Raw genomic sequence first — 121896 nt, 5'->3', positions numbered from 1 at the left:
TACATTTGTTTGATAATTTAACATAGCTATGTACATATTGTTTATGTGTATTATATATATCCTTTATGAAACAATTTTGACAGTCTTGTGGCTACGTTCTACCGTATTTGGATTCGATTTCCACATTGCTCTTTTGGATCTAATATTGTATATAAAAATGTATGTAACATAATACATTTATATATTTACGACAGCTAAAGTCTCGAGATATATTAAATTAAAAAATATATATATTTTGATCTCAGTATTATCGCTTACCTGTTTAACACGGCGCTTACCAGCAAGTCGGAGAGAGCACTGCCAAGGCACTGCATTCTCCGCTATCCAGCAGAATTGGAGGCATCACATGTTGGGACAAACTAAGCTGTTCATTAGATAAAGATAAATACATCAACTAGTTCATTGGCAAAGCTACTCTTAATGGAGAACCCCAATCGACCATAACCAAAAACTTTGTAATCACAACGATTCACCTGGATAGCAAAGTTACGTTTAATTATATAACTCGGGATATAGTATAATTATTGCGTCAAGTTTATGTAAGTAAGCTTAGCTCACAAAAGTGATATTTCACCGACACGACCCCCAGGAGAGCTCTCCAGAGAGATGCTCGTAATCCCGTGACCGAATCGTAGTCATTCCACGGCCACCCGTATATCACTGGCTCAGTGGGCTCCCAAAAATATAATAAATGGCAGATTACTTTAGTTTACTGCAATTTCAATTTCACACTGACTTGCAGTAAACTAAAGTATTTTGGTTTCCAAAGTCGAAAATATTTTTAAACTTCATTAGGACGCTATTTCTTTTTTTGAAACTGTATCCAAAAATATTGTCTACGGTTCGTGCTACCTTTTTCGCTCTTTTAATCTAAAAATAGTATAGAAAACAAAGGTAATGCTGGAGATTGATCGTTTTTTGTAAATATATTTACATAAACCTATTAAAAATTCGGAGAACGTAGTGCCTTAACACTGATTTTTCTCTGTCTTGCTTTTCTGATACTAAATAAAAGATTGTTTTTTAACTTTTAAAATATACTTACATAAATATGGAAGTTATCTAAATATTTTAACATCACTAAATGTATAAAAATATGAATAATTAATACACATCCAGATTTTCAAATTCAAACTGCGCATTACTGAAGCGGAATTCAAAAATTCATTTGACACGGTGTGTCATAAAAATATGATTAAAAAAGTTATTGCTCGCTTCATATTCGGGGACCGAGTTTAAATAAAACTATATGAGGCCGATATCTCTTGCATATTTCACAGAACACACCATTTAAATTCAGTGCAGGCGGAAACCGGGGCAGAAACAAACAGAAAAATATACGTATACATTCCTCGGGTTTTCATCAAGAAAGAGAACTTTTCGGTAGACCAATTGAGCTTCTATTTATTTTTATGTTAAGTCCAAAGTCCATTCTGACGTTTGCCGTTTGTAGCGTTCCCAAATCCTTTTCGCATGAGGGGTTGTAAAAGGACTTCTCTGTAGCAACTGCGGTTTACCGCCGACAAACTAGCATGTATTTAGAATTCAGTTGAGCCTACAAGTGTACTCAAAAGTGTACACTTTAATGCCGGCAGCTGAAACCGTTTGAATAAAATACAAATGCTCGAATTGTTAATGTTGTTTCGGGAAATTGTGTTATTGGTTTTATTATTGTGTCTTAAAGTATCCTAGTTTTTATAGAAGAAATATAGTGCTATTAACTTAATATAACTCCACTGGAAGCTAAACATTTTTTTTAACTTCTCGTTATATGTCATAATAAGGTAGGCATATGGAACCTGGACACCTGATACTTAGACACTCCGTTCCCATTAAAACACTTCCGTTCCCCAATTTTTGCAAAATTCTGAAGGCATTGCATGTTGAATGGCAATATGATACCGCGCTTTTCCTCATTTCCAGAGCGAAAAAATTAAAATATTAAATATTTCATTTGCTCGAGTTAGAATCGAACACAGAACTCTCGCACCTACAGTCACACACTTGGGCCCCTGCGCCTAGCCTCAATTAAGATTAATTGTTTAAATTATTAATAAAAATAATATATGAAACCCATGCAAAATTATCGTCAAAGTATCGTCTAAGTTAATTATTAATCTCTATAAGGTAGTAAGTAATGGTGAAATCATCAAGTACTACTGAAATAGACATGCCCAAAGGGAAGTAATTATGCATATGCAGTTTTAACATCAAAAAGCACTATAGTTCGTCATTTTCGAGCAATCGAAAGTAAATATTTACATTTGTTAGCATATGCACTACGGTGTATGCAATATGCATCGCGGGTATTCATCACAATGTAAAATTATTTGGACCGTAAAGTGGTTAGGATTTAGAAATGATATGTCAATTAGTTAGTATAGAGATTATTGAACGTCCTATTGTGAAACACACGTGCATTTTGTATCGGATGTAAAAATATTATTATGTATTTTTGTTCAATTTTCATATTAAATAATTTTATTTTCGCTTTGTATTTTGTTTTAAGTAGGTTACCATTATAAATTAATTAATATTCATATTCAGAACTGAGGCCAGTCGTGGTATTGGAGCACAAAATATGATTGTAAACGCTATAGGTTGTGGGTTCGATTCCCACTTGAGGAAATGTAATATTTAATTTATTTCTCTCTGATGTAGCACCGCCACTCAACACGCAATGCCTACGGAATTTGGCATTGTGCGGGTTGCAGCGTGAAACTGAAAAAAATATAATTCAAAATTCATCGTTTAGATTATTACGTACCAAATAAAAATATTTCAATATACATTTATACCGTGCAAAAGAAGAAATCTTTGAAAGTCATATATTATCTCCGTCCAACTGTTATAAAATATTTGAAGAACAAAGTTTAAAGTGGGCGCCAGTGGCTTTGGAATTCAAAAATAAAATGGCGAAAACTAGTTTCGTAGGGGGATCCCCTCGCAAATCTCTCGGCGGAAGTGAGCGTCCGAGCCGTATTTTAACTAGACCAGCTACATTGTTTCTCGGTTAAATTTACTCCACGAGGGCTGTCGTAAATCTTTCACTTATCCGAATAGTTATTGTGGACAAATGGCTGTTTGATGCACTTTTAGGAGGACTGTGTAAACACTTATTTTATTATTGTATTTGTACTTAGAAGCCAGACGTAGGGCCACTAATGCGAAAGGCTATGGGTTCGATTTTCATTCGGACAAATGAAATATTTAATATTTTAATTAATTTCCTAGCTCTGGAGTAACGAGGCAAAAGCGCTGCGTTGAAAAATTCAGCGGAAAGTGCAGGATGGAAATGTTTTAATAGCGAAAGGAGTGTCTTAACACTAGGTTCCCTCCGTCTACCCTGCTGTGTGTTGGATACATAGTGAAGCAGAAAAAAACCTTATATATGTTACAGAAAAGTGAATATTGTAAAGATACAATTCACATAAGCTCCTCTGTAGCACCTTCGTAGCACTGGGATATGTGTAAGCAACGGTAAACAAACAATTATTGAGTTCCGCCACTGAACACGTAATGCCTTCAGGATTCAGCGGAATGTGGAAAGCGGAGTGCCTTAACACTACGCTCCCTCTGTAGTGCTATAGGAATACAGCGTGAAGCTGAAAAGTAAACATAAGAATGAAAAGCATAAGAAAGCATACAAGATAATTTCATTCTAATTTAATCTAATAATATCTTATTATGTGTCTTCTTTATTATTATTATTTTAAATTTCTTATTTATTTTTCTCTCTGTTTTAAAACTGCACTGTAATCTCTTCCCGCTGATGGACCTACATTCCATCCACTTCCTATGGTTGGCTGGAAGAGATTTCTTTTAGAAATAAGCCCATGATTGTTAACGAATTTTTCAATTTTGTTTTACTTATATGTAACTTTTTAAGTGCAATAAAGAATATATATCTCAATGTTTTCAAGGGACCACCATATAAGATTGGAGATATAAACTAAGCTCATACATATTAAGCTTTTGTATGAAACAAAACGTTATTTTAAATTACCTCGATTGTTATTATTTATACAATTGTTATTTAATGAAATAATTTAAATTATGAATCGGAATATTTATATATTGTGGCTGTAAGGTAAACATGAAGTCTCGTTTATAAAAGGTAATTTATTGTAAATTACCTCTCAAAGCATCAGTGGGCAGAACAACGCAGTTTGTGATTGCATCGAATTATTGGACGGTCCAATCAATATAGAAATAGTTTTCACATCATTACACAATTATTGTATTTTATTTCGCTTATATAATTTACATATAAAAAATACTTTTTGGTTAATATATTATTTGTATCCTCTAAGTTAGCAAGTAATAAAAAATTGTTTGCAATTGATAGTAATTTCTTTTTTTTTTATAGTTTTATCTATTTTTAAAATATTTCATTGATTCACACATAAGTAATTAGATTTCCTTCGTGCATTACAGTACTTATATATAAAGAATAACCTATAAATATAGGTTAAATATTCTTGAACTTAAATCGAAACACATCGCAAGGAAAATCCTTTCATGCATAATTAAAGGCAATGTATTTTTAGCAAAGCGAACTGAAAATGAAGTTATCAGTTCTTAGCTTTTCCAGTTTAAAGTTTCAAACGAAATCAATTTGGAAGGCACGGTGAGTTCTGAAGTGTCTAACTTTCATCGGCACCGAGATGAAAACTCTACGTAAAGATCTTGAATAAATACACGAGTTAAATAACTTTTTTAAGATGGTTCCCTTATTAAGAAAACATGTATAAAACGACAAATATATTATCTACTAGTGACCGGCTCACAGCTTCGCCTATTTGAACTATATACCTATTTATTTACTTATCTGTATGTATAAAAAAGTAGATTTTTTAAATATTTGACTGCATATTTAAGTGTATCGTCATTTTGTCTCGGTAACTTTAAACCTACGTACTACTATCACATATGTTTAATAAAATAATTTATTTATATAATAGCATTTTTTTTTGTATTTGTAAAAGAAAAAAATAAACATTAATTTTATTAGGTAAAATATACTCGTAATAAAAACTTTATATAGGAGAAATCCTACAATTACCATAATTTAGATTGCTCAAATCGTTGATGGCAAAATGAAAACCCAGTGAGGTAATTTGCCATAACCGATGGACACATAGCCAGAGAAGAATATAATAGGGAAGTTAGCTGAAACAAAATTGATAATAATTCCAATGAAAAATAAATAGGTTAATAGGACATTACTCATAAAATAATCATATTTTATTAAATTACAAATAATGATTCACAGCGTAATTAATTAGGCCACGGCTATATTTATCTCTTTTCTCAATTAATTGGTTACTAACATTAGGTACAGTACAGGCAATAACACTAAGTAATTAGAGCTTTGTAATATTGCTTTACCAGTATATTTTTAAATTAAAAAGTATAGTATTTAGCTACTACACATTTTAACTAACTAACTACAATTTTAATAAGAAAATCTTCAGTATTCTTTAAGTTAGCTTAACTATCTTTTTACTAAAAAATCGTCAATCTTCATATAATATATTTTCATATTTATAAATATCAAAAAATCTCAAACTATAACATCATAGACAGACAAACTGCAATAGACATATATTTATTAATATAAATTAATCTTAAAAATATATAATTAGTCCAGGCAAAGCTTTTACGAATCAAATGTACGTAATCCTAAACGGAGAACATTTCAATAATTGACCGCAAATTGTTCTCGATGCGTGCGGGTTCCACGCACTGCTCAATCATAATTGTCGCGGACTAACAAGCAAGCTAACAGCTGCCGTAATTACTGAAACAACTCGCTAATAGATGCACTCGTTGCAACATCCTGCGCTTTTAAATTTAACCTATCACCCTTTTTTATACGCAGTTTCCATTTACATTCGTAGAGGCAAAACGTATATAAAATGTTTTCGTATTTTTGTGTTGTTCTATTGTTATTGAAAACAGTGTCGACCCAAATAAATGGTGAGTTTTGGTGGTTACATGAAAAAGTCGCTAAAATACAACAAGTTGAACCGCCCCCTCCTAAATTTGATGATGTTAGTGAGTTCGAAACGGATGAGAGCGTTAAAGTTGTCTTTAAAGATAATGAAATATATTCAAAAGAGAATTTAAACGATAATATAACTGAAATAGAATCCTTTTTAAATAAAGGAGAAATATTACCTGCTATCAAATTTCAAGACCAAAGTGAATTAGCGAAACCTATGAATTTTAAGAATGATTTGCGAAAGATAAATTCCAGTAACGTTCAAGTTTTTAATCAAATCTTAAAATACTCTAATGAGAAAAAAGATGCTTATTTAAATAAAAATAATAAGCCAGAAAATACAGAAGACATGTTTGAATTTATTTTTCCAAATGGAAATGAAATTATATGGGATAATAAAATAAAGAATCTTACTCAAACTGTCATATTTAATGACTCTCAAAATTTCAATAAAAACAACAATTTTAGGCCGAACACAATTAAGTTAAATGATAAAGTGTTATTTGAAGAAGAAAAGAAACAATTTGAATCTGAAAGTATCTGTACTTTTATTAATAAAGATGAATGTGGAAGAAGAAACGGAATTATTAACATGCCCGGGTAAGTATTAATTCAGTAATTATTTGTTGATGGAAAGTATTATCATTCTTAGAAAAAAAGCATATTTAAAATTTTTCTAATCATTTACAGCTCGTGCACTAGAAAAATCATATTTGAAACCCAAAAAATTTGTTGTATAATTCCATTGGGAACGAAAATGTCATCTAAAATCCAAAACCCACATAAACTTTATACATTTATAAAACGCTATAAGCGCTCTGAATCTGAGAATCAATTAGGTTCTGTTTTAAGACAACGAAATGCCCTATTAATGCGAAATCATTCTCAAATAAATAAAAATAAGCTCATTGCCACGACAGTCCGCTCACAGCCAGCTCTTAAAATAGTGACACCAGACTACGTCGATCCTTATTGGAATGTAAAAAATCCTAAAATAAGAAATTTAAGTACTCAAAGCAGCTCAAACAAAGATTATCATAACTCTGATTATGGTGAAGATTATGCTGTAGAGCTCCCTAGACCTGGACTTGTTGGACTTTATTCAGAAAACGAAAAACTACAAGGAGCAACCAGTTGGAAAGTGAAAGATATAAGAAAAGGATTCACTTACGGAGTTTCAGATGAGGTCAGTGAAGAAGACGATGGTGAAGATGAAATACCCTTCGGATATTCGAGCTTTGATCCAAGATTAGGTAAATATATTTTTTTTTCTTTAGAATAATTATAACCCATTGATATACAGTTTATTGATTTTTTTTATTTTAGGTGTTTCTACTAAAAAACCCAGGCCAATTAGACGCAAGTCAAATCGCGTCACGACGGTGCCCAGAGACGATGCAATGCAACAATCTGAAAGTCAGACTATAAATTTTCATTCCACCCCAGATTTTCATGTATTACAAGGATTTAAACTAATAAATTTAGGGGGCAATAAAAACAGACACACCAGAAAAACTACGACAGAACGTTTTCATGAAATTAATGAAGATGGATCGTTAGAAAAATTATCTACAATCAGCTCTGACGATGAATATATCGATGCTGTTGACGTGGACCAACAAGTGTATAAGCGATGCGGGCGAAATATTCAAAATTCTGGTAAATAAGAAAAAAAATCGAAATTTATGCTTAATATTATATTTTTATTTAGCTTTATGCTTTATCCCTAATGTAGCAGGGTACGCAAAAGGCGTGAAAGTGTTAAGACGCCCAGCACCCCACTTTCCGTAGAATTTTGAAGGCATTGCGTGTTCACTGGCAGAACACAACGCCGCGCTTTGCCTTAATACGAGAGCGAAGAAAATTAAAATATTAAATATTCTCTGCGCCACGACTGGCATCATTTTCTTATTATTTTAATTTATATTGATAATTCATTAAATAAATACAATTTTATTTACAGTAAAAGATATAACAGAAAATGGTTGCGATCCGTGGCTTGCAATAGTAGTGTCTACGAAAAATCCCGAGAGCATTCTGTGCTACGCGACCATTGTGCACCCCCGCGCCGCCGTCACAGCCGCGGATTGCGTGTCGAGGTAACTTTCTTTTAAAAATATACTAACAGTGCTTTTTTATTAAATTTACGTAACAAAATAAATTTCAATACTTTTATACCCTAGTGTGTTGAGTTTCACCACTCAACACGCAATGCCTCCAGAATACGATGGAAAATTGAAAACGGAAGTGTCTTAACACTAGGTTCCCAAGTTCCCTTACCGTGCTATGTGTGGGATACACCGTGAAGTTAAAAAATATATGAATATATTCATAAAGGTGCATTTTCAGAAAACCAGTTGGCGAAGTTACTATCATAGCTGGTGTTTGGGATTTGAAGCAAGATAGAGAAAATTCACAACAACGAATGTCAACCATTTACATACATCCCAAATTCAAATTAGGAGATCTTGACAACAATCTCGCTATTTTGGTAAATAATTGATTTTGCAAATATTATGTTTACGTTTATAATAGGTTCCCTCTGCCTACACACAGACAGAGAAATTTTCGGTATTAAAAGAGCAATTCTTCTTGAGTTAATTATTTTGTTATATCTTAAAATACTGTATTCGCCGTAAGAATAAATTTACAATAAGTGACATGTATCACTTAATAACAACACTAACACTAGATACCTTCCAATCAGGACTTCCGCCTACAAGCAACTGTGTCCGTTTGACACAATTCCACTGCTTTTATTGTCTTTTTCACCTAAATCTACCCACATTTACACTTGTACGCTAACACTACATTAATAAAAAAAGAAATATCTATATTTTTTTCTCTACAAGAATTATCAAACCGAATCAAAGAAAATAGCATAGCAGACAAAACGTAGCAGACAAGAAATACGAAAGTTTCAAACTTCGCTTTATTTTATTCAACTATTTACTAAATTGCATTTCGTTGACAGCACTGGAAGCGTCCACTGAGAATAGATTCAAAAGTACTACCCGCGTGTCTCGGGGACCCGCACGTCGGAGATAGCTGTTACTTTGTCGGCTGGGGTGGCTACGACCGAGGTAAATGTTTCAAACAATATGAGTTTTTATGATAACTTTGATTTTTTAATTTAAACTATATTATTATTGCGTCTAAACGCAGTAGCGATACAATTCCCAATCAGAAATTCTGAGATCAAAATTATTTTTATTCCTCGACATAGTTCCAACAAGTTATCTCTAAACTAAATAGAGCAGGAAGAGTCTATGCACTAAATGTTTTTTTTTTTAACTAAGCTAAGAATTGTTGATATACAGGTTGAAGAGGCACCGCTCCTTTTACTGAAACTGCATATAGGGTAAAATATTTCAAACCCAAAGTTGAAGAAATTAATCAAGATACCTCAACAGTTTGGACGTAGGATTTTTTTTTCATTTCACGATTTTTCTCCATCCTGTATTTCGTGTGACGCACACATACACATAGTACTACAAAAATACGACTAAGCGTTGCCAAACTTCTACTTTTCAATCATCAAAACATAACCGAACGAGAAAGAACGATATTTCGCTTTCTTTCTCACACAATTACCTATTTATTATAATAAATCTAAACAACGTTCAAAGTTCAAAGTTTAATAAGTAAAATTGTTTAATAAAATCCTACTTTAAGGCAATTTATTATATCTTCTTTATATCTCATATATATGAGAAAATATATAATATTGATAATAATTTTTACGGTGTATATCGGTATATTACGTTCGTGTAACTGTGCAACTAGCACAGATTCGTTGAACTATTACCTAATGATAACAATAGAATTGCCTCATCGCGATCGCGCATCCGGTGTATTCACCTGTGGGCTGTGATACAGATTATAATGCTCACAAAATAATATAGTTCACAAACAACAATACGTACGTTTTGTTCTTCTTAGTTTCCACTAAAAATCTATTAAAAACATTCTTATTCAATAGTTTCATAATTCAATAGTTTCATTCCTCTGGATGCAAAAAAAAAAGAATTCTTTCACTTTTTACTGTCAATTAGGTAACGCTACTTACTAAAAACATTGTTTAGATAATCACAATTCTAAATTCTGTTTCCTTTATATATTAGCCCTTCAACCAAAACCGCACTGGCAGCACGCTACCATACTGACACCGCGCGAGTGCAACGAGAAAATATCTTCACCCGACATCAACATACCGACTGGAGCATATTGTGCCTCTGTGAAGACACGAGGAACTGTGGTATTATTAATTTATGTATAGTTTAATCAATACTTAGCTCCGCTTTTCGCAGCCCGAGACGTCCTCTGCATCTCCTCAATTGTCATCAACTTCTGCATATATAGCCTCCGGGGCCTCCTCATACTTTTTTCATAACCTCCCTCCTCCCTCAGGTCAACCGAGCTCTCCCTCTACCTCTCTTACCGCTCACTTTTCTATCTTCAATCTTTTTTATCATTCTTCCATCACTCATTCATTCAAAGTGCCCAAACCAGCTGGGCACGTTCTTTTTCATTCTCACCGTGACATCCTCGCAGTACCTGCCATTCTGTGTATCTCTTCATTGTGGATTCGAGGAGGAGATCGTAGGAGGAGATCACATCTCCACTGCATTCATCTTTCTTTCATTCCTCTTCTGTAATATCCACGTTTCGCTGCCGTATAACAGCGTCGGTGCTAACACTGCATTGTGAACGGCCAAACGTGCAATTGTGCTAACGTTGGCCATCTCAACTATCCAGCTAAGGCACATTAACATCAATCCTGTTATCGGAGGCAATTTCCACATCCGTCTTGTATCTTTTATCTTTTCGAAATATACTTTCCAAATATACGATTTCATTCACTTGTTCTAATACCTTACAATTTATGCTGGTCTCGCATTCCATTTTTTTTCTTTTCTTTCAAATGCCAGAATCCTTCTTTCTTTTCTTCTTCGTAGTTTAATAATTATATCTTCAAAAGTAAATTCTAATTTAGTGGTCCTATCTATTTATTAGCTACTCATATAAAAATTACATTCCATAGAGTCTATGGCATAGACAATGAAATATACCAAATTCACCGTAACTCAGAGAAAATATAACAATTTAATTAAAATAGAAGCCAAATTATACACACAAAACTATAAAAATCTTATTTGTTTTCAGACGGGCGTCGGTGGTCCCCTTTTATGTAAAACAGGCGACCGCGTATCAATAGTAGGAGTGGCGGTGTACCGAGAGAGTATCGTTGTCCTATTACCTGTATTCGAATGGATCTTAAATGCACTACGAGACCTACAAATCCGTTAAAAATTATATATTTTTTTATTATATAGGATAACTGTTTGATATTTTTTTATGTTTTTATCAATATTTTGGAATAAACGTAAGCAAACTTGTTTGAAATGTGTTTTTTTTTTGTAAATAAAACCCAAATTATTCTCGTTTATACTTTATTTAATTTAATATTTTATAATTTGAAATATAAATTGTGAACAGCATTTCATGAAATTTAGTAACCACGTACACATATTACCGCTAATTTTCTAAAAGTCAAGACATGGCCATATTAACTTTCACGAAATGCTCATCCAAAATGGAGCCAAAATAAAAAATACTATAGGAACTAGAAAGTAAACCTACTAATCACGAAACATTGGGAATGTCGAGATCTACTACACTGTCAACACTGTAATACAAATATTTAGATACGCCCCGTATAAATAAACCAAACGAATAAAAAAAAACTTATCGCACTTTCTCGATATAAAATCGTAAAACCCTGAACCAGCAGCTTAAAAATATATGAATTTTAACTCCTCCATATTAAATTTACTTGTTTAGTCTATTCATACACAGCTCTATAATTAATAATATTACTTGTATACATTATCTTATATAAAACGTTCTTTGGTGTCGAACTTGAGGCAAAAATGTCGATACAAAGATTGTTTTAAAATCATAAATTTATAAAAAAATAACGTAAAACAAGTTTTACGAATAACAGCCATTTAAAAACTAAAATAAATAAACGTTTCTAATTTTCATAAGAACGCAGCTGTTATTTTGAAAAAAAAAAGTGTCCTATATAATGACTTAAATGTCTGTACTTTTGACAATTTCATAAAAAATCTAAATTAATATAAATGTCATCCACGTTCTCAATGTTTATACAACTATGAAATAAAACGACTATTACTAAAAAATAATATACAAAATATTAATACTCTGAGCATTTCACAGTAATAATAATGGGGGGGGGGGGTGTGTTATCTACTAATAAATGAATCAATCTATTTCTTCTAGAACATACGTACAATACTACATGTCAATAAAAAAAATGAATACTAAATGTTTTTTTTTACACTCACAATATTAAAAACAATAACTGGCAAATGCATATGATGTACTTACTTCCTTATAAAACATGTAATACAGATAATAAATATGCAATACTAAACGGTTATTCAGTTATACATTGTATACACAGAAGCCGCATCGTAATTATTAATTTTAAATTAAAATAATACTATAGTCTACATTCCATATAACAGCCAAGAATGGAGTGGTCCGTTATAATGGGGAAAGTTATTATTAGTATTTTACTATTATTATTATTTTTTATATTGTATTTAAATATCAGGAATGTACACTATATTCTATAAAATAAGAATACAATTATATTTTTTTATTACAAAACCAAATCAAAAAAATAATAAAATGTTTTTTTTTTCGACTGTATACAAATATAACTAAATACCGATGACAAGATCGTATATCACATTACGCTCAAGCTATCACGAGTGGCTCGTCGTCTGAGAAGCCGTGTATTGGCGGTACGTCGTCGTCATCTGAAAAAGAATTAAATTAAATTAAAAAAAAATCTTTAATGTTATGTGTAACGTTAAGCCGCTTATGTCAGCCATAGCCATGCCAGCCAGCCAGTCATGCCTGCCATAGAGCCGAGCCAGCCTATGCCGACATTGACAGTTGACGTTTTCATTGTCCGGAGGGTGGGGACAAGTGTTTAAATTAGCCGTGCAACGCATTTGAAGTTAATTCTAGTATTGTGTACGCTTGTAAGCCAAACCTCTGTTAAAGCTTATAACGAAATATATAGTGTTGATTCATCGCTGTGTATTTATTTCCCTTCTGTTTCATATGTGAAAATTTTAAAAACTACTATATTTTAAATAGATTATTTTTTTTTATTTGTACATTATGTCTGTCGCAGTTGAGATACACTTGACTGTGCACAGATGATGTAGTAGATTCAAATCTCATCTAAGAACATAATATTTCTAGCCAAATAAGTATGACATGGAGTTTTTAAAAAGATTTTTTTTTACCCAAGCTAAGTTTGACTGATTTTCACTGCCTAAAATATTAACATGCTATATCTCCATTCCAGGTGATCCAAGATCAGAATACCTATTAACATCTGTCCTATTATTAAACTTAAAATAGTGAGTACTATCCACCATTATCTATCTAATCCAAGTGGAAACTAGAATACCTATTGACATATATATTATAAAACTTATAAAATTTAAAATAATAAAAACTATCCACCATGATCAATAGTCGCCTGCCCTCGCCTACTGTCGTATCGCGTGGCGCCAAGTAGCAGCGAGTTGGAGAGGCGGCGATGGCGTAGAGCCACGTGCAGCAGCGCGGCGCTCAACGCCACCGCCGCCACGCACGCCGCGCCCGCGCCCCACCATGCCGCCGCCGCGCCCCACACCGGGGTATCCATGTCGCCCGCTAGGGACTGTGCACCTGTTATAAATCAAAAATGAATCAGCTTCACGCTGTATCCCGCACACAAGATGGTGCAGAGGGAACCTAGTGTTAAGACACTCCGTTTCCAACACCACTTTCCACTGAATTTTGGAAGCATCATTTGTTGAGCTTTTGCCTCGACCCCAGAGCGAAGAAATGAAAATATAAATTTAAATAAATAATTTATTTCCTCGAGTGGGGATCGAACCTACAACCAGTCGATTTTATAGTCTAACTTTGTGCCCCTGCGCGCTGACTGACCTCATACGTTTCTTAATTTATTTCTTTTCTAAAAAAAAATATTTTCAATCAACATACCAGCCATAGTTAAAACTTCACTCAGATCACTATAATATCCTTCCTCCGTAATCGCTCTAACGCTTACAAACAATGGTCCTTTGGGCGCATTGTCCGCCGTCATTATTAATGGAGAGAATTCTGCGACAGCTGTCTTTATGTTTTCATCTGGATGGAGAAGATCTTCGGGAATTTCCTTTTGGGATACCAAGATTTGGTATTTGTGCCTGGAAATAAATATTGTAGGAATAATGTATAAGAAAATAACATTATTATATTATAGCACAGGTCTAAATCTCTTTGATCTAAATGTATATTCTTTTTTTATTTCATAAGTGAAAAAAGTTTTAATTTATGATTTTCTTATTAATCTTGTCGTATGTAGTGCAATATATTTAAATAATTATAACATACTGGTATATTGTGTATATATAAATTACTTTCACTTCCTCAGTCAGTACACTGAAGCCTGTAAAATAAGCAGGAACTCTCTTTAAACTATGTAAATCAATTAATGTGGAAGCTAAAAAGAAGTATACACCTATCCCCCGAATTACACGGTACTTTTTTTACACGTTTTCGCTTTTACACGGTTTTCCAAATAAGGTTTTTTTTTGTTTTTATCACACTCGTGACAATAATCGTTGTTTGGCTCAATATGAAGAAGTTTACAGAGATCTTACAAAAAATTCGAAGCAATTGTTAATAACCGATTTTATTACCATCTCTCATAATGTAAATATTTCTGCTCCAAACATCGAATCGGCACAAATAACTTGTTTAAAGCTTAAAAAATAGTGATGAAAGTGAATTCGAACCTACGATTCCGAAAAAAAGAATGAGAGTAATTTCTGACAGTGTTTCCGTAATATATTACATATTTTAACCTGCCAATGCATTTTATTTTTATTTCTGTGTACACTTAAAAATATTGAAAAAAATCACAACTGTAAAATAGCAAAATTATGCATTTTCTGCAAACTTTTCGATTTACACGGTTTTGACTTGAAAAATTTTAATTTTCGATTTACACGGTTTTCTCAGGAACGTATCTACCGTGTAAATCGGGGGATAGGTGTACTTAATTTTTTTAAAGCTTCACACTGTATCTCGCACACAGCACGGTAGGCCGAGGGAACCTGGTGTTAAGACTCTACGTGAATTTTCGAGACATTTTCACCATTTTACAAAAAATCGTTACAAGTCGTACTTAGGCACGGACGCGTTGTCGTCGGCGTGCTGCCAGCTGACCATGACGTGTCCGTTGGGCGACAGCCACGCCATGACGGCGCGCGGGGGCTCCACCTCACCGCTGCGGAACATCGAGCACGTGTGACTCGAGCCTTTTTCTGATGCCTGGTGGGTTAAGTTATTTGAACATATAAAATTCAAACAAATAAATTGTAACTGATCGCTGTGATATACAGGATATAAATGAGAGTCTATTATTAAGGGGATCTGTCAATAAAATAGAATCCAAAACAATAATAGTCACAATTATCCGTTTTTACAATTACATTTGGCCATTTATTTATGCGTTTATGCACGCTAATTTCAGAAATAACGTAACCATTTCTAACGCAGTTTTCACTATTGTACTTTGGCAAGCTTCCCTTTAACATTTAATATAAGTTTTATCTTAATCGGTTTATAAATAAAAACAGTACATCAATATAAAATGTTTTTTTTCGTAAAATTGCTACAAAATAACTGCTTTATTGAATTGAGTCTCTAATGTATAAATACTATCTTTGAAGATATTATAACACGAATGTAATTTAAGCGGGCGAAGCCGCGAGCGGGTCGCTAGTACTAAATAGGAATAAAAAACAAATACTTACGAATACACAAATATTAAACCGAGCCCCGATGGGAACACCTTCAATTAAATGCACGAGAGACACGTTCTTGCTTGACTTTAGCTCGTAACGACTAACTTTGTTGTGTGTTAGCTCTGTTATGTCCAGCTAAATAAACATATATAAAAAAATATTTTTAAACAGTCCAAACATAATGCAATTAATAATGTTTATAATAAATTCTTATTATATGATGTTAATATAAAAAAATATATGCAAATATAAATTTTAAGTAATGATTAAGTATATAATGCAGTTTTAATACAAAAAACCGTATTATACCGGCTATATTTAGATGCGCATTAGCGCTCACCGTATATGCCTGAACTCTTCTCGACGACGACACTAAATTCAATACGATTCTACTAGTACTGCCTTCAAAATTCGTTAAAAAAAATTATAATAGTTCTAGACAGACCGAAATCAAGAAGCAAATATAGAAAGATTTTGTCCAATATATTATAAAATTTAATTTTAATAATAACATGCTTACCCTATAAGCTACTGGCTCTTGTATGACATCACAATTCGCTTTCCACAAAATCTGCAGTTCACCCTTCTGAACATCGAATATAAAGTGTAGATCCTTTACAGGCGCCCTTAGTAACAAATAAAGAAAAAATTAGCTATTAAATAAGTGAACATATAATATTATAATAAATAAAAATGTCTTTATTTTGAAGTTCTACTATATATTTTAAAAATATATTTAGATCTATAAAATATAAAAATCAATACATACTTAGCATTCTCTCGCGTTATAATTTCCTTCATGGCGAAAGGTCCTCCGCGCAGCCCTACTATGAACATATAACTTTCGCACGCGTGCAATCCTTCTATTAGTACACTTGTATTCTTCGTTATCATTTGTGTTACTGTAACAATAAATGTAAAACTTTATATAATTATCATCTAAAAACACGTCACATCAAAACTTCTAAAGTATGCTTACATTTAATATAAAAGTATTCTAAAAAAATATCATTTGATAAGGAAAGCATGAAAGTAATAATTTTTTAGGCAAATACATCGAATTGTATTTTGAAAACAAAATTTTATTGTTATACTTTCATATAAAATACACAAAGTATAGAGGGTATTTACTATTACAAATAAAAATAAGAATTTAAAAAAAACAACTTACCATTATTCTTCCACTCAGGCAAATGAATGTAATTCACTTCATATTCCAATTCCTTGTTTTTATATCTGTAAGCGGTGGGCGCAGACCAGGACACGTGTACGGAAGTGCGTTTCTCCTTAAGTAAGACCGCAGTTACGTTAAGTTTTTCATCAGGAACCCCTTCAGTTTTTAATGGTATCGTGAATGGATCACCCATTGTTGTGTTTTTGTATGCTCTAATATCAATGTAGACTGTGATGCCGGGTGGGAGATTTGTTACTGAAATTAGATTATATACTTGTTAAGCATATACGATGTTTATATATATTTTGATTGTCTATAGGCATTTATATCCGGAAAATATATTATTTATTGCAGATTTAAAATATGTAGCATTCTTTTAAATCATAAAGATTTGTCCATGCTAGAAGCAAATTATGAAAGATTTCATGTATTCACCTGTGGGCCGTGATACAGATTATAATGCTCACAAAATAATATATATAGTTCACAAACAACAATACGTACGTATTTGTTCTTTTTAGTTTCCACTAAAAATCTATTAAAAACATTCTTATTCAATAGTTTCATAATTTTCTTAGTAGTAGTTGTAGTCTTCAATAATTGTAATAAAATATGCTACTTACTTTTATGTACAATTTATAACTTTATTTTTAATTTGAATTCTTTAACTTTTTACTGTCAATTAAGTAACGCTACTTACTAAAAACATTGTTTTGATAATCATAATTGTAAATTCTGTTTCCTTTATATAATAGCCCTTCAACCAAAACCGCACTGGCAGCACGCTACCATACTGACACCGCGCGAGTGCAACGAGAAAATATCTTCACCCGACATCAACATACCAACTGGAGCATATTGTGCCTCTGTGAAGACACGAGGAACTGTGGTATTATTAATTTATGTACAGTTTAATCAATACTTACTTAAGTCCGCTTTTCGCAGCCCGAGACGTCTTCTGCATCTCTTCCTCTATTGTCATCAACTTCTTCATATATAGCCTCCGGGGCTTCCTCATACTTTTTACGTGACCTCCCTCCTTCCTCGGGTCAACCGAGGTCTCCCTCTACCTCTCTTACCACTCACTTTTCCATCTTCAATCTTTTTTACCATTTAATTAAAATTTAACAATTTAATTAAAATAGAAGCCAAATTATACACACGACACTTTAAAAATCTTATTTATTTTCAGACGGGCGTCGGTGGTCCTCTTTTATGCAAAACAGGCGACCGCGTGTCAATAGTAGGAGTGGCGGTATACCGAGAGAGTATCGTTGTCCTATTACCTGTATTCGAATGGATCTTAAATGCACTACGAGACCTACAAATCCGTTAAAAATTATATATTTTTTTATTATATAGAATAACTGTTTGATATTTTTTTATGTTTTTATCAATATTTTGGAATAAACGTAAGCAAACTTGTTTGAAATGTGTTTTTTTTTGTAAATAAAACCCAAATTATTCTCCTTTATACTTTATTTAATTAAATATTTTATAATTTGAAAAATAAATTGTGAACAGCATTTCATGAAATTTAATAACCACGTACACATATTACCGCTAATTTTCTAAAAGTCAAGACATGGCCATATTAACTTTCATGAAATGCTCAATCCAAAATGGAGCCAAAATAAAAAATACTATAGGAACTAGAAAGTAAACCTACTAATCACGAAACATTGGGAATGTCGAGATCTACTACACTGTCAACACTGTAATACAAATATTTAGATACGCCCCGTATAAATAAACCAAACGAATAAAAAAAAACTTATCGCACTTTCTCGATATAAAATCGTAAAACCCTGAACCAGCAGCTTTAAAAATATATGAATTTTAACTCCACCATATTATATTTACTTGTTTAGTCTATTCATACACAGCTCTATAATTAATAATATTACTTGTATACATTATCTTATATAAAACGTTCTTTGGTGTCGAACTTGAGGCAAAAATGTCGATACAAAGATTGTTTTAAAATCATAAATTTATAAAAAAATAACGTAAAACAAGTCTTACGAATAACAGCCATTTAAAAACTAAAATAAATAAACGTTTCTAATTTTCATAAGAACGCAGCTGTTATTTTGAAAAAAAAAATGTCCTATATAATGACTTAAATGTCTGTACTTTTGACAATTTCATAAAAAACCTAAATTAAAATAAATGTCATCCACGTTCTCAATGTTTATACAACTATGAAATAAAAAGACTATTACTAAAAAATAATATACAAAATATTAATACTCTGAGCATTTCACAGTAATAATAATGGGGGGGGGGTGTTATCTACTAATAAATGAATCAATCTATTTCTTCTAGAACATACGTACACATCCTACATGTCAATAAAAAAACGAATACTAAATGTTTTTTTTACACTCACAATATTAAAAACAATAACTGGCAAATGCATATGATGTACTTACTTCCTTATAAAACATGTAATACAGATAATAAATATGCAATACTAAACGGTTATTCAGTTATACATTGTATACACAGAAGCCGCATCGTAATTATTAATTATAAATTAAAATAATACTATAGTCTACATTCCATATAACAACAAAGAATTAAGTGGTCCGTTATAGTGGGGAAAGTTATAATTATTATTTTACTATTATTATTTTTTTTATATTGTATTTAAATATAAGGAATGTACACTATATTTTATAAAATAAGAATACAATTATATTTTTTATTACAAAACCAAACCAAAAAATTAAAAGAATTGTTTTTTTTTTCAACTGTATACAAATATAACTAAATACCGATGACAAGATCGTATATCACATTACGCTCAAGCTATCACGAGTGGCTCGTCGTCTGAGAAGCCGTGTATTGGCGGTACGTCGTCGTCATCTGAAAAAGAATTAAATTAAATAAAAAAAATCTTTAATGTTATGTGAAAACTTTAAAAACGACTATATTTTAATTTTTTTTTTTATTTGTACATTATGTCGTGTCGCAGTTGAGATACACTTGACTGTGCACAGATGATGTAGTAGATTCAAATCTCATCTAAGAACATAATATTTCTAGCCAAATAAGTATGACATTGAGTTTTTAAAAAGATTTTTTTTTACCAAAGCTAAGTTTGACTGATTTTCGCTGCCTAAAATATTAACATGCTATATCTCCAATCCAAGATCAGAATGCCTATTAACATCTGTCCTATTATAAAACTTAAAATAGTGAGTACTACTCACCATTATCTATCTAATCCAAGTGGAAACCAGAATGCCTATTGACATATATATTATAAAACTTATAAAATTTAAAATAATAAAAACTATCCACCATGATCAATAGTCGCCTGCCCCCGCCTACTGTCGTACCGCGTGGCGCCAAGCAGCAGCGAGTTGGAGAGGCGGCGATGGCGTAGAGCCACGTGCAGCAGCGCGGCGCTCAACGCCACCGCCGCCACGCACGCCGCGCCCGCACCCCACCATGCCGCCGCCGCGCCCCACACCGGGGTATCCATGTCACCCGCTAGGGACTGTGCACCTGTTATAAATAAAAAATGAATCAGCTTCACGTTATATCCCGCACACAAGAGGGTGCAGAGGGAACCTAGTATTAAGACACTCCGTTTCCAACACCACTTTCCACTGAATTTTGGAAGCATCATTTGTTGAGCTTTTGCCTCGACCCCAGAGCGAAGAAATGAAAATATAAATTTAAATAAATAATTTATTTCCTCGAGTGGGGATCGAACCTACAACCAGTCGATTTTATAGTCTAACTTTGTGCCCCTGCGCGCTGACTGATCTCATACGTTTCTTAATTTATTTCTTTTCTAAAAAAAATATTTTCAATCAACATACCAGCCATAGTTAAAACTTCACTCAGATCACTATAATATCCTTCCTCCGTAATCGCTCTAACGCTAACAAACAATGGTCCTTTGGGCGCATTGTCCGCCGTCATTATTAATGGAGAGAATTCTGCGACAGCTGTCTTTATGTTTTCATCTGGATGGAGAAGATCTTCGGGAATTTCCTTTTGGGATACCAAGATTTGGTATTTGTGCCTGGAAATAAATATTGTAGGAATAATGTATAAGAAAATAACATTATTATATTATAGCACAGGTCTAAATCTCTTTGATCTAAATGTATATTCTTTTTTTATTTCATAAGTGAAAAAAGTTTTCATTCATGATTTTCTTATTAATCTTGTCCTATGTAGTGCAATATATTTAAATAATTATAACATACTGGTATATTGTGTATATATAAATTACTTTCACTTCCTCAGTCAGTACACTGAAGCCTGTAAAATAAGCAGGAACTCTCTTTAAACTATGTAAATCAATTAATGTGGAAGCTAAAAAGAAGTATACACCTATCCCCCGAATTACACGGTACTTTTTTTACACGTTTTCGCTTTTACACGGTTTTCCAAATAAGGTTTTTTTTTGTCTTTATCACACTCGTGACAATAATCGCTGTTTGGCTCAATATGAAGAAGTTTACAAAGATCTTACAAAAAATTCGAAGCAATTGTTAATAACCGATTTTATTACCATCTCTCATAATGTAAATATTTCTGCTCCAAACATCGAATCGGCACAAATAACTTCGAGTGATGAAAGTGAATTCGAACCTACGATTCCGAAAAAAAGAATGAGAGTAATTTCTGACAGTGTTTCCGTAATATATTACATATTTTAACCTGCCAATGCATTTTATTTTTATTTCTGTGTACACTTAAAAATATTGAAAAAAATCACAACTGTTAAATAGCAAAATTATGCATTTTCTGCAAGCTTTTAGATTTACACGGTTTTGACATGAAAAATTTTAATTTTCGATTTACACGGTTTTCTCAGGAACGTATCTACCGTGTAAATCGGAGAATAGGTGTATTTAATTTTTTTAAAGCTTTACACTGTATCTCGCACACAGCACGGTAGGCCGAGGGAACCTGGTGTTAAGACTCTACGTGAGTCACGTCTACCCGAATTTTCGAGACATTTTCACCATTTTACAAAAAATCGTTACAAGTCGTACTTAGGCACGGACGCGTTGTCGTCGGCGTGCTGCCAGCTGACCATGACGTGTCCGTTAGGCGACAGCCACGCCATGACGGCGCGCGGGGGCTCCACCTCACCGCTGCGGAACATCGAGCACGTGTGACTCGAACCTTTTTCTGATGCCTGGTGGGTTAAGTTATTTGAACATATGAAATTCAAACAAATAAATTGTAACTGATCGCTGTGATATACAGGATATAAATGAGAGTCTATTATTAAGGGGATCTGTCAATAAAATAGAATCCAAAACAATAATAGTCACAATTATCCGTTTTTACAATTACATTTGGCCATTTATTTATGCGTTTATGCACGCTAATTTCAGAAATAACGTAACCATTTCTAACGCAGTTTTCACTATTGTACTTTGGCAAGCTTCCCTTTAACATTTAATATAAGTTTTATCTTAATCGGTTTATAAATAAAAACAGTACATCAATATAAAATGTTTTTTTTCGTAAAATTGCTACAAAATAACTGCTTTATTGAATTGAGTCTCTAATGTATAAATACTATCTTTGAAGATATTATAACACGAATGTAATTTAAGCGGGCGAAGCCGCGAGCGGGTCGCTAGTACTAAATAGGAATAAAAAACAAATACTTACGAATACACAAATATTAAACCGAGCCCCGATGGGAACACCTTCAATTAAATGCACGAGAGACACGTTCTTGCTTGACTTTAGCTCGTAACGACTAACTTTGTTGTGTGTTAGCTCTGTTATGTCCAGCTAAATAAACATATATAAAAAAATATTTTTAAACAGTCCAAACATAATGCAATTAATAATGTTTATAATAAATTCTTATTATATGATGTTAATATAAAAAAATATATGCAAATATAAATTTTAAGTAATGATTAAGTATATAATGCAGTTTTAATACAAAAAACCGTATTATACCGGCTATATTTAGATGCGCATTAGCGCTCACCGTATATGCCTGAACTCTTCTCGACGACGACACTAAATTCAATACGATTCTACTAGTACTGCCTTCAAAATTCGTTAAAAAAAATTATAATAGTTCTAGACAGACCGAAATCAAGAAGCAAATATAGAAAGATTTTGTCCAATATATTATAAAATTTAATTTTAATAATAACATGCTTACCCTATAAGCTACTGGCTCTTGTATGACATCACAATTCGCTTTCCACAAAATCTGCAGTTCACCCTTCTGAACATCGAATATAAAGTGTAGATCCTTTACAGGCGCCCTTAGTAACAAATAAAGAAAAAATTAGCTATTAAATAAGTGAACATATAATATTATAATAAATAAAAATGTCTTTATTTTGAAGTTCTACTATATATTTTAAAAATATATTTAGATCTATAAAATATAAAAATCAATACATACTTAGCATTCTCTCGCGTTATAATTTCCTTCATGGCGAAAGGTCCTCCGCGCAGCCCTACTATGAACATATAACTTTCGCACGCGTGCAATCCTTCTATTAGTACACTTGTATTCTTCGTTATCATTTGTGTTACTGTAACAATAAATGTAAAACTTTATATAATTATCATCTAAAAACACGTCACATCAAAACTTCTAAAGTATGCTTACATTTAATATAAAAGTATTCTAAAAAAATATCATTTGATAAGGAAAGCATGAAAGTAATAATTTTTTAGGCAAATACATCGAATTGTATTTTGAAAACAAAATTTTATTGTTATACTTTCATATAAAATACACAAAGTATAGAGGGTATTTACTATTACAAATAAAAATAAGAATTTAAAAAAAACAACTTACCATTATTCTTCCACTCAGGCAAATGAATGTAATTCACTTCATATTCCAATTCCTTGTTTTTATATCTGTAAGCGGTGGGCGCAGACCAGGACACGTGTACGGAAGTGCGTTTCTCCTTAAGTAAGACCGCAGTTACGTTAAGTTTTTCATCAGGAACCCCTTCAGTTTTTAATGGTATCGTGAATGGATCACCCATTGTTGTGTTTTTGTATGCTCTAATATCAATGTAGACTGTGATGCCGGGTGGGAGATTTGTTACTGAAATTAGATTATATACTTGTTAAGCATATACGATGTTTATATATATTTTGATTGTCTATAGGCATTTATATCCGGAAAATATATTATTTATTGCAGATTTAAAATATGTAGCATTCTTTTAAATCATAAAGATTTGTCCATGCTAGAAGCAAATTATGAAAGATTTTTAAAAAATCATACGTCGTCAGTCTCATATGTGCTGTATGACAAAATGTCACTCACACATACAGACGGAAACATACATCGTCATAAATACCATAAAGCGCGCTGTCACAATAGTACAGTTGAAGCCGCGTTGAAGTTAGCTGTAGATGGCTGCGCAGATTTAATTCTATTTTTACATTTGATTATTTGCTCCCCTAGTTAACAATGCGTAAAATTTCAGATAACGTAACTTGAGAGCGCCCACGACTCATCGACCGTACTGTAAATATGACGCTTCGTTGTAAGCACATGCACACAAGCGCACAATTTCGTACATACAGATGGCAAGATTCGTCTGCAACAGTAGTACATATGACATGACGTCACGTCACGCACACACTCACCGTTGAGCGCGTTGTCGGCGGTGCGCATGACGTCGCGCGTGCTGTAGCCGAGCGGCAGGCGCAGGTGCACGGCGTACCCGTCGACGCCGCGCAGGCGGTGCCAGCGCAGCGCCACGACACCGGGCGCAGGGCGCGACACGCTCGCGTTCACGATGTCGTCCACGTCGCTCACCTCGTCGAACGTCATGTTCGCTATCGGAGTTGATTGGGACGTGAGAGCGCCGTTCGTGGCTGTCACCTATTTGTATCATAGAAAATATTATTTGTGGTTATAACCATTATATTATGGTATGGGAGACTGTTGAGTTACCCCCTAACACGCAATGTCTACAAAATTAGGTAGAAAGTAAGAAACGAAGTATCTTACCTCTTGGTTATCCCTTAACGCCATGCTATACGTTAGAATCAGCGTGAAGCTAAACAAACATTTTATTTTCTCCATTTCTCCTTCCCTTTTCCTATTTAGGGACACTATTAGATCAATGTTAAAACCCCAGTTTATTTATCTACACTTGCAATATCATTATTGGTTTATATAGAAATATTCTTTAAAAGTTTAAATCATGATTATGTAGACTTGTATGCCAAATTCAACATATCACGAGAAGAAAATACATTCAACGGAACGTGGGCATTCCCCAGAGTACCTTAAAACCTGCCTGCCTACCTTGCTATATGCGGAATACCAAGTTAAAATAAGAAATAAATAAAAAGAAACATACCCAAAACGAATAATTCTTGTTTGGCTTAAAGAATCCCTCCAGCACAATGGACATAGGTTTATTATCCTCTGTGGCGGGAATCAGTCTTTCTATGGGCGGCAATGGCGGTACGTAATATACTGTGTACGAATGTATAACACCGCGGGGTTCCGCTGGAGGGTCCCATATCAGATTGACTCGTCTGCCTACCATTTGTCGTACTGTTAAACGACGAGGTGGAGATGGTTCTGGAATCAAACTGTACATTTGAATAATTTTTTTGGAAAAACTATTTTTTATTTAAAAAATATTATTATTGTACATAGTATTTGTATTAACAATATCTAATCTAATACATATTGGATTTATAATATTAATTAAATTCAACTGAAGTCAACACCACGTTTTGTCTTCTCAACGGAACTGGGCAACGAAAATAGTTCATTCTTCCGACTGGGAATTGAAACCACAACCTTCGCGTTTACAGTCAGATGCTGTTCTATTGCGCCACTAAGGAAATATGTATATAGGGAAATATTACAAAAATATTTTTATTCATACGTGAGCAATATCTAAGAATACATTGTATAGTGAATTTATTAAGACTAAAATGTATATAAAAATGCATACCTCCTTCCCCAGTCACAGTAGAAACATATTTATCAGATCTGTATATCTTTTTGGTCCTGCTGTCCTGGATGTATACTGTTACATTATATTCGGTAAACGGCTCAAGTCCATTGAATCTTAAATAGAATAAAATTAATATATATATAAATCGCTCTATAATACTTATTATACACTTGGAAGATTTTTTTATATTTAAAACTAGCGTTTACGTTTGCCACCGTGGCCAAAAAACTGTTTTACTTCACTTTACTTTTCAATTTCGGTATAGATATTCTGATCTTTAAAATGATAATGTTATTAGAACACGAAAATAATTCAAATAAATACACAAATAGTAGAGCGAGTCACTATTAAATAATAAAAAACAAATGACAAGTCTACCTATAAACACTTTCATTGGTCCAAGTCATATTTTTCCATGTTCCTTCACCAATCTTAGATATAGATGGCAAGAAGTTCATTACAACAAGCTTTTGTTGCGGCACCCAACACGATATTAGGAAACTAGTCGCATTTATTGAGAATTGATCCACCCCAATGCTTATAGACTGAGAAATAAAACATAATATTAATTATTTATTACTTAACAAAATCAACTTAAAAGATAGGAATAAAATTTAAGTGTGTTAGTCGATAGTAATGTGTAATCCCTATCAGGAAAATATCTATATTAGAAAAACACTTTCACTTCTTACAAATGCGACAATGATGGAAAAGGCAGAAAGTGGATAATGAAGTGATTACACTTCAGGTACTGGGTGGCTGATGGTGATAGAGTTATTAAACCCACACCACACGCATAATGCATAAAAGTAAAAAATCCATATAAATAAATAAAATATAAATGTGAATGTTTATAATGATGGATTGAACTTGATTGATGAACAGATTTAGATGAAAGTACCTAAAGTTACAGTAGCTTATAATTTAGAACACACAGGCAAAAATTTATGTAAAGAGTTATTATATTTTGGATATAATATAACAATAACTCTAAGCGGGTGAAGCCGTGTTTAAGTCGATAGTAATACACACGTTATAAAATGTTCCTTTATCTTCATTAGTACAATTGGCCTCGTCACTGCCATCGTAGCAGTCTTGATGTCCGTTACACACTTTGACTTGCCAGAGGCATTTGAGACCATCGTCGCATTGGAAGTATCGAGATGGACAGCTTGATACGTTCCTGTGTTTCTATTTGAAATAAAATAATTTTAATTAAAACTTTGCATTTCATGTTATGTGAAAAATAAGTAAATGATCCTAATAAAACTCAAATGTTTACTCAAAATAATAAAATGTAAGTTTCTCAATATTTTAATTCCTAATTATAGTGACATATTATTTCAAACAACTCCATGAAGATTTTTACAAAGTTTTATCACCTAAACACAATAAACGAACACCTACAAATCTAACTACTTTAAAACCTTTAAAACAACATACATATATCAGGTGCAAACTAACACAAATCACGTACCGCTCCACAATAAACCTCATCACTGCCATCAGCGCAGTCGCGCACACCGTCGCACAGTTGCACGTCGCGCACACACGAACGCGCGTCCGCGCACGGCGTGCTGTCCGCGGGGCAAAGGGGTGGCGTGCCGGCGGGAGAGGGGGAGGGGGAGCCACAGTTGCGCTCGTCCGAGCCGTCGGTACAGTCAGCCATCAGGTCGCATACCCACGAGAGCGGGATACATACACCTGGTTTCAAAGTTTTGTTAGATTTGTAGCACAAAATAATAAAAAAAATATAAGAGTGATGTGAAGGTTTCTAAAAAAAGCCTATCGGTCGAATGTTACAAGTAAATTGTTGTTATATCTTCGCTTCTACTCGTAGGAGTAAAGCGAACTCCTCCTAGATATAATTGAATACATAAAAACCATTGATAAAAATATACAAATGTAATTAAAATTAATAAAAATTAAGTTTAATTCTTAGAAATCAACATTTTTAAAATTGTTAGGGAAAAAAATACCGAGAATAATGTTTTTACTCACCAGGTGCACAAGTAAACTGAGATTTACTGCACTTATGTCTTGTAGCGTCGTGTTCAGGACTCACAACAGGTTTCTCAGGATTCACTAAGCCACAGAGTAATTCATCAGAATTATCTCCACAGTCGTTGATACCGTCGCATCGCCACCAATATGGTAGACAATTGCCATTATTACATCTAAACATCCAATCTAAACAAGATCCATTGTGTGGGAATACTGGTGTTTCTGTGCTGGGTCTGGGTATTAATTTTGTATGACCTACTGAAGAACAGTTCTTCTCGTCTAACGAATCTACGTCGCTGCAATCGTTTTCGCCATCGCATACCTAAAAAAAAATTATAAATATTAATATTATAGTACAAGTTTTTGTCTTTCTTTCTTATTTAAAAAATAATATTAGCATTAAAATATGTATATAATTATTCATAATTCATAGGGTGCAGTGAAATAATTACAATAAGATTTATTTATAGGTTTCAAATTTACACGTTAAAACATAATATGAATGTACAACATACGATTTAGCCAACAAAAACAAAGTGCCACATTGTGCAGACTTACAATGTTTTATTTTAGCCAAGAAATCGAAAACACTATCATATTGTTCCGAGGATTAGGTAGTAGTTTGTTGTAAAACTTTTTTATGATATGGATATAAATTTCCATTCTTCAGAATTTCCTTGTAAGTTGTTGTCAAATTTCATACAAAATGCAGCAAAAACAATGCATAACACTCACTCACCCACGACATGTAGATGCACTTGCCGCTAGGACAGCGGAACATGTAGGGCGCGCAGGTGGAGTCCCGACAGCGCTCGGCGCCTTCGTCCTCTCCGTCGGGGCAGTCGCGCTCGCCGTCACACACCCACGAGTTGGGGATGCACTGGCCGGCGGTATCGTTGCCGCAGAGGAACACGTGGCCGGAGCAGCGGAGCGAGTCGACGCGTTTTGGTTGATTTTGCTATAATTGAACAAATAATCGCTCTTCTCTGTAACTTGTATCTATCTTATAAGGAAAATATTAAAATATATAGCCAATGACAGCCAGAATTTCATTATCAAAAAAATAGTTGTTATGGAAATGTTTAATTAATTAATGTCTTCAAAACAACAGTCCTATTCAAATAGTACCTAAATAAAAAATATATAGTTCATATAATAGAAAATTTTACTTACCGCACAGTTCTTTTCGTCGGATCCGTCCCGACAGTCGTTATCGCCATCACAGAGCCACCTCTTCTCTATACAGTTTCCGTTGGCACATTGGAACTGAGTGTCAGTACAATTTTGTTTGCCGCAATCTGGAAAAAAAAACAATATTTAGAGTTGTAATACAAATATAGATAAAAAAAATGTAGGATGTATTTTTACAAAACAAGTAAATAGATAATCAATTTTATTATATTATAAGAGGTAGAATACTACAAGTGAATTTTTCAACTGTACTCTTTATCCAGCTTTATGCAGAATAGGTTGACAACTTAAAAAAATAAGCGAATTCTATGAATTAGGCGAATTACACAACATACCCTTCTCGTCGGACATGTCCGCACAGTCGGCGTCGCCGTCGCACCGCCACGTGGGCAGATAGCAGCGCTCATCGCAGGCCAGCATGGGCGGCGCGCACGCGCATCCTTCCTCATCGGACATATCGCCGCACTCGTCGTTGCGGTTGCAGCGCCACGTGTTCGTTATGCAACGGCCGTTGCGGCAAGTGAACTCCTCCTATGTTCGGTGTTTTTTATGGTTCATAATTATGGCAATTTATAATAATAGGTACATATATAAAAATTATCAAAAGTACATCTATATGACACTAACAAATAGAGATCACTTTTGTATCCTTTTTTTTTTGTATTCAAATTCAAAATGTTCTTTATTCAAATATACTAGATATAAGCAGTTTTGAAGGCAGTTCTGCTGAGAAGAGCCGACAAGAAACGTATAAGAATAAAAAGGTTAAACATACCGGAGAACAAGATCCCGCTTGTTTCGGACAAGTCATGTTCGGAGCCGGCTCTAAGCCATTGGGACACATACATTTCCCATTAACCTTCTTGAAGCCATCGGGACACAGGCAGCTAAAAGTATTTTCAGGACCGCCTAAACAAAGATTCTCACAGCTAGTGTTCTTATAAGAACACGCATTGCTTCCATGTTGCATGAAATACGCAAACACTTTCAAATCCATCAGGCCGGATAAAGTATCATTAATCGTTATTATATTAGCTCCCGTATCTTTATCCGCCATAAATATCGACTTTGTTTTCCAATCGTCCCAGTACATTTGGTTCTTTAGAACAGCGACGGCAAATGGATGGGCCACTTTCTCATCATTCCAAAGAATCCTTCTGAAATATTGCCCATTTAAGTCTGCACTTGCTATGTAATCCTCCATTGCGTCCACCCAGTAAATTCTATCAGCCATTTGGTCAATCGTTATTCCGTTAGGCCATTGGACTATCGGTTTTGTGAACAATTTCTTAACATCCGTTCCGTCTAAGTTTGATCGAGATACTGAAGGGGTGCTACGATCCCAATCTGTCCAGAACAGATAACCGGCTTTTGGATGCACTGCTATTCCGCGGGGTTTAGACAGTACAGTAGAATCTAATATGGTAGCTCGTAATCTTCCCTTAGCCGTAAGATCCGTCCTAACTGCTTCTATTTTTTTCCGTATTCCGTCGACGAAGAAAAGAACGTTCGATATCCAGTCCAAAGCCATTCCTTCTATACTCGCTAAATCACTATCAACAACGACTTCCTGAGCTTGACCTTTGCCAAAACATTGTCGACTAATTTTATCAATTTCTATATCAGCCCAGTATATGCAGTTGTTTTTCATATCAAATTCAATAGCGACAATATTTCTTTGACCTTGAACCGGGATGATAGTGGAATTGTCTGATAAATCAATTCGTGCAATCTTGTCCCTTAGTGCGACTAGCATGAACTCTTGCGGCTCCTCGATAGGACAAGGAACTACTTGAGGTTCGTAGGGCATGTAATATGATGAAATGCATACATCGCCATCAATTTTTCTATAACCTTTAGTCCTAACGTAGCTTTTTCCTGGACGACAATCAGTCGAGACTGCAAACGGATCAAAATTCAAACTTTGATTCCGCACGCAAATATTATTAGACAGTACAAAACCAAAATCACATTCGTAATCTCGTCTGCTACATTCACATCGTTCTTTTTTAATCGGCCTATTGTATCCAATACCGTTGTGACAGTTTGTGTGAGCAATTCGTCGTTGGAACGTATCTCGCATACCTAAGACACATGAGACATGGGAGTTAGGAGGAGTTGGGGACCAAAATTTGTAATCCTCATCGGTACAATTACGTTCAAAAGTATGTAGTAAGTCTATAGTAATAATAATCCATTGATGTTGTTCGTTGGCGGAACCAAACATAGTAAACGTTGTTGTGTTCTCTCCTGGTTCTGTCATTAGTCCATATATTCTAAGATCGTCCTCGTTGAACCTGGAAATATTTTACTTAAATCAACATTAATCTATAGTTTTTCAATAAATAAATAATAACATTATAATTACTGATAATATTACAATCACCAATTGTATGCTAATATCACGTATGAGCTTAATTGTACATGACATTGATCCCCACGTGACCGTTATCAAATAAGTACTGTTAATATAAATTCTGACGAATATAACAACGAATACTTTGTCCAGTACTTACTGATAAGAATTCCAGTCCATTCCTTCGTTTGTTGAATACAATATCTTCCGTGTTTCGCCTCTTGTTTTGAAATATTTGACTGCAACCAACACACCTCCATGATCGCCGTAGTTAAAGAAATAATAATCTTTGAGTATTCTCTTCCATGTCAGTCCTGCATCTCTACTGATGTAGACACCGGGGATTCCCTTGAGAGATTTTCCTAACACTCCAGTCGCCATTATAATACCCGGGGCTGATTTCGAACTCATAATACTTGCTGATCTGTAATGAAGTTAAATAAGTAACATTTTCCTCTAATACACCCAGAAAGCAACACAGATATGACGAATACGACGTGCGGTTTTTGTGGGTGAAATGGAATTTTGATGTAAGGCACGATTTTAAAAAACCTGTATGACTGCGTGCACACCCTCAATAAACATTCTATGTATATTTAAACATCAATGCCTCGTGTAATCTAGCCGAATGAATAAAATTGACAAAACATCAGCATACGCTGTTAGGCACCCTTTTTAAAAACGTAAATTTCACAAAAACAAAAATAATATCCAAAAATGTTGCATATCATGTAAACCAAAAAACACTATGGAAAAAGCCACCCGTGCTTTGCAAACCAGATATATATTTAAACCACATTCTCTATAGCTTAGTGTTTACCTCATTTCATCGTTCATGATATATCCTGGTTGGCTGTAAAAAATGTATCTCTATTACATGCCGTTCATCTACTTGTGTATCATTCGTTTCATTTATTTGAATCTTGACAATCTTTCTCTAATAATTTTTGCAGTACAATTTAATATTTTTCGTCATAATATTAATTACATAGAAGGATTTTGTTGTCGAATATATATAACTTATATAAAAGTAAGATTCATTACTCATTTGGATTTTAATTCTAAGTTAGAATTTAAGTATCTGTATAAAAGCTGTCTAATAAAACGTACTAACCGTTAAAATATTTTTAAGCATTTTTAAAGTGTTTATCCACACAGAAAATTTGGATGTAGCGGGACTCAGGAACAGTTTTCAGGTGGCGCGGGTTCTAAATAAGCAGTTAAAATATGTCTGACTGTACAAGTTTGTTATGAGTTCAAAGCCATGAGCCATCCAGATTACTATCCTGGTTTGATGAAACAAAATATTATGCTACATTCGGGACCAAGACCTTGCAAGAAAATTTATAGTTTCCTCTGCTTTAAGCTAATTAACTAAAATAAGCAAGAACGAATGTGACGATATGACAATAATAACAACAACATATTTGTGTGCATTGAATATAATCGAATTTAAAACCAATTAGAAATGTCAAATATTGATAAAAAAAATGTTATTATTACGTTATACTCAAGATTAAACATAGAAAGATAATATTTTTGATAAAAAAATATCTATATGACGCTTTGAAGTAACAAAATTTTTGTTTTTGTTTTTATATTTTGTTAGCTACATAATTAAATAACCAATACAATTTTTACTTTCCCTTGCTGAATGAGTTTATGTTCATTAAAGGACTATGTTTTAAATATATATGTATAATATTTTACATAAAACTTTTTCGTCGTCGTTCTGGTGTCGAGACAAAGCACGGCGTTACATTCCGCCACTCCAATTCCTCCAGAATTCGGCGGTAAGTGAGGAGCAGAGGGTCTGAAAACAAGGTTCCCTGCCTACCCTGCTATGTACGGGATACAGCATGAAGCTGATTTTATATACTATCTGAAAACTTATTAATATAGAAACGCAATAAAATATTGATTGTTTTTAAATATTTCAGACATATTTTCTTTGATCATAATTTTAATTAAACGCGTGGCGTTCAAAAAAAATATTAGAAAAAATTGCATAAATATCTCTACTTCCTTCCTATATAAAAATATATTTTTAGGTAAATGGTACTTAAGTTTAATTTAAATTTAAATGCATTGATACTTCTCATTAGATTCTCCCAATATATTAAAAAAAATAGATATTAAAATAACTCCACGATATCGGCAATACATTTTCTAATGGGGAAAACTTATATATGTTATCTATACTGTATAATGCAATTACCGTGTATAGGTCAACAGGTAAAACCTTATTGAACAACAGAGGTTGTTTAATTGAAAATCTAAAAAATACTAAGATAAATTGATAATAGTAAAATGTTGTCTGTGTTTATGTTAAATGGTTACAGTGAGGCCATCATGGCGCAGCGGCACAGTAAACGCGGCGGTTGTACGCTCAAGTCCCGCTTGGGGGAAATGAAATATTCTTGTACAGAGTGAGGCTAATAAAAACAATATATAAACAAAATATATCAACATATTTAGGAAGAAACAAGACATACACCGACCGGTATTTATTTAATAGGGAAAGTGATAACATTTACTTGGCAACCTCACGCAAAATATCTATAGGTATGCTTAAATATAAAGAAGAGGTTATCATAAAACAAGAATATTAACCTTGACCTTATCCGTTTGGTGTGTATTACACATATGTTTAAATACTGACAAATTTCTTATTTCATTTATTCTATAACAGCAAGAAATTACTATACAAAAAAATTAAACCTATAAATTTTGACATTCTTTGGAAAATAGACTTTAGACTATAACTTGTTTAACTAGATTTTTCCTGCTTTGGCACTATAAATAATATTTCTAGACAGTACTTATTTTAAATATAACATTTATATGATAAAAAATACATACAATATATATAAAAATATGTAACTACAGTATTGTCGTTATCGTCAATAATTTCCTTGTTTTGCACGTAAGAAACATAATGTTCTTGAATAAAACGAATGTGACATTGTTACGTATTAAAAAAATACATTCTTTGTCTTTTTACTAAATAACTACTACTTATAATATAATTCTCACAGCTATGTATTGATAAAAAAAACGTCTCTAATTGGTTTCCGCTAAAAATATTTAATGAAACGGAAATGGTAAAAACCAATTGTGATTTCAACTTTAGGAATAAATGTTATAATTACTGCTTAGTTAATATTTATTAATTTCTATAATAAATCTCGTAGAGAATTTTGTTTCAACGAAAATTAACATTTTTTGTTTAAGAGTCATTAATATAGAGGTGAATAGTGTATGCTCTAATTCAATTGTTTGATATTATAAATAATGATATGATAACGTAAGTAGAATTTTATACCTACAAAAGATAGTATTACATTACATACAAGTGCAAACTAAACTATCATTTTTACTAAAAAAAAAAATAAAGAAAGAACAGTACGTTCGGCGAGTTGTGGCCGCCCTGAAATAGGGTTTCCTGAACTTTCATGCATTGTTTACTTAGAATAATCTGGTGGCCAGGACTCGTCAAGCGTACTATACCTACCATAAGTTTCTTCTCTACAAGTCAGCTATTCGCATCTTTAGTGCACGACGTACACGTAATAAATGAGATTAGTAAATTTGATTATACAATTACCTTGTAACTGGATATAGCTGACTGAATTTCTGACACAAGTGTAAGCTGCACGAGTTCTCCATGTGACAGTTAAGAGGTTTTCCTGTGAAAAAAATTATTATATAAGTAAAAAGAAAAATAACGGCCATCGTGACTCAGTGCGAGAGCATCTGAAACACGCAAAGGCTGTCGTGGGTTCGATCTCTACTCGGGAGAATAAATTATTTTCTATTTTCTGGTCTGGAAAGACAGTAGTAACATTTTTGACAATTAAATATAAAGAAAAAAATATGAATTCTTTATTGCAACTAATAAAAAAATACACATGACATTCAAGTTTCATAATGAGTTTAGTTGGATTACCACTTGGGAGTTATTATAGTTAAAATATAGGAAATCAAGCGAAGAAACACATAAAATTTAAAAAAATCCTATAATTAAAAAAAAACATTTATTATTAATATAACAAGTCATATCCTTCAGAATGAACTAATCTTTTATAATTTACAATTCACAGTTTAATAGCCATGTTAAATTACGGTACTTTCTGGCCGGATTGTTAACTTTTACAATTACAACTAAATTAAGATTATATTAAGAATTATTATAAATGTAGATAAAAAAATAAAAAAATAATAGGGAAAAACTTGATGATGTAAATATTGCAATATAAATGTTCAATATAGCATGGATGTGGTGTGAAAAAACTTAAAAAAAAACATAAGAATAATTTTCTTACCATTTTCATCTTCAGTGGGTGGTTTGATAGGAGACCATGTGACACCGTGGTCGAACGAAATCAGCGATATAAGGTGGTCTGGTTCTATATTGGATCCTTGAGTCTTTTGATTAACTTTGGATGCTATGTAAATCCCCTTCAACCCTTCAACACGATAAAGGTCGGTGAACGGATCCTCTGTTACATCTCTGTAATGAAAGTTAGTGTTATATTTATGTACTAATTTTATTTGGAAAAATAATTTGGTCATTTTTAAATGGATAGTTTGAAGCAGGACGAAGTTTTCAGTGACTTTTTAAGAGAGAGAACGGTAATGCGAAGAGCTAAAGATCGAGCTCAGTGGCGTGTCACTGGAGAGGCCTATGTCCAGCAGTGGACAAGGACAGGCTGATGATGATGATGATGAAGAGAACGGTGGACTTGAGTAAAATCTTGAAAATATTTACTAGCTTTCGTGTACTACAGACATTGGCACCTTCATTTTATTACCGTTATCTAGGTGTCGATAGACAATACATCATTCAAAACAATGAAGCATAAATAAGGCAAAGTGAAATTGAATAGAGGGAATCATTTACAGTACTCTTTTTCAGTATTCTTTGGCCGACGACGACGACTATAATATAAAGAAAATAAGATATAAAACTGAAGAAAACGATAAGGAAGGAATTTTCATCCTTGTATTTAAATACACATACAATAACAAAGAAACATTATCAGATTTAACCTCTATCACAATTTTCAATATAATTTTAATTATAATTGAATTGTAAATTATAATGTATATTATATAAAATATATTTCTTAAAATTTAATTCTACTCAGAACTAGGTACCTAGTAAACAGGAAAAAGGTTTTAGAAAAATCCAATTGTTTTTCCTCTTTGTTACTCGCTATATACTAAGTACTAAGAATTAAGAAATAGAATTACTTCCTTTATAAAGGCTAACTACGGTGCTTCAGAACTTATTTAAGAAATTTATATTATATAAATTTTAATTATAAGTTTAATTTAAAAAAAGTTAAACCTGGCTTTAGAAGCTATTCAACGTTACCCAAATGTTTTAAAAATAGTTTGTTCATAGAATTATATGAACTCCTAGCAACCCAAATGCAGCATCGTCCACTTAGAAATATGATTTTTTAACCTATATTACTCTGAAGTTTCATCTAAATCGGCTCAGCACTTTTTGCGTGAAAGTTGTACAAACAACGTGTCTTCCCTACACTAAGTTCCCTCTGTCTACCCTGCGATGCGCGGGATACAGCGTGTAGCTGATTTTGATTTATTTAAAATGACCAATGATTACTCACTCTAACCAGCTGTCCTTCCAGTTACCATCAGGGAAATAGCACAAAATCTGCTCCAAACTCAACACAAAGTTGTACTGAGTGAACTCTTTGTTTATTTCCGATACGTACAAATTAGCTAAACTATCTGTGTGCATGACAGAGACAAATATACGTTTGTCAGTCACGTCCGCTACGTGGAACTTGTTCAGGTCGAGTTCAGTCTGGAACTCCGCCTTGAAAAATGGCCCGCGTTGATGTGATATGTAAAGATCTAGGGAGTTTTTCTGAAACATTTAAATTATCATTAATGAATATAATATCGAAAGCTAAAATAACATATTGCTTATATTATATTATTGGCTGGCAGCAGCACAAGGGTGTGACTGTAACGCGACGGTTGTGGGTTCGATCCCCACTCGAGGAAGTGAAATATTTATTTACGTTTATATTTCCATTACTTCTCTCTGGCGTCAAGGCAAAGCGCGGCGCTGAATTCTGCCACCCAACACGCAATGCCTCCAGTATTCGGCGGAAAGTGGGAAACGAAGTGTCTTAACACTAGATTCCCTCTGCCTATCATGCTGTGGACACAGCATGAAGCTGATTTTATAATTATTATACTATATAATAATTATAAAATCAGCGGTGTATAAGTCGGCAGAAAAAACACTACTAAAGTAGTAAATAGGAATATAATAATGCCATCCAATAAATAATAATAATTAATTCATTTTCATTCAGTTCATATCCATAAAAAAGTTTAGAAAAACAAATGTAAAAAAGTATACATAAATTAATTATTATTGAATCGTTAGTCGATAACGTTGCATCGTTCTACTATCCATTCAATCGATCGGACGACCCGACAAATGATTCATGTGTGCGTGCCTCCTTTACTATAATGTTTGAGACTATTTATATAAATACAAATATAAATTTTTTTCAATTCCCGTATGCGACATAGTATTACAAAAGTTGTATTTAAAAATCTTAAAAGGCATTAGAAACGGTAAAAATATTTTAAAAAATGTATTAAACAGCAAGTCTTTTTTTGAATTGTCATTGAATTGTCTCTTTCTTAGCTTCTCCGTAAATATAAAAAAATAATAGCGTATATTCACCCTTTGCCAGCATTCATTGACTCTAAGGAAGAAGAAGAACGACTATTATAAATATAAAGTACAATATATAAATTTGTCTACTTGTTTGACTACTTGTCTAAAAATATATTAACAAGAATATATCGTGATATAATAGCATTAGAAAATAAAACTTGACTTCGTTACTAATATTACCAATGCCTACATCTAAATCTGGGCTTCTAATATAAGTATAACATTTTAAAATGTTAAAATGTAAAACATTTCTCGACCTTCAAGCGAGGTCAACTTAATTTAAATATAGCTTAATAATTTCTTTGTTATATTAGGATATAAGTATAACAAACAAAGAAAATAAAAGGTTAAGATTAAACCTTAAACGAATTTTAAAATAAATTTAACTGGTGACTAATACGAACTAGGAACATATTGATAGATTAGTTCACTGCAACTTTAGTGAATCATGTACTCTGTCAATTGAGATATGTATAAGCAATCCGTTAATTTACATAGAAACTCTGTAATGATTCATTAGCACCTAACAGTCTCTATAAAAAAAATTAAAATAATTTGAACTTGAGGAAAAAAAAGCTGATTATACAATATCAGTCAACTATAGGCATTAAACAAGAAATTATAATTAAAAAACCGATAATTAATTAAGAAATATGTAAAAGAATAAAAGTATGTAAATATTAACTTGCTAATTATCCTTTTTATCTGTGACATTTAAACTGAGACGACTGGACTATAAAAAAACCTAAATGTAAACACTTGTCATATGGCGTTTTACATGACTCAGTGTATATACACTTCCTACTAGGAATAGGCACAATTTAAATCTGATTCACATTAAAATATACCATTTTCCGTATACTTAAATAATTTATAAATGATATATAAATCAGGAAACATTTTATCAATCAATCAAAAACACTTTATTGCACAAAGATGATAGAAAATATATGGTATTACAACTTTTACAATGTTGACCAGTACAGTTCAGAGGTGGCCGTTTCACCATAAGTGACCACGTACAGGCAACCTTTTAGTCATAAAAAGAAAAAAACTTATAGAAAGAAGCACAGCGGCACAAGGATGCGAATGTAACGTGGGTTTGATGCCCACTAGAGGAAGTGAAATATTTATTCACGTTTATATTTCCACTTCTTCGCTCTGGTGTCCAGGCTAAGCGCGGCGTCGAGTTCTGCCACTCAACACGCAAAGCCCGCAGAACTCGGATGAAAGTGGGGAACGGAGTCCCTTAACACTAGGAACCTACCCTGATGTGTGCGGGATAAACAAACTATAGTTGGCGAAAAACGGTACATAACGACATTTTTTCTTGTTAAATATATACCATACATATATTCATATACTGCACATACCCATATACATACATACATTCTTTTCGTTCCCCTTCTCAAAAAGGTATTAATATAAAAAGAACTGTTAAACACGATAGAAGCAAAAAAAGATACAGTTAACGAAGTACTTTATAATAACTGTAAACAAGTTAACTGTTAAAAAAAATGTTTCCATTTAACCTTGACATGTTTAAGAACTCCTTTAGAAAATTAAACAGAATAGAATAATAAATTGAAATCCTTACAAATTGGACTTTTATTTATACTTTTCAAAAGAATCTCGTTTTTTAATTAAAATATGAAATAGGTGGATAGATATAAAAAGCCATATTGAAGTATCGAGTTAAATATAAAAAATATATTAGTACCTACATTTTGCAACTACAAAAACCAAAGAGCATTAACAAAGTGTTACGTAGATATGTATGTACATACAGGCATACATCGACAATCTATTATCGATGAAATTTGATCGCAGTATATTTTATCAAGTGGAATTCCCGCTAGAACAATATGAATGTTTGTTTGTGAAAGGTAAACATTTCAAGTAATATAAAGCTATCATAGTATAATAAGCACTTCCTAGGTTCCCGGTACTTAATTTTAGTCAAAACAACGATAACACACTGCAAGCATTGTGAAAGTTGACACCGTGGTGACCCATTCAACACTTAAGTGGCTGTATAGTGTTCGATAAGAGTAAAGTGGTTAGGAAGAATGGAATTTTAAGTTAAAAAAAACCTAAGGTTGCTGCTAAAATATATGACACTCCTTCCACTTTCCGTACCACGCCTACCTACCTACCTACCTTTATAAAAGTATAAAAATGACGCGTGAAGATGAAAAAAAAAAACAAAAAAAATAATTTCTTTGTTCAATTAGTTGCCTTATTTTTTTTCTAATACAATAGTATTAAAACACAGTAATCCTATTATTTAGACGTAGCTTCTAGATAATATACCTACAATACTTAATAGGATATTATGTTATACACGGTCCACCACGATTATTTATTTAAAACATGTCCATTAAATAATATAGAAAGGTTGTGGTTTATTTTATACAGATAAATATTGAATTTACGTCTGGCATATTTTATAAGTACATACATACCTACATCCTTATTACTTATTATTTATAACTATTATTACCAAGACTCGTATTTATAAGCCGCACTCAACACTGAGATCGATCTTAAGATAATGTATAACATAATCTATGATAGAAAACGACATCTCAAGATTGATCTCAGAGTTCAGAGCGGTTTATGTATGGACATAAGTTTATGGTCATAAAATGATAGCGTTTGAATAATTAAAGTTCTATATTACATAAGGAAACTATAGCCTAGTCTATTCTTATATATTCTATGTCTATTCTTAGTATAGATTGATAAGACCTAAACTCTGTTATAAAGAAAAAATAAATTATAATAAAGTATAAAAACATCAAAGACCAGACACGCAGGGTCACAAGCATACGACTGTATATGCCACAGGTTGTGGGTTCGATTCCCACTCGAGAAAATGATATATTCAATATTTTAATTTCTTCGCTCTGATGTCGGGGCAAAGCGCGATGAATTCGAATTCCCATGCCTCCAGAATTCGGCGAAATGTGGAGAGCGGAGTGTCTAAACACTAAGCTCCCTCTGCCTACCCTGTTACATACGGGATACATCGTGAAGCGAGAAAAAAGATAAAAAAAACCCTCAAACAAACAACGATCTAATCGAACTTACATTGCAGTGTTTACGAGTTGGGCACTCGTGTGTAAAAGTCACTTAACGTTCTCGACTGTCACATCGCGATAGGAACATAATGTTAATAGCGTACAAATATAATTGACATTATGCAAATTGAGTAGGTATGGGGCAACCAACCGACTATTTAAGAAACCTGAATTTAGATTGCAAATTAATATGAAGTTTTTTCCTTACAAATTACTTATATGGACGCCATCGTGTCGCAGTTTTTGTATGCCTGGCTGCACGCTTATTATAGCCAGGTGGACAGAGGGTTTTTAGTGTTATGAAACTCCGCAGTCCTCACATTCCGTCGAATCCTGGAGGCATTGCGTCTTGTGTAACGGAACTCAACGCCTCGCTTTGTTTCGACACAGCAGCAAAGAAATGAAAATATTCAATATTTCTTTTACTAGAGTGGGAATCGAACCCACAACCTATCGCGTGATATAATATTTCTAGTAGTTCACTATTTAAACAAAATGGTAAGTCTTTATAACTAGGAAAAGGAGGTTAATGGATGCTGAGGTATTGAAATAAAAATAATAGTACAGTTTTCATTCCCATCAGGAACAACATCTAAAATAACAGAGAGATACAGTGCTATTAGTCATTCCATTCTTTCTTATACCTATACTATCCATACCTATATTAAAAATTCGAAAGTAACTCTGTCTGTCTGTCTGTCTGCCTGTCTGTCTTTTACGCAATCAGGGCCAAACCGCTAATCCTTTTGTGATAAAATACACATATAGAGATACTTGAGGGTCTCGGGATGAATATAGGATACTTTTTTTTCTCATATTTACAATATTTTCGATATATAGCAATATGTTAAAATAATTAATTTCACATGCAATTTATTCCGCCATGTTAATAACAATCGTCGCTACGCGTTGCTAAGCAACGGATTGCAAAGTTTGCTGTTTTAAGAAAACGTCACCCAAAGTGAGTTTGCTTAATGCCTACATGGCGCGCGCCGATATAGATTTGTATACATTAACAAAAATTAGATGATTTCTATAATTTGATATTCATCCTTATGAAAATAAATTTAATAGTCATTTTTAGCATTTCATCTAAATGGAAATTATAGTTTACTGTGTAACATTCTAATAAATGATTAAGGAGATGTCACTGATTCGGAATGATCTAGCCTACGAGTGGTATAGTGTGACCGACGCGAACGGGCAGATGACTTTGATGATTTTGAAAATTTTTATATAGTTTCGAATTACTATTATTTTTTATGTAATTATTTGCTGCTTATAATTAATTTATCTCAGTTCGGTTATCTATACCGATGTTATACACTTAAAATATCGTAATTTTAATAATTTGAGATTTTATTTAATATTGTTCGCAAAAATTAATAATTATTTAATATAGAAAAATGTTTGGTAACATTTTTGTAGTAGCAAACTTTAGGTACTTTTTCTAATATTAAGAATTTCCTTTAGTTACTTTTTCTTCTTTTGTTTGTTCATTTCGGTTACTCAGATATTTTTTCTAATAATAAATCTCCACTTATTATTATTTTTTAACTTATTTTAATTATTTAGGCTTATATTTTCGCGGGCGTAGCCGCGTCCGGGCCCACTAGTATAAGATATATAAATATAATATAAAGAAACCAACACCATTTAGATACCAGATAAGGCAACAAATATATATAGTTAAAATAAATAAAAATAAATACTATCACTCAGTTCAGAGGTCAGACCAGTGCATACTGTGATCCAATGAGAACACTCTAGAGTCAAAGTATTACAACCACAGCGGGACAAATTTGTCTCGTATTATTCACTTTACTGACTACTTCCTTGCGACAAGTGGAAATTTAGTAACAGCCCGAAGCATACACAAGTACCTACATGCTTGGTTTAATCAGATAAATAGTTTTACATATAAAATTATGTAGAATAGAATAGAATAGAATAGAATATATTTTTTTGCACACATAAAAGAAATATATAGAAAGAACAACATACATAAAAAATGAAAAAAAAAACAATTATATGTGGTTAAATTTTCTATTCTCGATTACTTATTTACTTTTTTTAGGACCAAGTGTTAAGATACTTCTATTCCCCACTTTTCGCCAAATTCAACGTGGCAGAACTCAACGCCGCGCTTTGCCTCATTACCAGAACGAGGAAACGAAACTACTTAATTTTACATTTCCTCGAATGGGAATCGAATCCAAAACCTGTCGCGTTTACAATTTCCAAGTGTATTCCTCACATATTTTTATCGCATACACGAAACTTTCATGGTCGAATTAACATTTGAAAGTAGATAAACTGTTAAAAAGTTTCTACAATCTAATATGGCACAAGCGTGTGACTGTAAAGACTACAGATTGCGGGTTCGATTCCCTTCGATTTTACATTTCTTCGCTATGGTGGTGCGAGTTAAGTTCCACCACTATCATATATATTATTATAATTAATAATCTATCATAGTATATTATAGTCGAATCAAGGTACACGAATTCAAATCCGTTTTAAGCCTTTACCAGGAGTCTTACCAGGAGGGAAGAATACATTACGTAAAACCCACAAACTTCCCATAACGACAAATGCCGTCTCCGTGTGTCACAATATTCCAGTTTTACTTATTTAGTTGACATGTATGTTGCTCTAAAAAACACATATACAAAATATAGGTATGTAAGATATACTATGTAAGATATACTACACTATATTATGTATATCTTGAATAATTAGGTTTCTAGATTTTTCTTTCCATTTTTACTAACGATTTCTCATAACGCTTAAGGAAAACAGCTAAATTATCCTCAGTTTTCGAGATGATAAGACGGCTCTAAGTTAGTTAAATGCCTTACATCGCCCTCGCAGAGTGAGGGAATGAAAATAATTCATTCCTCCAATTGGGAATTGAACCTTTACACATCCAACAAGGCAATTTAAAAATACAAAAATAGATAAATATATGAGTTATGGCATATATGACAATACTACATAATATTTATATCAACTTGATATGAATAATGCATTGCAGAGGATGCAATTAGAGTTTAAAGGCAACTGTTATCAACCCCGTTGAATGAAGTGTACTTGAAAATTGTAACATGTAATCAGCATTTTTAATAAGAAATTAAGTTTAATTATTTAGATTTTTATTATTTTAATATCATTTGGCTATGTTTTTTGACAACAAACATAATAACCAATTGTGTTTGTTTTTTTAGCTTCACGGTGTATTCCGCACATAGCAGGGAAGGCAGAGGGTTCCTGGGAACCTAGTGTTAAGACATTCCGTTTCCATTGACACATTTCAGTTTCCCACTTTCGGCCAAATTCTGAAGTCATTGAGTGTTGAGTGGTGTAACTCAACGCCAAAACATAATCGTATTTTAAATAGATAGAACAAAGTTTTCTCTCTATATCACTTACTCCTACATAAAAAAAGGTATCTAGCACAACTGTCATAAACTGCAAAAACATGCAAGTATTACCACTGAACCATAACTACGTCAGCTATAATAAAATTTAATAATTGTTGACGACTTATTTTATTTTGCTTTTAATAAAAAAATTATGAACTATTTAAAATATAAAAGACTTTTCTAACTAAATAATTTTTTTCGTACCAAAACGAAAAGGTCATTACAAAGTTATTCGATTACTAATTCGTTCTACAGATAAAATCTCGTCAAAACCAACGTCATTAGCACTAACATAATATCTCAATAAAGTATGACATTATTGCTAGAATTTAAAATGAATAAAATATTTTTTATAAAAGAATTGATGAAATGAATGCGTGGAGGAGTTCAAAGCCGCGCTTTGCCTTGTTACAAAATCGAAAGTATGAAAATATAAAAATATGCATTTCCTAGAGTGGGAATCGAACCTACAATCGTTGCGTTTACATTTTTCGGTTTCGGGTTTTTTTTTAAATTGTAGGTTAAAAACGATGTAACATTCTAAGCATGGAAGTCATAGAACTACTGAGCCGACTTATTCCCGTACTATTGAAAGCGCACAGAAGATTATCTGCACACCCATCTCACACGTGACCAGAATAAACGTTTATTAAACTAATTTAACGTATAGTTCTAACTTCTATGACAGTGCTCTTGCAAATCAAGATTTAACGAAAAAGTACTATAAAAAAATATTTAAAAGTAACTTTTTAAAAACTTACCTCTTTAGACTGTTTCGTTGCAAACATGAAATCTCCTTTGATCTGGAAGTCCTTCGCATCCGCAAATAATTCGTGCGCGTTCACCATATTGCCGGGATCGCTGACACTCAGCACTGTACTATTGCCGCCTGGCTTCCATCTTTCGACGTAGAAAATCTTGGAAAATCCTGGTCCCGATGACCAGAAAAATGTCTTCACGTAGCTTTGTATCATTTGGAACGTCTTCCCGCCATCAGAAGTCATATAAAGCTAAAAAAAACATTGTTTAAAATTAAATGTAAAGTTTTTTCTGTTTTACTTTATATCGGTGTTTTTATAAGTTCATCGCCAGCCATTTTTTTTTTGAAAACAACATTTCATAAATTGGTGATTGAAAATAAAACAAGCTAAAATAAAATAAAAAAATATGTAAAGGTATTATTTTGTTCAACAAAAATAGAAATAATTACTAAATATACGTGATACAGTGAGTATGTATTTCCAATTAAAATATATACGAACAAAATAATTTACATTTCACGTTAGCAGTTTCAATTTGCACAATACAATACAATACAATATAACAACATATTGGCATATTTTAAATGCAAAATATATATAATTTTCCTTTCAAAATATTGCAATTATTAGTCACACTCACGTATCAGTCGTGATTATACTCGTAGTTAGCAGATGAAGCTACGTCATGATATTTAAGTTGAAATATACCATATATATATATATATATATATATATATATATATTTCTTATCTATTCCAATATAAATGTCAGTGAACGCACTAAACAAGTTACTTGACCGAGACCGGCATAATTGTTATCGATTAATATAATATAATAATGCATAATTAAATTATAACAATTTATTGTTAATCAATTAAATATTAGTTCATAGAGTATTATATTTTATAATTTAATTGTAATATAAGATATCCGTAAGTGCATTTATAATAGTAAATATAAAGATATCCTTTAATCTTACTCAGTAAAAATATAATAAAAAAATTATAGGTAAGCTGCAAATTTTACATATAGCATTTAAACGATTATTATACCACGAAATAAAGATAAAAAAAGAAAATACAGATGAAACGGTAAATGTCTGAATAAATTATTTATTCAATAATAAAATTTCTAAAAGAGAACTTCTACTACTGAAATTTAATATTGTTTATCCAAAAGCAAGATATAATAAGCAAACAAGTTTATTATATGAACACACTGTACGATAAACAACCTTATCTAAACGATAAAATGATTTTGTCTAGGCGACCTTAAAGTTATATTTTATTATAAAAATATATTTTTTTTATAAATATATTGAATCACAGATAATAAAACACACACTCACAGATAATAAATAAATAAAAATATTAAATAAAAGGTCAAGATTATAAAAAATATATATACTTACGTTTCTAGTAGAATTTACTTTATCCAATATAACGTATCTATTAGGAATATCCTCGTCGAAGGCAAGCTCGCTCGGATGGAAGTTGAGGTCAGATCTTCGTATCGTTTTTCCATTGTCACTGGTGAAATATAGCTTTTGATTTGTTGAATCGACGAATACGCACTAAAATCGTATTTTAAATTAGTGTGAATGATAATACAACTTTTTTTATACGAGAAAATAAGTAATACAAAGAACTGTTTAAGTCAAGCCAAAGTCCAAAATTATTTATTAAATTCATAAAATAATTAAAACAATAATGATTACATTATATTCGCCTATAGTATACTAATATATTTTTATATAATTTATAAATTAATTATTTTTAGTGAGTTTCTTAAGTTTGGGTACAATATATTCTTTGTCTAAGATAGTTCCTACCTCATATCTAGCTAAAACAAAGAACAATTAATATTTTGTATTAATTAACCAAATGATTGATACTAATTATCTTGCCAGACCGAATGATAAGTAATTGACTATCTTAAAATAGGATGATTCATAATACAAAGGAAACAATAAATTTTCTAAAATCCTAATTAGGTTTTGGCTGATGCGATTAATATAATAAAAAAAATTAAATCAGTTTCACGCTGTATCCCGCACGCAGCAGGGTAGGTAGAGAGAAGCTAGTGTTAAGACACTCCGTCCCCCATTTAATTACAAGATTTTTCGTTTTCATTTCATATGGAGTATGTTATATAAAGTAATGGTAACCAAAATATTCTTTATTTAATAGAAACAAACACTTTTGAGTAATCAAATTAGATATAAATGTCAGTAGTGTCAGTCAACAAGAAGCTACTACCGGGCCCAAAGGCAACTCTTCTAAGACAGGCTGACAAGAAACTTATGTTAAATTGAAATTTATGTTGTTTTGTAAAAATCTGGAGAGAAAAAATCCCAGCGAGTTGTTCTGATGTCCAGTTTCCGCCCTAATCCATGTTACGTAATGAATGGGGGGAGACCCAACAACATAATTTGTTGAACAACTCTTGAAACGTATATCCATATTTTTTATTATAAGAATACACAATATCTATAATAACTATATTTAACGATACACATATTAAAATACAAGAAATATTGTCTTCGTAAACAAAAAAAAACAACACATGCTGCTGTTTCAAGAGTTGTTGACTCTAGTATAATGCCACTTTATATTAATAAAATTTTAATGTAAATTTTATTCAACTCATTTGTAATTAACATATTTGTCTCATATAACAAAAAAATGTAGCGGACTTTTTATTATTAATTACATTTTTCTTAAGCTTCACGATATATATCCTGCACAAAGCCGGACAAGCACAAATTACCTATTACTATTAGTGTTAAAACACTCCGTTCTTCACTTCCGTTCCCCACTTTCCGCCGAATTGTCGAGGTATGACGTACGGAATTGAACGCCTCGTTACCGAAATGATAATATAAATACTGCATTCCGCCGAGTGGGAATCAAATCTACAACCGTAGCCTTGTGACCCTGCACCACGACAGCCTTTACGGAGCAACGCTAAGACAAGGTTAAGGTAAGGTTATGCCCATTTTTGGAGACATTGCGTGTTAAATATCGATACGAGGTCATGAAAATAATTAATTTACCTCAAAAGGAACTGAACACACAACCTTTGCATTAACAGTCAAACGCTGCTACGCTACAATAGCTTCAATACGAAATTATACGACATTTCTTACATTAAAAAGGTATGCTCACATTTCCTTTTGTAAAACATGATAGCTATATCGACCTACAAAATTTAACATAATAAACAGAACGCACGTGGTAATTCGAAACTTACGATACTTATTCAGTAGTTCAATGACTTGTGCACAATAGAAAGATTTTGTTAGTTCATATTTATCACATATTTGTGATTTCCATTATTTCACACCAGATTGTAGAAGTCATTAGCTTTTTGGACAAAAGATTTATTGGTGGGTGAGTGTTGACCTTGGGAGGTGTGACTTGCACTGTTGTTCACTAATTATTTTTGTGTAATCTAATTTTAACTAGAATGTATGTATGTGTACATGTGCAACTCATAGCTTGGTTTTTTTATGACATCTAACTTTTTTTAAAGTAGATGAGACCAGACTCAATATTGTCCAATAAATTGAAGGTTTCAAAGTTTATTAACATTTAGAGGAACCTATTGTCAGAATACTCTACTCCTCTTTCACCATCTTGCAAACAACTTTTTGATATCATGTCTCATAATGTCATACAATATTTATGTTTGTGGCTAGAATATTCAAGTGGATACTAAGCAATTTTTTTGACTGTGGTGTTTCTCCTTTGACCATTTTTTTAGTGCACTTTTATAAATATAACAAAGCAAGCTATAAATATACCCTATGTAATATAACTATCCTCTGCCTACCCTGTGTGCGGGATACAGCATAAAGCTTTTACTTTTTTATCACTATTTGGAACATCAAACACAATATATAATTAATACTTGACAAAAATAATAAAATTTTATTAAAACACACCCTGTATGAATATAGTTATAGTATTTTAATAGTTATTATAGGATTTACTTACAAATTCTGGATACTTTGGATGGTTAAAGAATTTGTCTAACTGAGCATATCTACTATCCGGAGTATCTCCAAGACGGAAGCTTTCTGTTTTATTTGTGAAATTCTTTCCATAATCATAAGATATATAGAGTGCAGATGAAGAAATGGCTCCTTTATTCCGAGAAGTAGAATCCCTTGCTAAGCATATAATCACATTGGAACCTTCACCCACCCAATGCACCATAAGTTGTTGATGACTGTCGTTGAGATGAGTAGTCTGTTAACAAAAACAATTTTATTATGATATTTTCTTTAAAGGGTAGGATAGAAGAAGAAACTTAATGTTAAAATGGGATAAGACACTTCCTTCTCCTTTTTGTCAATTTTAGAGACACTGTGTTGAAAGGTAGATATTAACACTATGCTTCGTCATTTTCTCATGTTATAAAATAAAGAGAGGAAAGGAATATAATTCATTCCTCCATTTATCAAACCTATCACAGCTAATGAAATTCTTAAAAGTTTAAGTCCTCTGCATTTATGCCTGAATTTTTTTTAGTCACTGTCATACATTGTTTTACCAGAGGTGACAAATAAAAATAAATCATTCCTACAAGTTCACATGTTTTAGAAAATTCAAGATGTTTAAAAGGTGCTAGTTCAAATCCCGTTATGTTCTAACTTTTAAGTATTTTCAGAAATACTTTTTATTACTAATTTGTTTATCCTTAATAAGAAAAAATACTTTATAAAGGTAAAAAATATTACTTCATACATTATGTTATTTATTATGAATTGTTAAAAATGACAATAAACAAAACTTGTAAATAATTTTCTACCTGATATATAAGCAACAGTAGTAAATTAAATTATGACATTTACTTCTCCTTTAAACTTGCTGAAACATTTTATTTCACCAAATAATGTTGCTATAAATAATTTAAGCTAACTATTCGCCCTTCAACGGAAAATACGAAACGCATATTGTCGAGGATGACAATTAGAATGCTAGTGACGCGGTCAAGATAAAAATAGTAGAAAGTATTGCATATAAACGTCTTCCAAGCAATATCGCTTTTACGTCCTTGGCTATAAACAACAAAATAAATCATTGTCACATTATGCGGGCAATGTACGATAGGTAAATCAAAACAAAGGGGAGTTATTGAATTAATAAGGAAATTATAGTTACCCATATATTAGGATGTTTTTGTACCGACGTATCGTCTATTGTTGAAGGTGGTAATGTCGTGACATCGCGCTTTGCCCTTTCTAAAAATTTACTATCTTTTTCTTCATTAAATCTATTTATTACAGTTATTTTTTGAGATGATTCTTCTTCTGCCACGTAAAGAGTATCTCCCGGTGAACCATATCGTTGAACACTCAACACCGATGAAAAAGTATTCACTAAAATTAATAAACTTATTTTAAATTTTATTGACGCTAACATTTTGACATCACTGCAAATCCAAAGTCAGCCGACTGCGACAATAATCCGAATAAAACTGCGCTTTCAGGTTTTCCTTTGACTGATTTACCAAAACACAATGAATTGACAATTGAAAAGTGACATTACGACCGTTCGATTCTTGACCTGTCAGTGTTTTTTTTATTTATCGCCATGGACAGTTGCATTTTTGCAAACGTCAAAAAGTTACGTCAAACAGATAAAATATAAAATAAATTTTGAACGCCATAAATAAAGAGCAACAACAACAAATAAAATAAATTTCAATTACTAAATTGGACCAAAAAAATATCCAAACAAACGGGGTGAACTAAATAAAACCGTTTAAAAATGCTATTATCGTTTAGGCTTTAACAGACCACATTTGTGCAGTTACCAAAATTATTACGTTACAACAATTAATACAAGAATTATGACTACACATAATATTATAACAATACATGTAACCACATATATAAAAATTATAACTTAGGTCTAAAATTTTTAAGCTTATATATAACTTCAATGCATTTTAAAAATGTATATGGGAAATAATAAACTAGACATTTCAAATCATAAAGTCACGTTACAAATATAAAGCGACTTATTGAAACAAACAATTAGTTTAACTTATTTTAAAAGTCTCTCGTAAACTTCTGCTTGAATGACTATTAATAAAATCAGCATTACGTAATATCCACTCACACTCTCCGTTGCCCACCTTCCGCAGCATTTTGGAGACATGCGTGTTGAGCGTCAGAACTCATGACCGCGCCTTGCCTCGACACCAATGCAAAGGAATGGAAATATAAATTTAAGTAAATATTTTATTTTTTTGAGTGGGGTCAAACCCACAACCAGTCACATTTACCGTCACACTTTGTACCCCTGCGCCACGACTGGCCTCAATAAACCATTCAATAACTATTCACAATCAACATTATTTAGTTACTGATGTACCTATGTAAGTCAACAACGACAAAGTAACGACTAAACTTATACTACTCATTGATTCACTACTTTAGCTTTCATTTTGGAACATTGTACAGTATGATCGACGAGTAGTCTGTACTGCACAATACTGATAGATGCTCATATCTTCCAAATTCCTGAATCAAAGTCCTGAAATTAGTTGTAGATGGATGAAACTTGATTTTATAACTATTTCTTAATTTTAATTATTATGTGCATATTGCACAAAGAACATAACTTCAAATGGCCATGACTTATTGACCATACTGAATGTATAATGCAGTTTAAAATACATTATGCCCTACTTCAGCTTTGCTGACATGACGTAGGTCTGGGGGTCTTGGGATCTAGGGCTATTACCAGGAACATTAAATCAAATATGCTTTAGGTTTAATATTTTTATTAAGTTTAAAGTTACAGAACTATTACACTCTGTTTGGCGGCTTGTTTGGCCTTTAGACGGACCTGTGCAGCAATTCTGTCCAAGTCACGTCTGCCTTGGGTGGTGAGGATGCGGCCACCATCTTGGATTTTTTCTACTAACTTAAGAGCTTCAAGTGCCTGAAGTGCTTTACGAGCAATGCTGCCTGATGATCTAGAAAATAAAAAAAAAGGCTTTAGTGACCACTAGTCATGGCAGTGTGTAACTGTTATGTGTTTAATGTCCGTTCTGGAGAATGAATAATTATTATCAATAAATTTTTCTGGTAATAAGACAAAGTGCAGCATTGAGTTACTCCTCTCCACACGAAAATCCAGTGGAAAGTAAAGTTTTAATACTGCAGATATAATATAATCCTCATATTTTTTTCATATTAGTAAGGTAGGCAGAGAATTGAAGACAGTGTGTTGAGTGGCAGTAATCAACACCAGCTTAATCTTACTAGGGTGAATATAAAAATAATTCAGACTTTTAAATCAATTTTAAAAGTATATAATATAGATTTAATTATCAAGATTCCACCTACAACTTTTATGTATTTCCTTAATAAGTAATGTGTTTTAGTTAATTAATTTTATTATGGTGTAATAAAGTGTTAAAATAAATAAATAAATAAGTATTTTTCTTTCTTAAGTGTGGAATGACACTTTAAAAATGTAAAAAATTTGCCAAGTATGCTATCTACCTGCAAAAATGTGAAGGGGTGACACCATTGCGTTTGCGGCCTCCGAAGATTTTAGTGACAGTCTTTACTCCAACTGGAGATCTGATGTAAATGTGACGGAGTACAGCAGCGCAGCGTACATAGAACCAGTCGGGGTCGTAGGGTGCTAGCTCCTTGAAACGACCGGTCTTAACCAGATCCATGTGTTCTGGCACCTTCACTTTGCCCATTCTTAAAGAGAATTGTTTAATTTAAAATATTGTGTAGGATAGGAAAAACTTAAAACTACAACATGTGTAAGAGATATTGCTGATTAAAATAAGAAAAATCCTTAAAATAAAAAGTGAGTACATAAGGCAGAATACAAAAGTAGTAGATGCTCTACAAAGGCTTTTGGCAGGCCATGTCTCTAAATATATGGACAAACATTGGACAATTCAAATAACAAAATGAAAAGAACTAGATGTTAAGAGGAGAATTGAATGACCTTGAACAAAGTGTGTACATAACATCATCCCAGTCGAGGGGTGCAAGTTCCCTTAAATATAAAAATGTGGAAGGGATCTGAGGAAGGCTATATCCAGAAAGGATGCACATTGGAGTAAATAACCATAAAATAAACCTAACTGAACAATATTAATTAACAGTAAATTATAACAAAATTATTAGTTCAATGCAATGGAGGAAAATAAAACACAATAATATTATTATTATTATAGATAAAATCTACAATGATGAAGTTTTATACCAGATTGCACACAATGGAATCTATTACAAATTTGTGACAAAAACAAACTAACTAATCATTACATTTTAATTATAGGCAAAAGTTTCTCATACAAAAGAAGAATTAGTGATAAAATGGATGAAGGAAGTCATAGCTGTGGAATAGGATAGGAATCAAAGATACACTTTAACAGTGCTTGGAACTGAACAAAATAAGAAGGATTAGCTACTAACTTTTATTAGGAGGTTTAAAAGAAGATAATATTTAATTGAAGATACATTAAAAATACTTGATGTATCAAATTAAGAAACTCTCTAAGATTCTCTACATGTAGCTATGTAGAGATGAATGTTAACATTGTTATAACATATTGGACACATTAGAAAAGAAACACATGACATTAGAGACATTTATCTTCAAAAAATTACTCGAGAGAGTTGATAGTGTTTCTGACAGACAGTAAATAATTCATAATCAATTATAATAATAAAATAATGCTTATTTTTAACAGATATATTTTAAAACTATTTAAGTATATGACTTATTTTGTTTTTCCTTATTTATTTTTTTCATACAGTAAGTAGTTTTTATTATATATTATGATTCAAAATAACTTCTTCTGTTTATCATTATTTTGTTTACTGTAAAGGTAGCACTTGAGCTACACGCTAATATAAAAAATAAAGATATATTCAGATGGATAGCACTCACTTTTTCAAATGAGCAGCCACGGTCTTGACGACCTTGTCTTGTTCAACATCCTTCAGTGTGACTGAACGCATCTGAAACATTTCATAAAATACATAGTTTATATCATCAAATATACAAACAAATAAGCTTTTAACAAAATAATCACACATTATAGTACTGAGTACATTTTTTTTAGCTTCATGCTGTATAGCCCAGATATAGCAATATAATAAAAAGATACCCATTTCCCACTTTATATTCCAGTTTTAAGATATTGTGTTGAGGAGGGGAACTCAATGCATGGATTTGTCGTCACCAGTGTAAAGAAATGAAAATAATTCATTTCCCCAGTAGAAATCAAACCTACACAACACTATATTTGCAAGAATCACCATCAATACACGATTTAAGATCATTTTTATTTTAATAAGAAATAGTTAAGTGTTATAAGGTTAACATCAATGTATTTATAATATTTACACTAAAGTGCAACAAAATCGTATTGGTTGTAGTTTATACAAATATTTCGCTAAATATGTATTTAAAAAAAATAGATAACAATACAAAAAAAATATTATACGATATTATTTCAAAATAAAACAGAAAGGCTCTAAAAAATACACACTACTAAGTCACGAATAATGTCAATTTAGGTTATGTTGTATGTATGAAATGCTATCCTTACTTATGTTTAGTCAACATAAATATCCTCTAATTTGTAATATAAGCATACATATAGTAACTTTCGTATGTATTAAACATAGGGCATATAAAAAGAATGAAATAATTGTAATTGTTGAATGTAATTCATACATTTACTTGTGAGGTGCTAATATGGCATGCGACTACTATTTGCGCTCAACAACTCGTAAGTATGAAATCTGACCTATATCGATAATAATTTTACCTTTAACAGAAATGTGGCACTTTTTACACTCAAATTTTAGTCTAAGCACTTAATTTTTCACTAAAAACCATGCGGCATAACCACGACACTCACCTTGCCTTGTGTTGGCAACCGGAAGAAAGAAAGAGATGGAAAAAAGATTTCAGTGTTGCTGTTTTATTATAATATATAGTATGGTAACATTTCCTATTTATTTTTTTAAATTATTGATAAGATATATTAAGAAATGTTTATATAATGTATAAAAAATATTATATTTTGTTTTAATTTCCGCATGGTATACATTTTAAATAAATTTTACTAGTACTTTACTTTTTCAAGTTTAAACTCAAATTTTATATTATTTATTTAATTAAAACTGTTCTGATGTGGATTACATAATTATATAAAAAATATTTTATTTATTTTATTATAAAGTTTTTTACTGTTGTGTACTTTTACTGTTTACTTGAAAGACACAATTTGTTTATTGAATATTTTTCTTTATGGTTCATGAAAAAACAAGGTTTTTGTCTGTACTTGTATATTGTTGTCAAATTCAAGAAAATGGCCGCGAAATCAAATTCTATTAAAAGTGATGGTAAAAATTATTGAATTTTTTGTGATATTGGGAAACTCGTGGCTTAAGTGATCCCTAACAATCATTAAAATAAATTTATTTGTCGTGTTAGAGTACTACCATTTTTTTCTGATTTTTAATTTAAAATGGAAACCATTATTTCAGGTCAAACAACATCAAATGATATTCCGCTGACATCTTTAGAACAAAGTCTACTAAGTCTGGAAAAACTTGATCGTGCTTCACCAGAGCTATGGCCCGAACAAAGTAAGATTATGTATTTTACATGTTTCAGTGTCAAATATACTTCAATGTGAAATTAATAATTTCAAAAGTGGCGCGATTACATTTCTTTTCTAATGTTGTCATTCCGTCCTCCATTACGTATGTTCGACATCAGTTATCGGTTATAACGTCTAGTTTTTAAACATTTAATTTGAAATGGCTGATGGGAATAGTAATTACTCAGATGACGAAGGTTCAAGATGCTCGAACGATTCTATTATAGTTCCAGGTGTGTCCGAATTTATGGCCACGCAAAATCCCAACCAATCTCCACCATCGTGGAATAAAGGTCTGACCAAAGAAGATTGTGCCTACATTCAAAGTAAGTTCATACACATTCGTTTCAAACTTAGAATTTCGTTAGTAGGTCAAAATTAGAATTAGATAAAGTGAGGAATGAAGTGTTTTAACACTACGTTCTCTCTACCTACCCTGCTGTATGCGGTATACAGCGTGAAGCTAATTTATTTCTAAACGAATTATTATCTTCTATATATAAATTTGAATTTGTTAAATTTATAAACAGATTATAATCTTTAATACTAACTATTAAACGGTGTAAATTGTGATTGTCTGTTATACATTAAAGGTTTTTACTAAAAATATTAGTAGAGCACAAATGTATCTGCATACACATACATTAAAAAGTAACAAATAGAGGGTGTAAAGAAAAACATTTACATTTTTATTATTAAAGTAGTGCCTAGAAGGCATCAACTTATTGGTTATGGGTCTGATTCTTACATTTTCATATCCCCAATGTAAGCAGAGAGATCCTAATCTCAAGATTGTATGTTACTGCCTTACTCTACTATTTCTTGGATACCTTGTAAAGCAAGAAAAATCTAGACAATAATTTAAATTAAAACATCTATATAATCTTAAGGATATTTCAGAACTTGGAGACCGTTCAGTAAGTAGTCTTATCATGGAAGTCAAACAATTACATGATCTGGCATATCAATTGGGCTTGGAAGAGGCCAAAGAAATGACCCGAGGAAAATACCTAAATATATTTTCATCTCGACGACCAAGATGATTTCATATATTAGTTTTTTTAGTAAATAACTTACTAACAACTTTAAATTTATAAGCTATTACCTAAATAAAATGTTTATCCATGTTCTTTTTGTGTAGCCAATATTTAACACTTAAGGTTTTCTTAAATGTCACTTAGTCACATTCACAAAACTCTTGTAAATATTAGTCAAAATTAGTTAGGTCATTGAAATAAAAATATATATATTGAAAAAGCTTTATTAATTTTATTACCTAGTAGATAATTATAAAGATATTAGTAGTGGATTAAGGAAAGAAATGTTAAATTCTATCTACAAATCTTATTTTCAAGGGACGGTTTGGTTTCACAATGAAATCCCTGGTTGGTTGCACTTCTCCATAATGATACTCAAGTTTATATTTCTGTAAAATCTGAAATAATATAGTTTTAAATAATGAGTATAAAAAAAATATTTATATTGTGAATTTCTATGGCTCCTACATATATAAAATGACATGGTCAATATTGAAGGTTCATGGGAGAACAGAAATAAAGAGCCATCTTGCTTGTAAATAAATAAAATAATATATATAGGTATATAGTATATATTTACAATGTCATTTAATTTTCTTTAACTTGATAATGAAGAGGAGAGTGATTCTCCTCTAAACCATATCTTGTTATATTCTTTTATATGTAGGGATTGTTAAACTACTGCAGAATTTTAATAAAATCTTGACATTTTTAATGATCTGAACATAATAACTACAAAAAATAATTAATAAAATTATTTAAACAACATGAAGGTTACATATTCTGCATTTTTCATATACACTAGTGACCAGCAGGTCTAATTTTTGATAAATTATAACAATGTTAAATCTAACAAGCAATGTATTTTACTTACCCGTATAGTCAACAGAGAAAGCATATTTTCAGCAATATTCTGTCCCAAACACTTTCTGGCGCCACAGCCAAATGGAATAGAACTGAATGCATGATATTCTTTACTCTCCGTTTTCAGCCATCTCTCCGGGTAGAATAGCGAGGCGTGGTCAAAGTTGCTCTCTTTCAGGGAAGCGTCGCGGGTTGATATTATGATAAGAGTTCCTCGCGGTATGCTGGAATATGTCTTTGTTAAGTTCTTTAATTTTTTTTGACGTAGGTACTATTTTTCTTTCCTAAGTGTGGAATAATACTTTAAAAATGTTAAAAAGACCTAACTTTACGAGATGTTGTCGTGATTTCCATTCCAGTTTAGGATAATATTATTTCTTCATGTTGCACTGTGCCACACATTTTAACAACATTTTTGAGACGTTGCCGAACTACACTACGCTTTCATTCATTACCACGAGTGGGAATTGAACCCACAACCGTTATGCTATCACGCACACGGTGTGCCACTGCGCCACAACCACCTTAAATATCTATATTTGTATATTTTTTTTCAATTTATTTATTTTACTAACACGAAACAGCGTTAAGTACACCCAATCAAAATACAATATCTGTGAAAGACCACAAAGTGTTAGCTATGTACATATTCTTCTGTATTGAGAAATAAGCTACAATAATAAGAAAGTTTATATTCTAACAACACTACTTATATAGTGTATAGGTACTTACTACCATCAATAAATATGGTGACACTTTACTATTAATACTTACTTATATCCATCTAAAGTAATATTTCTTGATAGGATCCTTGTTAGCAACGGAATGGGTGCGACAAGTCTAGAATAATAAAAACAAATGTTATACACAAAAGTAATGAATGAGTATACAATGTAAAAGCGTTAAGAAAACCTAACTTCATGGAGGCCACAACTCGCCGCTCCTACTATACTTCGTGAAGCTAAAAGAAATAACAATAACCTTAAAGTCTCCTGAATACAAGCTTGCAAATACGGCGTGTTCTCTCTCAACTTGTCCACGTCCTTCACCACCATGTTGTCGTATACGTGGGCTACTTCCTGATACAGCTGACGCTGGCACTTCTGGTGTGTCGCGATGTTGTATAGCAAGAACGACATTGAGGTCGTTATCTAGAATTTATTAGCAGTTAATTTATATAAGTTATATATATATATATATATATATATATATATATATATAATGAGATGTCAGTCAGTTCCCAATGACTGTCTTAATTACAAAAATGTTGCCGTTTATGTCTCTAATTGTATTGTTTCAACGGTCTTGCTAAACAAAATGAGTAATAAAAATCTCTCTATCCGCAAATTATTTCTAAATAAATGAACTGTAGAACTGGACTACGATCTTAGGTACTTTAAGTTTTTATAATATTATAATTAAATTAATAATTACAGTATTAACACCGATAAAAAGCATATCCATTAAAATTGTAGATATATCTTCAATTTTGAACTTATTCTCACTTAGCAGCATTGCTCCTACTAGTGAAGATGAATCTGAAGATGAATAGAAAAAATACAATATTTAAGTACCTTTTACTTTTTTTTTTCTCATTATAATACAAAATATGAAAATTGTGGTAGAAAAAAATTCATGACATACATTTGTGTTCATTTTCAGCGCTTGTAGAAATAATATCTTCAGATTCGACCACGTATTTGCCGATTAAGCTGAAAAACGGGTTAGTAAATGTCATCATGTTTAGATATTTTGAGTTGTTTATGAGATTACCCCAGGATAAGTTGGGGCTACCCCAGAATTTTTACCAATAAAAAATAAATGAAAAATATAAAATAATGCCGTCGTGGCACAGCGGCAGAAGCGTGTTTCTGTAAACACTGCGGTTGTGGGTTTGATTCCCACTCGGGGATACCAAATATTTCATATTTTCCAGAGTTCCTCACACTGGTAACGAGGCAAAGCGAGGCGTTAAGTTCCTCAATTACACAATGTCTCGAAAATTCGGTGGTGACTGGGAAGCGGAGTATCTTAACACTAGGTTCCCTCTGCCCGCCCTGCTATATGCGGAATGCAGTGTGAATAAGATTGAAAAAAAGCACCTGGAATATATCTCTACATATGCCTTATCAAACTTGCATGATAAGGTTTGAACCCATGGTCCACAAAAAGACAATAGAATATCAAAAATACAAACACAAAAATAAAATATACGATAGGTATAGTATTAAGTACTATGATTAGCTAAAGCGTGTCTTTTACAAATCGAAGAGATAGGAATGAATATACCTACTACAACTTTATTTATATTATACTTTAATCATTACAACGCTTCATAATTTAGAGAAAAATAAACACATTAGTTTTATAAAAGAAAAAAATCTATAACTAAGTAGATAATAGAAGTACCTAAGTATCTATTAAACAAATATATACAAAAATCGTATTCGAACCCACTCACTTGTCCAAAACACTACAGTGTTTAACCAGAGAGTACCAAGCGGGAGTCGTGAAGAACTTCCACAAGTGTAAACCAGTTTCACATTTAATAATGGCGTCGGTCGCCTTATCTAAGCTGTGATACATCCACGACGGATCACACTGACTGTATATTAATTCTGTATCTAAGAGATCGAAGTTCTTCGAAAATGTCACTAGGCCTGTAATTATAATAATTCTTTTTCAGGTTCATGCTGTATCTCCCGCATTGTAGGGCAGGCAGAGGGCCCCTAGTCTAAAGGTGCTCCGTTCCCCACGTTCTGATAAATTTTCGACGCATTGCGTGTTGAGTGGCGGAACTCAACGCCGCGCTTTGCCTTGTTACCAGAGCGCAGGAATGGAAAAAATAATAAACACAGTCGCAGGTTTTAAAGTTTTTATTTAGCTTCATTCTCTCCCGCATATTTATAACAGGGTTGGCGGAGCGGACCCAGTGTTTAGACATTCCGTTCTCTACGCACCCAGTTGATTGTAGGAACTTAACGTCGCGCTTTATCTTGTTACAAGACCGAGGTAATGGAAATAATTAATTCCCCCCCCCCAATTGAGAATCGAACTTTCACGCTCACGCTCAATACCGCAATACCACGACGGCCTGGAAAAAAATGATACATAATATAATTCTTACCCATACAATCAAAAGCCCACTTATGCAACTCCTTATACAAATCTTTGGACATTTCGTCTTGATAATTCCTTAGGTTGTATATTTTTTGTGTTAGCTTATCGCATATATTGAATATTCCTTGTGCGTGTTGTGCCACTGTGGCATGCGCTGGGCTGTACATGATTGACCTTTGTCGGGCCCATTCTTGGCCGTGGCTATGAAAAGTTAGAATAAATATATAAGTAAAACACTTTTTAAAGAGCATATACCGATATACATATTTTTACTCTATCTATTAAAAAGTGTACCCCGCTATGGATAATAAAGAAAGTATCATAATTATATTTATAATAAATTTATGGTTGTTTTTTTAGCCATCGAGTTTACAGTCACAAGCTTGTGCTACTGTTCCATGATGGCCTGTATAAATTGTATTATATCTAATACCAAATAATTAAATAGCTAACTTTTTTTATATTTAATGAAAATAATAAACTAACACAGTATATATTCCAGCATAAGCGTGATTCTTATGTTCCGTTCGAAATCTTTCAAGCGACTCCAATGTGGAGCGAACGGGATATTCGTCCTCCATGTTGAACACCTTTTGTATGTGTTCCGGATTGTTAATAAGGACTATATCACCACCTACGGGGCTTACGAAACGCACTACTGGACCGTATTCATCAAAAAGACTTGATAAATCACGTAGTTGCTTCCTGTTGTTGATCAGTGAGCCTAAAATATTAGTTTTATGTAGTTTGCATCTGCTCAATCAAAACTCTATAGGTAAAAGATAGGACAAGATATTGTTTAATTTACATATTTATCAAAATAAATAGACATATTTTAATTACTAACCAACATTAAGGCCAAATAATAAAAAGCTAGCTGTCATTTGTGTTCCAATTTCTGATAAGTAACTACGAAAAATGGATAGATATTTTAAAGATTTTGGTCCTGGAACTTCATCAAAAGGCAATACTATGGGCTCCTTATTTCTTAAAACCACAGGAACAACTCTAGGAACGGCTTCATAAACATTTAGTTCATTATTTACTGGTGCTACTTCAGTAGCAGATGATTCAGGCTGGGGTGATACTTGAACGTTATCATTAGCAATGTGTCTCCGAATTTCTTGCAAATTAAGGAATTTATTTCCATTCCAAACATTTTTAACTCTTAGATTAATGTTTTGCAACTTACTTAATAGCATTTTTACGTTTTAATTTCTCTCACTAGCAATTATTTTTCTTAAATATTCAATAACATTTAAAAATAGTTGAAGTTCTATAGAATATTTTTGAAATCAGCGCTAAAAAGTTTAATATGTTATCTGTATTCGTAATTATAGATTACAGTACGGTATGGTAATAAAAGAAATGCCACTATTTGTAGATTGTATTATTATACAATAAATGTACGATAACGTACCATACTACGTTATTTAACAATTGGTAAAAATTGTTTTATACATTACGTAGGGAACCTACATGAAGATAATTACCTAATAGTGTTAACTAATTAACTTTATAAACGGGAATCCAAAACACAATGCCAAATATGCAAACTTAATCAGAAATTATTATTAAAAATATACATTTTGGAGAAGTAAAGGGGATCATCTTATGCACCAAATCCAGATTTTGTCAATTATGTAAAAATTATGAAATCATTATAAGCGATTATTCAACATTGTAATACTGCTTGATGACTGTCAATTATGCGTTGCGTGAAATCTGTCAACCCCCTTCATGGCCAAGAGTGAGCGAGTTAGCTAATATGGTAGATGGCGGGAGTGATCTCGTGTGATATAACTGTGTTAGATTAGTTTTAAAATTTTAGTGTAAAACAAAAAAAAATATTAAAAATGACTAGGTAATTTCAATAAATTATTTTAATGGAAATCTTGTTTTACATGTTATTTTTGACTCCGGTGTAATTTCGATCTTTAGAGCCCTTTCAAGTACTCCTGCTTAGTATCACTAGAATCGTGAGTTAATAGAATACATTTGATATTTCAGAGCTAAAATAGAACTTGGCGATGTGACACCACATAATATTAAGCAATTAAAGAAACTGAATACTGTCGTGTTCCCGGTATCTTACAATGACAAATTTTACAAAGATGTATTAGAGGCTGGCGAATTAGCTAAGCTTGCGTATTACAACGATATTGTGGTCGGAGCGGTTTGCTGCAGAATAGATACGTCAGAGAATTCTAGAAGATTGTACATAATGACTCTGGGATGCCTGTATCCTTATAGAAGATTAGGTATTGGTACTCTAATGGTGGAACATGTGCTCAAGTATGTTGAACAGGATGGCAACTTTGACAGCATTTTTTTGTAAGTATCAGTGGATAATCGTAGCCTTATTAAACTGGTACGATTCTATACACAATTGATGCATATGAGTTGAAGGTTAAGTGTAATTTCCTGTGTTAATCAAAAGTAACCTATCAATAGAAGAACCTATTTCCTGTGCATTGTTCAAAATCTAATAGTGAAACTAGTTATTATTTACTGCCTTCAATTCATTCCACACTCAATGCATGTCTACTTTTGATTATGTATAGCTATAACAATATACTATATTAATTCTTACAAACATTGCATATTTTAAACCTTATAAATATTAATAATATTCACACTTGGTAATTAATATTTTGCTTACATTAGTTTTATTTTAATATATTTTTTTTATGATATATTTAGTTAATCCATATTATAAATCATATACTGAGAATTAGAACACATTTACTCACAAAATATTATTTATTTAAACAATTGCATTTTACAGGCATGTGCAAGTGAATAATGAAAGTGCAATAGATTTTTACAAAAAGTTTGGCTTCGAAATTGTCGAAACAAAAGAGTTTTACTATAAGAGAATAGAACCAGCCGATGCCCATGTATTACAGAAGACAATTAGACAGTCGCAGCCAGCATTAGTTAACGGGAATGTTCCTCATGCAAAAACGAATGGCCACGATTGAAATGACACTCATAAGAAATGTCTCAACTCTATAATAGTGAAAAGGAGCAAGTGATAAATAACTTAAGAATAATAATCAAGTCACTTTTTATATTTACATGTTTGATTGGTTAAGATGAGAGATTGGGAATGATACATGAACATTATTGTAGAGGACTTGTGGTGAGGAGTGTGATCTTCACAAGTGCTTGCTGTAATCTGACAACTAGCTCTGTTCATCATCATCATCATCATCAGCCTGTCCTCATCTACTGCTGGACATAGGCCTCTCCATAGCTCTGTTCACAGTATATAAATATTTCAGCAAGCCTTAACACTGTAATGGTACTGTAAAGTTTACAGTATCTTATATTTATATTGTTTCAGTTTGATTTTGACTGTATACATGTAAGTGGTAGCCTAGAAGGCATTCAGTTGTTCAATGTTTTTGTAATTGTGTGCCACAGTAACTAATGTCTTTACAAGCCCAAAAGCAAAAGCATAAAACAAATATATGTTTGGCATTGCTTAAATTGTAATGCATCCCTCAGCACTATATGAAATGAATATAGTTTCTGTCAATCTACAATTTATGACTTTATTATTTGTTGGATTTTAAGATAATCTTATGCAAAAAAATTATGATTCTCTCCATTCTCTACCGTCAGGCTCATCCTGCAAAACAGATTTATCAGATTACTGCAAGCTCTATTGTATTGCTAAAATTAAAAAAAATATTGTAAATAATAACCTAATTCATATGAAACTTTGTTAGCTTTTTCGAAAAAAATGCATTTTACCGCTAGATAAAATTAATGTAGGAAATAATTTTTAAACATTTGTGTTATCATTCATAATCCTAACTTAAGAAAATAATGCGAGATATGATTGGATTAAACAAGGAGGGTTGTGGTTGTGGACTACTGAGGCCATAATGCTAGCTATAATATGACTGACTTCATTCTTATATCATTATAAAAACTTGTATTGTACAGTAATTTAAATATTTGCATGTCATATAAGAAAATAAGCATTTTTTCAAATATGTAATTTACCTAATTACCTACGTACAATTAAGTACAGAAATACCTTGAAACTTTTTCGAATATGCGTTTTTTCAATAAATCATCTACAATCAAGGTACTGTAAACAAACAATACCTTCAAAACTTTTTTTTAATACTAATATTTGTTAACGAATTATTCTCAATTTGTTTGTAATTTAACATAATTAGCTCTAGACATTATAAATAAACTTAATGGCATAAAATTGTATGTCCATTTTTTACTGTGTAACTTAAGATTTATAAATAGAATAGTAGGCTCCGATTAAATTTAAAATTTTATTTTTAACTACATGTAATATAGACTATTAAATAACTTTGCAATTTTATTTTATTTTTAATGTCACACGTGTTGTTGTTTTTATGTAATTACTGATTTAATTTTATCTCTCGCCAAAAATCAGTTAATATATTACTAAATTTTGTTTTGTATTTATATAACGTGAAATGTTCTTCCCTTGTAAACAATAGATGTTACCAAAAGTCAATTTGTCTGCTGTCTAAGTATTTGTTGATCTTCATGTTTCTCTAAACTCTAAGACTTAGTACAATAAACATGATTAACATTTTAATTTGTAAGTTTTTTTTTACTGTTAAATTGTAATTTTTCAGTTGTATAAAAGGCGAAGAATACACTCTGGCATCTGTTGTAGGTTTGGCCCCACCTGGTGGTTTACAATAGTAAACAGAGTTCTGCTAGTCAATATTTTCAGTGTAGCTTCAAGGAATTCTGTAAAACAGAGTTTCTTTAAGTGTCGAGGATCTTACTACATTAAATAATAAAAAGAATAAAAGTATATCTGGCTCTAAAACTCCTTTATGAGGTTCTGTTAGTGAAAGGTTGCGCGATTGTTCTAGATTTTCCATACTTCTGAGATCTTATCAAGTTCAGTAACTATTTTGCCATCATTATCTTCAATAGCCCATGATTTGGCGATGAAACGAATCTTACGATATAGATCTTCCAACGTTAGTTTCGATGAGTGAGTTTTCTATGCATATACTTTTGAGATAGGAATTAGGTAGTCTGGAAAAAAGTAGTAGATTGATGAAAATAAACCACACAGTATGAAATATTTATTTATTCATTATTTAATTGTAACATTAGTGCATTTTAGAATACTGTAACGCTTTCTAAAAGCTTCAATTCACTATCACAGACTATAAAATTTTCTTTAAATATAACTAACATATAGATTTCAATAGCTATACATTAAGTGAAATACAATAAGCAAATGCAACAGTTCCTTATATTTTGTACAGATTTTGTTATATTTTCGTTTTATAATTTCATAAATTGACAATAATATATTTTCATTGATAATCTGAGATTCAATATAAACTATGCTGGTACGGATTTAGACTTAGGCATATAACAAACATGTATATTCAAACTATTAGTGCAAAAGTGGCCTAACTTAAAATTAACGCATATGCAATATGAAAATAAATTATGACATAAACATTGTAATATGAAAATTATTTTTGTTTAGACCATCTTAGTATAATCAACATTTTACTAACAACAGATTCAACCTGTAATTACAACTTTAATTTTTTAAAGAAGCCACAATAAGATGTCACTAATTTTAATAGGTATATCATCTTACCAACATATCTTACATAAGAAGTTCAACAGGTAAGGTTTTTTTTATTTAGGTAGTTCAACCATAGAATCTTAATCCGTAAAGTGTTCAGTCCATAGTCAGGTCATAGTAAATGACAGTTCTTATACACATTGTTGTGTATTGTTTTATTCATTAATGTTCATTTTTGTGAGGTTTCATAATTTTTACATTAAATTTTACTTTGGAGGGTTAGGCGACTGCCTCTTATTGGTCTTATCACCTCATATTAAAATATTTTGGGTCTACAATTTGATCTTAATTCCTAGACACCATTAAATATGTTAGACACATTATCCTAGTCATACTTAACTATTTAGAGCAATCCACAAGCTTTAACATTATTATTGTACCAATATAATGTAAATATTATTACATACCTGAACTTAGTTTATCCATTTGGAATAAACATTTGATATTTTACATAAAATTCATCAAAAATATTACAATAATATATAGACATAAGTAGACATCTTAAACGAAAAAATCTGAGCATTTTTTTGAAATCTTCTTAGGAAAGAAATGCCTTATTGACTGTATTGAAATAGAAAATAAATAAAGTAAACTTTATCTTAAGAAAACATAAATTTGTTGATAAATTTCGGTCACGGTCGATGAGTCGTGGCCTACCTGAAGATAGCTGTAGATTTCGAGGTTGTTCATTTTCTCCCCGAGTGACTAATGCGCAAAAGTTCAAAAAGCCAAACTTTAGCGTTCGTGGACCGTACTATAACAATTGTTCTTTTTTTTAGAAAATAAGTTAACAAAATTATTAGCCTGTGGCGAAGTATGACAAAGGCGCTTAAAACAATGCATTACACTAAATTAAAACGGCAAGAACCTCATTAGTCTTTAATAAATGCCATAACCTCCTAGGTCTTCAAGTTTAAACAAATAATGTAGGATGACATATATACAAATTTAATACATTTTTAATTTAAATGTTATAAATTCCAGTACAGTTCCGATTTTTGAATCTGTTAGAAAATCTTATTTTTAATAACATTTAGCTTTACAAATTAATATTATTTTTTCTTAACAAAGGTTTCATTTTTAATTATAAATACGCTTCTACTGTATAAACAATTCCCTCGGAAATAAAACCTAATTTTTAGTAATATTTTTTGGTAAATTATAAAAGCTTTGAATGCAGCTCAAATCCGCGGCTCTTGGAACTTTTGGGCTACCAAGAGGCATGAGTCAGGGTCCCGTTACTGCCAATTTTATATACGTTTTGTAATATGAACAGAAATAATAAAATTAATAATTTCATTATTAATAACTAATGTGTAATTGTTTTTGCATGAGCATTGTATCATTGAAATGGAATATAATATGTGATTACATAATTTCCATCAAATTACTGGTCCACTTTATATGTACCGTTCAATTTAAATTCGTGTAACTTTCTACAACAATATTTATAAAAACATTTACGTATTATTTTTTTAATATTAATTTAATTTTTAAATTTTATCTACATTTACAATGTAGCGTTTATAATCTGTACATTAAAGCGATAGAAATTTATAAAAAATTAAATTGCAATGGTGTTTAATTTTACAGACACATTTAAATACATACAAATAACAATTTAATATTAATACTATTAAAATAAACCGTAAATAAATACAATGAGGCCGTCGTAGCGTGTGACTGTAAATGCAATGGTAGGGGGTGCGTTTACCACTAGTGGGAATTAAATATTCTCAATTCATCACTCTGATAAGAAGTCAGAGCTCAGCGTGGAGTTCCGCCATTCAACACGCAATGTCTGGAAAATTGGGCGGTCATAACACTAGGTTTCCTCTGCTTATCCTGCTGTATGCGGGATACAGCGTGAAACAAGAAGGCTACGCTGTAAATTAATATATTTTTTAAAATACTTAGCAAGGTCTACTTTTTTTAAAGCCATGAGAAGTCATAAGAACCCTCACTGTTAAATTATATGTACCAAATGCAGTGTATGCAGTGTTTACAATATTTATATATTATATATAGCAATATATTCCTACAATGTTTCAACATCGAGTATTTATTAATCTATACTTCTATACATTACCAATTATGTCTTAATCGTTTTAATTAACGTTTAGGCACAGATATTATTAAAAGTGGACAAAAAAATATTATATAGTTCATCCTATTCTTTGTAATATGGTGTTCAGCTATTAAATATATTACATAATTTTAGCTATTTTAAATCAAATAAAGAAACAATAATAATCCAGACGCCAAATTTCGATTTTACAGACTTTCTAAAAAGAATTGTAAGCAAAAACAATGTTACAGTTACAGTACCATACAAGTAGTAAGTTTTTTTATCTTGTGAATATATTTAAGGATAAATGTTTGCCAATTTTAGCAACACAATTATTGAACCACAACAATTATTAATTTTATTTATTTTTCATATTGAAAATCTTTATTCACTCCTGAGTGTTGATACAAATTACCATTTTTTTTACACACTGACTTTACATATAAATAAATAGACAGATATACATCTAATGCTGACATAACTTGCCTTTTTTTCATCCTTACCACAGATTATATCCAATTATAGAACATTTTCCTATTTCTTCTCGTCTTCTTTATTATTATGAGAAGCAAAACCCGCACATTCATAATTGGTCAGGGGTGCTTGTGTGGTTCTCTAAATCGAGTAATTGTTTTATACGTTCTACACAAAGTTTTGAACCTTCGTGCGCTTCTTTGGCCATCTGTAAAGTATATTATTAGGGAGTAAAATAAATGTATTGTTTATGAGTTATAATTTAGTGTATATGAGTTATAAAAAAGTTTTATAATGGAAAAGTGAGTGGTAACAGAGGTAGGGGCGGTCGGTTGACCTTCGAAAACACAATATCAAAGACACTGGAGGAAGGTCACGTAAAAAGCATGAGGACTCTCCGAAGGACATGTATGAAGAGGTTGACGACAGTGGACGAAGCGAAAGAGGTATGTAGAGACCTTAGTGTTTGGCGCTCCGCTCTCTCTGACTACCCGCTAGGGATAAAACGTGAAGTTAAGTATTGATTTTTAAGTACAAGCTTTGTAACTAAGAATATTTTAGAAATATATTTAGAAAGGAAGCACAAAACGGCATAGACGCTATAATCTGTAAAGCGGTAACAACTGAATAAATTTTAAAAAAGTATATTTATATCTCGATAATAAGATATGGTTTAGTGGTCAGAGCGTTTAGTGGTCCCATGGGTTCGAGTATTGCTATATTAAAAGTTTTATACGTTTTCTGAAAATATTAAAATAAGTAAAGTATTAGAAATAAATTTACCAGAGAAAAATTCAAGAATCCGTGCGGCAAACCCTCTAACACGTCGATGCCGACCTCGTTGCCCAAGCCTTTCAGTTTTTTTGCGAACATTACACAGTCGTCGAGGCACGGGTCTAGGTGTACCGTCTGAAATTGTTTTTTTATTTATTTTTTTTTTTTTGTATATTTTGCTTCACTCTTTATCCCGCATATAGCAGGGTAGGCATAGAGAACTTATCGTTAATACACTATCCGCTTTTCGGGACAATGCAAGTAGACTGGCGGTCGAAATTCGAACTTGGTTAGTACGACGTATGTTCAAATACAATATCACAATCAGTGTATTTAGCAAAATTTTAATTGTATGAAGGAATTTTACCTAATTTGATATTTAACTTATTTTAATAAGTTTTTCTGTTTTTATTTGTATGTAATAATAATTGTTTGGTTTAACTTTAAAAAATAAATAATCACAAAAATTCCACGGTACGTGGGGAACTGAGTATTTTACATTAAAATCCCTCTACTCACCCTGATATATGCGTGATATAACATGAACCTAAAAGATAAAAAAAATATAAGAATATAAGAAATATACTAATAACATACCAATATTCTAACAGGCGGGAACCTCCTTAGTAAATCGTCGTCCGCCCAATACGGCGATAGCAGAGGATCGCGCGGCACTGAGAAAATGAATTCGTCGGAAGGACTACGTGCTATAAGAGCGTCGAGGTTCGATCTGACTGCTAATCTGTTGGCAAAATTGTTATTTTTTTTTATATTTTGAAAGTGCTATTTCATATGGAAGATAGAAAATGTATATTAAAAGGTACGTAGTGTTTAAACGAGCTCAAAATTTATTCAAGTAAATTGTAATATTCACATGCTTTAATATTACAAATGCTTAAATATCATTATTTGTAAAAAAATAACTAGAGGTTTTGAATATCATATTAAAATTATTTTTATCAACGCTTAACGTCCAAAAGTAAAGATTTTAAAAGAAAAATATCAATAAATAATTAAATTATATTACATAAATAATAAAATGTACATAAATGTTAGAAAGTTATGTCGAAGGCAAAAATTTAGCAAAAAAAAATATTAAAAAAAATCTTTTACTCACTCTTCTTGTGTAGGCCTTATGTTATTTGAACCAGTTATATACGCGAGGCGAGAAGACATCGCGCCCATAATGCCAGTGGCCGCTTCACTTATACTGTTAAAAAATACGTATATTTTAATTTTTAACTAATTAAATTATATAATTTTTTTTATAGTTTCACGCTGTATCCCGCATATAGCTGTGTGATTTTGTGTTTACGACTAGATCTGAGAGAACCTCCGTTCCCCAGGCATCACTTAACGTGATTGTCTTCTTAAAGCCAGGAAAAACTAATTATACACCGACACAGGGTGGGTAGGGAAAAGTGTACTCTATCCCTAGAAAAAAGCAAGCACTATGTATGTATTCAAGCACTATGCAGCCTGTGAAGAAAAATATATAGGTATTTACCGAGTTTTTATTCGTTTTTTGTCTTGTTTATGATCTCCGTCTTGTATCAATGGTGTATCACCAACTAAAGTGCTTGAATTCTCCGATTCGGGCTCCCTGTAAAATAATGATAATAATAAATATAGCCATTGGGTTTCATCGGCACAGCGTGGACTGTAAAAGTGACAATCAAATTAATTACTAGTAAGAATATCTTAACAGTAGGTTCCCTCGGCTAAACTGCTCTAATATACAAGAAACAGTGTCAAGCCAAAAAAAATCTTTATTTTTACTCCAAAAGCTCGTCGTAATAAATGTATTATAAAATACCAGTAACAGTAGGAATCTAAAATATTCAATTGAAGCAAAAAGTAAACTTTAAAAAATATAACTTAAGAAGTTTTTTCGTTTTAGTTAATACACTTGTATTGGATTCTGCCGTATCACAATTATCGTCGTAAGTTGTTTTCTGTAAGCCGCACAAATTTTAGAAAATAATATATATATATTGGTATTAGGTTAAAATGGCGGCACAAGGGTGTGACTGTAACGTGACGGTCGTGGGTCCAATCCCCACTAGAGGAAGTGATATATTTATTAAAAACAAATTAGGATAATATTGCATAATTGAGGCGATTATATAGCAACCTGTTTGCTTATAAAACAACGAAATCTCTGGAGGAAATCCAAATATTTATAATTATTTTTATTTATTCCGTCACCAGACCGTACACAAAGCGACGTTAGGGTTAAGCAGTTAACAATACAAATCACTAGGTTCTCTCTGCCTATTCTAATATATAAAGGAGTTAAAAAGAAAAGAACAACAAAAAACAACACAACACAAGGGTTCAAAACATCATACTTGTGTATATTATAAGGTTTAACAACGGGAAAACGTCTTCCTTCCGAATCAGTATCGCTATCGAACACGTAGCGTTCTAGAAAGTCCGATACGTACTGTTGGGATTTATCTTCTGTTGGCGTTACACCTGGGGAAAATAAAATGGTAATTATTAATTATTTTTAAGTTAAGTACAGTTGACGAGTTGTGGCCGCTTGAAGGTAGTTGTAGATATATCGTTACGCAGATTTGATTCTAGGATTTTTTTAGTTTTGATTGTTTTTTTCCACGAGTGATCAAATGTTTAAAAAAATTCAGAAAACTTTACTTCAAGGAGGCCACGACGACTCGTCGACCCTACTCTTTAAGTAATGCAAGATTTTTTTGTTTTAAATTTTTGTTTTGTGATAATGCGTCTGGTTCTCGCGAGAGTTTCTAAGCTCAATATGATAAATTATTTATTAATTAGTACAAATCCGAATCTGAAGCATTGTTATCTAAGGTAGAAGTAAATAATACCAAACTATTTCTTTTTTTAGCTTCACGCTGTAACCCGCACATAGCACGGTAAGCAGAGGGAAGTATTACCACACTCCGTTCCCCACTTAAGACACAATTTTTTTGAGGAAACCCCCAGTGTTAAGGCACTCCGTTCCTCACCTAAGCCCTCATTATTATTATTTTATTAAAATAATAGTTTTCTATTGAAAACTCACCAGTAGCGGTATGTTCACTCTGCAAGGAAGCCGCACTTATCGTAGTATCTGATGACTTTCGTCTTTCACTTCCCGATTTGTGCGCTTGTAACTCCGCTAGATCTGAAGGAGACACTTCTTCGAACGACGATGGACCTTCGCTTATGCCTTCTAGAATTGTTACCATTTGTAATGTCTTATTTCATAGTTAGTAAAGAAAAACATTTTTTTAGAAACTTTATATTAAAAAAACTTCTTATAATAGTTCTAAAAATAATGTTTAAATATACAAATTTGACTGTGTAGTTTATATTTAAAATACTTAAAAAATTTTATCTAGCCAAAATAGGCGTAAACGCACATTAAGACATAAAACTTTTGCTTAATTCATTATTTATTAAGTTTAAAATTAATGACTTTTAAGTCGTAGTGGCACAGTAACACAGCGTGCGACTGTAAACGCGACGTTTGTAGGTTTGGTTATAAAGATTATAAAGTCATTTTGATTTCAACAGAAGCGTGAAAACATTTATCTGTCTCGGATATTTCACAAAATCTTGCAAAAATGTTTTTACTGATGTTGTCATCTATATTAAATATAGTTATATTTTCTTATCATCTCACCTTGTGAAGGACTGACTTTGAGAAAGCCATTCCCCTCGACAGGCGTTATAGCGCTGGAAGTACTATTTTCTTTACTGTGGCGTTTGTCATCTTTCCCTCTGTTAGGGCATGCGTATGCTGAAAACACATTCATATACATTATTTTGTTAATGTATATTGCAATACTGATTTATCTTATATTAGATTTTATTTTTTCTTTTTATTATATTAGAAGACATTGCAACTTCGAATGCGCAACCTAACCCCGTATAGACTTAATGATAATTTTCTCTTTCTAGGGAGTCGAATGCAAAAGTTTGAAGTACATGAACAATAAATTAGTTACTACATAAATAACAAATAAAAACTCCAAACCTTTAAGACATCTCATCATAAATCCAAAGGGCAGTAGGGGATCCATTAAACACAATAACCTAGCGGGACTAGGTATAAAACTGACGAGTAGAGGCGCGTATGCCATAAACATGCCTTCTGGAGGTCTTAAACCTTTTTCTAGTATTTTTAAAGTACATCCTGCTATGAGGTTGGCCCCTGCTGAATCTCCGGCGAATACTATTCGTTTACCTAATAATCATATTATATTATTACTAGCGGACGCGCGCAGCTTCGCTTTCGTAATTAGGGGTGAATTCTAATAAACCACGAAACATGTGTTCAATGAAATATTTTGAAGAGTCTAAATTTCAAATTTTATAAAAATCGGTGGCGCTTTAAAGATTTTTCCATACAAACTTTCAACCCCTTATTTGCACCCTTAGGGGGAGAATTCTAGGAAACGATGAAACACGTGTTCAATTAAATAATTTTAAAAATCTAAATTTCAAAGTTTATAAAAATCGGTGCCGATTTAATTTTTTTTCCATACAAACTTTGAACTCCTATTTCACCCCTTTAGGGTAAAAATTTTTCAAAATCCCTTCTTAGTGGATGTCCAGATTATGAAAGTAAACATCTGTCCAAATTTCACGTTTCTCCGCACAGCGGTTACGGCTGTGCGTGCGTCTTACCTCAGTCAGTGAGGACAAGTCCTTTTATATATATAGATTAAATAGTTTACAGTTCAGTGGAAATATATAAATAACATACAAATATTAAAATACTCACCCGTAGTACCAATTTCTTTAAAATTCGATATCATCCAACAATATGCATAGAAAACTTCTTCTAATGCTCTAGGAAACGGCGCTTGGGGTGCCAAGCTGTAGTCCACTGACAATATCGGCATGTTTAACTTGGCTGCCCATTCTCGTAGATAGGTTTCGTGGGATTTAGAACTTTGTGCTACAAAACCACCACCGTGGCAGTGGAACACTATGCCTTCCGCTGCTGGCAAGGATGAATCTTCTCCTGCCTAAAATAAGTTTAACGTTTAGTTTTATTTTCTATATATTGTAATAGGCATTTTATAGGTGCAAGTGAGGTGAAGGGAAGTGAAAAGTAGTACTAAAGTACTAACCGCAATTTCAAAAAATGATAAAATTAAATCAAAAGTACAGTAAGGTGAACAACTCCTGAATAATCAAAAGTAAGAAAAAATCTAAAATCAAATCTGTGGAGCAACAGCTAACTGGTATAGAGCAACCACGACTCTTCAACCGAGGCATATTTCGCAAGTCGTATGGGTGTGATTGTAAACACGACGGATGTGGATTCGATTTCCACTCAAAGAATAAATTATTTTCATTTTTTCGCTCTCTCAGGTTTTCTCCAGACTATACGGAATAAAACTTAAAGCTAGAGCAAAAAAATTAAAACGAACAGCTTAAAGCATGATAAAAATATACATTTACTTACCATCCCAGCCCTTTTATTAACGCTAATTAACCTAAGATTAAGCCCTTGCAATCCTATATGTACGGACGGCGGTAGCACCGTCAGCTCCTTGCCCTCTTTAGTAGTAACCACTAGGGGTTCGGGGTTCAAAGTTATTATTTTATTTACAGCTACATTTGACGACATAAGACTTGGCACACGTTTCATTATTTCTGAAATTTAACAATTGTATTTTAAATAAAAGTACATAAATAAAATTAATTTAGTGAGTACATTTTCCTTGCTGACGGGAGAAACTCGAGTTTTTTTTTCAAAGATGTTTTTATTGACATAATTCCCGTGTGAAGCAGGGTCGGGTCTCTAGTGTACATAAAATATGTATGAAATCGAATGAAACGCCACACGTGTGACGATTAAACATAATCGATAGATTTCATTTCCGATACTGCCCTACTCTGAGATTAAAGACGGAAATATGATAGGAAGTAGCTTCGCGTTGTATGCCGCACTTAGCAGGCAGACGGAACCTGGGAACCTAGTGTTAAGACACTTCTTCTCTCAATTCTTTCTCACGAAGACACTACCGTTCCTCATTTTCTGCCGGAGGCGTTGCGTGTTGACTGGCGGAACTTAAGTGCCTCCAGTGGGAATCGAACCCCTAAACAGTCGCACGTTTGTATCTGTGCGCCACGACTGGCCACTGTAATAACTCTTTATACCTACCACGGTGATAGGACAAATGTGAAATTTAACAATTTTAAATTAAAGAAAAACAATTTAAAGCTTAATATGGATTCAGAAGTACAGAACGACAAAAAATTCAGCATTCATGTTTATAACTTAATTATATTCATAAATTTTCTGCAATATGCGAGGAAGATAATTAAATATTAAATGTTTATATTTAAATAACATTTTCCTTAACTTTCAAATTAACAACATTTCGTGTGATATAACGGAAATCAATAATGAACTTTATATAGATAGACTTACATCTTAAATATGAAGATTAGTTCGATAATTTATACATATATTAAATAGGGCTTATATAAAACACTGCGTAACTAGATGAAAAATGTACAAACAACATTATCAAGAAACATATTGTATTCAGTAGTTATGAATTTAACAATTTCGTGAATAAACTTACGTACGTGGCTTATATGGGGCGCGGGTTCAATTCCCGCCACATTTAAGCTTTTATATGTTAAATAAATGTACACGTAAAATATAGGTGTATTAATTTTATTTTGTTTTGTCATCATCACGCTTTATCCCGTACATAATTATATTAATCAAAGAATAGTCAAAATCATTGAAAGAATTATTTCACATACTAGTGTGACATTCGACCTCGGGCTGGATTCGAATAGCTGAAGATAGAGCTCTCGGGCGTGCTATTGGAGAGGCCTATGTCCAGCAGTGGACGAGGACATGCTGATGATGATGATGATACTAATTTGAGTACGTTTATCTTATAAATGGCTTATATTGTCTGTGCATTAACCGCCTAACCAATACGTTAAAAATTTAAAGTTAGCACTTACCGCTCTCAGCTAAAAACCAGAACGCCTTACAGAATTCGACGCTCGCCGACTGTGATATATTGACGATTCGTCTTGCACGCATTTCGGGGTCTATTAAATACTGGCCTCCCGTCCAAACCGAGCTTATGAGGTTTCCGTGACTGTAGTACGCTTCCGAGAATCCCGCCATACAAATAGATATCCCTTTGAGGATACCACGCATTGAAGGTAAGAACTGAAAAGGGTTAGATATTATAAATATGATTTTCTGCAATTAGGTTCTCGTTTTATCGCGTAGGTAGGGAAACCGCATGGCGTTGATTGGTGAAGAAAAAGGTGAAGAAAATTTTGTGTCAAGACACTTCATTCTCCGCTTTCCGCGAGAACTCACGACGCTATAAATACATATGTCAGTATAATAATAGTTTTTTTTTTTTTTTTTTTTTTTTTTTTAATTTGAGCTCATCATGCAATCAGTCCGAAGACTATGAGCAGATTAGTTGAAAGAATGTGGCGGGTGAAGCTTGCATCGCATTAGATAAAGCTTCGCATAGATAGTTTAACTACTGTGGCGCCTGCAAAATGTAGCGTCTCTTTAGCCGGCTTGTCATGTTCTGGCTGATTAATTGGCTAGCCAGTGGATTTGGGTGTTTGAACTATCTGGTTTTATATTTAGAAGATAAAAAAAATATTTCATTCTTCACTGTATGAATAGCTAAGTGTTCGTGGACTTCATTGATTTGTATAAACCAGGGTAAGTTGGCTATTTGTTTGAGAATATTATTTTGAGCTCTTTGTATCATCTGTATATTACTATCACAAGCAGAGCCCCACAGTTGTATACCATACGACCAGATGGGTTTTAGTACAGTTTTATAAATCAATAGTTTATTGTCCAGAGATAATTTGGAGTTCCTGCCGAGTAGCCAGTACAATCCTTTATATTTTAAATTTAATTCTTCCCTTTTGGTTCTTATGTGCTTTTTCCATGTTAATCTACGATCAAGGTGCATACCCAAGTATTTGACCGAATCTGCGTGAGGAAGTGGATGACCGTTTAGAGTAACAGGTGGACAATTATCTTTTCTCAATGAAAAAGTGACATGTGATGACTTTGTAGTATTTACTTTGATCCTCCATTTTTCTAACCATTTCCCGATTTCGTCAAGTTGATTTTGCAGAATCTCAGATGCTGCTTTGGGGCATCCAGCCCTAACCATTAGTGCAGTGTCATCTGCAAATGTTGCAACAGTAACACCAGGAATCTCAGGCAAGTCGGATGTAAAGATTGTGTACAGTATGGGTCCTAAGACTGACCCCTGGGGTACTCCAGCGTGTACATCATAAAAGGTTGAAGTAGCAGAACCTTCTTTTACCTGGAATATTCTGTCAGATAAATAAGACTCTAGGAAACTGTAGAACGTATGCGGTAGGAGAGTTTTTATTTTAAATAGTAGCCCAGTATGCCAGACTTTATCGAAAGCCTGATGTACGTCTAAGAAAGCTGAAGAGCAGTACTCTCTACACTCGTAGGCACTCCGGATGACATTGCAAACTCTGTGTATTTGTTCTACAGTGGCATGTTCTGACCTAAACCCAAATTGGTGTTTGGGTATTATTGATCTTTCATTGATGGATTTCAGCAGCCTAGAGAGAAATATTTTCTCAAATAACTTGGAAACAACAGGTAAAAGACTAATAGGGCGGTATGAAGTTATGTCGTGAACTGGTTTTCCCGGTTTCAAGATCATGATAATTTGAGAAACTTTCCACATGGCAGGGAAGTAACTAACTCTCATGATTGCGTTAAAAAGGTTGGTTAAAAATGCAATCGCTTTGCGGGGTAATTCTTCAAGTACTTTTTTATCAATTAAATCAAATCCTGGTGCCTTTCTGTTATCCATCATTTTTATATTCTTAATTAATTCCTTCGGTGTTGTAGGTTGCAACGGGAGGTCCAATTGATGATCTTGATGGAGTTTTTTGTGTATGTAAGAATCATCAATACCATGTATTTTAGGATTAGGAGTGAACGTTTTTGCTAGATGTTCAGCAAAAGCATCAGCTTTCTGTGATTCTGTCCTTAGCCATTCGGTACCTTGGCCTCTGAGTGGGGGTTTTGAAATCAGCGGCCGATGGCGACTTTTAAATGTACGCCACAGTGAGTAATTTGTGGAAGCAGTTGGAGTCAAGGATTCCATGAAAGCCTCAGCTGTTGCATTATGAGCATCAAGAATACTTTTCTTAAGGTCTTTGACAGCTTTATTTAATTTTGCCTTGTCCGACGGATGTCTGCTAGTGTGCCAAACTCGGCGCAATCTGCGTTTCTCTAATATTTCTTCTCGTAATTTTATTGGAACTACCTGTTGTTTACTATTATTATCTGAGACGATTTCTGGAGTACATCGCCAACAAGCGTTCTGAATTACAAGAGTAAATTTTTCTGCGGCACTATCTATGTCATCTGCGCATTTTAAAGATATTTTCAGATGTAGCTCGTTTTGGACCACATCGCGAAATGACAACCAATCTGTGAATTTATTATATAACATTGGCTTTTTATCGTAAAATAAGACTGAGTTGCTCACCGTAAGTATGACCGGTATATGATTGGAGGAGCCATCTAAACAAGATTCAACATTGGTAAAGCAAGATAGAGATTTAGAAATAAAGAAATCGAGAAGATCAGGTAATCTCTTAGGATCTGTAGGCCAGTGAGTTGGCTCGGGAGTTGCAAACACAGACAAATATTTTTTGTCTAATGTTTTCTTGAGTTCTCTCCCGCGTGTAGTTACCAGTCTCGACCCCCAGTGCGTGTGCTTACAATTCCAATCTCCTCCTGCCAGGAATCTAGTGCCTAATGTATCAAAGTAGAGCGTGAATAATTCTTCTGTCATTTTATGCTTTGGAGGGCAATATACTGCTGACACATTCAAGTTTCCATCCTTGTCATGTATGCAGATAGTAGTAGCTTGGATATGTTCAGTCATGTACCCTGGCAATTGGTGGTGCTGGATTGATTTTCTAATAATTACAGCTGTGCCTCCATGAGCCGTGCCATCGGGATGATTTGAAGCATAGATATTGTAATTAGGTATGTTTATTAGGCTTTGCTCTGTGAAATGAGTTTCTGATATAAGTAGAATATCTAATTTGTGGACGTTAATTAGTACTTCTACTTCATGTTTATTTGGTGCTAACCCATTCACGTTCCACGTAGCAATTTTAAGAGACGTCATTTTGTTAATTTATTCAGCAGGTTTGTGATGAGACTCAATAAGGTACTCATTTGTTGTAAGATAACATCCATTTTTTCAGACTGTTTCTCGAATAAAAGTTCCAGTTTATTTTGAGTTGTAATTTTTTCTGATTTTTCTTCGCTTCTAGGTGGAGAGTTTCTAATAACATCGGCATAAGTTTTTTGTGGGGATGATAGGTTTCTTTCTTCTGCGGTAGATGTCTTGGTTGGAGGTATAGTCTCAGTTCTTTTTGAGCCAAGCGATTCCATGGTTCGTCTATTAGGGATTTGTTTCTTAGACTTCCTAGATAATATTTCCCTGTATACTTCGCACCCCTTGTAGTTTGCCGGATGAGAACCTAAGCACAATGCACAAGTCGCTGGAGTACTGCGGTCTTTCTTAGGGCAGTCTGCTGTTTTGTGTGGTTGAGCACACTTTACACACCTGTAAGGCCGCATGCAATAATTTTTTGAATGCCCATATTGCTGGCATCTTTGGCATTGTACTATTGTTTTCCGCTTTTTTGGGTCTTCAATCACTACATTTTGATAGTATACCACTTTGATATCTTTAGCTAATTTAATGTTGGGGCCTGGTAAGAGATTAATAAAGAAGGTAGACGTAGGTTTTTTATCAGCACCATACTTGGCGTTAATAATTTCTCCAGTTATACTATTGCCAGTGTTTTCAAAAGCTTCCTTTATTGCTTCATGTGGTGTAGAGTGGTGTAGGTTTCTTATTACCAGTCTGTGGCATCTTTGGTCTTTTCTATTAAAAGTGTGGCCTATAAGTTGGTTTTCGCGGATTACAGAGATAATATTTTTGTACGTTTCCACATCAACACAGCTTATCCTTAGCTGGTTTCGGTTGACAATTTTGTAGGTGAACTGTTGTTGATTTGCAGCTGTTACTAGCAGATCTGTTAACTTATTAATATCCTCAATTCCGTAAAGGATAATAGGTGGGGGTTTGCTTATTTTTCTCACTTGGCCTGAGTTTTCATTTTCGTTAACTGATTCTACAGGTAGGATGTGGAATCTATTATTAGTATATACTCGTTCTGGAGATGGTGATGTAGAAGTTTTTCTTCGCTTAGGATTTCTGAGCGTGGGAATTCTTTGCCAATCAGGAGGACCAGCTAGATCCGTGTTCTCTTCTTGGTTAATATTGGAGGCATCAAGAATCTCACCGGTGGTGGTGTTTTTAATGTTGCCAAGAGAAGCACTTCTCGGTCTAGTAATGAAGAAGCTTCTGTGGAAGGCTTGTTGCACAAATTTCTTATTGCTGCCAGTAACATTCACTGCCATAGAGGCCTGGTCGCCCACTTCTATGTAGTCTTCGGTAGCAAATTTCTCACCCTCCAGCCCGGGTACCGGAGGGCGCCGGGGGTCAGCCGGAGCGCATGACATATCACTCTCGTTATCTGTCATTAACCATAAAAAGTAGGTGGAAGGTTTTCTAATAACACTTATCCAGGGTGCTATTGCCACTCTTTTAGAGGGTATTTAGTTCCTCTTGGCATGTGGATTACCGGTGAAGACAGGTTATTGTACCGCCGCCTGTTGCTCGGCGTTATTACCCGTTTGGCACCACCCGGGGGACACGTGTAGGGTGAGCCTAGGATTAGGTGGTAAGTCCTACGGACGCGGGTAATTTCGTCCCCCTAATAATAGTTAAGTAAGTTTTTGTAAATATTACAACGTCTATTTAAGTGCCATTATTTTGCAAATGTGAGATTAAATTGCTTATATTATATCAAGATATTGTTATTACGCAGGTTTTTGTTCTTTGTTAAGTATTGTTTGTTTTTTATATTGACAAGGTAACTTGGACCATACCTAAGAATATAGTTCTAACAAGACTTATTTTAGTTTTAGTTTCATTTCGTTATTAAAATAAATTCGATAAGAGAAGATTTCTGGATTTTCCAAGTACGCACATCAGACTATACGACGTTTAATAAGATTGGTTTATATTGTGAATGAATACTAAGAATACGTGGAAAATGGAGAACGCAGTGTCTTAACACTACCCTGCTGTGCGCGAGATTCGTTTGTTAGTCAATTCGAACGTACTCTCTTGCTTAATATTAAGTTAGGGTTAGTTAGGTTAAACTAAGGGGATTTTTTTTCAGTTTCACGCTGTTTCTTGTATGTAGTAGAACTTTATGAATATCTTCAACTTAGCAATATTTAGAGTATTAACTTAGTAAAAAAGGCAGAAGCGAACTAGTGTTAAAACACTCCGCTTCCCTTTTTCCGAAACTTTTAAGTAAAAGTAATGTCAAATTGCCGCTAAAAATTGTCATCAATTTAATAACTAAAAGAAAAGTCCTAAATTAATTAAAGTTTTTATACTGTTTCTCGTCACCTTGAAATTCTTAGGTTTTACTTCGTACGTTCCGAATTTCAGTGCACTATATTTTTTTAACTAGAGCACAATAGCTTGATCACCAGTGTTTTGGCAGCCGCATATATAATAATGTATCAGAGAAAATATTTTTATATAAGACGTATACTGTACTATTTACTATTTTATTAATATCTCCGAAAACAAGCATCTACAGTCGTAACAGAATATAAAAAAATTTACATATCCTTAGCATAAAGAATTGCTTATACAGGGTGAGTCATATTGAACTTTCCGGTTTTGGAAGGACGTTGCACGAAGAAGGGAAGGAGTAGAAGGGTGGGGATGGTGTCATTAGACGCGCCATGACATGCAGTTTTAGTGTGAGCAATGGCTTGGTCGGGACAACATCGTGCGTTCGTAGTTGAAGAGTTTATTAAAAATGGCGGCTCCGTGATCACAACACAGCGTGCGTTCCGTTTACATTTTGCTATTGGTCGACGTGATCCCATTCCCACTGGACCAACAATCAGAAATTGGGTATCAAATTTTAGAGCAACATCATCAGCATTAAAAACAAGACCACAAGGTCGAATTAGGACGTCAACGTCAGCGGAAAACGTGGATAGAGTGCGGGCTTCAATTCAACAATCCCCTCGGCGTTCTGTTCGGAAACATGCCGCTTCACTAGGATTATCTTTCAGTAGTGTCCGCAGAATACTGCATAGAGACCTTAAATTTCACCCATACAAGATTCAGGTAGTGCAAGAATTAACAGTTAGAGACTTAGACACACGAACAAATTTATGCCGCGACATTCAGCAGATCCCCCGCACTGCTGTTTTGATCTTCAGTGATGAGGCACATTTTCACCTCGCCGGAACTGTCAACAAACAGAATTTTCGATACTGGGCTGAGAATAACCCACGAAACCTACACGAACGACCACTTCACAGCCCTCGAGTGACAGTGTGGTGCGCTATTGCAGAGTTTGGTGTGTGGGGTCCCTATTTTTTTGAAGAAGATGGTCAAGTCGTCACAGTTACCTCTGCTCGGTATTGCGACATGCTTGAAACTTTTCTGAAACCGAAATTGGAGGAATTAACGCAGAATCATGACAACGATAACATCTGGTTCCAACAAGATGGTGCTACAGCCCATACATCCAGGCGTTCAATGGAAATCCTGCGACAAATGTTTCCCGGTCATCTCATTTCTTTGCGAGGTGACGTTGGGTGGCCGCCGAGATCACCTGATTTAACCCCCTGCGATTTCTTTCTCTGGGGTTACCTGAAGGAAAAGGTGTACACGCATCGTCCCCGAACCATCGATGAACTAAAGGCTGCAATCACGGAAGAAATCAATGCTATTCCGCTGAATATGACTCGACGAGTAATGGACAACTTCCGGGAAAGGCTTCAGCAGTGTGTGGTCAATGGAGGTAGACATTTACAGGATATCATTTTTAAAACCAACTAAATTAAAACTGCATGTTATGTGCTTTCAAACAATAAAATAATTTTTACTGCATGTCGCTTTGTTTTTAATACACACCTTATTGAAATCGGAAAGTTCAATATGACTCACCCTGTAGAAACGTATAGCTCGATTGGCTTAGAACTCATTAAAAGGTGCAGGATCAAATCTTGCTACTAATTAAAATATTATAAATCAATTTCTAATATTATTATATTAAAAATAAGTTATTTCACTTATTTTATCAACCCTACCTGGAATCCGAGACATCGTCCATAAAAACAATACTGATTGATAGTATCGGCTTGCGAGAACAACTCCTCGGGTGAATGATCGTCAGTGGGAAACAGTTCGCCCGGCGCCGCCCAAGAGAGGAGAGTCTGTAGGTGATGTAAGCACGTGCCCAATGACGCTAGCAACTGCCCACACGATTCGACTTCCCTTGAAATTTAAGATAAATACTTAATTTTTCTTTTTGTGGAAAAAAAATGATTGTATGCGATTTCGTTAAACGAAATGGGGTTCTAATATTATAACCTCATCCTATAAACAAACAGAGAGAAAGACATTGAAATAGATACAAAAACATAGATATTAGATTTCACAATGAAAAATTATATACCTAAATGTAAAAAAATGTCTGACATAAAATGGTTGACACAATTACTTTTAAATTCAACTTCACCTCTTGTGTTGCAATTAGCCTATTTTTTTTAAATACACAAAAAGTAATGAATGGTTTGTCTGCGTAAAAAAGAACCAGTGTTTATTATGAAAATATAAATTTGTAGCTTGTAAAAGATTTCTACGATAGGATAATATTAATTAGTTGGATATGGACCATGGTTCGCAAACATGATGGAGAATATGGTCTTTGAAACTGCATTTTCAACATAAAACTCCAGAGACCAGTCGTGGCAAGGGCACAGGCGACTGCCGGCGTGTGACACTAAACGTTACGATTGGTGGGTTCAATTCCCGGAGGAAATGAAATATTTAATATTTTCATATTCATTTAATTCGCTCTGGTATTGTGGCAAAGCACGGTGTTGAGTTTCGCCATTCAACATGCAATGCCTTTAGAATTACGGAAAACGGGGAACAGAGTATCTTAACACTAATTTCCCTCTGCCTGCAGCGTAAAACCTCAAAATAATTGCGTTTGATCCACTCTAATAAGTAGTTAGTAGTTCATACATATACCAAATAAGTCGTATAGACATTGTGTAACGTGCAATAAACCAGAGTGAGTGCTTCGTCCGCGACTCATTTAATAGTCAAAGGCGGTTTTAGCTTGATCATGTACATTTAAATTTTTTTTCCTACGCCTTAGATACATCATAAGTAGGTCACTTACGTAGGTATTGTTTGTTCATAATTAAATCAGCTTCACGCTGCATCCCGCACACAGCAGGTTTGGCAGAGGGAACCTAGTGTTCTTAAGAAGTGTCTTAAGAACACTAGGTTCCCTCTGCCAAAAAACGCAGTGGCGTTTCCCATTTCCCGCTCAATTCTGGAGGCATTGCGTGTTGAATGGCGGAACTAAACGCCGCCATTTGCCTTGACACCAGAGCGAAGAGCATGGAAATATAAATTTTGCCACGACTGGCCTCAATTGTTTGATCGAACGATCCCGTCCACAATTAGTACGGATTGTTGGCGTATTACTACTAGTGTACAATTTTTGAATTAAAATCTGGCAGACATTCAAAATTTCCGCTTTATGGGATTTTTACTGATGACATTGAGATCGTTTGTGATTTAAAAAAATATATGTCTTATAAAATGAAATAAAATATTGCTAGATTCACATAATCTAAATATAATGATAAGTTTACTTTTTAAACATTTTCTTTTCAGCCCAATGCTGTATCCTGTATATAGCAGTGTAGACAGAGAGAACCTAGTGAAAACGCACTTCATTCTCTAGTTTCTTTCTAAATTGGAGATTGCGTGTGTTCTTTGATTTAGATTAAATAATTTTAATCTAAAAATAATAAGAATTTTATCATTTTTTAATAATTTAATTCAGGTGCAACATATACGATAAGAAAATCAAATTATATTTTCTTATTTACAAGACATCTATCTACATTTAAAATAACAACGTTAATAGTTTAAATTGAACAATTTGGTCAATTCAAATCAAGATCCGCTTAAAACAAGAGCATGTCAAGACCTGAACTGAGCCGGAATTATTGAGATGATAATAACATTTCTTATCTTGTTATTTTTTATTATTAATAACTCTGGTTCTTTATAAATAACAATATAATGAAATAGTTTGATGTTACCTAAAATTCTAAGTAACAACTAAATATATTTATGTAACTGTAGAAAATAATAATAATTAATAAATAAGTACCTAATATGTTAATAGGACTTACTTCACAAAATATCCCTTCCGGAAAAGCAAAGCGTCTCTGCCCGTACAAACTTGACGGCTCAGCTTGAGGCCGTGCAACACGCAAGAGTCCACCACCGAAACGAAACTTCTGTATCCATTTCCTGGTGACTTACTATCGAAATCATATAATGGCGCTACCTGAAACAAAATTTATCTAGGTAGGGGTAAAGTAGGTATATTAGATCCTGTATGCTAGATGTGCCATCAACACAAAACTCAAAAACTCTATATTAATAACTCTATTATACTTAAAAACTGAATGAGCAACTGTTATTTTAAATATGATAAAAAGTAATATTTATTTTATCCAACAAACATAAATCTAAGAGAAATCTTTAAATATTTAACAAAAAATCAAAATCAGCTTCATGCTGTATTCAGCACACAGCCGGGTAGGCAGAGGGAACCTAGTGTTAAGACACTCCGTTCCTCACTTTCCGCTGAATTCTAGAGGCAATTCTAGTGTTGAGTGGTAGAACTCAACACTACTCTTTGCCTCGACACCAGAGCGAAGAAATGGAAATATAAACGTAAATAAATATTTCACTTCCTCGAGTGGGGATCGAACCCACAACCGTCGCGTTAGTCACACCCTTGTGCCGCTGCGCCGCGACGGCCTCGATATTTAACAAATATGCCAAATATTATCTTGATTAACAGACAGTTTATTCTCCAATTATTTTAAACGTATTATCGTACAGATACTATAAGGACAAACACGTTTCACAAATTACATTGTTCATAACAGAGAAAAATGGCACGTGCTAATAATTATGTAATGTTAACCTTGAAAGTAAAAAGACATACATTTTTCCATTAAGTGGAACCTTCTATTATTTCCAGTTATAAATAACCGTTAAAATTTTAGTTAAAGTTTAAAATCATTGGAAAAGGCAATAGAAAAGATAGATAAATGGATATGTTGAAAAAAAATCTCGCTTATGTTGACATAGTATCTCCGTATAAGCTCCTAATCAGTTTTTAATATTTTTAAAGCGTTATTCCACACTTAGTAAACAAAAATATTTATTAAGAAAACGTATAAAATTTTGAACGTAGCGGGATTCGAACCCGCGCCTTCCAAACGGCTCAAACGTTCAAATTTTTAGACGTTTTCCTAATAAGCATTCCTAATCAGTTACCTAAAGATATACATACGGCCTTCGAAGCAGGAAAGATATATGATAATAAACGCCTGTACGCTTGTTACAAACGTAGCAGTGTTTAGTTACATATACATTCATAAATAAGTATATCAAGTAGAATGATAAATAAGCTACCTCGATGCGTATGCGCGATGGCAGTAATTGGATCTTCACTAAAATAATGAGTAATCATAGAGTAATCTATTAATGGACTGATTTGAATTCTCTGTGTTACATAGTTTTCCCTGGATAAGGGAGTACTAATATATATTTTTTTAGCTTCATTCTGTATCCCACACTTAGCAGGGAAGGCGGTTTCTGGGAATTAAATATAAAGAGCATCTTAAATGGTCTTAAATTAGCCATTTAAATGTAGAAAATAAATGAAAAAAAAAAAAAGGTAAGACACTTCCGTTTCCTACTTTACGTGTGGTAATCGAACCCAACACCATCGCGTTTATAGTCGCACGCTTGTGCCACTTCACCACGACTTCATCTGTTTCTATTTTCATGTATATATTAAACTTAGCAAAACATCGTATGTCTTAAATCGAATGTCTTATTTGGATTAAACAACAACAGCGAGTGTTCCGTATACTTCTTTAAATTGACAAAGCAAATAAATACATTATATAATTACTGATTATCTATATAATAAAGAAGCATTAGTATAATACTAATCCGTAAATGGTATAGTTTATAGCGCTACATCAAAGTACTATGCTGATGAAAAACAATAATAAACATAAACTAAGTATAAAATTACCTTAATAACCAGTAGTTAAATTAAATATATCTATATATATTTGTTCTTTTTATGATAAGGTTAAAAATACGGTCATTTTAACCTTCATTGGGTAATTCAAGAGAAAAGGGAAGTTAGTGTTTGACCTCTACGATTTCACGTAAACATAAATATTATAAGAGAATGATTATTTTTTATTATTTAAAATTAAAGTGATTTCCTTATGCTTGATATAACAAAGCCTGGAGTTTAATGAAATTACCCAACAGCCAACACACAAGCAATGTTTTGAAATTGGACTCTGAATTTCAATGAAAACGGATAGTAAACGAAAAAAAAAATCAGCTTCAAGCTTTATCTCAGAGGCAGGGGGGCCCTATTGTTAAGACACTCCGTTCCCCATTTTCCGTCGATTTTTTCTGAAGGTAGAGTTAGTAAATGGAAGTCGTATCGATATGGTCGTAAAGTCCACGCAAACGAAGACGCGGGCGGCTACTATAGAATAATCACGAAAATGCAAGATATGTATGTTTAAGTACCTTCAATACTTTAAAAGTGTGAGTGAAAAACGAGGTGTCTTTCAACTTGCGCCGATGACGTGAAGGTCACAAGATACATGACATCTTACTTTTTATGTAAGTAGGTATATGACGTCATAAGTTAATAATGTTTTTCAATTCGCCAAGTTACTTCAGTATATCATTAAAATAATTTAAAATTAAAGAATTAAAATTAAAAGGATTAACAACAAAAATAATATAAATTTCACTTTTTTGTTAATCAAATATGAATATGAACATTCAAAATATAATATATTTATGAGCGGATTAGAGTTTATTTAAACTGTGAATAAATTAAAAATTAGTATGTACATTACATATTTTTGATAGCAAAGAAAATAGTTAATATTTTTAGTCCTCAAACCCATCACTGCCAATAGTCCAATCCTCTACCATTGTGCACAATGTCTCTTGAAATTCCAATTAGATCTTTTCATATTTATTTTTTTTTATTATTTGTCGTTTCATTTTATATGAGCACATTAAAATATTATTTAATTATAAATAAATGATATTATTTACTACATCATTAGTAAGTTGTGAATCATGTTATAAACCAATATATTATGATAAACAGCAGTTGACCCATAACTAATACTTAAGCCATGATAAATTCTATTTAAGTCTTGGATATTTCTTTAGCCTATATAATTAGATGTATTTTTCCTGTTTAAAACTCTTCCTTATATACAAAGGGTAGGCAGAGAAAACCCTAGTGTTAAGACTTAACTTGTTGGACTATTCTCCTCTTTCTGATTGAATTTCAGGCAATTTATATTGAGTGTCAAATAGAACTCAAAACTGTGGTCTTGTTTAACATTATTAAAAAACTTTTCTTCCGAGTACACTCCGAGTACAGTACTACTGGGCCAAGTTGCCTCAAATAGGTATCTGTTGTAGTTATACATTAACAATCTATTGTTGATTCATTTATATTATTTTTTTAACTTACTTTTCCTACTCACCATTTAATTTTCGAGACATGGTGACGAAACTCAACACTGCTCTATAATTTGTTACCAGAGCAAAAAAATAAAAATAATACACTCTTTTAGCTTAGAATCAAAAAACAACTGTTGCATTTATACTGCGCTGCTGCACCACAGTCACCTTATGTTGTTTTCCAAATTATAATACAATAATTTACTTTGTAATGCTCATATAAATGTGAATAAACAAGTTAATTTTATCTATAACTGTTGTTTACTATTTAACATATGGTTGGTTATTATTGAACATGTGTAAGATATACTTATATTCAGTAAGTTGTAAGCAATTAAGACATGTTTTGTTAGGATTTTTAATTTTAATATAAAGTGCCTTAATATTTTAATAGGATATTTTTAAATGCAACAGTATTATTTTGATAACTGATACAGTGCATTTTTCATTGTTCGTTATTTGTGCATGTACTGTTTTAATTTGATCAAAAAGTGGAGAAAGGAGTGTCTTTACACTAGGTTCTTTCTGACAACTTTGCTAAAATTCCTATCTATGTAGGATACAGTGTATAGATAAAAAAATCTTTATACAACTATAGTCAAATTATGTAATTTTGTAGAAATTTCTGCAAAAAAACTTATCAAATACCAAAAAGGTAAAGGCTTAGTCAATTGGATGGTAAAGTACAAGGAAATTGAGTGACTAAACCATTATTGGGTTTAAAAATATTAATATTTTTTTTAAAAATAATTCCCAATTTTGGAGAAAAATATATATTTTGTTGGTCTTAATCGTCTTAATCTACCATGGCATTCACGGTAGATTGAGATGGACTAAAAATATTATTAGCAAATATTAATAGCAACACAATACATTTTTTACTTATACTTTAATCTAGGTTTTTTCCAGTCTATAACTAGCACATTTGTAGAAAAGAATTCTTAAAGAAAGCTTTTATGCAATAAATCTATTGAATTGGTAAATTATATTTTTTTTAAATAAAAATGTGAATAAAATAAATTTCTCATACAAATAAAGTATATGGTAGTCATAGTTACTGAGATATGAAAAATATCACATTTATTATTAAGCAAGAAATTCAATTTTATGCTCTAGTTAGCTTAACAACCATAAAAGCTAATGGTAATGTAGTTATTTAATTTACCATAGCATGGTTAGGGTTTTGATATTTATGTCATAAAAATCAATATAGTAAAAACATACCTTTCGAACGTGATCAACGAGGGGCCATACTGTATCTATGTGATCAATTAGTGTCATGAATCCTGCATACAATCTTTGTCCATTCTCACTATCATCAGGCTGGAAGTATGTAGCATTATTTTGACAGGAGTCTTTCAAAGCTTCATACATTGCATATGTAGGAGGAGCACTATCGACAGATTCTTCGCAGCATAATGATGCTTTAGCAGGCGGATCCGCAAACTCCATATTTTTATAAAATTTTCCACTGCCGGTGGCGGAACGCAATCCGCGAATCAATATTCTAAGACTCATCTGCAAAATATTACGTACATAAAAACTAAATCATTAAGAACTTACAAAAATCATCACGAAATGTATTTACAAAATATTCCGTGAGCAAATATCATCGTATTCTTACAATACGATATTTGTATTTCAGTTTCAAAAATAGTTGGTTTACTTCTACAGAACTTTACATTTAGATTTGCTGTTATTATTCATTGCTATTTAAATTATATCACGTATTTTTCAGATTCCCATAAAGAAATCACGACCTAACCGAGCGAAAGATAAACACAGATTGATTAAATGTCGTTGACAGAAGAGTGACGGATCAGCAGCTGATATGTACGTAATAAAATATGGTATATAAATAGATAGAGTAAATTTATGTAAAAGCTGGCTTATAATGCAATACTTACGCAATAAATACAAATATTTTTATATATTATATTATGTTTTAAGTGTAAATTTATGTTATTTAAGAAAATTTTACAGCGTAGAACGAAATTTTACTGACAAGTGACATCTTAGTGTGGTTCATGTTTGTATTTTTATTTTTTAATTTTGAGGGAGTATGGTTGCATTCGAATATGTTTGTAATTTGTATCTAAAACCTGAGACATAAATGAAGGAAACATTATAATTTAAAAAAGTAAAATGGAGGAGCATATGATAGTCGATGAAACCGAATCAAATGCAGTTGAACAAAACGTACAAACTGACGAAATAAATACGTTTCAATACCCACCTCTATTCTCTACAAAAACTTTATTAGAACTATGCAATTCGTCTTGGTCTCGTGCAAATAGTGGAAGACAGGATGTTCAGCCGTATTTACGAGGATCCAAGTGGTCTCCGGACGGTACTTGTTGCCTAACAGTAGTCAATAATGATGGGGTACATGTTACTGAATTACCTAAGGATCTTTACTTTGGATCTGTATCTGCTGACAGAAATATTGATGTATTAGACTCTGTAATACATGTAAAGGAATCTGGGCTTGTTTATGACTTTTGTTGGTATCCTCATATGAATTCTAACCTCCCTGAAACTTGCTGGTGAGTTTTAAGTTACCGTAGTATTGGTTTTGATCAAACAAGTGGAAATCTCCACTCAGAAGATAGATTTATTTTCATTTTTTTGTTGTGAAAAAACAAAATGTAATATTGAATTCTGTAAAATGAGTATAAGTATCAAATTCTCTGCCATCCTTGCTATATGTGCAATAAAGTGTAAAGCTAAAACTTATTTAATTAACATTTCAGCTGGCTTACAACTAGGCAAAATGCACCTGTCCAATTGTGGGATGCTTTTGATGGTTCTTTAAGAAGTTCTTACAGAGGATACAATGCTGTAGATGAAATGGAACCAGCTCTATGTGTGACATTTAATCCAGAAGGCAATAGAATAATTGCTGGATACAAAAAAGTATTGAGGACATTTGATATAGAGAAGTAATTGATATTTGTTCTTGTTATCAAATACAGTATTGATTTGACACAAAGAATCAGTCAAAATTTACCTAGTGTATTACTCTCTAATGATATTTATTAACAAACAACTAACTACAATTGGTAAAATAAAAAACATGAAGTTTTTTTACTTGTCACTTTGAATTAGGGAATAATATATATATCTGCTGTATATATTAGTGAAAATGAAATTAGTTATATAGTATACTTTGTACTATTATTATAAAATTGACAACTTTCAATAATAATATTTATAATATTGAACAACATTTAAATATTTTAATTCAATAAATTAGTTATGCATAGTGGTTTTAATATATCTATTTTAATTTCTAGGCCAGGGAGAGATTTTTCAGAACATAAAATTAGTTCCCCAGCATCATGTTTGGCAACTGATAGTAATTTGTTAGCAGTAGGATCTTGGAATACATCAATAAGTCTTTATAATATCACAGAAATGGGTACATTCAAGAGCATTGGGAAAATGCATGGACATTCTGGTAATTGTTTTACTATGAAGTAAAGGTATCATGATTAATAACTCAGGTCTTCAAGGAGGTGGTCTATTCAAAAAAAAAATTCTAACAATTTATCTTTCAAAACTATAATTATATATGGCCATTTTATATAACTTCCTAAAAAAATATGTTGTTGCGTTGTATTACACTTAATAAGTGATGGGAGATTTGATTAAATTTTACTATTCCCATTTTGATATTCTGGCATGGCAGGGTGATCAGAGGGAATATAGTGTAAAGAAACTCCATTCACTGCAAATCACTCAAATTTGAAACACTGTATTAAGTGAGTAGCAGAATTCGATGCTTTTCTTGATACCCAAGCAAGAAAAAAAAAAGGTAATTCATTCCCTTTAGTTGGAATCAAACCCACAACTATTGTGTTAACTGTCAGATTCTGTGCCACAATGGCTTTTAAATAAATAAATACTTTTCATTATAATTATATTTTTACAATATTATAGGTGGTGTTACAAACATAAAATTTACACCAGATGGCACAAAGATAGTCTCTGGGTCCAGAAAAGATAATAAACTGCTAATATGGGATATTCGTTATTATAACAAGCCTTTAAACATTTTAACTAGGGAAGTGGATACAAACCAAAGGATTTACTTTGATATATCACCATGTGGGAAGTATTTAGTCAGTGGTGGTACAGACGGTGTGGTCAAAGTGTGGGACGTCAATAAAGTGAATTGGCAAGATAGTTTGGATGTGACTGACGATAGCAAAAGTAATGCGACATTTAGAGTAAGTGTTTTAAATTAAGTGATAATTTTTTATAGGTTGTCAAAATGAAAAACTGAGATTGTATTATACTAACTTTAATATGTTAAACCAACTTCAAATACCTATCAAATATCAAATTTTCTGTATAGTTGTTGTTATATGTACATCCTTTCCAGAAATATATGTTTACTCGTATTTTAAACGCTACTGAGCCTATTTTGGTAAAACTTGGACTGTTCCCCAAGTTAAAATAAATCAGGTTTAACCTGTGCTTGTGACCTTAAATAGATTGTAGTCGAATATTATCCACTTCCAAAACATCGCATATTTAATAATACCCACAAATAGCTTAAATAAAATATATACAATCCATTGCTTAAAATTCGATTTTTTTGCTATAAAGATATCTAATATATACTTCTAATATCTGTTTCAGTTTCCCTTACATAATGACTGTTGCAATAGTATATCAATACATCCAATAAGACCAATCCTGGCGACTGGCTCAGGCCAGTTCCATTTTAATGATCCTATAGCCGTCTTACAAAATGACATCAAAAAGGAAATAGAAGAATGTGAAGTGACAATAAATAGTGAAGAAATAATAAATAGTGATATGAAATATTCAAGTAATGTCGAAAACACTTTAGTGTTTTGGTGGATTGGTGATTTAATAAATGATTTATGAGTAACAGTTGCTGTGTAATGTGGTTCAAAATTTGTAATATTTTGTGAAACTTGTGGTACACTTTATAGAAAGTTTAATTTTCACAAAAACAGAATTTCTTTATATGAATATTTTACAAATGCCGTCGTCGCGGAGTAGCACAGCAAATGACTGTAATCGCGGCTGTTGTTTATTACTCGAAGGAATGAAATATTTCCATTTCTTTACTTTGGTAATTAAACAAAGCCCAATGTTAAGTTCCTCCACTCAACACACTATGATACATAACGAGTTTTATTTTATAAGCTTTAATGAATAAATTATTAAATTGATTGAAATGTTTTTTATATTTATAATTTACGACACCTTTATTGTCAACTAATAAAATAAATTAGGCAAATTCGTGCAGACACAATGACATGCTAAATTGCTTATTCTAGTATATTACGAGATTTTAAAATTGTGTTTTTTTACATGATGCCATTTTAGATAATCTATATAATATATAAAAGGACTTGTCCTCACTGACTGAGGTAAGACGCACGCACAGCCGTAACCGCTGTGCGTAAAAACGTGAAATTTGGACAGATGTTTACTTTCGTAATCTGTTCATCCACTAAGAAGGGATTTTAAAAAATTATAACCCTAAAGGAGTGAAATAGGGATTGTAAGTTTGTATGGAAAAAATTTTAAATCGGCACCGATTTTTATAAAATTTGAAATTTACATTTTTAAAAGTATTTATTGGATACGTGTTTCATAGTTTTCTAGAATTCTCCCGCTAAGGGTGCAAGTAAGGGGTTGAAAGTTTGTATCGATTTTTTTAATCGGCACCAATTTTTATAAAATTTGAAATTCAGACTCTTAAAAGTATTTAATTGAATACACGTTTCATAGTTTTCTAGAATTCAACCCCTAAAGGTGCAAATAAGGGGTTGAAAGTTTGCATGGAAAAATTTTCAAATCGCCACCGATTTTTATAAAATTTGAAATTTCCACTCTTAAAAATATTTAATTGAACACATGTTTCATGGTTTATTAGAATTCACCCCTAAATAAGCTAGCGAAGCTGCGCGCGTCCGCTAGTTGTAATATATTACGAGAATTTAAAATTGTGTTTTTTACTTGATGCCGTTTTACATAATAAAAAAAATGTATTTTCATATAAGTAGCACGAATAGGTGATATTATAATGTAACTTAGGTATTTCGGTTTCCCCAACACTAGATTCAAATATGTAATCTTATTTTAAGATAATTTGAATCTAGTGCTACTTAAGGCCTTGCTACTTTAATTTAATATTCAAACCGTTTATCGCATTATCAAGTTTCCGCTGGTCCTCAAAGGACGACAGAGTCCGGCCTAAGTCGTTTAAATAATGTTTCCTTGCCTTAATTACAGTTAGCGGTCAAGTTTGCCTTAATAATTAAACTTTTGTTGGTAAGTACGTTATACATATATGCAAAGTGGCTCTCACTTGTAAGGTAATCAATGGTATTTGCTTTATCACAATTTAGGCACTTTGAAATTTCAAATCTTGAAATCGTGGCGTTTGCCTAAGTTAGGCCACTACTTACTCATACAAATATAAAATAATAAAAATTACAACATTTAAATAACTCATTTTTGTATTTTATTTTATTCGTTGAAAAGAATTTTATTATAACAATAGTCAAATTCTTATAATTTTAATTTTAAAAGTTGGTATTTCAGTCGAAATTTAGGTTATTGTCGTTTGACAATGATAACCTACATTTCGACTCAAATGTAACCAAGGGAATACATGGCGTCCTTTCACGAAATTACCCCGAACAAATTTATTGCCAGACCGACCTATAAACCATTTAAATTAATTGTAAAAAAGTCCTTTAATATTTTATGAAATAAATTAGATTTTACACGAAATAAAAAAAATCTATGAGCAAATTTATTATAATTGTTTCCGCCATTGATGTATAATTGTGATGTCACTTTTATTCTTTTAGCTCAGAATCTTTAATTTAATTGAAGAAATATAAAAAACAAATTGAAAAGTTGATATAATTGGCATTTTTTCTTTTCGCTAAGAAAAGAATTAGTATGATATGGGGCACTAGGGCAACGTGACGTGGTGCTATGGGACATTGTTTTTAAACCCATTCCTTGTAGATTTGATCAAAGCGATTTGCACGATATAAAGAAAATCGGATATATTCGAATTTTGTTTTATTAGGTGTATATACCTAAAATATTTTTCAAGCTTTACACGGACTTCTGTATGTAGCAGGGTAAGCAGAGGGCGCCTAGTGTTAAAATATTCCGCTCCCCACTTCAGTGAAACTCAATGACACGTCTTGCCTCGACACCACAGCTAAGAAATGAAAGTATTAAATATAATATTTCCACGAGTGGGAATCGAACCCACAACCTGCGTTGCGTTGCGTTTACAGTCACACGCTTGTGCCCTGCGCCACGACTGGATTCAATGTTTGAAGAAAACATAGAAATGAAAAATGAAACAATTTTTTAAATATACTAACTATTTTTATTGTTTTTTACTAACTTTATACCTATAATTAGAAAAACAATTGATTCCAGGAACGTAAAGTAACTTTTTCCCCTGCAGAGCCCTCCAGCTAAGAATATGCCAAGAAAAACTGTGATAGCGTCGTAAAAGCTGTTTTTGTAACAGGTTTTGTTCGTCCAAACACATGTATGTGATAAAGATCAAACTCATATAAACCGCTAACTTTTCTTTCTTCCTTATTACAGAAAACATTTTTTGTATAAAAATTAGATAAGCCCGAATTAACTTTTTGCTAGCCACAAACACAATGGAAACTTATTAATACAATTACTCTATTGCTTAAAATATTTGAGAATATTTCATTTTTTACATAAAAGAATTTTTCCATTCTCAGTCGAGATTGAGCAATATCAAAATAAAATAAATCAGCTTCCCGCTGTATCCCGAACACAGTAGCGTAGACAGAGGAAACCTAGTGTTAGGACACTCCGTCTCCCCACTTTCCCCTCAATTCTAGAGGCATTGCGTATTGAGTGACGGAACACAACGTCGCGAGTTGCTTCGACAGCGCAGCAAAAAAACAAAAAGACAAATTTAAAAAATATTTTATTTCCCCGACTAGAGATCAAACCCATAACCAGTCGCGCTTACAATTACAATTAATTATTTACACTTTGTGCCGCTGCGATACGACCTGCCTCCATATCGACTTACTAAATAATAAAACATAAGCAATATATCTCAGTATATATCACTTTTCTTACTTTTCAAGTATATAGGCTTATGTACCACTTATAAATAAAGACACATAAGAAGTATGTGCTTAAATTCGATATACCAAACAGAGGATATCTCAAATGAGCAGGCTTTTCAAACAATGTTTATGCTTTTGAGAAGCTTTTTCAGCAGACAATCAATTACTTGAGTACAAATATTATGTAGGTCAGCTTTTTGTCAAAATTGTTTTATACTAAAAATGTCCATAGAAAAAGATTAATAATAACGTTACAGAGTGCTAGGCTAACCTAGTCTCCTACTTTGCATATTTATGGCTATATATTCAATAAACAATTTATTTTTATTCGAAATTAAAGATTTTTTTCCATATATTTTATATTGAAGCTGTCATGGCGCAGTGACACTAGCATGTGAGTGCGCAGTTGTGGGTTCGATTTCCACTCGGGGGAATAAATTTATTATTTATTACTATTTTCTTTTTGCCCTGGTAATAAGGCAAAGCGCGGCGTTGACTTCTGGAACTCAATAGGCAATGTCTTGAAAATTAGGTGGACAGTGGGAACGTTCCCTCTGCCTACCCTACTACTACTATGTATGGGAAACATGTGATTGTAAATCTGAAAAAAATATAAATATATTATTCTATTTCTCTCATATTTTATGTTTTAACCTAAGAGTTATTTCAGATGACTGGAATTGGATTTATAATCCAATTTCGATCAAACGCTTTGGTGTATATTGTATAACGCCTGAACCGTTTCGAGCAGAACGGTATATTAAATTAATTTGACAAATTACGCTTAAAAGCAAAGGATAAATTAATAATAGGTACTGTAATTGACGAAAAATTGTGAGTCGAAAAAAGTGCTCGGGCACAAGGTTGTGATTGTAAATGTAAAGGGGTTTGATTTTTCGGATATTTTCCGTTACCAACAATTATAAAAATTGGTAAGAAGTTTACAGTTTCCGACTCGCACTTGACTCATTTTTAAAACTTAACGTGTTTCTTCAAAGCAGTCAGCCTAGTGCCAAAAATGAGATTCGAACCCACAATCTACACTCGCTTTTACGATCAGAAGCTGTCCTTTTTATTTTGTACTATTTTTCTTGAATAAAACAGTATTTATTGCAAATCTTGTTAGAATCAATATTTTTTGTTAGAAAACTTATTCACTTTCTATTTTACTGGTAAGTGGCCCTTAGTTTCTATACTTCAAGATTAAAAGCTATGATTTCATAGCTTTTAATTTATTCCCTATGGTTTAATGATTTTATAAGGTACTAGCGACCCCCTTGCGGCTTCGCCCGCTTTTACTACTGGATTAATCATATAATGTATGTTTGCAAAGCACTTAAGATAATGTGAAAATTAATTAAACTCTAATGCAACTCGCATTTTCGTAGTTCCAATAAGGATTTTCCAATTGTTTTACTCGGCAAGGATTTTTTAATAGGTATCGTAATTTTAAATCTGTGCTACTAATCTTTTCAAGTACTTATTAAAATATATTTAAATGACTATTTTTAGATAGTTAAATGACTATTTTTAAACGGAAGAAATTATAAACAAAAGCCTTCCTACTAATAACTACTACAAAAAATATGAAACCAAATATATCGCGCTGAAATAATACATTCAACTCCAATTATCCAATACGTGCAAACGCATCTAAATCTTCGTTGCTATGCCTCTATAGCGGGCGGGTTTTTTTTTTCGAGCTTTTGGTTAATGCTGAAGAGGGTATTCTGTCCCTGATGAAAAGCAAGCACTACGTGGCTGCCTGTGAGGAAAATTAAATAGAATGCATTGGCCGGGAATCGAACCCGGGCTGCCCGCGTGGCAGGCGAGCATTCTACCACGGAACCACCGATGACTGCTCATGCACCGATAATGCTCATCGTCGCGGGGCGCGTTTCGCAGCAAGGATGTTTTGATATTGTAACAACTTCTAAAGTACTTATTAAAATGAAAAAACAGTAAAAGACAGTTTTGATCTACATTAAATGGCCAACGTAACTAATATACTTATTTATATGCTGAGAGTAAGGGATAAGTAAAACTTAAGTCGGCACAGCTGATGAGTCAACGGCGTGATGTGTTAACAATTAAATGCGTTTTTCTTTAAAACTATTCGCAATTTCGAAATAGTGTAAAAAGCAAATTTTATCTTCGTTTAACGTAGAAAATTAATAAAGTATTTTAAAGGATAAGGATTAATACCATTATGGAAAAATATCCCTCACAATAAAAAATATATTGAAATTACTATTTTTAGACAGAAACATGATCACTACACGTTATTCTTAAAAGATAAAAATATGCTCTCGCGGACTTTTTTGTAGATCTTATTAAGAGGAACAATACTCCAGTACATTTTTTTCATGTAGTACTTACCATTAGAGCAGCGCATGCGCGAAAGTGTCTCAACGGGTAGGACTTTATACACATTTATCGTATTTATGTTAATTTACATAAGAATGTACAAATAATAAACTATATATAAACCTTCTACGAAAAACACTCGACGTAATGGTGAAGACCGCATCAAAATCCGTTGGGTGGTTTAGAAGAAGAGTTAGAAACAACAGACAGACACGAAAAGCGACTTTGTTTTATAAGATATAGGATAGGATAGGATAGGATAGGATAGGATAGGATGCTCCCGCGCGCTACTCCGAGCAGGCCGTCGAGTTTGCCCACACACCCTTGACTCCGCGACGTGCCTAGCAGGCTCCCGCCGCCGCGATTCGTGGACGATTCTAGTCCCCGCGTCTCGCGGCCAGTGGCGGTCGAGGAGGAGCACCGTGAGGTTTTAGTGGGTATGCGGACGGCCTACATCTGCCAAGTCCGCGAGTCCCACATAACCCGCTCGAGTCCCCACTCGGGCCGGTATCCGTAAAAGGATTTCCTCACGAAAAAAAAAAAAAAAAAAAAAAAAAAGGATAGGATAGGATACCATGTTTCCAGCGTGTGGGGCTCCGCAACGACGGATGTGCGTGGTGTGACGCTGTCGGAGTGGGTTGTTGCCACCGGTTTGTCTGTGCTCAACCGAGGGACCAAGAACACGTGTGTGCGAAGGCTGGGCGGATCCGTCGTGGACGTTTCGTTCGCGAGCCCGGCCCTAGCGTGTCGTGTTCGGGGCTGGCGAGTGCTGGATGATGTGGAGACTCTCTCGGATCACCTCTACATCTTGTACGAGATCTCCACACATCCTGCGGTGCAACCAGCCCCCAGTCCAAACTCGCGAGAGTACGGACCGCGGTGGCAACTGGGTCGTCTCGACAGGGAGTTGTTGGAGGAGGCCGCGATAGTGGAATCCTGGCTGCCCCAGAGCTTGGCGTCTGCAGAAGACGCCGCATCCTGGGCGCAGGGGGCGCTGACGCGTATCTGTGACGCGTCAATGCCCCGTTCCGGGCGCCGCCCTCAACGGCGGCAAGTGTACTGGTGGTCGTGGGAGATCGCGCAACTGCGTAACACCTGCGTTGCGGCGAGACGCCAGTATAGCCACTATCGCAGACGGGTACAGAAGGTGCAGGAGGAGGAAGACCGACTGTACCGCGTCTATGTCGAGGCGAGAAAACAGCTGCAGGAGGAGATCGGTCGTGTGAAAGGCGAGTCGCACGACCGGTTGATCGCGGGGATAGACCAAGACCCGTACGGCACACCTTACCGAATGGTGCTCGGTAGGTTACGGGCTTGGGTACCACCACTGACGCAGACACTCCAACCGGACGTACTCCGAGGGGTTCTGTCGTCGCTATTCCCGCAGCGGGCCAGTTTTGCACCACCCAGTATGGCCCGCCCTGCAGTGCGTGAGGAGGATGAGGACGAAGACAGCGTCACACCACCAGTGGAGGAGGAGGAGCTCGAAGAAGCTATTCGCCGATCTCGGCTCAAGAGCACCGCCCCGGGCTTGGACGGCATTCCCGGCCGGGCGCTAACTCTGGCCCTCAACACCTTAGGGCCCAGAGTGCGAGGACTATTCACTGTCTGTCTGGCTCAAGCCATAATTCCACAGCGGTGGAAGACAGGCAGGTTAGTCCTCATCAAGAAGGAGGGTCGCCCGGCGGATTCAGCCTCCGCCTATAGGCCCATCGTGCTCTTGAGCGAGATCGCCAAGCTCTTCGAGCGTGTTGTAGCCAGGAGGCTACAACACCATTTGGAGGGGACAGGTCCGGACCTCTCGGACCACCAGTATGGTTTCCGCAGGGGGCGATCGACGGTCGATGCCATACTGGAGGTAAAGTCCTATGCGCAGGATGCGGTGGCCCGAGGCGATGGAGTCTTGGCGGTGTCTTTAGACATCGCCAACGCCTTCAACTCCCTGCCATGGCCCTGCATAAAGGAGGCACTGTTATACCATCGTGTGCCTCCATACCTGCGCCGCGTCATCGGGGCTTACCTGTCCGGGAGATCTGTGACCTTTCCGGCTCCTGGAGGAGGTTGGGAGGAGTTTGTGGTGTCGGCCGGTGTTCCACAAGGGTCGGTGCTGGGTCCGATCCTCTGGAACATCGGGTACGACTGGGTGCTGCGGGGCGGCACCCTGAGGGGGATAAAGGTCCTCTGTTACGCCGATGACACGCTGGTCTTGGCGAAGCAGAGGACCTATCGGGAGGCGGCGGTCCTCGCGACGGCTGGAGTGGCGGAGGTCGTCGGCCGCATAAAGCGGCTGGGTTTGGAGGTCTCCCTCAACAAGTCCGAGGCGTTATACTTCCACGCTCCTCGAAAGGGCCCACCAGCAGATGCCCACATCGTTGTCGGTGGCGTCAATATTGACGTCAAGAGGAGCATGAGGTACCTCGGACTTGTTCTGGATGGTCGGTGGAGTTTTCGGGGCCACTTTACATCCTTGGCCCCGAAACTGTTGAAGACAGCGGCGGCATTGGCGCGCCTTTTGCCCAACGTCGATGGGCCGAGCGCCTCTAGCCGTCGGCTGTATACCGGAGTGGTCCGATCGATGGCGCTCTATGGTGCTCCCGTATGGGCGGACGCCCTGGATCGGCACAACATCACTCTGCTGCGACGTGCGCAGAGGGTGATGGCCATCCGGGCGATACGGGGGTACCGGACCATCTCCGGTGAGGTGGCGTGCGTGCTGGCTGGAGTCATGCCGTGGGATCTGGATGCTCTGTCTCTGGCGTCGGTCTATTGCCGGCGTCGAGGCCTAGTGTCCGGGGAACCGGCAAGTCAGGCACGCACGGAGGAGGCGCGGGAAACCGCGGTAAGAATGTGGGAATCCCGGCTGGCGACACCATCTGCCGGCCGGTTGACGATCGAGGCGGTTCGTCCAGTTTTCCGCCAGTGGTTAGCGCGGCGTCACGGCGTCCTAACCTTCCGCACCACACAGGTGCTCACGGGGCATGGTTGCTTCGGGGGTTACCTGTGTCGGATCGCTGGGAGGGAGCCCGACGCTCGCTGCCACCACTGCGACGACTGCCTCGACGAGACGGCCCAGCACACGTTGGAGGTGTGCACAGCCTGGGCGTCTCAACGTCGCGCTTTGCGCGACGTCATCGGGGACGACCTTTCCCTGCCGGCCGTGGTCAAGGCCATGGCCGGTAGCGAGACGTCGTGGGACGCGGTCTCATCCTTCTGCGAGGCAGTGGTGCTCGAGAAGGAGTCGGCGGAACGGGCGAGGGAGGCTATTGCCGAAGTCGCCATCCGCCGTAAGAGACCGGGTCGCCGGAGGGCGGCATACGATCGCCGCCTTCCGCCCTAATGTGCCAGAGGGCGGTCAGCTTGGGGAAGCTGGCCGCCTACCAACCTGGCCCGAGTAGGCGCGCGCAGGTCGCTCCCGCGCGCTACTCCGAGCAGGCCGTCGAGGGTGCCCACACACCCTTGGCTCCGCGACGTGCCTTGCAGGCTCCCGCCGCCGCGATTCGTGGACGATTCTAGTCCCCGCGTCTCGCGGCCAGTGGCGGTCGAGGAGGAGCACCGTGAGGTTTTAGTGGGTATGCGGACGGCCTACATCTGCCTAGTCCGCGAGTCCCACATAACCCGCTCGAGTCCCCACTCGGGCCGGTATCCGTAAAAGGATTTCCTCACGTTAAAAAAAAAAAAAAAAAAAAAAAAAAGGATACCATGTTTCCGCGTTTCACAGAAATAAATAATATCTTTTTGTATAATATTTGTCTTCTTCAAAACATAAAGGAATGTTTAGCTAACCCTTTTACCTTTTTGAGAGAAAAATTCTCAAGCCAAGAGTCACAATAAATTCAACGCTACATGTAGAGATTTACAATCCTTGACCTCTTAGAAGATGTTCTTTTATATACGAAGATACGTTGTCCGTTAAATTGAAAGAAACATGTATTTGAATAAAAATATTGTAAATCACAAATATGATTTATTAAAATATTTTAAAATTATAAACTTTAAATTCATTAAAAAAATATATTTATCTTGTTGTATACTTAAATTTTTATATTAATTTATTTATCTATGTTTCTTATTAATAATCTTAATTTAAAAAAAAACTGGACAAGCGCGAGTCGGGCTCGCTCACCGAGGGCTCCGTACAAAACTGGAGGTCTTGACCGTTTTCTAAAATTCAGGCTTAGCTTAGCCAGAGCCTTTCATCTGACACCTTACTTGAACTAGCGGCTTCAATATCAATTTTTACCTGCTTTTTAAGGCTATTATTTTTTTGATTTAACCTCAAATGTATAGGTTTCAGATTTTTTCCTAAGCTAGTATTACCTGTAGACGCTACCTGCCAAATTTCATAATTCTCTGTCACCCGGTAATACTTTAGTTTTGATTCCCTTGATATTGTCGAAATACACGTTTTTTGCTATTTAAGGCTATTATTTTTTAGGATTTAACCACAAATGTATAACAAATTTCCAGTTCGTAAGTAAATTTAATTAATTAAACATGTAAGCGACACCATCATCCTTAAACGAGGACAACGAATATAATCGATAAGCCTTTGTGAAAACAAATATTTAAAATTGCATTAAGCAATATAATAAATATACGTTTTACTTAGGCAAAGACAAATTATATTTTTTTACGCAACAAGTTCAATAAACTCGACACTTCATCACGTTGAACCTTCAACGTCTATTTATTTTCGACGACTCTATATTCTTATATTTCAATTTCAATTACTTTTTAGGTAAGATTTTTCTGTAACAAATTAGTTTAGCCTGTGATTCTACCCTGCTAATATATATTTTTATTTACATTAGTTTTATCTACTAGTACCCTGGGATCCGGCCGTTGAATCCTGCATAAACGAGTTTTCTTAATTAAACCTATATTAATGAATAATACATGATTAGTAGAACAGATTACACCTGGGTTGCCTGGAAGAATCCTGCCGCAATCACCTTTAATTTCATTTTTTCGTAACTCGTTTTTGGAGATAATTGCACCAATACGTTTTTTATATGAATCGCACATCATTTGAAAGATAATCGCATAAGGAATTGGAAAATTAAGGGTTGCCAGCTCTCAGTCTGCCGCAAGTCTAGGGTTGCCTGGTTTAAAGATGTCACTAAATGTTAATAATTTGCACTCATGTGTTTTTTTAATGAATTATATATCAAATTAAAACTTATTTTTTTCTGAACACTATAAAACAGGGTTGCCTGGAAAATTCCTGCCGCAAACTGGGGTTGCCAGCGTTTGAAATATTTTATTCCGGTTCCGTTTGACTATGAGAATAGACGATGAAATGCGCGGTCTGCCCCATGTTTTAAAGTAAAATATTATATAATAGAAGGTCAATCTTAAAATCAATGTTTATTCTAATTGTTCACCTGTTATATGATGATTTTAATCATATTAAGTACACGTAGAAAAGTATTTAAAGATGATATCATCCTTATTTTTCAAGTAAAATAATGAATGTATAATATTGAGTCTTTGCAAAATCTATTTTCTAAATACTAATATTTATTTAAATTACCATTTTGAAACAACTAAAATATCTAATTAAATAAATGTTTACAAATATCGATCTACTATAAGCTATTAATATACATACATATACATCATGTTTCCTTAATATAATGAAGGGTGACCATTATTGCGGATATTTTTTAAATTAATTATATTGAAAAATATATTTCAATGAACTCTCTGTCTCTCTCTCTCTCTCTCTCTCTCTCTCTTCATCCTCTACTTGTTTGATTTGACAACGCTTGCCGCAACTTTTTTTTTCTCACGCAACTTTTAATAATTTGCATAGGAAAAAAAAATATATATATAATAGAATTATAATAAACAAAACTAAGTTAGCAAAGATTAATTCCAAGAAAAACTATTCAACTAATAATAACTATTAAAAAATTATAAATAAAAAATTTCACTAGCAAGAACTTGTGCGTTTATGCTGATAGTTTTTAAGGCATTTAGGTCTGAAAGAATTGTTCTTATAATTATAATAAAGCACAATCACTCCTAACGTCCCTAACTTAGTGTAATCAAAACTGAGGCAACTATCCCACTGCCACAATTGTCTAGATTTTATTCTGTATTAGAAGTTATTTACATAGATAAAAATATATAATATTAAACATTAAAGTATACTTACGTTTTGCATTAGAAAATAATTAAAAAATACTTCTTTATATTTTTGTTTTAAAACAATGAACTTTTTGTAACACTGTAAATGATAACCGTGCATTGTGTCACTATTAAAAAAAATGTCACTGTATTTAAAATTCATTTTTTGGCGAAACAATAGCATAATTTTACACTTTTGGAGAGATTCCTCGTTAAATTCTATCACATTTTCACTCCGGCCGCGCAAAAAACACATCTTCATTTTTGTCAAGTAAAAACGTCTTTACTCTAAAACGAAAGGTAAGTAACTAAGTAATATGCTCAAAAACAACTCATTTGGCCATCTGCCCTTTTATTGCATTTAGAAACAATACATCTTCGAAAATAATTTTATTGCATGTGGTTTGCTTTGTTTCGCGCTGCAAAATGTTTATCTATAGTAAAAAATAGCGAACTAACTAATTGATATTTGCCGACTCCTGGTCATAAATCGTAAATAGCGTTTATTAGTCGGCATTACTGCCGAATTTTCTTGGAATTAATCTTTGCTAACTTAGTTTTGTTTATTATAATTCTATTATATATATATATATTTTTCCTATGCAAATTATTAAAAGTTGCGTGAGAAAAAAAAAGTTGCGGCAAGCGTTGTCAAATCAAACAAGTAGAGGATGAAGAGAGAGAGAGAGAGAGAGAGAGAGAGAGAGAGACAGAGAGTTCATTGAAATATATAATATTTTCAATATAATTAATTTAAAAAATATCCGCAATAATGGTCACCCTTCATTATATTAAGGAAACATGATGTATATGTATGTATATTAATAGCTTATAGTAGATCGATATTTGTAAACATTTATTTAATTAGATATTTTAGTTGTTTCAAAATGGTAATTTAAATAAATATTAGTATTTAGAAAATAGATTTTGCAAAGACTCAATATTATACATTCATTATTTTACTTGAAAAATAAGGATGATATCATCTTTAAATACTTTTCTACGTGTACTTAATATGATTAAAATCATCATTTAACAGGTGAACAATTAGAATAAACATTGATTTTAAGATTGACCTTCTATTATATAATATTTTACTTTAAAACATGGGGCAGACCGCGCATTTCATCGTCTATTCTCATAGTCAAACGGAACCGGAATAAAATATTTCAAACGCTGGCAACCCCAGTTTGCGGCAGGAATTTTCCAGGCAACCCTGTTTTATAGTGTTCAGAAAAAAATAAGCTTTAATTTGATATATAATTCATTAAAAAAACACATGAGTGCAAATTATTAACATTTAGTGACATCTTTAAACCAGGCAACCCTAGACTTGCGGCAGACTGAGAGCTGGCAACCCTTAATTTTCCAATTCCTTATGCGATTATCTTTCAAATGATGTGCGATTCATATAAAAAACGTATTGGTGCAATTATCTCCAAAAACGAGTTACGAAAAAATGAAATTAAAGGTGATTGCGGCAGGATTCTTCCAGGCAACCCAGGTGTAATCTGTTCTACTAATCATGTATTATTCATTAATATAGGTTTAATTAAGAAAACTCGTTTATGCAGGATTCAACGGCCGGATCCCAGTCTATAGTTTTGTATTGCGGCTTACCAGCTATTCTTCTTTATTTACATATAAAATTTTAATTAAAAAAATCTTTTTATATGTATACTAACTTAACCTGGACTAAAAAAAAAACAATGAGTCTCATTTGAAAAAAAAACAATGAATTGATCATATTATTTGTTTATATGTTATTATTATATGTTTTCTTTATATTTTTCTGTTGTATTAATGAATATCATAATATTATATACGTGAAATATCTCATTTAATCATTCTTAGACGATGGAGGAAAAAGGTTTCATGGAATTATTTTCCATTTTTCCTAAATATGATTATTTTATAATAGAAGAAATATATATTAAAGAAAAATTATCATTTTTAGATTTATCAAAATATTTATTACCTACTAAAATAAACTCTTAACGAAATAAAATGAAAGTAAACAACATTAGTGGTCGAAATTCTGCGACTAGAAAATCACATTAATCAAGCTCAAAAGAGCCCTGTTTAGGTGACAGCCGCAGAGAGGTCGGGGTGAATTTCATTTAGAAAAATAAAATAAGATTTTAGCCTGTTGAAAATTTTTCAGGAAAAAGTAGTGGAAATACATTAGAAAAATCGCGTGGCTTTACTAGCAATTTGAGCCAACTCCGTTTTAGCCCCAATCGCACCTCGCAAATTCGTTTATCCCACAGGGACCATTAACGAGTCGGGATAGATTGTGACCTATTGTCCTACTAACGTTACTTACCTTTTCACTAAAACGTTGTTTTATTATAGAAACTGCTGTTCAGCTTCTGTAACGTCTCGTATTATGAAAAGTAAGATGTGTAAATAGATACTGGTTTTGTAGAGACATACAAATATAATATTTGAGGCCAGTCGTCGCGCAGGGGCACAAAGGGTTCTGCAAAACGACAAACGAACGACCGGTCGTGGGTTCGATCCCCACTAGAGGAAAGGAAATACTTATTTAAATTTATATTTTCATTTCTTCGTTCTGATAACAAGGTTAAACGCGGCCTTGACTTTAGCGAATCGACACGCATTGTCTCGAGATTTCGGAAAATATTTTCGGAGATTTTTTTTTAAATTTTTGATACGAATCATCATTATTGTGTTGAATTCTCTACAATATCACAGTTCCTGAATTATAGATAGCAGGGATTTATTACTTAATAATTTTTGAACAAAAATATAACTTGGGGTGGGCTTTTTGGACTCATATTATTAAAAACCTACCTACCAACATTGGGATAGAATATTTTTTTATATAAATAAAAGTTCAATATAAAGTCCTATTAGGATTTCCATATAAAGAGGATCTCAACAATTAATGTTTTAGATGAAAGGGTCATAATAGATCCTACTGATTTCGTAACCTAGAACAGTATATAGTAGCTGGTAAACATATTTCTAGTAACTTTTTGTAGTAGTGTGTAGTTTTAGTAGTGATATAATATGTGTACATTGTACATAAAATTTATATCTAACAGGGGGTTGTAAGTACACTCTTTAATTAAATTGTTCAACAACTTTTACTTCATGACGACATAAAATGGCGGTCAACTTAAAACTATTACATTTCATGAGATCTTCAAAGTACGGAAACCAGAGAACTCTAACAAATCACTTTAAACCCATTTAGTACTAATAAAAATTTCAGCTTTAGTGAGCCCTAGGCTCCTAAATGTAATTAAATAGTTTCATACGTATTAGAGTAGTTATACTTCATAGGCCGTCGTGGCATAGGGGCATAAGTTTGCGAAAACCGTAAACGCTACAGTTGTGAATTTTATTCCCACTTGAGGGAATAAAATATTTAAAAATTGTATATTTTCGTTCTGGTAACGAGGCAAAGCGCTTGCGTTGAGTTTTCGCCACTCAACACGGAATACCTCAATATTTCAGCGGAAACTGGGTTTTCCAGGTTCTCTATGTCTACCCTGCTGGCGTTAGCTGGTGCTGGCGTTAGCTGGTGTTGGCTGGCTTGGTGCGGCATGCAGCGTAAAGCTAATATTACAAATACTATATATTATTATATCAGTATACAAGAAAACCAAATCTATTTTTTATAATATACAATAATGGTATTATTTTCATTTTTTATTCCTAATTATCTCAATTAAACTAAAGAGCATAGTGCTAATGACTAGAATTAACTAGAAAAATAACCAGAATTTTGCATAATACAAATGTGCTAGTAGTTAAATGTTAAATAAGAATATATTCCTCAAAAGTTTTTTTATTCTTATCTAATACTAGCGGACGTGCGCAGCTTCGCTTGCGTATTTAGGGGTGAATTCTAATAACCCATGAAATATGTATTCGATGAAATATTTTTAAGAGTCTAAATTTCAAATTTTATAAAAATCGGTGACGATTTAAAGATTTTTCCATACAAACTTTCAACCCCTTATTTGCACCCTTAGGGGGTGAATTCTAGAAAACCATGAAACACATGTTCAATTAAATATTTTTAAGAGTCTAAATATCAAATTTTATAAAAATCGGTGGCGATTTAAGAATTTGTCCATACAAACTTTCAACCCCTTATTTGCACCCTTAGGGGAAGAATTCTAGAAAACTATGAAACACGTATTCAATTAAATACTTTTAAAAATCTAAATTTCAAATTTTATAACAATCGATGCCGATTTTAATTTTTTCCATACAAACTTGAGCCCCTATTTTACCCCTTTAGAGTTACAATTTTTCAAAATCCCTTCTTAGTGGATGTCCAGATTACGAAAGTAAACATCTGTCCAAATTCCACATTTCTACGCACAGCGGTTACGGCTGTGCGTGCGTCTTACCTCAGTCAGTGAGGACAAGTCCTTTTATATATATAGATAAAGAAAAAAACTAGTTAAGTTTCTTACAGTGTTATTATATTTATATAATAGATAGAAGATAAAATTCATGTAGTAAATGATGTTAATTAATATAATTAATTTGATAATTTTAATATGAAATTTAAGCTTAAAGGCTGTAAATGTTTTAGGAGGGTAATAACGTATAAATATAAAGTTCGACCCAAGAGGCTACTTGTTGACTTCTCTCTTACTTATGTTCCGAGTGGATGACTTTTAACTTAATAATTTATGCTTACTTTACGACAATCCCTTTAAGTACTTTAAAACACTTAAAATAAATTATAGCATTTTATATAACATCATTGTGCACAAAGTAATAAAATTTTCCTTTATTGATTTTTTAAAATATTTCCGAAGATTAACTCGGACAAACAGAAAGACAAACATTTTGGTTTTGTGTATTTATAACTGCATGTACTTGGAGAAACACATCAATTTCACTTTAATTTATATCAATTACACTATTTTAATATTGTTATCAAGGAAATTTCTTCGCATTTCATAACAATCACTTCTCGCTTCGAAATAAAGACTTTTTAAGTATCTGTTAATGCTTTTTAATATAATATTAATTGAAAGCAAGACTCCATCGACATTTTGCCATATTTTCTTTTCATAAAGAACAAGTTGCTAAGCGGAAAATAGAAATATTTACTATGAACGTCACCCTATGTCGCTGTACATCCCCTTAGATGTCAGCCTGACAGAGACATCGGATATTTCTAAATTGCGATATACTTATCTGACGCGTCCATTATTATCAGCCAACATTTCTGTGCTATATATAAGGGCAATTTAAATCTTCCTAAGGGTAGTAATATATGAAAAAAGTTATAAATTTATGTTTCGTACATTTTGTTACCCTCCTATATAGACGTCTCAATTTCATTAGCTTCTTTAAACGTTTGTTTGATATAAGATTAAATTATTAATTAGTACCACAAACAGTTTTGTAGAGACAAAGTCAAGTATTTTTAACTACAACAGATAACTGATCTGTTATCTAAGTGAGAAAATTAAAATAATTCACTCCTTCTAATGGAAATCAAACATACAACCGTCATGTTTACAGGCTGACCCTATGCCGCTAAGCTATGACGGCCTCTAATGGCATAAGATCCCATAACATGAATCTCTATCTGTTTTTTTAATGAAATAAAATAATTAATTGAAATATTTCAGTTGTGCCAAATTGCCAAGAAAACGGACACTCAAGTTTACTTTAAATTGAAAATACGACTATATATTCGTGTAAAAACAATTAGTTTATAAATCCTATCCTATACATTATAAAATATTTTAAAAATCAAAGAGTTTTTAAATATTAAGAAGATATTCAAATATTGACATTCATTTCAGTACTAGAGGTCACAAAGTGAACTGCGCCTAAAACCATTGAGGCGTGATGTTCTGATAAATGTTAACATTAAGTTAACCAAATATCGAGTTAGAATAACAGTCACGTAAAGATTTATAGAAAGTTTATTTAAATGAAACACTAAAAAGAACTTAAAAATTGTTAACATTTTCACAAAGACTACAAATAACGTTTACCTACGCTACGTATTACTCCCAATTTTCATGATAATAACAATTATTAAAAGTAAATCTAATTCAGTTTTTTGTAGATTTTTTTTCATAGTTAGCAGATAAAAGCAGCTTAAAATGTGTCAATTCAACGAAACTACAATTTAAGGACGCACGCACTTACGCACAACTGCCTTTGTTGGGCATATACTGCTTTACCAAACAAGAATTTATTATTTTTTTTATTTTTTTTTATTAGCTGGTGCTAAAATCTTGGAAAGTCTATAAACCTTCGTTGAACAATCAATGGTTGATAGTAGGGTAAAAAAATATAAATAGTAATTTGTTACTAAACTTTGCTAATCAACCCTTATTTTTTAATTATGCAAATTGCAGTAAAAAATATTATTGCAGAAAAATATTTTCTTGTCGCTTGTCGCAAATAAATATTAAGAAAACAGATATTGACCCTATTCACACACACAGTGAGATGAGAAAGAGTTTATTCATAAAATAATATTTGCAATATCTAAATACTACTTAATCTGTTAAAAGAAAAGGCCGAGCTGCCCTGAAAAGATTTTGTGCTCCTTTTCAGGATGTTGAATCTAAATATTCTTAAAGCGCTAATTGCTATTTGTTTTTCTTATAAATTGCTACTATAACAGCTTTTAATGCGAAGTAAAATAAAATAGAATAAAAATCTCTAAACAATATATAAGAATTTACCTTTCTCGTAATTATGAAGAAAGAAGCGTTTTCTAATGAAATTAAACAATTTGTTTTTTAATTTATGTCTCGAAAAAAACATGCGGAAAGTAGAAAACGGAGTATCTTAACACTATATAGCAATCTACACATAAATAAGATTTTAACTTGTGCATCCAAGACAAAAAAACTTCTGTAAAAAAAGTATTATTACCAAGAACATTAATCATACCTTTGCCGCTTTGGAATCCACATTCGTACGGAATGCGTGAATGAAAACACGCTGCCTCTGTAGCCACGTGATTCAGGAGTTAGCGATCGTGGCTGACGAAAGATTGTAATAAATTATTAAAATATATCGTAATAAATATATTCAATAATTTCTTTCTTGCTTTCCTCTGCTTCCAAGCATATACGAAGGAAACTGGTTCTTTAGGACAGCGAAAAGCTGACACTGAACGATGCTTATTTACTTTACTACGTTTAGAATTTTTTAAGGCAGAGGGAACTTAGTGTTAAAAACTTCGAAACGGATTTTGGAAATTAAAATATTAAATATTTCATTTCCTCGAGTGGGAATCGAACTCACAATCGACCACGTTTATTCTTATACGCTCTCTGCTTCATTGGCTTAGACAAATTATGTTTTTCTTGTTATCCTTGTTAATGACTTAAAATTATTATAATAATCTCAACAAATATTAATTATATTTATTATACATACAAAATGCATTGTGGACAACCAATTTATCCACTGATTTAGCTATAGGTAAATATTGTAAACGTTATTTATTTTAATTCATATATATATATATATCTGTATGGTAATTTGAAATGGATACAGTCGCTCTAATCGTACGTTTACACTTTGATCAACCAAATCTTCAGCTTCATTTAAAACTCATTTGGAAATGATTAATTCCCTAAAAATTGTTTTTATATTTGCTTTATATTTCAATGTCGATACATATACCTGCCGGCAGCACCGTCCGTGCCGTCGAATAGAAATATTTAATAAAGAGTTGTTATGACACATTCTAAGGCCCGCATTTATAGGTCGCTGTAACCTCCACCTTCTTTGAGGGATGAATCCGCCTCTGGGAGGTATGTAAACAAAAATGGCATTAGGACGAATTTCACGAGATTCATGCTTTCGAAAACTACAAAATATACTATACGAGTATATTATAAAATTGAACTAAAAATATATTACTATTAAATAAAATTAACTCACATTTCGATTTAACTCATGAAATATATCAATATCAAGCCGTACAAAGTCTTACGATAAATCTTCTCATCGCGTCGGTAAATTAATATTTGTTCTGAAATAAATATATATATAGGTCAAGGTTTTTATGAAACCAAAGTACTAAGTCCGTCCTAATATAGGAGCTGTAAACATAATATAATAATATGGGAATCCCCGAAAATCCGATATTTATACGGTAAAACAGAATTATTAAGCTTATTCTAAAAGTTTCTCGGATTTGTGGTCTGTTTTTATTAAAATAGGGCCTATTGAGGGATTTATTTGGGACAGATGACCAATAAATAAATATATTCATGAAAGATATGAGACGAATTTTGTGTTATATAATTTTTTCTTATTATGAGTTGATTAAATTATACTTATACTTATATAATATATCTACATGACAACTGGTCTACCGAGTTCTACTTTGATAAAGAGAAACAAATTGTATTTACATGTATTCACTTACCCCGTATAATTTTACACATTATTATTAATAAAAAAATGTAAACAAAGGGCCAGCTCAATTAACTGCAAGAACCTGTATTTTAATAATAATAATAATCAATAAAAAACAATTTATTTATCCTATCTAAATGAATTTGAACAGAAAGTATTGTATGCCATCAAAACTACAAATATTTTTGTACCAAATTTTGAACAAATTACATAATAACACTTAAAATTCTTACCCCTGTGGTTTTCCCTAAGCGCCAGAATTTGGGGGCTTTCAACGGTCGAGTGTGCTGACACCTTCACCCTCAAGACCAGCCACGCATCCACTACTCCTGTATTGTGGGAGACAGTCATGCGTGAAGGTAACCACTGACCATCAGGTGGTGCTCCTGCTCGTAAGCACCCTTTTTATCCGTAGAATAGAAGTACGCCTTAGCATTAAGCTAATTTAAAGAAAATTGTTTGTAATTTTAATTTTATATAGATATAGATAGATCTATTAAATTATTTACTTAAAAATTAGGATTAAATTAATAAATGAAACGGTAATTTTCCATAATAAGAGATTCAAAATTTCGATGACATTCGAGAACTGAAATGCCACAATACGTGAGTCGATAAAAATATAATTAACGTGAATGATTAGGGATTCGAGGAAATGAAATATTTAATATTTCCATTTCTCCGCTCTGTAACACTAGGTTCCCTTTGTACCCTGTTATGTGTGGGAGAGAAAGATTAGAGAGTATAGAGAAGAGTAGAGAGGGTGGAGTTAAAAAAAAACTATATCCACAGAATATTACCAGAAGTCGTCTCATTAATTCATCTGTTTAACGCATGTGTACCTCCAGTAGTCGCGTTGTTTATTTAACTTGCATAGTTAATCACTTTCAGTATGCTTCAACTATTCAAAGCCAATTATTACATTTAAACACTATTAAACTATTCATTTACATGTGAAACGAAGTTTTTGTAAATCTAGATATTTGTTGGTAGATGTTTGTTTATGTAATCTATTTTTATATTTAATTGCTGCAGAGAAAAAAATCACTTAACCAATTATTATCAACTACCAATGAAACTATTTAAATTTTAAATTATGCGAATTTAAAACGAATTTTGAAAGCTTTTATTTAACTTGCAATGTATGTATGTATAAATATTTAATATCCTCAAATTAGAATGGAATCCACGACCTGCCGCACTTACAGTCACACGTGTCTACTCCTGCGCCACGAGTGGCCTCATAAGATAAGAATAAGAAATAATTTAAAAGATATATAAAGATAAGATATCTATTTTCTATATTGTAATATATAATTTATTAACGAAAGTAAAACTAACGCGCTCACGTTACATTCGTTACATAAAACACCACCATCAATTATAACGATACCCAAGGCTATTAATGCCCCTTATTAATTTAAATACTTTCGCTAACTACTTATATATGTATGTATTAGAGTTAATATGTAGAGACCGTTGTGGGGTAGTTGTGGGTTCGATACTCACTCGGGGGAATTAATGATTATTTATTAATATCTTCATTGGTTTCGCATTGGTATTCGTATGGTATTGGTATCAAGGTAGAAAAGTGTGGGATTAAGTTCCGCCATTTAAAACGCAATGCCTCGAAAACTTGGCGGAAAGTGGGGAACGAAGGGTCATGACACTACGTTCCCTCTGCTACTCTACTCTACTATATGCGGGATACAGCGTGAAGTCGAGAGTTAACATAAAATACCTAAAGTATAATATACCCATAGATTATTAAATAGGTACCGATTTTAATATATTTAGCTATACCGACTGGACTGGCTGGAGTTGGCTAATTCATCTTGGTAGAGTGTAAGTAATAATAATAAAAAAAATCAGCTTCACAGCAGGGCAGGCAGAGGGAACCTAGTGTTAATACACTCCGTTCCCCACTTTCCGCCGAATTCTAGCGGCATTGCATATTCAGATGAACTCAGGGCTTTAGTTAGTGCCGCTGTGCCACGACGGCCTCAATAATAATAATAATAATATATTTTTTAGTATACACCCAAAAATAAAATAAAAAAAGAAATTAACAACAGGCGACCTTATCGCTAAAACAACATCTCTTCCAGGCAACCTTAAGGCATAGGACCTAAAGGAGATGAGAAAGGGGTGGGGGTGGGAATAATAAATACAATAAAACATACAATTTAAAAATATATATGTGTAGTACATACGTTTTTATGAATAAATATCCCAGTTATTAGGTACATATTCGTGTATTTTTACAGCGAAATTATATTTGAGAATACACATCTTCCGTAATAAAAAGCAAAATTGGGATCTCTAAATTTGCGAGAATTCTCTGAATGCATTTCAGAATATCCTCGCGAATTTGGAGAACACGGTAAAAATGTGGTAATAGAGTAAATCTTATGACATGATAGGGAAAGCGTTCCGAACTCAGGTCCTAATTGGCACTAATTGTAAAAACTATCTTTTTCAACTACGAATGTGGTTATGTTATATTCCCGCGACGAATTCATTTTCATGAAACAATAAGTTACTTTAAAAATTTTAAATTGAATTTATTTAATATCTTTTTTTATTAAATTAGCTAAGGCACCTTTTTTTTAGATTTTAATTTAATATTTCATAAAATTGTATTTCATTTTCATTATAAACAATTGATTCTATTTCTATCTCTATAATAGAAAAATGCAGAAATATCATAAATATTTAATTATCTCATTATGTATTTAATTATCTCATTATGTATAAATATACATTGCATTTATAATAATTTATATAATTAAAAAAATTGAAAAATTGGATCCCCCACAATTATCATTTTCATATCATAATTAAGCAAAAGGACATTTAATGACTACTAGGACAATCGGCACCGCTTACTTCCCACGCTTCCCGAGGACCTGGCCGCGAAAGTGCTCCCCTCCAGTTTCCTAGGGTGGGCTCGATCACACTAATATATAAACTGAAAACCAACATAAGCAATTCGAGTAAACAGTTTCTCGAAGCTATCAACGGCCGTCCCCGCCTCAACATGCGAGGGATCTGGAGCCTAGTGGTCAGTGCTATTTAAGAATTCAATTTTTTTCTTTAAAAAAAAACATACTTGAAAATTTCTTAAGTGTGGTTAATTATTTCAATTTATAATTATTTCTAAGGTTCATATACCAATTTTAATTATCTTTTCTCGTAAGGTAAGGTTTAAGGCTAAATAGGATTCCGATCGCTGGAGCGGATGTACCCCGTCGAACTTCTTTGAATCTAATTACGACTTCACTTTTTTTATCGTTTCGTTTAGTTCGATGACAATTTCATAAAAAAAAAATGTAATCATATTATCATTTCTAGAGCTAATTGATAAGCAGTAATTATTATTCAAAAATTTAAAATTAAAGTAAACATTAGAAGTGTGGCTTGTCAATTTTAAAACTGGTAGCCAAGTTCAAATATTGACGATCCGACAAATTATATAGACGCAGTAATTCACACTTATGTAGTAGCCAGTGCGTGTTTAGTTAATAGTTGTTAAATATTTTGTGTAAACTAATAAAAAAGTTTTTTGTACAGTTAAATTTGATTAATTGGTTAACGACCGATCGTTTGAAAGGTTTTCATTTTTCTAGTATGTCTAATAATGGATGATTTTGTCGTTACTTTTTTATTTAATTTTTATTTTCATAGAGAGAGTAGTCTCAAATACTCGGCCTTTCAGTTTTTCATACCAAGATATTGATAATAATGTGTCTGGTGTGTTATTTTGTTTAAAATATAATAGGTAATTATTTATATACGAAAAATATTTTTCTTTTATGTCTCTCTTCCCGAAAACCATAAAAAATAATAACCATAAAATTGCGCGAGACAGGTGGTAATAGTGTGTAGTCCAGTTTGTCAAATTATATTACAAAGTAATAATTTCACGTGTTACATATATATATTATTTTCTAGGATGCCAATATTTATCCCTTTATAAAATTTTCAAAAATAAATACAAAATAATTCATTTACATAATTATCATATTCGTCAATTTCATGTTAACAATAGAAGATATTACATTAATTAAATGCGGACGTCAGTGATGTTTATACATACAGCTAATTAAAACGTGCGTTTTTCTAATAATCGCATTATATCCGCTTTAAACACAAAAAAATATGTTTATTGAGAAACAAAAACACTATCGAACACATCTTAGTTCCTCACCGCGGGTCCCACCATTGTCTCTGCCGCCATTCAATTCTTAACAACTGTTAACTTACACGGTTTTATAACTAAATCTATACTTCTAGATAAAATATGTAATATTTTCTATAGTTCGTTAGTATATAATATTCTTTAATGTAAATTAGCTTCAATGCTTCAGTAGGCAGAGACAACCTAGTGATAAGACACTCCGTTCTCCATTTTCCGCCGAATTTCTTTAAGATTGCTTGAATCGATAAGACCGCCTTTGGATTCTGTTATATTCTATAAAAATAAATAAATCAGCTTCACGCTGTATCCCGCACTCAACAGAAAAGACAGAGGGAACCTATTGTTAAGACACTCCGTTCCCCACTTTCTGCCAAATTCTGGAGGCATTGCGCGTTGAGTGGCAGAACTCGAGCTTTGCCTCAACACCAGAGCGAAGAAACGGAAATATAAATGTAAATAAATATTTCACTTCCTCGAGTGGGGATCGAACCCGCAACCGTCGCGTTACAGTCACACCCTTGTGCTGCTGCGCCACGACGGCCTGTATTCTATAATAATGTATAGTATTAAATATTTGTTTCGATGTTTGTTACGTAAGTTGATTTCTTTTGGTTCCGTGTCAGATCACGTTGTATTTGGGTAACAATTATACGTAATGTCTACGTACGAGGTGTAGGTGTACGTGGCCGAGCAAATACGGTGTATTGCACAATACGAGTGTGTACGCGTGTGTTTGTGTAACACTATGTGTGTGTATGTGTGTGTGTGTGTCAGAAATTTCGGAAGCACTATTATTAATGACTTATTGAATCGTAAAACTTTATGAACCGGATGTGTATTGTTCATAGTAAACTCGTCTATTACAATATTAAAACTACATTTATGTATTTATACTATTTTTTCATATTCTCAAATTCTCAAATACATAATAATAAAACAACGTATTCCTAGTAAGCAAAATAATATTTCTTTACACAATTCATTTATTAATAATTTGCTTCAATAATTTAATGACTCGTAGAAATTTCTAGATTGTCAACTTGGACAAGATCGTCAGTTAAAATCAGAAACCTCTTCTAACAGGAAGTAGTTCCTCGATAAGATCGCAACTGGCGTATGAATGTCCATTGTCACTTGTGAAACTCTTACATAATATTACCCGAGTACCGTACATTATTAGCCAGATGCAAACTATCATAATAAATATAAATAATATGGCACTTTCACGGTATTTTACAGCTTTTACATAATATTTGTGTATTTTTTTTATATTAGCTTCACGCTGTATCCCGCACATAGCAAAAGACAGAGGGCATATGATGTTAAGAAACTCCATTTTCCATAGAATTCTGGAGGCATTGCGTGTTGAGTGGCTGAACTTAACGCCGCGTTTTGTCTCGATATACATTTTTATTAGAATTTTTGTATTTAAGTTATTATGGCAACCAGATACCTAATATTTACTTGATTTTTTTTTAGATAACAATACACGGAAATCGTAATATTATTCAAATTTAAACACATTCGAAGTAATTAGCTTCTTAGTAAATGTTGCAATAACTGTTGCCACTTAAGCGTGTTTATGTAACATACACACATACATACATACGTACTTTAAAAAGTTACTTTAAAAAATTCTATGCACCGACAGAGTAAGGAGAACTGAACAACTTTCACTAAGGTCGCCATAACAGCTTGGAGTACATTACTTCCTATTTCGTTTAAAGGACCGGTCAGAGATTTAGACCCACTTTCCTTTTATTATTCGTTCGATATTATTACGTAATGAAACATAATTTATGTAATCCCTATATGTATGCGAGTGAAATTGTTTGTTACGAATGCGAGCCACGAAAAAGGTCATCGTTGTCTAATTTTATGATCGTTTGTTCTATGGTTCGTGCCATTTATGATGGCGCTTTGACTATTGTGTATTTTTTTTACAGCTTCACGCTGTATCCCGCGTGTAGCGGGTTAGCGGGAAACTAGTGTTAAGACACTCCGCCACATTTGAGTGGCTCGAGTAGGAATCGAACTCCCGAGCTGTAGCGCTTACAGTCACACGGTTTCGCCTACCACTGGCCTCATTAGACATGTCTAATATAATAGAATTGTTAATAATATAGGATTTATAATATAATTTGAATGTTATATAATATAATTGATTGAATTGAGTAATTTTCGTAGCGGATTTTTTTATTATTAAATTGTAATTGATATTAAACTGGATTTTATTACTGGTTTAATATCCGTTGAGGACCATAAAATGTGTTACGTAATACGTATGCATATTTTTGTGGATTACTAATATGATAATTTTATTAATATAACAATGAATTTATGTAACATAATTATTTTATGCAAATTATACATGCAAAGCGAAATATATGAAGTTGAATTGTTTTTTTTATTGTACTTTTCATTTTCATTGTTACAGATTACCGTAGCGGTAATTCTACAACTCGCTCTAGTATCAGGAAAGGCGTTAATACCGCAAGATCAACAAACTCAGCAGGAGGTGGTTCAAAAAGATCAAAACAATGCACAAAAACGAGTCGGATATGACTACCCAGTGCCCCCAAATGATTTAATCAACCCTTTTCAAGATCACGAT

General features: G+C 33.2%; 10 protein-coding genes and 1 long non-coding RNA gene across 17 annotated transcripts in view; 6 read left to right on the top strand and 5 right to left on the bottom strand.

Moving 5' to 3' along the window:
- Nucleotides 1–5757: 5757 nt before the first annotated feature.
- On the top strand, nt 5758–11405 carry LOC146530803 (uncharacterized). Its single transcript, XM_085199440.1, has 8 exons — nt 5758–6607; nt 6698–7260; nt 7334–7666; nt 7971–8106; nt 8357–8498; nt 8982–9090; nt 10132–10265; nt 11174–11405. Exons 1-8 carry the CDS (start codon nt 5922–5924, stop codon nt 11315–11317), a joined length of 2247 nt encoding a protein of 748 aa, XP_085055566.1. The 5' UTR covers nt 5758–5921; the 3' UTR covers nt 11318–11405.
- Nucleotides 11406–11443: 38 nt separating this feature from the next.
- On the bottom strand, nt 11444–51126 carry LOC146530800 (sortilin-related receptor-like). Of its 3 annotated transcripts, none has more exons than XM_085199579.1 (28): nt 50774–51126; nt 49604–49858; nt 47017–47178; nt 45606–45854; nt 37243–37505; nt 35929–36116; nt 35211–35292; nt 32424–32456; nt 31764–32027; nt 30023–31544; nt 29583–29778; nt 29230–29354; nt 28796–29014; nt 28054–28378; nt 27530–27756; nt 27085–27243; nt 26431–26597; nt 26050–26165; nt 25441–25667; nt 24719–24956; nt 23910–24167; nt 23508–23640; nt 23259–23364; nt 22748–22873; nt 22117–22262; nt 20929–21134; nt 13580–13786; nt 11444–12858 (listed from the first exon to the last, which is right to left on the bottom strand). In XM_085199579.1, the coding sequence occupies exons 1-28, from the start codon at nt 51032–51034 to the stop codon at nt 12797–12799; spliced, it is 6522 nt and encodes a 2173-aa protein (XP_085055705.1). In that variant the 5' UTR covers nt 51035–51126; the 3' UTR covers nt 11444–12796. The 3 variants fall into 3 exon arrangements, with proteins under 3 accessions (XP_085055705.1, XP_085055704.1, XP_085055706.1); XM_085199578.1 differs by lacking the exons at nt 11444–12858; nt 13580–13786 and adding exons at nt 18554–19963; nt 20402–20608; XM_085199580.1 differs by lacking the exons at nt 11444–12858; nt 13580–13786; nt 32424–32456 and adding exons at nt 18554–19963; nt 20402–20608.
- On the bottom strand, nt 15284–17365 carry LOC146530802 (uncharacterized). Its single transcript, XM_085199484.1, has 5 exons — nt 17090–17365; nt 16688–16820; nt 16439–16544; nt 15928–16053; nt 15284–15442 (listed from the first exon to the last, which is right to left on the bottom strand). Exons 1-5 carry the CDS (start codon nt 17283–17285, stop codon nt 15284–15286), a joined length of 720 nt encoding a protein of 239 aa, XP_085055610.1. The 5' UTR covers nt 17286–17365.
- On the top strand, nt 17827–18524 carry LOC146530801 (uncharacterized). Its single transcript, XR_014878865.1, has 2 exons — nt 17827–17981; nt 18285–18524. It is a non-coding gene; the product is annotated as an uncharacterized LOC146530801 (long non-coding RNA).
- Nucleotides 51127–52386: 1260 nt separating the features above from the next.
- Nucleotides 52387–55613, bottom strand: RpS19a (Ribosomal protein S19a). Of its 2 annotated transcripts, none has more exons than XM_085199581.1 (4): nt 55527–55613; nt 54548–54618; nt 53131–53340; nt 52387–52598 (listed from the first exon to the last, which is right to left on the bottom strand). In XM_085199581.1, the coding sequence occupies exons 2-4, from the start codon at nt 54616–54618 to the stop codon at nt 52418–52420; spliced, it is 462 nt and encodes a 153-aa protein (XP_085055707.1). In that variant the 5' UTR covers nt 55527–55613; the 3' UTR covers nt 52387–52417. The 2 variants fall into 2 exon arrangements, with proteins under 2 accessions (XP_085055707.1, XP_085055708.1); XM_085199582.1 differs by having other exon boundaries at nt 55434–55574.
- A 294-nt stretch (nt 55614–55907) lies between these two features.
- LOC146530798 (protein lin-52 homolog) lies at nt 55908–57530 on the top strand. The gene is made up of 4 exons (XM_085199436.1): nt 55908–56013; nt 56158–56259; nt 56501–56599; nt 57174–57530. The coding sequence occupies exons 1-4, from the start codon at nt 55926–55928 to the stop codon at nt 57314–57316; spliced, it is 432 nt and encodes a 143-aa protein (XP_085055562.1). The 5' UTR covers nt 55908–55925; the 3' UTR covers nt 57317–57530.
- Nucleotides 57531–57535: 5 nt separating this feature from the next.
- On the bottom strand, nt 57536–62562 carry LOC146530797 (putative cytochrome P450 301a1, mitochondrial). The gene is made up of 10 exons (XM_085199437.1): nt 62142–62562; nt 61781–62018; nt 61302–61495; nt 60636–60834; nt 59819–59886; nt 59609–59712; nt 59156–59325; nt 58949–59014; nt 58185–58398; nt 57536–57708 (listed from the first exon to the last, which is right to left on the bottom strand). Exons 1-10 carry the CDS (start codon nt 62494–62496, stop codon nt 57598–57600), a joined length of 1719 nt encoding a protein of 572 aa, XP_085055563.1. The 5' UTR covers nt 62497–62562; the 3' UTR covers nt 57536–57597.
- Nucleotides 62563–63016: 454 nt separating this feature from the next.
- On the top strand, nt 63017–65891 carry san (Probable N-acetyltransferase san). Its single transcript, XM_085199134.1, has 3 exons — nt 63017–63158; nt 63305–63628; nt 64083–65891. Exons 1-3 carry the CDS (start codon nt 63151–63153, stop codon nt 64276–64278), a joined length of 528 nt encoding a protein of 175 aa, XP_085055260.1. The 5' UTR covers nt 63017–63150; the 3' UTR covers nt 64279–65891.
- A 495-nt stretch (nt 65892–66386) lies between these two features.
- On the bottom strand, nt 66387–91838 carry Hsl (hormone-sensitive lipase). 4 transcript variants are annotated; one of them, XM_085198955.1, is made up of 16 exons: nt 91633–91838; nt 91269–91562; nt 86633–86790; nt 84500–84686; nt 77203–77416; nt 75677–75867; nt 74987–75233; nt 74237–74446; nt 73883–73999; nt 73280–73429; nt 72585–72711; nt 71741–71836; nt 71351–71443; nt 70831–70975; nt 70243–70368; nt 66387–69667 (listed from the first exon to the last, which is right to left on the bottom strand). In XM_085198955.1, the coding sequence occupies exons 2-16, from the start codon at nt 91560–91562 to the stop codon at nt 69569–69571; spliced, it is 2454 nt and encodes an 817-aa protein (XP_085055081.1). In that variant the 5' UTR covers nt 91633–91838; the 3' UTR covers nt 66387–69568. The 4 variants fall into 4 exon arrangements, with proteins under 4 accessions (XP_085055081.1, XP_085055084.1, XP_085055082.1 ...); XM_085198958.1 differs by having other exon boundaries at nt 72681–72711; XM_085198956.1 differs by having other exon boundaries at nt 91669–91838.
- A 37-nt stretch (nt 91839–91875) lies between these two features.
- Nucleotides 91876–95260, top strand: WDR79 (Telomerase Cajal body protein 1 homolog). The gene is made up of 5 exons (XM_085198959.1): nt 91876–92590; nt 92798–92986; nt 93341–93504; nt 93987–94276; nt 94692–95260. Exons 1-5 carry the CDS (start codon nt 92190–92192, stop codon nt 94941–94943), a joined length of 1296 nt encoding a protein of 431 aa, XP_085055085.1. The 5' UTR covers nt 91876–92189; the 3' UTR covers nt 94944–95260.
- Nucleotides 95261–118072: 22812 nt separating this feature from the next.
- Nucleotides 118073–121896, top strand: part of LOC146530793 (uncharacterized) — a 5712-nt gene continuing 1888 nt past the window's right edge. The window contains exons 1-2 of the mRNA XM_085199294.1: nt 118073–118145; nt 121720–121896. The exon at nt 121720–121896 is cut by the window's right edge and continues 1888 nt beyond it. Coding sequence (XP_085055420.1) covers nt 118122–118145; nt 121720–121896 — 201 coding nt within the window. The 5' untranslated portion in view covers nt 118073–118121. The remainder of the gene's footprint in view (nt 118146–121719) is intronic.

This window comes from Heliconius melpomene, chromosome 16, assembly GCF_056956725.1.
Source record: "Heliconius melpomene rosina isolate 202511_hmr_F chromosome 16, ASM5695672v1, whole genome shotgun sequence".
In the NCBI taxonomy this organism is placed as follows: Eukaryota; Metazoa; Arthropoda; class Insecta; order Lepidoptera; family Nymphalidae; genus Heliconius; species Heliconius melpomene.
The sequence above is the reverse complement of the archived record's forward strand: the minus strand, read 5'-3'. Positions and strand labels throughout refer to the sequence as shown.

What these genes read in the sequence shown, in the direction of transcription:
- LOC146530803 (XM_085199440.1), top strand. Translation starts at nt 5,922, where the DNA reads ATGTTTTCGTATTTTTGTGTTGTTCTATTGTTATTGAAAACAGTGTCG. An exon ending in GCGAAATATTCAAAATTCTG is followed by an intron (nt 7,667 to 7,970) that starts GTAAATAAGAAA and finishes TTTTATTTACAG; the next exon opens with TAAAAGATATAACAGAAAAT. An exon ending in GCCGCGGATTGCGTGTCGAG is followed by an intron (nt 8,107 to 8,356) that starts GTAACTTTCTTT and finishes GTGCATTTTCAG; the next exon opens with AAAACCAGTTGGCGAAGTTA.
- LOC146530802 (XM_085199484.1), bottom strand. Translation starts at nt 17,285, where the DNA reads ATGGGTGATCCATTCACGATACCATTAAAAACTGAAGGGGTTCCTGAT. An exon ending in ATAACGCGAGAGAATGCTAA is followed by an intron (nt 16,545 to 16,687) that starts GTATGTATTGAT and finishes TTTGTTACTAAG; the next exon opens with GGCGCCTGTAAAGGATCTAC. An exon ending in AAGAGCCAGTAGCTTATAGG is followed by an intron (nt 16,054 to 16,438) that starts GTAAGCATGTTA and finishes ATGTTTATTTAG; the next exon opens with CTGGACATAACAGAGCTAAC.
- LOC146530800 (XM_085199579.1), bottom strand. Translation starts at nt 51,034, where the DNA reads ATGTTAGCGTCAATAAAATTTAAAATAAGTTTATTAATTTTAGTGAAT. An exon ending in ACAAGAATTATTCGTTTTGG is followed by an intron (nt 24,957 to 25,440) that starts GTATGTTTCTTT and finishes TGATACAAATAG; the next exon opens with GTGACAGCCACGAACGGCGC. An exon ending in GCAGGCGACTATTGATCATG is followed by an intron (nt 12,859 to 13,579) that starts GTGGATAGTTTT and finishes ATTCTTTTTCAG; the next exon opens with ATGACGACGACGTACCGCCA.
- RpS19a (XM_085199581.1), bottom strand. Translation starts at nt 54,618, where the DNA reads ATGCGTTCAGTCACACTGAAGGATGTTGAACAAGACAAGGTCGTCAAG. An exon ending in GTGGCTGCTCATTTGAAAAA is followed by an intron (nt 53,341 to 54,547) that starts GTGAGTGCTATC and finishes ATTCTCTTTAAG; the next exon opens with AATGGGCAAAGTGAAGGTGC. An exon ending in ACCCCTTCACATTTTTGCAG is followed by an intron (nt 52,599 to 53,130) that starts GTAGATAGCATA and finishes TTTATTTTCTAG; the next exon opens with ATCATCAGGCAGCATTGCTC.
- LOC146530798 (XM_085199436.1), top strand. Translation starts at nt 55,926, where the DNA reads ATGAAAAAACAAGGTTTTTGTCTGTACTTGTATATTGTTGTCAAATTC. An exon ending in AGAGCTATGGCCCGAACAAA is followed by an intron (nt 56,260 to 56,500) that starts GTAAGATTATGT and finishes ATTCTATTATAG; the next exon opens with TTCCAGGTGTGTCCGAATTT. An exon ending in AGATTGTGCCTACATTCAAA is followed by an intron (nt 56,600 to 57,173) that starts GTAAGTTCATAC and finishes AGGATATTTCAG; the next exon opens with AACTTGGAGACCGTTCAGTA.
- LOC146530797 (XM_085199437.1), bottom strand. Translation starts at nt 62,496, where the DNA reads ATGCTATTAAGTAAGTTGCAAAACATTAATCTAAGAGTTAAAAATGTT. An exon ending in TTTTTATCGGTGTTAATACT is followed by an intron (nt 59,326 to 59,608) that starts GTAATTATTAAT and finishes AATAAATTCTAG; the next exon opens with ATAACGACCTCAATGTCGTT. An exon ending in TTTCTCTGTTGACTATACGG is followed by an intron (nt 57,709 to 58,184) that starts GTAAGTAAAATA and finishes ATATTATTTCAG; the next exon opens with ATTTTACAGAAATATAAACT.
- san (XM_085199134.1), top strand. An exon ending in AACTTTGACAGCATTTTTTT is followed by an intron (nt 63,629 to 64,082) that starts GTAAGTATCAGT and finishes TGCATTTTACAG; the next exon opens with GCATGTGCAAGTGAATAATG.
- Hsl (XM_085198955.1), bottom strand. Translation starts at nt 91,562, where the DNA reads ATGAGTCTTAGAATATTGATTCGCGGATTGCGTTCCGCCACCGGCAGT. An exon ending in TAAAGAAATTGGTACTACGG is followed by an intron (nt 74,447 to 74,986) that starts GTGAGTATTTTA and finishes TATGATTATTAG; the next exon opens with GTAAACGAATAGTATTCGCC. An exon ending in TATGATGAGATGTCTTAAAG is followed by an intron (nt 74,000 to 74,236) that starts GTTTGGAGTTTT and finishes ATGTGTTTTCAG; the next exon opens with CATACGCATGCCCTAACAGA.
- WDR79 (XM_085198959.1), top strand. Translation starts at nt 92,190, where the DNA reads ATGGAGGAGCATATGATAGTCGATGAAACCGAATCAAATGCAGTTGAA. An exon ending in AGGACATTTGATATAGAGAA is followed by an intron (nt 92,987 to 93,340) that starts GTAATTGATATT and finishes TTTAATTTCTAG; the next exon opens with GCCAGGGAGAGATTTTTCAG. An exon ending in AAAGTAATGCGACATTTAGA is followed by an intron (nt 94,277 to 94,691) that starts GTAAGTGTTTTA and finishes TATCTGTTTCAG; the next exon opens with TTTCCCTTACATAATGACTG.